The 143,362-nt window shown below is 47.6% G+C and overlaps 1 protein-coding gene across 5 annotated transcripts; it reads left to right on the top strand.

Moving 5' to 3' along the window:
* The first annotated feature begins 30,057 nt into the window (after positions 1–30,057).
* Positions 30,058–131,359, top strand: PTP4A3 (protein tyrosine phosphatase 4A3). Of its 5 annotated transcripts, XM_081205260.1 has the most exons (7): positions 30,058–30,227; positions 51,103–51,225; positions 103,898–104,741; positions 109,772–109,864; positions 124,970–125,100; positions 126,504–126,578; positions 129,652–131,359. In XM_081205260.1, exons 3-7 carry the CDS (start codon positions 104,637–104,639, stop codon positions 129,767–129,769), a joined length of 522 nt encoding a protein of 173 aa, XP_081061386.1. In that variant the 5' UTR covers positions 30,058–30,227; positions 51,103–51,225; positions 103,898–104,636; the 3' UTR covers positions 129,770–131,359. The 5 variants fall into 5 exon arrangements, with proteins under 5 accessions (XP_081061386.1, XP_081061390.1, XP_081061387.1 ...); XM_081205264.1 differs by lacking the exons at positions 30,058–30,227; positions 51,103–51,225 and adding an exon at positions 73,167–73,312; XM_081205261.1 differs by lacking the exons at positions 30,058–30,227; positions 51,103–51,225 and adding an exon at positions 95,051–95,200.
* The last annotated feature ends 12,003 nt before the right edge of the window (positions 131,360–143,362 follow it).

The following is a 143,362-nucleotide window of genomic DNA, read 5'->3' as shown; positions in this document are numbered from 1 at the left end:
AAACTCCATGGACAAAGGAGACAGGATACCCTTCTTCAAATATCTCAAGGGCTGTCACATGCTTGTCATGGATGCTTGGGCTGAAATCCCTGCATTGCAGAGAGTTGGACTAGATGACACTCCAACTCTACAGTTCCATGATTTTATTATTCTGTCTGGAGGGCCACAGGCTCCCCACCTCTGAACTAGCAGAAACAATGCATTTCTGTTGCGTTCCCGGCCCTTGCTTGCCTGACGCTCCCAGAATTAGCCATGCAGGGACAATCAGGAATCAGAATTCCTGTTATGTGCTGAGTTGAATTGGATTCAGATTGCAGCAGTCTGATTAGTCCTAGAACAATAGGGTCCAGAATGCAGCAGTCTGATTGGTCCTAGAACAATAGGGTCCAGAATGCAGCAGTCTGATTGGTCCTAGAACAATAGGGTCCAGAATGCAGCAGTCTGATTAGTCCTAGAACAATAGGGTCCAGAATGCAGCAATCTGATTGGTCCTAGAATAGGGTCCAGAATGCAGCAGTCTGATTGGTCCTAGAACAATAGGGTCCAGAATGCAGCAATCTGATTGGTCCTAGAATAGGGTCCAGAATGCAGCAGTCTGATTGGTCCTAGAACAATAGGGTCCAGAATGCAGCAGTCTGATTAGTCCTAGAACAATAGGGTCCAGAATGCAGCAGTCTGATTGGTCCTAGAACAATAGGGTCCAGAATGCAGCAGTCTGATTGGTCCTAGAACAATAGGGTCCAGAATGCAGCAGTCTGATTAGTCCTAGAACAATAGGGTCCAGAATGCAGCAATCTGATTGGTCCTAGAATAGGGTCCAGAATGCAGCAGTCTGATTGGTCCTAGAACAATAGGGTCCAGAATGCAGCAATCTGATTGGTCCTAGAATAGGGTCCAGAATGCAGCAGTCTGATTGGTCCTAGAACAATAGGGTCCAGAATGCAGCAGTCTGATTAGTCCTAGAACAATAGGGTCCAGAATGCAGCAGTCTGATTGGTCCTAGAACAATAGGGTCCAGAATGCAGCAGTCTGATTGGTCCTAGAACAATAGGGTCCAGAATGCAGCAGTCTGATTAGTCCTAGAACAATAGGGTCCAGAATGCAGCAATCTGATTGGTCCTAGAATAGGGTCCAGAATGCAGCAGTCTGATTGGTCCTAGAATAGGGTCCAGAATGCAGCAGTCTGATTGGTCCTAGAACAATAGGGTCCAGAATGCAGCAATCTGATTGGTCCTAGAATAGGGTCCAGAATGCAGCAGTCTGATTGGTCCTAGAACAATAGGGTCCAGAATGCAGCAGTCTGATTGGTCCTAGAACAATAGGGTCCAGAATGCAGCAGTCTGATTGGTCCTAGAACAATAGGGTCCAGAATGCAGCAGTCTGGTTGGTCCTAGAACAATAGGGTCCAGAATGCAGCAGTCTGATTGGTCCTAGAACAATAGGGTCCAGAATGCAGCAGTCTGATTGGTCCACAGGAGCCACCCAATCCAGCTCCAGGTGGAAGTGAATCTGCAACCTGATTGGTCTACAGGAGAATCCCGGAATAAGCCAATCACGAGGGGCCCATTGTGTAAATAATGTATATAAAGCAGACATTCTGGGGGAACTTCCATTCCTCCTCACCACTATGAGCTGAATAAAGAGCATGAAATCCACTCTCGACTCCGAGTATATTTCATTTCCTGCTGCTCTTGGAAAGATGCTTCCTGAAACTTCTGCCTTGTATTCTTTCTCATTGTAATACCAGGTTTCCTTGCAGTTTCCATTCTCTCCCAGCGTTCTCCTTGGAATCTTCCTGCCCCCCCTTTTTCTGAGAATGGTGGTGCCCACCTTAATGCTGTCAGGCACCTCTTGAGATACCCCCTCGGGCTAAACCTTTAGCAGGGGGGAAATGAGGGCAGGCAACAGAGAGTGTCTGCTTTGACGCAGCCCTCCAGTGCCCTCCAGTGGACGACGATGGGAGCCAGAAGTTAGCTGAGTTTCAGCATTTCGGAGGCGCAGCGATCAGAGAAAGAGTCTTCCGTTATTGTCATTTATAACGGACTGGCATTAACAGACTGGCATTACAAGGAATTTGCTGAAATGGCGCAGTTAACAAACACCCCGAGAGGCAATTCAAAACAAAAAATTATGGGAAAGTGGGATAGATATAAAACACATGTTCAAAAATACAGTAAAGGTTCGCTACCTATGCTAGCATTTGATTGACGTTGGAGTGAGACTGAGTTGAGAAATAAGACTAAAAGCACATATTGATATGGGAATGTATTAGATAATATGTAAAGAAATATACAATAATAAGAGTACATTCATTTGTAAAAAAAGGAATATACAACAGGAAAGACAGGAAGTCTAGTGTGTTGGTATGTATATGATTTGGGGGGGGGATTGGTTTTTTTCCCACTTTGTTCTTTTATTTGTTTCATTTTCTTTCTAGGTATATAAAATTTGTATATAATTTATGTATACATGTTGGAAATTATAGTAAGTCCTGTAATGTAATATGACAACGTTTACTGATGTAATATAAGTATGTTAACAAATAAATAAAATGCAAATTCAAAAAAAGAAAAAAGAGAGAAAGAGTCTTCTAAATGAAGGCACGTTGTCACTCAAGACAGCCTGACCGGACTGGCTTCCTGCGCACTTCCAGGGACACTTCAAAGTGCTGTCTCTGCCTTGCTAAAGCCCCATGTGGCTTATGCTCAGCTTACCTCAATCTTCAGACCCTGAAATCTTCTCCAGAGACCGTCCTTCAGATTCCGCCACCGATGCAAGATTAGGGATGGGGGCTGGAATTGGATTCAGTTCACATTTTTATGCAAAACAACCTAACTGCTCCCAGTAAAAGGTAAAGGTAAAGGGACCCCTGACCATTAGGTCCAGCCGTGACCGACTCTGGTGTTGCGGCGCTCATCTCGTTTTACTGGCCGAGGGAGCTGGCGTACAGCTTCCGGGTCATGTGGCCAGCATGACTAAGCCGCTTCTGGCAAACCAGAGCAGCGCACGGAACGCCATTTACCTTCCCGCCGGAGTGGTACCTATTTATCTACTTGCACTTTGACATGCTTTCGAACTGCTAGATTGACAGGAGCAGGGACTGAGCAACGGCAGCTCACCCCGTCACGGGGATTCGAACTGCCGACCTTCTGATCGGCAAGTCCTGGGCTCTGTGGTTTAACCCACAGCGCCACCTGTGTCCCCAACTGCTCTCAGAGCAATACGCAAAATGAAATGCCCCTATCCTTCTTCTAGGATTCCCACACATGCCCTGCCCCAGCTGGCTGAGAAGCGAGGTCTCGCCCAGCCCACAAGGAAGTAAGGATGGAGGTAGCATGGTGAAATATACTCGGAGTTGAGAGTGAATTTCATGGTCTTTATTCAGCTCGTAGTAGCAATGAATGAAACTTCCCCCAAAACGTCTAGCTATATATACATTATTTACACAATGGGCCCCACGTGATTGGCTAATTCCGGGCTGCTCCTGCAGGCCAATCAGGTTGCTGATTCATTTCATCCAGGAGCCTGATTGGCTGTTCCTACAGGCCAATCAGGTTGCTGATTCACTTCCACCTGGAGCTGGATTGGGTGGCTCATGCGGACCAATCAGACTGCTGCATTCTGGATCCTATTGTTCTAGGATTCAGCTCAGTACTGTGGTACCTCTGGTTGCGAACGTGAAATATACTCGGAGTCGAGAGCAGATTTCATGCTCTTTATTCAGCTCATAGTGGTGAGGAGGAATGGAAGTTCCCCCAGAATGTCTGCTTTATATACATTATTTACACAATGGGCCCCACATGATTGGCTAATTTCGGGATTCACCTGTAGGCCAATCAGGTTGCGGATTCACTTCCACCTGGAGCTGGATTGGGTAGCTCCTGTGGACCAATCAAACTGCTGCATTCTGGACCCTATTGTTCTAGGACCAATTAGACTGCTGCATTCTGAATCCTATTGTTCTAGGACCAATCAGACAGCTGCATTCTGAATCCTATTCAACTCAGTACGTAACAGAACAGGATCCATTCCGGAGCCCCATTTGCAACCTGAGCAGAACACAGCCCGCGTCTGCACATGCACGGGTCACAATTTGACATTTCTGTACATGCACATGGTGTCATTTTGAGCATCTGCGCATGCGTGAGCGGCGAAACCCGGAAGTAACCCTTTCCAGTACACCACTGGTAGATGTGACCTGGGGAAAGGAAGCCTAGTCTTTAGAGAGTCCCAAGGGCCAGACAGAGAGGCACGGAGGGCCACATTTTCTGCCTCCGCTTCCTCCGAGTCTGAGGTTCCCTATTTCTGTATTAGGGCGATGTGCACCTTATAAATCACATCTGAGAGACAATAACGTACCGGAAGGCATTCCGTTAGGGGAAATGGCTTCCGAGCACATGCGTATTATAAACCATGTACAAAAAATGTGCATATGGGGGGGGGAGTGCACTGAAATGTTGGTGGAAATCCACGAGGACTTAAAAAAATAATAATCATAAACTGATATGTGGACACCTGGACTTAACACTGGGGTGGGGGATAAGAAACTGAGATAAACTCCAACTGACAGATTCAGCAATCCTCAGCCAAGATAGCGCTTTGGGGCTGCCGCCCCCTGACCTTTGGAATGCATCCTCAGAAAAGCTCACCTGGCGTCAAACTTCAAGGATGGGAAGGGGCATAGATAATAATAATAATAATAATAATAATAATAATAAATTTTGTTTATATCCCACCCTCCCCAGCCAAAGCCGGGCTCAGAGCGGCTAACAACAGTAAAATAATACAGCATTCTAAAATCAATTCTTCATAAAATCAGTTCAAATCAAATTAATGGCAACCATTCAGCTAGAGTTCTGTGAAGAATTACCAAAGGAGGGGATCAGGCTGTGCCTTGGCCAAAGGCCTAGTAGAACAGCTCTGTCTTGCAGGCCCTGCGGAAAGATGTCAAGTCCCACAGGGCCCTAGTCTCTTGTGACAGAGCATTCCACCAAGTCGGGGCCACAGCCGAAAAAGCCCTGGCTCTGGTTGAGGCCAGCCTAACCTCCCTGTGGCCCGGGACCTCCAAGATGTTTTTGTTTGAAGACCATAAAGTCCTCCGTGGGACATACCAGGAGAGGCAGTCCCGTAGGTACGAGAGTCCTAGGCCATATAGGGCTTTAAAGGCTAAAACCAGCACCTTGAACCTGATCCTGTACTCCACCGGGAGCCAGTGCAGCTAATATAGCACTGGGTGAATGTGATCCCACAGCAAGGACCCCGTAAGGAGTCTCGCTGCGGCATTCTGCACCCACTGGAGTTTCTGGGTCAGTCTCAAGGGCAGCCCCACGTAGAGTGAGTTACAATAATCTAGTCTGGAGGTGACCGTCGCGTGGATCACAGTGGCTAGGTCAGGGCGAGATCAGCACTGTATCATTATTATTATTGTTATGTACTGAAGTTCTCACCCTGGGCCAGCGGGGGATACTGTAGATAGTTCAGGTCCGCATATGCAAATAAGGGATCGAAAGTGACATTCAGTGATTGGATAGTTACAGAAATTTGTTACAGTTACGTTGTACTGGAGCTCTATATAAGCAGGCTGGCTGAACCCTTCAGTTCAGTTCTGTTCTGACCTGTGAATAAACAAGAGCTGTTTGGAGAATCGCTGTGTCATCTGATATGTTCACCCACAACATAACAATTATTATTATTATTATTATTATTATTATTATTATTATTAATTGATTAATTAATTAAATTTGTATACCTTCCTTCATCCAAAGACCTTGGGGCAGTTCACAGCATAAAAATGCAAGATAAAAACACAAGACGCATAATTAAAAACAAGAACGAAACAAAGCAATAACCCCCTCCCCTACCCCACCCCCAAGGATAATATTTTTAATTAAATAATAATAGACCATACTGAGCTAGACAGAGCAGGTGGCATAAGGTGGTTTCTAGGTTCCCAGCTTGCATGGGAATGAGTCACTAGACAAAGCCAGCGAGCCCAGATTTCCATCCCTTCTTCCTATCTTGGCTGCGACAGCAGTGCTCACAGCGACCTTTTGCACCAAGAAGATGAGATGAGTGGCATTTGTCAACCTGCCAGTCAAGCAGACACCGTCTGCAGGCACCCTAGAGCTGGCAGCAAGGCGAAGCACCGCCAAGCAGGAGGCTAGAGGAGCAAATGGCAGCCGGTAAATCTTGCGCTGTGAATTAAGGCAGCACTGCAGAAAGAGAATTAGCGTCCCTGCTGAGCATCCCACATTGTCGTTAGGTTTCATTAGCCTTCAGTTAACTGCCTGGGATGCCTGCCAGTGAAGGGTCCCTGTTTTAGTGGGGTGTGCAGAGTCGCTGTCATAGAAACACAGAACTGTAGAGTTGGAAGGGACCCCGGTGTTCATCGTCCAACTCCCTGCAATGCAGGGATTTCGACAAGAGCATCCATGACAGATGACCAGCCAAGCTCTGCTTTAAAACCTGCAAGAAAAGAGAGTCCACAGCCTAGCGAAGGAGACCATTCCACTGTCTAGCATCTCCCACTGTCAGAAAGTTCTTCCTGGTGTTTAGTCAGAATTTGATTTCTTGTAACTTGGTACAGGCCCCAACCTTTGGCGCAGAAAACAAGCTGATTGCATCTTCCATGGGACGGCCCTTCAGATATTTGAAAATGGGTGTCCTGTCTCCAGAAAAGCAATGACAAACCTAGACAGCATCTTAAAAAGCAGAGATATCACCTTGCCAACAAAGGTCCACATAGTTAAAGTGATGGTTTCCCCAGTAGTGATGTGCCTGATCTAAAGGAACTGGCGGTGCTCTCATTTTGCAGGCTGGCAACAGCAGTGCCAGCAGCAGCAGTTGAGGCAAGAAACCATCTTCTAGAGATCTTGGGCTTGCATAGGGATAGTGGCATCCATTCTGGAACAGATGCTGGGAAGAGTGAAAGAACCATCTAGTGGAAAGTTGGGGAAGAAGAAGCAGACCAGCAGCAGATCCCCCACACAGAGTCACGTTGCTATGGGAAGGGAGCTCCAAGCTCAATAGGAGAAGGCACATTTTGAATGCAGAAAATCTCAAGTTCATTCCCTGGCATCTCCACCCAGAACTGGATCTTGGGTGGAGGCATGTCAGTGCTTGGCCCTCCCCAAACCAAAACTTCCACCCCCATCACTCAGCCCGGACACTGAGGTCCAGCACCGAGGGCCTTCTGGCGGTTCCCTCACTGCAAGAAGTGAAGTTACAGGGAACCAGGCAGAGGACCTTCTAGGTGGTGGCACTCGCCCTGTGGAATGCCCTCACATCCGATGTCAAGGAAATAAACAACTATCTGACTTTTGGAAGACATCTGAAGGCAGCCCTGTTTATGGAAGTTTTTGATGTCTGATGTTTTATTGTGTTTTTAATATTCTGTTGGGAGCCACCCAGAGTGGCAGGGTATAAATAAGTTGTTGTTGTTGTTGTTGTTGTTGTTGTTGTTGTTGTTGTTGTTGTTGTTGTACCTTCTCAGAGCTAAGGTAACAGTAAAGGTAAAGGACCCCTAGATGGTTAAGTCCATTCAAATTTGACTGTGGGGTGTGGCTCTCATCTCCGCTTTCAGGCTGAGGGAGCCGACGTATGTCCACAGACAGCTTTTCCGGGTCATGCGGCCAGCATGACTGAACCGCTTTTGGCACAATGGGACACTGTGACAAGTGCCAGAGTGCACAGAAATGCTATTTACCTTCCTGCCACAGTGGTACCTATTTATCTACTCGTGCTGGTATGCTTTCAAACTGCTAAGTTGGCAGGAGCTGGGACAGAGCATCGGGAGCTCACCCCGTCGCAGGGATTCAAACTGCCAACCTTACAATCAGCAAGCACAAGAGGCTCAGTGGTTTAGACCACAACACCTCCCGTGTCCCTACCTTCTGAGAGCAGAAACAGGGGGAGCCTCAACTGCCCAGATCAGGGCTTGGCTGAAAGCCAGGAAGGAGTGCAATCCCCAGCGGATATATAAGCTGTGAGTCTGAGCTGCTCCATTGCTGAAGCAATGTCTCCATGCTCTAGCCTTACTGAACTAGAGAGTTGGTCACAGCACCCAAAAAGATGCCTATCTAGAGAGCCACAGCCAACCAGAGGTGGATGGGTCAGTGGTCTGGCAGTTTCATATATCTCTAACATGCATAATGAGTCTTCTTTTTTCCTCTCTGCTTTTTGAAAAATGGACGTTAGGTGGCACCAGTGCTTAAGGTACTACCTTTTGCAACATTATCAACACAAGTCCAGTCAATCTATCCAAGGTACATTCAATGGGTTTTTTTTCCTAACCAAGGTGTTCTGTAGTTCATCTCACAGAGCATCAGGCATAGGTTGAATAATACCTCACACTGAACCATTTAGTAACTTTAAAAAAGCAAAAAAATACCTTCCAGTAGCACCTTAGAGACCAACTAAGTTTGTTATTGGTATGAGCTTTTGTGTGCATGCACACTTCTTCAAAATACAGGTTAAAATGCAATTTAAAATGCGGCCTCATTTTAAAGTAGCTGATAAATCAAGACCACAAGGGGAGGTCAGACTGAGTCCAAACCAAAGGCCAGGCGGAACAGCTCTGTCTTGCAGGCCCTGCGTAAAGATGCCATGGGCCCTAGTCTCTTGTGACAGAGCGTTCCACCAGACCGGGGCCAGTACTGAAAAGGCCCTGGCCCTGGTTGAGACCTATCTAACCACCTTGTGACTTGGGACCTCCAAAGTGTTGTCATTTGTGGACCTTAAGGTCCTCCGCGGGGCATACCAGGCGAGGCTTTGTCTCCAGTTGACATTTTTGAGCTATTTCTGAGGAAAACCAGGAAAAACCACACCACCAACATGGACTGTCATACGTCCAGATTTCCCCAGACATTTCATTGATTTCCGCCCAAACACTACTTGCAGTATTCCGGATAGGTCCAGGAATTCTGAACGTACAGCAACCCTATCTTAGTTGCTCAGTTAGCTTATTGAAACTCACACAATTAATCAGCAAATATGTCTTTAACTAGCTTACAGCGTTAGGAGGTGCAGTCAGTATAATTTCTAAAACCCACCCAAACCACATAAGCAGAAGATGCTGGTGTTACGCCAGGCGTTCGTGGGAGCAACCAGCCAGGGAGGAGATGGCATCTACCTTGCCAGTCCAAGTGAGGTGTAAAACTAGCTGCGTTGTTTTTTTAGAGACAGGAAGAAAGATGCTTTTGGCACCGACGAGACAAAACAGAGAAACTCAGTTGCTTGCCTGTGATTATCCAGGATGTTTGGGGATTTAGGACTTAGGAGCAGATATCCCGATGTCTTACTCGCTCTCATGTGGATTAAAAACTCCTTAACTCATATTTAAAATGTTTCTTCAAGAAGGGAGCAGTAAGTGGAACATCCTCAGGGGGTTTGCAACTCTGCTGTCTGCCAGAAATACGGGAACGGTGGACTTTGTCTAACTTTCCTCAAGTCAAGACGTCACATAGTTAAACTTTTGAACAAATGTTGTCGTTTGGTCATGTCCGACTCTTCGTGACCCCATGGACCGGATTCTGAAGATCCATTATTGGTTAAAACTTACCTTTTTCCCTGTTGGGTTGGCTTTCATTTTATGGATCAGTGGTCTCGTTAGATAGTAAAATCCATGTTAAATTTCTGTTTCAGGGGTTGTTTTTAGAAGTCTGGAACGGATTAATCCATTTTGCGCAACTTTCTATGGGACAGCGCACCTTGGTTTTGGAACGCTTTGGTTTTGGAACGGACTTCCAGAACGGATTACATTTGAGAACCAAGGTACCACTGTACTATTTTAGACGTGTGGTTTATATGCTTACATGTGTGTGTTCACCATGTGCATTTATGAACATGTATTCAATATTTGAGCCCTTAGAATTCTTATAGCAGAGTCATGTGATCGATTATGCAGGGCAGGGCATACTCCCCCCCCCCCATATTTTATTCAAGTTGGCACCTAAGCTACTGAAGGTAATGGGGCCCTTTATACGTCCAGTTGTCCTTTGTCAACAACAAATTGTCGCTGGTTTCTTTGTGTTGAATATATGCTATATGGTTATTTATGGACCTAATAGGTATCTAAAGCCATTTGCACATCTAGTCATGTGACCAGTCCATTCAGAATGTAGGCACCCCATATACAGAAATGAGCAAACCAGTGATATTTTAGGGAGCAGGCTAGCAGGAGGGGCCCATTGCTTACACATCATAGGAGCCTACACAACACAACACACTGTTGCTGTATGTAGGTTTTATTCTATTTGTTTTTTATCTTATATTTTGGAAATGTACATCCAGGTTTTTTCCCCTTTAAATTTTTTGGGTGCCCCCAGGAGAGTGGGGCCCTAAGCTATAGCTTGTTTAGCTTATACAGTCATACCTCGGGTTAAAGTTGCTTCGGGTTGAGTGTTTTCAGGTTGCGCTCCGCGGCGACCCAGAAGTAACAGAATGCATTACATCTGGGTTTCGCTGCTCACGCATGTGCAGACGCTCAAAAGGATGTCACGCGCATGCGCAGAAGCGGTGAATCGCCACACACGCACACACACAAACGCGGGTTGCGTTCGCTTCAGGATGCGAACGGGGCTCCGGAATGGATCCTGTTTGCATCCAGAGGTACCACTGTACGTAAATCTGGCACTGCACCCCTGACTCTTGATTGCACAACAGCATTGTAAGATGAGCTTTGGCTCTGCCGCCCATCAACCGATGGGCAGTGGAGCCAAACCCTGCCAGATCAGCTGTGCAAGCAAGTTTCTCCGCAGGGAAGTCACTCATGCACCCAGTGGCTGCAGAAAGCTGGCTGTGGCTCTTGTGTCCATCTGCTGATCTCGGCGCCAAAGCCAAAGCCTGCTTTCCCCCTCGCCAGGAGTTTCCCACGGGCAATTTGCCTGCCCATTCGATGTTGGCAGAAAGCTCCTGGCACCAGCTGCAATGTCATTCTGCCATCAGGTGAAAGCATATTTATTTGCCCAGAGGGGGTCCAGCAAGTAATGTGAGCTGGTTTTAATGAGCAGGGCTCTTTTTCTGTTTTGTTTTTTTTCCAAGTTTGCAGTTGGACGCCTAAACTTGCAGTTGGGGAAATGGACCTTAGATTATTTTTAAAAGCCACTTAGAAGGCAGGCAATGTCAGAGAAAGACTTATGTACCCAAATTATATGAGAGTGAAATGGCCTTGGCCTGCATACTTAAACGACCCAAAGCTAATAATAATAATAATAATAATAATAATAATAATAATAATAATAATAATAATAATAATATTTATACCCCGTCCATCTGGCTGGGCTTCCCCAGCCACTCTGGGCGGCTTCCAACAAAATATTAAAATACAGTAATGCATCAAATATTAAAAGCTTCCCTGAACAGGGCTGCCTTCAGATGTCTTCTAAAAGTCTGGTAGTTGTTGTTCTATTTGACATCTGGTGAGAGGGCATTCCACAGGGCAGGTGCCACTACCAAGAAGGCCCTCTGCCTGGTTCTCTGTAACTTGGCTTCTCGCAGTGAGGGAACCGCCAGAAGGCCCTCGGAGCTGGATCTCAGTGTCCGGGCAGAACGCTGGGGGTGGAGAAACTCCTTCAGGTATACTGGGCCGAGGCCATTTAGGGCTTTAAAGGTCAGCGCCAACACTTTGAATTGTGCTCAGAATTGGGCCGGAACCTCCTCTACTTCTTCCTGCTTCTATCTTCTCTTCTAGTTCTACTGTTATCAGAAAAAAACGCTCCTTTTCACTTATGGGGTACCCAAGAGCCCATATAGAGTCCTTTTGTAGGTTCTCTATCGGTGGGAGAAAATAACAGAGACCAACCAGAGAATATTGAGAAGCAAAGCAGCTAGTAAGCCAGATCTTTATTAAACTGTTGCAAGAGGGTCCCCACTCACCACAAGCAGGAGGCAGGAGGGACCCCGAACAATGGTGTGCAAGCCCTTATATAGACATTTGAAATTGTTAAGACCACGTTCATGGAAGACAATCTTACTTGGCTGCAGGTGATTGAGAAAGAAGAAGGAGGATTATTATTAGTTCATTTGTTTCGGTCATGAATTACTTCCCATCAGGCGCCCTGAAACCATTTACAATATGCTTTAGGCATGGAAACCTTTGCCGCAGTGGAGCAGAATGTGTGTTGTTTGTTAAAATTGTATATCCCTTATATCAAGTCAGGGCACTGGTGCATTTAGCTCAGAATTGCCTCGTGGTTCTTCAGCGTTTGCCAAACAGTAGTTTGACTGCAGATGGTGACAGCAGCCATGAAATTAAAAGACGCTTGCTTCTTGGGAGAAAAGTGATGACAAACCTAGACAGCATCTAAAAAAGCAGAGACATCACCTTGCCAACAAAGGTCCGTATAGTAAAAGCTATGGTTTCCCCAGTAGTGATGTATGGAAGTGAGAGCTGGACCATAAAGAAGGCTGATCGCCGAAGAATGGATGCTTTTGAATTCTGGTGCTGGAGGAGACTCTTGAGAGCCCCATGGACTGCAAGAAGATCAAACCTATCCATTCTGAAGGAAATCAGCCCTGAGTGCTCACTGGAAGGACAAATCCTGAAGCTGAGACTCCAAGACTTTGGCCACCTCATGAGAAGAGAAGACTCCCTGGAAAGGACCCTGATGTTGGGAAAGATGGAGGGCACAAGGAGAAGGGGACAACAGAGGACGAGATGGCTGGACCATGTTCTCAAAGCTACCAACATGAGTTTGATCAAATTGCGGGAGGCAGTGGAAGACAGGAGTGCCTGGCATGCTCTGGTCCATGGGGTCACGACTAAACAACAACAACAACAGTTTGACTAAGCACAGAATCCAGAGTGGTACTACAGAAACAAAGACATGGCGTAATACAGTTATGGGTGGCTTCTGCTATTATCTATGGGACAAAGTAAACAATTTGGGTTTTTCAAAAACTGAAATTAAGATATCGAAAGGAGAAAGAATCTGGGAACTCTGATGCTCATGAAACCTGTCCCTCTCCAAGTTGTTGCTGCCACTGCACTGACTCTTGAAACACACAAGCCAATCCTAACAGCGTTCTTTTCACTAGCAAAAATTTAAAAGGCGATTCCCGTGGCATTTCCCCCATGTCATGCTGCACACCTGCGAATTATCACAGGCAACAGGCATTATACTCTGACGCTGCTTTTCAAGGACATGTTGAGCAGCTCTGGTGCATTTCCACAAGTGCAGGAATTCAGTTTCTGATTCAAATTGAGAACTCAGCAGTGAAGGACCCACGAGAAGGGTCCAGGAGGTCATGAGAAGGGGACGTATTTCAGTAGCCAAGTACATTCTTCGCATGCATCACGTCCCAGGTTCAGTTCCTGAAAGCTCCACTTAAAAGAATCTCCGGGCTGGGAAAGAAATTTTGCCTGCGGCGGAACGAAATTCCCAGCAGCTTTTCAACACATGTATATGAAAAATTGCATTGGGAGGTAACCATTTGGCAATGAGAAGCAGCTCGAGAGAAGAAAGGAGGGACTTAACCTGCTACAGCTTCTTTGCTCAACTCTCACCCCACTCCAAATCTAAGGGCCACCTCATGAGAAGAGAAGAGTCCCTGGAAAAGACCCTGATGTTGGGAAAGATGGAGGGCACAAGGAGAAGGGACGGCAGAGGACAAGATGGTTGGACAGTGTTCTTGAAGCTACCAACAAGAGTTTGACCAAACTGCGGGAGGCAGTGGAAGACTGGAGTGCCTGGCGTGCTCTGGTCCATGGGGTCACAAAGAGGCAGACATGACTAAACGACTAAACAACAACAAATCCTATCTCCTCTCGGTCTCCTCTTTTCCAGGCTAAACATACCTAGCTCCTTCAAGTGCTCCTCATAAGGCTTGATTTCCAGACCCTTGATCATCTTGGTTGCCCTCCTCTACACACGTTCCAGCTTAAATCGTGGTGCCCAGAACTGGACACAGTATTCCAGGTGTGGTCTGACTAATAGAGAATAGAGTAGTACTATTACTTCTCTTGATCTGGACACTATACTTCTGTTGATGCAGCCTAGAATAGCATTCGCCTTTTTTGCTGCAGCATCACACTGTTGACTCATGTCAAGCTTGTGGTCCACCAAGACCCTACTAAGCCACGTGTCCCCCAGCCTATATTTGTGCATCTGGTTCTTTCTGCCTAATTGCAGAACCTTACATTTGTCCCTGCTGAAATTGGTTTTGCTAGCTTCAAGGGCCCTGTTCTCTCTATGGCACCGATAGCCACAGAGGTGTGCTTAGCATCAGGCAGGTCTACTTCGATGGGTGAAAAAGAAGGCCTTCTGAAACAATTGCAGTGGACACTCGGGTTGCGAACGTTTCCGAGCACAATTCAAAGTGTTGGTGCTGACCTTTAAAGCCCTAAACGGCCTCGGTCCTGTATACCTGAAGGAGCATCTCCACCCCCATTGTTCTGCCCGGACTCTGAGGTCCAGTGCCAAGGGCCTTCTGGCGGTTCCCTCACTGCGAGAAGCCAAGTTACAGAGAACCAGGCAGAGGGCCTTCTCGGTGGTGGCGCCTGCCCTGTGGAACACCCTCCCTTCAGATGTGAAGGAAATAAGCAGTTATCTTCTCTTTAAAAGACATCTGAAGACAGCCCTGTTTAGGGAGGTTTTTAATATTTAATGCTGTATTGTTTTTAACACTTGATTGGAAGCCACCCAGAGTGGCTGGGGAAACTCAGCCAGATGGGCGGGGTATAAATAATAAATTTATTATTATTATTATTATTATTATTATTATTATTATTATTATTATTATTATTATTATCTCTGTGGGAGGTGTGTTCGCAACCCACAGCGTTCGCAGCCCGCAGCGCCACTGTGCATGCGCAAAGTGCAATTTAGCGCTTCTGCGCATGCGCGACCACCAAAGTACCCGTTCTGGTACTTCCAGGTTTCGGCGCATCTGTAAGCCGAAAAAAACACAACCTGAAGCGTCTGTAACCCAAGGTATGACTGTACATCCACTTTTTTCGCAGGGCCCTTCAAAAGACATTTCAGACCCATCGGGAGGCTGGCTCGCCCTTCCCAAGCCTCCGATTTCAGAGGCTTTGCTGCATCCTGGAGGGAGCAGGGCAGTAAATAGACACTCCCTGGGGAGACTGGGGCCATCAGAGCCAGTGGTGGACCCTGGTCACGCCAGAGAGTGACGTCAGTCCTGTGTCCCAGAGGCTTAGAAGAGGAAGACCCAGCTGCTTGTTAATCTGTGTTCTCATCCGATCATTTCTCGGGATAACCCACCCTGAGAATTCGCGGGGAGGGGGGGAGGGACTTAAAATAAATCCCCAGTAACATACACTGTGAGAATTCTTCCTTTTAACTTTCTCCATGCCAACGCATGGAAACCTAATGCCGCTTGAGGGCCCGGGAGACTCTCCCTTTGACTGAAAATGTCAGTCCGGATCGTGACCTCGCTGCTGAGCGCAAGATGACAGCTCCGGTCCTCAGCGTTCACATCCAGAAGACAGGCCTGCCAAACTCAGCGGGAGTTGCCCCAAGTAAGCATGCATAGCATCAAAGTGCAAGAAACATATCAGCCAGGGTAAAGTGAATTTGGTAGGGGGGCCCATTGGTTTCAGTGGGCTGGATCTTGCCCCATGGCTATCAAAAGCAAAGCTGTGATTGTTTCAACGAAAGCGTGTGATTAGCTGTCCTGTTGAAATCAAAATTATGGGACAGCACTTAGATAGTCTTACCTTGGAGTAAGTGCCACTGAATTTAACAGAATGCATACCCTCTAATATTTCCCCAATGAAAATAGGGATATCCTATCCTATATTATAGAGACGCGGGTGGTGCTGTGGGTTAAACCACAGAGCCTAGGACTTGCCAATCAGAAGGTCAGCTGTTTGAATCCCCGTGAAGGGATGAGCTCCAGTTGCTCGGTCCCTGCTCCTGCCAATCTAGCAGTTCGAAATCACATCAAAAGTGCAAGTAGATAAATAGGTACCACTCCGGCAGGAAGGTAAACGGCGTTTCCGTGCCTTGCTCTGGTTCGCCAGAAGCAGCTTAGTCATGCTGGCCACATGACCCGGAAGCTGTACACCGGCTCCCTTGGCCAATAAAGTGAGATGAGCACCGCAACCCTAGAGTCGGCCACGACTGGACCTAATCGTCAGGGGTCCCTTTACCTTTACCTTTATCCCATTATTATTATTATTATTATTATTATTATTATTATTATTATTATCATCATTATTTTCTATTTCTACCCCGCGTATCTTACTGGGTTGCCCCAGCCACTCTGGGTGCTATATAAAAACATAATAATAAATTAAACATTTTAAAAAGCTTCCCTATGCAAGGCTGCCTTCAGACGGCTTTGGGGTCCAATAACTCCATACCCTCCCACATTTCTCCAATGAAAATATGCAGATCTTAAGGAAAAGCGGGACATTCTGGGATCAAATCAGAAACTGAGAAGGCTTCTGTAAATCCGGGACTGTCCCCGGAAAACAGGGACACTTGGAGGGTTTGAGAATGTACTGCTAATTAGATATACATAGGATGCTGCTGCTGAAACACATGTTCTCAGGCTCCCGATATTATCTGGGAAGATTCAAGGACAAGCAAAGAAACATTTCGACATTTCAGTGTAGTACAGTTGAAAACCATTTCACATGGGGGTTCCGTTCCTGGCCCCCAAGTACGTCAGTGGGGTGCATATAACCGTACCAGACCCTGTACCCACCCCGCACCCCTTTTCACGACATGTTGAATGATGTTTTCTGTCACTTCCAGGTTTGTATATGTTTAATAACAGTAATATAATAATAATAATAATATGTTTGTGGGAATGGGTAGAGGGAGCACAGATTATTTTTTTGTTTCGTTCGTGTTTTTATTCTGTATTTTGTGTTTTCATCTTGCATTTTTATGCTTTGAACTGCCTTGAGACCTATAGATAAAAGGTGATGTACAAATTTAATAAATGATAATAGTAATTTGAAAGTTGGTGGCCCTGACAACGGGAGACCACATCTGCTTTCCAGCCAGGCTATTCTGGCTCCGAGGATCTGCAGTTTTTTCCTTCTTGGCTGCTTGATAGTCTAAGTCACTTTTTTTATTATGCCATAACTTTTTTAACGGCATGTTCTAACTGCTCCCAGAAAATCCTGCATTGATGGTGTGATTTCCTAAGGCCCTCGTAAAAATCTTCTCTTCGCCGTCCGACTTTTATCGCACAGTAAACTGGAAAGCCAAATTGCGTTATTCCGTAAGAGAGATACTTGGGGGGGGGGGGGTCGCTTCTGCAAATTGTGCCACAGAAGCAATTGAATGCATGTATTGCTGCTCAGTTTCACTCACAGTATGGATGTCATACATTTGACAGGTGAAACTCTTCCATCGCTTTACTGCTGCGTAAATTTACCCTTTGCCTAAGTAAATTTCCCTCTTCTGCTGCCACTTCCATTTAGCCCATCATTCAGCCTGGACACTGAGGTCCAGCGCCGAGGGCCTTCTGGCGGTTCCCTCCCTGAGAGAAGCCAAATTACAGGGAACCAGGCAGAGGGCCTTCTCGGTGGTGGCGCCCGCCCTGTGGAACGCCCTCCCACCAGATGTCAAAGAGAACAACAACTACCAGACTTTTAGAAGACATCTGAAGGCAGCCCTGTTTATGGAAGTTTTTTTATGTTTGATTGTGCTTTCAATATTCTGTTGGGAGCCACCCAGAGTGGCTGGGGAAACCCAGCCAGATGGGTGGGGTAGAAATAATAAATTGTTGTTGTTGTTGTTGTTGTTATAGCCAGGAGCATCTTTCTCAGACTGAGGGCCACATTCACCCAAGGGTAACATTCAGTGGTCCTTCTGTGATCAGAGGGGGGGGATCATAGAAACATAGAATTGTAAAGTTAGAAGGGACCTCAAGAGTCATCTAGTCCAGCCCCCTGCAATGCAGGAATCTCAGCTAAAGCATCCCTGAGAGATGGCCATCCAACGTCTGCTTAAAAACCTCCAAGGAAGCAGAGTCCACCACCTCTTGTGGGAGTCTGTTCCACTGCCTAACAGCTCTTACTGACAGAAAGTTCTTCCTGGTGTTTCATCAGAATCTTCTTCCTTGCAACTTGAAGGCATTGGTTCAAGTCCTACCCTCCAGAGCAGGAGAAAACAAGCTTGTTCCCTCTTCCATTGACAGCCCTTGAGATACTGTATTTGAAGATGGCTATCATATGGAGCTGGAGGAGACTCTTGAGTCCCATGGACTGCAAGAAGATCAAACCTGTATCCATTCTTAAGGAAATCAGCCCTGAGTGCTCACTGGAAGGACAGATCCTGAAGCCGAGGCTCCAAGACTTTGGCCACCTCATGAGAAGAGAAGACTCCCTGGAAAAGACCCTGATGTTGGGAAAGATGGAGGGAACAAGGAGAAGGGGATGACAGAGGACCAGATGTTTGGACAGTGTTCTCGAGGTTAATAACATGAGTTTGACCAAACTGCGGGAGGCAGTGGAAGACAGGAGTGCCTGGCGTGCTCTGGTCCATGGGGTCACGAAGAGTCAGACACGACTAAATGACTAAACAACATCATATCTCATCTCATTCTCCTCTTTTCCAGGCTAAACACACCCAGCTCCTTCAACTGCTCCTCCTAAGGCTTGTTTTCCAGACCCTTGATTATCTTGGTCGCCCTTCTCTGCCCACCTTCTAGCTTGTCAACGTCCTTCTTAAATTGTGGTGCCCAGAACTGGACACAGTATTCCAAGGCAGAATAGAATGAATCCAGGGACCTAAACAAGGACATCACATTAGCTGATTCAGAGACGTTCATCCACCAGAACCCTTGTCTTAGGAAAGAGAGAGAGAGGAAAATCCTATGTCGTAGGGGGTGGCATTAATTATTCCAGTGTGGATCAGTCTATTTTCCTGTTTCTCATTAACTGTGAAAGGAGGAGCAGGTCTTGTCCCTGAAAGGAGAAGGCTGTAAGGAGCCACACATTTCATAAGGAGCTAAGAAGATTAGGGTAAGTCTCTGAGGCTGTCACAGGTCAAAGCTTAAGATAATTCGATCTCTGTGAGAAGCTGTATGGCACACCCAGTGCCTGGGAGCTTTGGCGGGACTCTGGCCTTGTCCTTATCTTGAGGGAAACAGAAATACCCACCAAAGAAAAAAACCTCTCCTGCAATCATGCAACTGTGCTAAGCGAAATACTAGATAGGCGCACTTTCTAGAGGAAACAAAGAAAAGATAATTCAATCCCAGGCTAGAAGACAGAATGACATTACGGTGCAGGGTGAGGTCAAATCTTTTCCCCCAGTCACATTTGGTGTGGTTTCTCCTTTCCCAATCGTTGCAATCTGTGCCCGTTGACTAAAGCTAGCGAGGAAACCTCGCTGCGTCTTCCTGAACCTATCCCGCAAAGGATTCCTGTTTATCCGGCGCAGTGCTTGAGTAAACCTCACATTTACCGTATTTTTTGCACCATAACACTCACTTTTTTCCTCCTAGAAAGTAAGGGGAAATGTCTGTGCGTGTTATGGAGGGAATGCCTACGGGTGGCATGCCTACGGATTTTCCTCCTCTAAAAACTACGTGCGTGTTATGGTTGGGTGCGTGTTATAGAGCGAAAAATACGGTAGATTTTTAAGGAAGCTTCTTGCCCTCACGAAGGCAAATATCTGGAAGCATATGAACCGCGTTAGCAAAAGTTCCTCCCATTGCTTGTGTCCTGCACAACTGAATCTCTTATTTGTCCAGGGCATAGCTGTCAACTTTCAGATTTGAAAATAAGGGATCAGCAGCCTCGAAAATAAGGGATCAGCAGCCTCACCTGTCCCGGGGACAGTCTACAGGATATCTAACAATCCGGGATAGCAGTGGGAAACAGTGCTGGAATAAGGGAATTTCCCGCAAAAAAAGGGATGGTTGACAGCTATGGTCCAGGGCCGGCTCTGCTGTTAGGCAGAATGAGGCAGATGCCTCGGGCAGCAAATTCAGGGGTGGGGATCAGGTGAGAGCGGCTGGAGGGCAGTGCTGTGGGTACCACTTGGCCTGCCCTGTGCCCTCTGACCCTGGCCTGCTGCCTTCAGGGGGTCTGTGGAGAATATGCTGTTCCATTGCCGGCGTCAGGGCTTCCAATCTGGGGCACATTTCCACCATAACCTCACTTACCAGTAAGCGCTTACCAATTTTATCTCTCCCACTGCCATCTTTTTTCCCACCTTGGGCTGCCTTTGGATGAAGGGATGTCTCTCCTGGAGATCCTTTAGACTGCAGCAAGGGAAGAGAGAGCAAGGGCAGTTTGTGCAAATTAATGGAGTGTGTGTGTGTGTGTGTGTGATCTGCAACAAAACGTTGCAGCACAGAGTGTTTCTGCAACTAAGGATTTTCCCTAAAGCAATTTTTTGGTGCTTTGGCAAACCCATGGGACCGCCTCTCCCGATATGCCCCACGGAGGACCTTAAGGTCCATAAATAGCAACACCCTAGAGGTCCCGGGCCCTAAGGAAGTTAGATTAGCCTCAACCAGAGCCAGGGCCTTCTCAACACTGGCTCCAGCCTGATGGAACACTCTGCCTCGTGAGACCAGGGTCCTGCAGGATCTGATTTCTTTCCGCAGGGCCTGTAAGACAGAGTTGTTCCGCCTGGCCTTTGGCTTGGAATCAACTTGATCCCCTTCCCCTCTTTCTTTTTTTTCTTTCTCCTTCTGTGATGGAACTCCTATTTGGGGACTTCCCTGGCTTTTTTCTGGCCCATGTAGGACTAGTCTGGATAGTTGGCCTTGGTGAAGATTTGATAGTTTCATCCCCAAAAAGTTTTTGAATTTCTACTGAAATGAGGCTGCATTTTAATGTTGTATTTTAATCTTGTTTTTAAGTTGTATTTTAATTCATTGTTTTTATACCTGGTGTTAGCTGCCCTGAGCCTGGTCTTGGCTGGGGAGGGCGGGGTATAAAGAAAAGTTAGTAGTAGTAGTAGTATTAATACTGTTAAGTCACGTCGCGAATGACTCTGCGGTTGCGGCGCTCATCTCGCTTTACATGCCGAGGCAGCCGGCGTTTGTGCGCAGACAGTTTTTCCAGGTCATGTGGCCAGCAGGACTAAGCCCCTTCTGACAAACTATAGCAGCGCACGGAAACGCTGTTTACCTTCCCGCCGGAGCGGTACCTATTTATCTACTTGCACTTTGACGTGCTTTCAAACTGCTAGGTTGGCAGGCGCTGGGACCGAGCAACGGGAGCTCACCCTGCCGCGGGGATTCGAACCACCGACCATTCGATCGTCAAGCCCTAGGCTCTGTGGTTTAGACCACAGCGCCACCCGCGTCCCTTCGGCAAACCTTAGGGCTGCCCTGAACCTGCAGATTATGTTCCCTGCACCCTGTTTGTGTATGAATGGCGCTGTTTTGGTTACACAAGCAATGAGACTCACATCCTGAGCATCGGGGCAGAAGGAATGGTTTCCGACAAATTGGCAGCTCTTTTCTCAACTCAAAGATGGCGGCGCTGTTCTCTTGTGCCTGCGAAGTCCATTCCTGAAGGTTTGTTGCCGAACCACTGCTCACTCCTGTCCTGATAGGCTGTGTATCTATAATCTGTTGCGCAGCTCATCTTTATTTCATCAGGCTGACATTTGCTGTGAGTGCACGTCCTACTCTCCCAATTCTTCTTCTTCTTCTCCCTCCTTGCCTTCCCGGAATGAATATTTTAAAAATAACATCTTGGAGATGCGTTCCTAATAGGTAGAGAGGACACGAATTCTTTTAAACTGGCTGTTTGTACCACATAATCTTTCCAACGTGGAATTTCACTATAAATATGGAGGCATCCATTTATTCAGTTCTGCATTCTTTGCTTTCTTAAACAAACTACCGGTAGTTGTCAAGGCAACTGCACTCTCTTTCTTTGTTGCCCCATTCTTTTAAGCTTTATTTTTTTTATTTTTTTTAAAAAAGAAAGTAGCCATTTAATAATAATTGAATACCAGCGGCGCCTTCACTCCGCCTTCTTCATTAGGGGCAAGGATTGTTTGGCAGCAAAACGAGCACAAATCAAGGTCTGGGAGCACAATGCGGCAGGATTTTATTTATTTATTTGGTGGAATTATATGTGTCTTTTTACTTCTGTGGGACCTGCTGATTCCATGGATGACTGAATATAAAATATAATGTAATGTAATCAGTAACACCCAATTATCGAAACCGAATCAGAACAGCAGAAAGAAAGGGGAGGGGAAACTAAGTCAATATCAGCAAACAGGTTACATTGGACACTAGGCTATGGTATCTATTTTTGATGGTGCTGATGGATCTTACTTCCCAACAATCAATTTTATATCTAGTGATTACTGCTCATCTAGTGATCTCTCAAAGGGTAGAAGAACTAGTGTGTTCTGGCGAGTTCCCCCTAAAACAAAAAACCCTGGGAAGGAAACATTTTGTTATTAAATAGATCTATGGTTTTAAAAGGGACGCAGGTGGCGCTGTGGGTTAAACCACAGAGCTTAGGGCTTGCCGGTCAGAAGGTTGGTGGTTCGAATCCCCGTGACGGGGTGAGCTCCCGTTGCTCGGTCCCTGCTCCTGCCAACCTAGCAGTTCCAAAGCACGTCAAAGTGCAAGTAGATAAATAGGTACCACTCCGGTGGGAAGGTGAACGGCGTTCTGTGTGCTGCTCTGGTTTGCCAGAAGCGGCTTAGTCATGCTGGCCACATGACCTGGAAGCTGTACGCCGGCTTCCTCGGCCAATAAAGCGAGATGAGCACCGCAACCCCAGAGTCGGTCACAACTGGACTTAACTGTCAGGGGTCCCTTTACCTTTATGGTTTTAAAAAGTCATCGTCATTGCCATTTCTAGGGGGGAAACCCTGACTCATAAAATACGTATCGCCAGGGGTGATATGGACCCCTCCAACTTTGCTTCTGCTTGGGGAAACTTTGTTATTTACATCACCAAACAATCTCATGCATATTTGCATTGAATGTGAGTTTATTTGGCAACCTACATGATTATTTGATGTTTGGTGCAGATATGCACCTTGCATTGCACTATGGGATATATTTTATACCGCTTTTTCTTTTTTAAGCTTTTAATGATGATTATTTTATCTTGCAATTTTATTCCTCCTGCCCTTATGACTGTCTCCCCCACCCCCTTACTTTCAGCTTGGTGCTTCGCTTATCTGTTTGTGAATAAAAATAAACAATAATGGTCATAATAAATAGCAGCAGAATCGGTCAGGAATACATCCGAGTAAACAAGCACATTTTTCGATTCCTGCAGGAATCATCCCATTTGAGCAGCCACCTAATCTCTGCCAGAAGATCATTCCACACGGCAGGTGCCAGCACCGAGTAGGTCCTGCTCTGCACCACGAACAGGTGAATATCTAGGAGGTGTAACTGCAAATCAACCCATTTCTAGTTCAGATTGTTCTCCCCTAGTTATATCTCATATTTCTGCATCGTCCCAGTGAAGCTCTGTTGCAAGACTGCCTATATAGGATCTCAAAGATTTGTCCTTCTGCATTCTGCTGCCTGCCAGTGTAGACAAGGCTGAGGCAGCAGGGACTAATGTACTAACGTTTTCTATGTACAGCAAAAACATCTCGTTCCAGTCCCTGTTGTGATGGCCTGGGATTCAGACTTGGATGCTGAACCTGAGGGATCCCAGCCTGCACAGGATTCCCTGCCTCCAGAACCAGCTGAGCTGGGGCTGGGGCATGAGCCTGAAGGGTCCTCACCTGTGCTGGATCCTCGGGGGCAGGCACCAGCTGAGTCTTCTCTGGCTCCTGAGGTGATGGAGGACCCATTGCCTGCAGGTGCTCCACTCTCAGCCCCGTCAGGGGAAGCTGAGGTTGCCTCTGGGTCCAGTAATCCTCCAGCCTCTCCTGAGCTGCAGAGGCTCAGGGCAGAGAGGCGGAGGGAACTAAGTTCCTGCAGGAGGAGTGCTCGCCTCCAGGCCAGGAGAGGCGAGTCACCTGTGGACCAGGGCCGCCCTATGCCTCGGGGCAGAAAAAAGCCAGCCAGCCCCAGTCCCAAGAGCAACATTGTTGGTTGCTAGTTCCTGCCTGTGGGACGTGGGTGGCGCTGTGGGTTAAACCACAGAGCCTAGGACTTGCCGATCAGAAGGTTGGCGGTTCGAATCCCCGTGACGGGGTGAGCACCCGTTGTTCAGTCCCAGCTCCTGCCCACCTAGCAGTTCGAACGCACGTCAAAGTGCAAGTAGATAAATAGGTACGCTCCGGCGGGAAGGTAAACGGCGTTTCCGTGCGCTGCTCTGGTTCGCCAGAAGCGGCTTAGTCATGCTGGCCACGTGACCCAGAAGCTGTACGCCGGCTCCCTCGGCCAATAAAGCGAGATAAGCGCCGCAACCCCAGAGTTGGTCATGACTGGACCTAACGGTCAGGGGTCCCTTTACCTTTACATTACCTTAGTTCCTGCCTGGACCCTGTCCTGCTTTCCTGCCTGAGCTCCTGACCCGCCCTGGCTCCCTGCTTGCATGCCTGTTCCTGACTTCACCCGACTCCCTGCCCTGCACCCAGCTTTAGCTACTACGGACTGCCTCCACGTTGCACCTTTGATGACAAACTGGACTTGGACCTCGCCTCTCGCGTAACCCATGGGACCAGCACACCTGTCCAGACTGAAGCAGTGGAACCGTTTAGCTGCCTGTTGTCTGCCTCGGGTGCAAAAATGAGTGAACTTCAACAATGCAAGGCCAGCCAGGATGAAATTAGATCATCCAATGGCAGCTGGCTGGGTAATCAGGGCTCCACATTCCCATCTTCCCTTGGTTGCATGTACGTAACTGCTGCTACATACAAGACACAACCGTATCCTTTAAGTACTGGGGAATAAAGTTGCACTAAACTGAGGAGCTTTGCTGTTTCGGCGAGGTTAATGTTTTGTTTGTTATAATCAGAGCTTTTTTTCTTCTTCTTAAAAAATGTTTTGGGGGTACTCTCATTTTGACTCAAGAAAATCACCACTTTATAGTTCAAATCAGGGGAAATAAATACACTGAATGGACAAAAGTACAAAGATTCACAAAATATTTAGGGTACCCCAACGTCCCCCCCCCCCGAAAAAAAACACTGGTTATAATGCATTTTTGTGTTTCCAGACTGTAAACAGCTCTCTGATCCTGAGGGTTCTATAAATTTAATACATAAAATAAATACAGTGGTATCTTGGTTTCTCAGCGGCTTGGCTCCCGAATAAATCGGTGAGCTTTCCGGTTTGTGAATGTTTTTTGGAAGCCGAATGTCCAACGCGGTTTCTGATTGGGTGCAGGAAGCTCCTGCAGCCAATCGGAAGCCGCGCCTTGGTTTTCGAACTGTTTTGGGAGTCAAACGGGCTGAGTTCGAGAATGAAGGTACCACTGTAAATAAATAAAGCCTGAATAGGATTGGGCAGCGAGTCTTCAGCATATTGAAACCAACCCTGTCCATGTTTCCTTGGAAGCAAGTCCACCAAAATTAATGGGATCCAGTACCAAAACATTGCTCTCTGAACCTGTATTATATCAATATTACTACTGCTTCATTCATCACCTGCCACAAAAGGCTGCCACAAAAGCCTCAAGGCTTCTTGCAAAAGTAAGGTAAAGGTAAAGGGACCCCTGACCATTAGGTCCAGTCACGGACGACTCTGGGGTTGCGGCGCGCATCTCGCTTTATTGGCCGAGGGAGCCGGCGTACAGCTTCCAGGTCATGTGGCCAGCAAGACTAAGCCGCTTCTGGCGAATCAGAGCAACGCATGGAAACGCCATTTACCTTCCTGCCAGAGTGGTACCTATTTATCTACTTGCACTGGTGTGCTTTCAAACTGCTAGGTTGGCAGGAGCAGGGACTGGGCAACAGAAGCTCACCCCGTTTTGGGGATTTGAACCGCCAACCTTGTGATTGGCAAGTCCCAGGCTCTGTGGTTTAACACACAGCACTACCCGCGTCCCCTTGCAAAAGTAATCACACACTAATTCCAACCATTAAGTCCACCTTCCCCAAGTACACCAGCACGATCACCATTAAAACAACAAATTAACAGAACCCATCTAGCAAAAGGAGAAGAAAGGAAGGACAACATGCCTGGGACTGGGAGTAGAGGAAAGTCTCGAACTGACTCCAGAAAAAATAGTAATGTTAGCACCTTGGGTGAGTGTTCCACAGTCCGGGAGCCACCACCGAAAAGGCCCTCTCTCTTTTAGCCCTGCCAGAGGGGGATCTCAGAGGAGATTCTAAGCATTGAACTAAGCATCCAGGCGAGGCCACAGGGGAAGAGGTGCTGGGCATCTTTGAACCGAGCCCGGAAACATTTCGGAAAGCCAGCGCAGCCGGGTCAGAATCCATGCCGCAAAATCCAAAGATGAAAGTCTGTGCGGTAAACAGACTCGTGAACAGTCAGTCTTGTAAATCAGAACGGAGTTAAGCAGGGAGGTGGCCTGTTCTCGTTTCTTATGACTTTATTAGGGGTTTTTGTTCCAGGCTTTAGATACTTGGCGTGATTTATAGGCAGACCGACAGGCTAAGACAAGGACCCTCTGCCCTGAAGCGGCAAGCTTTGGCGGCTTTTAAATCGCCCCTCCCTCCAGAGTAGTGACCCTCCTGCAATGGAGACGATTCACTTAGCATCGGAAATGCACGCTCAAGCATAATTTAGGAAATTATAACACTTTCCCCCTTTTCCTTTCATTTTTAGCTGCTCTTTGACCTGCCAAGGCTTGGTTCCGGTGCTGACCCAACATAACGGCACCGGAATCCTAGAAGCCTCACGCTACCCCAGAACCACCATCACCATCGACCCCAAGATACTTGCAAACATATTCTCCTCCTCCTCCATCACCCCAGTCCTTGGGACAACATGGTTTGGGACAGAAGACAGGTGAGTCCTAATCTCAGAGTCTTCTGTCTTAAGCCACATGCAAAAAGTTGTGTGTGAGAGAGGAGAAAAAAAATAGAATTAAGGAAAAACTGCCTGTGATTATTGGCTCACCCCATTTAAATCTGTTAACGGGCGATTGATAACATTGTGACCCACCTGTATTGCAGCTACCTACTTGTGACAAGACAAAACAGGAGTTCTCCTGCTTATTTTTAAACAGCAATACAGTGGTGCCCCGCAAGACGAAATTAATTCGTTCCGCAAGTTTTGTCGTCTAGCGAATTTTTCGTCTTGCGAATCACGAAATCCCATAGGAATGCATTGAAAATCAATTAATGCGTTCCTATGGTCAAAAAAAGTCCAAACAAAGCCAAATTTGGTACAACAACAGTTTATTAACTGCTCTTTAAAGTCACACATACTGTAAAGAGCAGTTCAAAAATTGAAGGGAAAATAAATTAACTGTATAAACATGACAGAAAAACATTTAAAAATCAACAAAGTGTACAGTACATTTTCTAAGACTCTGGGGGACCACTCGAAGAAGGCTCCTCTTCCACTCTTTGCTTCTTGCTCAAGAACCTGTCCATAGTCTGCTGCTTCATCCGCCTTTTCAGCACCTCCCTGAAAGGCGACATGACCCTCGTATCAAAAATGTTCCCAACGTCAGGTGCCACGTGCTTCTCAGGGTGGTGCTGCTCTGCAAAACTGGCAGCCTCTCCATGCCTGACCACGCTGTGGATGCCAGATCTTGTCTTGAACCGTTCAAACCAACCTCTGCTTGCCTTGAAGACTTCTGGCTCGCCTGAGGTTCCTGGCTGTTCCCGGATGAGGTCTGCGTGCAAGGCCTTGGCCTTCTCACAAATGACGGCCTCAGGCACTGTGTCCCCTGCACGCTGCTTCTCTTCTATCCAGATGAGCAGCAACTTCTCGACCTCCTCCAGAACAGCTGGGCGGTTCTTCACGATCCTGGTGACTCCCTTGGCTGCATCAGTCGCCAGGATCTTCTCCCTCATCTTCAGGATGGTCCCGATGGTTGATGGATTCCTCCCGTACTCCCTGGCGATGTCCGTCACACGCATTCCGCTGTCGTGCTTCCGGATGATCTCCTTCTTCATTTCCAGCGTCACCTTCTCCTTCTTCTCGCCGGCCACCGCAGGAGCAGTCTTCTTGGGTCCCATGGCAGCACAGCTCTTACCTTCGTAAACTCAGAAAAAGAAAAAAAAATCAGTGATGTGCTTCAAATCCAAAAAATTCAAAAGCACCCAGCCACCCACCACACAGAAATTAAAACCCAGAACCAAGGCCTTGAATCCCAAGCACCCCAACCCAAAATCCAAAATCCAAAAACCCCCCAAAAAGTTTTAAAAGTTCAACTTACCAAATGGATGCAAGAGAAGTTCTGGAAAAGCTTCAACAATCAATCACCGAAGTCTTCAGAAACCTCAAATGGCTGCAAAATAAGTTTTGGAAAAGCTTCAAAAATCACCAATGTCTTCAAAAACCTCAACTGCTCCCACAGACACCCACCCACCCACAACACAGAAATTGCAAACCCCTCCCCAACTGTTCCCCCACCCAGACAAAAAAAAAAATCAAAAAATAACAACATGGCCCAATGGTCCCAGATTCCTGCAGAAACCTCCCCTACTGTTCCTCCAGCCAGCCAGCACTCAGAAATTCAAACTCAGAAAATTTTTTTTGAAAAAAACCAACCTTGCCCAGTGGTCACAGAAAATCATAAAAATTCCAAAAAAAACCCCAAATGGTCCCAGATTCCTGCAGAAACCTCCCCTACTGTTCCTCCAGCCAGCCAGCACTCAGAAATTCAAACTCAGAAAAAAAAATTTGAAAAAAACAACCTTGCCCAGTGGTCACAGAAAATCATAAAAATTCCCAAAAAAAACCCCCAAATGGACCCAGATTCCTGCAGAAACCTCCCCAACTGTTCCCCCAGCCAGCCAGCACTCAGAAATTCAAACTCAGAAAAAAAAATTGAAAAAAACAACCTTGTCCAATGGTTACAGAAAATCATAAAAATTCCCCAAAAAGGCCCACTAGCCCCCAGATTATCGCAAACCCCCCCACAACACCAAGTCCTTGAATCCCAAACACCCCAACCCAAAATCCAAAACCCCCCAAAAAAGTTTTAAAAGTTTAACTTACCAAATGGATGCAAGAGAAGTTCTGGAAAAGTTTTGGAAAAGCTTCAAAAGTGAGCAAAGTCTGAGAAAAGGCTACCAAACCACGTGCTAACAGTTGCTCCTCGAAGTCAAGTCGCAACTGCAGCTCTTCAAGCTAAGCACCCTTGGTTTTAACGGTTTTTAGACAAAGGAAACAAAGTCGCGAGACGTTTTCGTCTTGCGAAGCAAGCCCATAGGGAGATTCGTCTTGCGAGGCAAATCGAAAACGGAAAAACCTTTTGTCTAGCGAGTTTTTTGTCTTGCGAGGCATTCTTCTTGCGAGGTACCACTGTATGCCAGGCAGAAGCCCAACAGGTTAAAAGAGATGCCTCCACCAACTGTATCTTCTTCTTTTTGTATATAATTTTTAATAATTTTTTCTCTTTTGCAACTTAAAACACTCCTTTTACATCCTTAAGATATCAATGACTTCTTTTCATCTCTTTCCATGGTTCATTTTACATATCATAAATCCCTGCATATTTTTTAAAAAAACTATATCATTCAGTATTCCATTACTGCGTCCATCAAAACTTGTTTACACTGTTGAATTTATCTGAATGTTGCCAGAATTTTCTGCTGTACGCAATTATTTCCCATATATTCAATAAACGTTTTCCAACCTTCTTTAAACTTACGTTCTTCTGTGTTTGAGGAGTGTGCGTTTGTTGCTACCTACATATAAATAATAACAATCAGGGGCTTTCCCACTTCCATTTTAACAGCAATATGCCAGGCAGAAGTCCAACAGGTCAAACCCGCCTCCATCCACTGCGACTTCAATGCTTTAGGAGGAAGTGAATGAGTGTGCAATTTTTTTGTGTGGTTTTGCGTGTGTGGTGGGGATTGACCTGACCTGTTGGATTTCTGCCTGCAGGCGAGAGAAGCTCCCCCTCCCTCCTTCCCCACAGTCGCCCCTCCCCTCGTCTTACTTCTGATTGGCTCCTCCGCCTCCCTCCCCTTCCCAGTCCCTTCGCGGAAAAGGAGGGCGGGCGGGCGCTCGCGAGCGCTGATTGGCTCCGGCTGGCTCTCTGTTTCTCCCTCCCACGCCGCACCCCCGCCCATGCGCGGGCGGGCGCGCGCTGCCGCGGAACGCTGAGGCCGGCGCGCGCACGCGCAACACGCCGCCCTTTCTCTCTCTCTCTCTCTCTCTCTCTCTTTTTCCCCGGGTCTGGCATGCGGGAGCCGCGAGGCTGCGTGGCTGTTGCTGGGGCGGCCGGCTGGCTTGCAAAGCAGCGGGCAAATCAGGTCAGTGGAAGCGGGGCTGTGTGCATGGGTGGGGGTGGGGCGGGTGTCTCTCTCCCCCCCTTACCCTCCCCCCTTCCTTGCAAATCAGCGTTGCACCGCGTTTTACGGCATTGCAGCGCATATGCATTTTGCAATCTGTTGCAAATCTATTTTGCAATCTATTGCAGCTGCATTGTGCATCATTTGCTGCACCGCGCGCGCATCGCTGCTTTTTTTTTGCGCCTTGTCCGCCCGGCAACGGCATTGTGTGCTGCAAAGGCAAAGGGCGCCTCGCGCGCACGTGCAAGAGGGGAGAAGGCTCCGTCTGCAGTTGCAATGCACGCCCCGTTGTCCGCGTTGCATTTCCCCAGGTCGGGTTGCAAGAATCCGAAAAGGAAAGGCATGCATGGTTGCAAAAAAAAAGGAAGGCGCCGCCGCCGCGGAAGAGGGTGCGCCGCGGAAGCGTTGGGCGGGGCTGCTAAACTGCAAGCGAGAGAGAGAGAGATTTTGCAAAATTTAAAATAAAAACGGCTCGTGTGCGTTTCTGACGTGCAGGAGAGGAGCGGCGGGGTGAGGGAGGGCGCGCGCCTGTGCCATGCGGTGCACTCAAGAAACGGGGCGGGGGTGGAAGCAGGCGATCCTGCAGATAATCCCCACTCCCTCCAGGCCTCCGCCTTCCCTCTCGCCCCACTGGCTTTCCAGAGTGCGCAATCGGGTGAGGTGAAGGTTGAAAGAGGATCGCTGCTGTGGGGAGAGAGGGTGGGAGAGTGACTGGGGCCCATGCAACCCACAGCCAGTTTGCATGCTAGGTCTTTTGTCACCAAGCGCTCCTTTCCCTTCGTCCCCGATTGCACCAGCTTTGCGCCACCTGTGTGATTCTCCATCAGTGCAAAGGACCTTCTGGAGGGCAGAAAGCTGTCATCTTTTAAGTGCTTGCTTCCTTTATGAACTAGTAGCGCCTGGAATGTGGGTTGATGGCGGGCATCCATGTGGCAACGGGTTGGCGTGAGATGCACCCAACTGGTATCTGGAGTTCTTTGCTTTTCCACCCCCTGCTGCCTGCAGGATGCATGATGTTGCTGCAGATGGATAGGGAAGGCCCACTTCAGTTCATGTTGTTGTTGTTTAGTCGTGTCCGACTCTTCGTGACCCCCTGGACCAGAGCACGCTAGGCACTCCTGTCTCCCGCTGCCTCCCGCAGTTTGGTCAGACTCGTGTTTGTAGCTTCGAGAACACTGTCCCACCATCTCGTCCTCGGTCGTCCCCTTCTCCTTGTGCCCTCCATCTTTCCCAACATCAGGGTCTTTTCCAGGGAGTCTTCTCTTCTCATGAGGTGGCCAAAGTCTTGGAGCCTCAGCTTCAGGATCTGTCCTTCCAGTGAGCACTCAGGGCTGATTTCCTTCAGAATGGAGAGGTTTGATCTTCTTGCAATCCATGGGACTCTCAAGAGTCTCCTCCAGCACCAGAATTCAAAAGCATCCATTCTTCGGCGATCAGCCTTCTTGATGGTCCAGCTCTCACTTCCATACATCACTACTGGGAAAGCCATAGCTTTAACTATACGGACCTTTGTTGGCAGTTCAGTTCATACTGAGCACCAAACAGATGGACCCTTTACATGTCCTCCATGCGCTGATCGAGCTGTCTGGCTCAGGTTTGCAGCCAGTCGGAGAAACTTTAAGAGCATAAGAAGAGCTCTGCTGGACCAGGCCAGCATTCTGTTCTCACAGTGGCCAAGCCGATGAACCAGTGAGAAACCAGCAAGCAGGATTTGGTTTCCAGCAGCTGGCATTTGGGAGCATTGCTGTCTCTCACTGTGGCATAGCCATTGTGGCTTATAGCCCACTCACTGCCCTCTCTATATGAATGGGTAAAAAGGTAAAGGGATCCCTGACCATTAATTAGGTCCAGTCGTGGCTGACTCCGGGGTTGCGGCGCTCATCTTGCTTTTTTGGCCGAGGGAGCCGGCGTACAGATTCCGGGTCATGTGGCCAGCATGACTAAGCCGCTTCTGGCGAACCGGAGGAGCGCACGGAAACACCGTTTACCTTCCTGCTGGAGCGGTACCTATTTATCTACTTGCACTTTATGCCTTTGAACTGCTAGGTTGGCAGGAGCAGGGACTGAGCAACGGGAGCTCACCCCATTGCGGGGATTCGAACCGCCGACCTTCTGATCGGCAAGTGCTAGGCTCTGTGGTTTAACCCACAGCGCCACCTGCGTCCCACCATAAATGGGTATTATTAAAATATTATTAATTTCATTTCTATACCGCTTTACATTTCAAATTAAAAAAATCTCAGTAGTCTTATAATGACACATTGCAGTGTCAGACAAAACAACCCAGAATAAAACAAATTTCAGCGTCAAGGAAAATATTTTGGATCCTTCTCCAAGTGGGGGTGGTGGCCGTCCCTGCCTCGTGTGGGAGCATGTTCAGTAGTTTTAACTGTGGGTAGGCAAACGAAGGCCCGGGGCCGAATCCGGCCCAATCGCCTTCTCAATCCAGCCTGCGGACGTTCCGGGAATCAGCGTGTTTTTACACAAGCAGAATGTGTGCTTTATTTAAAATGCATCTCTGGCTTATTTGTGGGGCATAGGAATGCGTTCATTTTTTTAAAAAAATCAAAATACAGTGGTGCCCCGCAAGACGAATGCCTCGCAAGACGGAAAACTCGCTAGACGAAAGAGTTTTCCGTTTTGGAGGTGCTTCGCAAAACGAATCTCCTATTGGCTTGCTTCGCAAGACGACAATGTCTTGCGAGTTCCTGCTGGTTTTTTCCCCTCCCCCTTTTTCTAAGCCGCTTATCAGCTGATCCGATCAGCAGATAAGCCGCTAATCCGTTAATGGGCTTGCTTTGCAAGACGAAAAAACCGCTAGACGAAGAGAATCACAGAACGGATTCTTTTCGTCTTGCGAGGCACCACTGTATAGTCCAGCCCCCCACAAGGTCTGAAGGACAGTGGACCGGCCCCCTGCTGAAAAAGTTTGCTGGCCACTGGCTGTGTTCCATGTGAATAATTAGTACAGTCATACCTCGGGTTGAAGTAGCTTCAGGATAAGTATTTTTGGGTTGCGCGCTGCGGCGACCCGGAAGTAACGGGGCGCGTTACTTCCGGGTTTCGCCGCATGCGCAGACGCTCAAAATTATGTCATGTGCAGAAGTGGCGAATCGCGTTTGCAGGTTGCGTTCGCTTCTGGATGCGAACGGGCCTCTGGAACGGATCCCATTCGCATCCCGAGGTACCACTGTATTAGTAATAGAGCAATTTCATTTTAAAGAAAAAAAGTGCAAAGAATCCCTTGTGTGTTTTGCGACTGGCACGGGTCCAGTTGCGACCACGTGGAGATCTTTAGGTGCCAGACCGCAACCTTTCTTAAGCAGGTCAGAAGAAGAGCTTATTAAATGGGCCAGACTAATTGGGACAAAAAGGACTGATAATCCCGGGACCGGGGGGAGGGGACGCTGGAAGAGGATTGGATTGTTTTTATTCTCTCTTTTTTTTATCGTCAGAAATGTTTTTATGAAAGTTGCAAAAATGTTGAAATGAAATTACTGAAGTTTACTATACAGCGGAAAGGAGCAGCCAAGCATACTAGGACTCAATTTCTTGACTTTAAGAAAGCCGACTTCATAAAACTTAGGGAAGTGCTGGGTGAGATCCCATGGACAGTAATACTAAAAGGAAAGGGAGTTCATGATGGCTGGGAGTTTGTTAAGAGGGAGATAGTAAAAGCACAACGTCAGGCAATACCAATGAGACGGAAACATGGAAGGTGCCTAAAGAAGCCAGGGTGGCTATCTAAAGAACTTTTAACTGAGTTAAGATTAAAAAAGGATGTGTACAAAAAATGGAAAAGGGGGGAAACCACCAAAGAGGAATTCAAACAAATAGCCAGCACGTGTAGACACAAAGTCAGAAAAGCTAAAGCACAGAATGAACTCAGGCTCGCTAGAGAGGTTAAAAGCAACAAAAAAGGCTTTTATGGGTATGTTCGTAGCAAAAGGAAGAACAAAGAAACAGTGGGGTCACTCAGAGGAGAAGATGGTGAAATGCAAACAGGGGACACAGAAAGGGCTGAACTCCTCAATGCCTTCTTTGCCTCAGTCTTCTCCGATAAAGAAAACAATGCCCGACCTGAAGAATTTGGAGCAAATGATTCAGCAAAGGAAACACAGCCCAGAATAACTAAGGAGACAGTACAAGAATATTTGGCTAGTTTAGATGTATTCAAGTCTCCAGGGCCAGATGAACTGCATCCAAGAGTATTAAAAGAACTGGCAGATGTGATCTCAGAACCACTGGCAGTCATCTTCGAGAAATCCTGGAGAACAGGCGAAGTCCCGGCAGACTGGAGGAGGGCAAATGTTGTCCCTATTTTCAAAAAGGGGAAAAGAGAGGACCCAAATAATTACCGCCCAGTCAGTCTGACATCAATAGCAGGGAAGATTCTGGAGCAGATCATTAAGCAAACAGTCTGTGAGCACCTAGAAAGGAATGCTGTGATCACCAATAGTCAACATGGATTTCTGAAAAATAAGTCATGTCAGACTAACCTGATCTCATTTTTTGACAGAATTACAAGCCTGGTAGATGAAGGGAACTCAGTGGATATAGCCTACCTTGATTTCAGTAAGGCATTTGACAAGGTGCCCCATGATATTCTTGTAAAGAAGCTGGTAAAATGCGGTCTTGACTCTGCTACCACTCAGTGGATTTGTAACTGGCTGACTGACCGAACCCAAAGGGTGCTCATCAATGGTTCCTCTTCATCCTGGAGAAGAGTGACTAGTGGGGTGCCACAGGGTTCTGTCTTGGGCCCGGTCTTATTTAACATCTTTATCAACGACTTGCATGATGGACTCAAGGGCATCCTGATCAAATTTGCAGATGACACCAAACTGGGAGGGGTGGCTAACACCCCAGAGGACAGGATCACACTTCAAAACGACCTTGACAGATTAGAGAACTGGGCAAAAACAAACAAAATGAATTTTAACAGGGAGAAATGTAAAGTATTGCACTTGGGCAAAAAAAAATGAGAGGCACAAATACAAGATGGGTGACACCTGGCTTGAGAGCAGTACATGTGAAAAGGATCTAGGAGTCTTGGTTGACCACAAACTTGACATGAGCCAACAGTGTGACGCGGCAGCTAAAAAAGCCAATGCAATTCTGGGCTGCATCAATAGGAGTATAGCATCTAGATCAAGGGAAGTAATAGTGCCACTGTATTCTGCTCTGGTCAGACCACACCTGGAGTACTGTGTCCAGTTCTGGGCACCACAATTCAAGAAGGACACTGACAAACTGGAACGTGTCCAGAGGAGGGCAACCAAAATGGTCAAAGGCCTGGAAACGATGCCTTATGAGGAACGGCTAAGGGAGCTGGGCATGTTTAGCCTGGAGAAGAGGAGGTTAAGGGGTGATATGATAGCCATGTTCAAATATATAAAAGGATGTCACATAGAGGAGGGAGAAAGGTTGTTTTCTGCTGCTCCAGAGAAGCGGACACGGAGCAATGGATCCAAACTACAAGAAAGAAGATTCCACCTAAACATTAGGAAGAACTTCCTGACAGTAAGAGCTGTTCGACAGTGGAATTTGCTGCCAAGGAGTGTGGTGGAGTCTCCTACTTTGGAGGTCTTTAAGCAGAGGCTTGACAACCATATGTCAGGAGTGCTCTGATGGTGTTTCCTGCTTGGCAGGGGGTTGGACTCGATGGCCCTTGTGGTCTATTCCAACTCTATGATTCTATGATTCTACTAGGCTCTTGTAAGAATTAGGTAAAAAGGTAATGGTTATGAAAAGCTGGTATAAATAAGATTTAAATTTTAAGTTTTACGGTTTAATATAAGATAAGATGAAAATAGAGCAAGGTAATGTATTGACAGAATATTACGAATTATGGAAAGGATTTGCTGTGACAATTATCAATCAAGATACAAGAGATGGGAGGAGGAGGAGGTCATGGAAAGAAGGTAAAGAAAGTGGAGAATGTGGAAACGATGGTTTTATTTTTTATTTTTTATTTCTGTTTTTGTCTTCTTTTTTTCTGTAATTTTGTCTTTTTCTTTTCTCTGTGATTTTAAAAATTCTTTTTTCAATATCATTTAAAAAAACAACAACAGAAGAAGAGCTTATTCATTGCATTTAAATCCTACCTTTATTTCCAGGGACTACATGGGTCACGCCCCCCCCCCCAAAGTTGATCCCTATAACAACCAGGCAGGGCGGGTTAAAAGGCTGCGACTGATTCCAGAGTCACCCAGTGAGGTTCGCAATGGAGTGGGGGTTTGAACCCTGATCTCCCAGTGCGTAGTCTGGCTCTCTTAACCACTACACCCCACCGGCTTCCTAGAAGACATTTGCTATGGGGCAGCTCTACAAATCAAGTAGGCAAATAAATACAGGGAAAGCCAATTGCCACTTAAGAGAAGGGCTTGAAATACTCTCCTTGAAGCCCGAATTCGTTTTACTCTGGATCGTTTTATTTGCTGGTTTAATGTGTTGTGAACCACTTTGAGATTTTCTTTATATAGTGGAATAGAAATGTAATGAATAATATTAATAAATCCCATTGGAGTGGGGGGGGGACAGGCTGCCTAGACTTTCTGTGGTGGCGACTATAATGTAGGTTTAAGCTGCCATTTGGCGATTATCTTATATGCCTGAGTTTCTAACACTGCCCCATTTCCAGCTCCAGATTAGGATCAGGAAATTTTCCAGGGCTTTCATTTTTCTGTGCAAGGTTTTCCATTTCTTAAGTTCGTTAGGAGCAATGAGTGGGTGCCAGCAGCTGCTACTGCAATATCTGGCAAGCTTCGCCACTGCAAAGTTTTGAGCTTTGTTTACTAAATAGAAGTAAAACAAACACGCCGAGTTGGATTACTCTCTAGGGCATCAGGAAATTTGCCCATGCAAGCCTAGTTTGTCTAGAGAGATCGCCAAAAGCCCACGTCACCAAAACTGGAGAAGGGGGTTGATTTGGACGCTGGGTGTGCAGAGGGAGATTTATGCACAAGCATCGCAAGATAACAGTGAAAGCATTTTGGGTTGCACAGTTGACATGCTTTTAGTAAATGTGGCAAAAGGCTAGGAACTGTTGGTCTCTCCTCGTCTGATTTAGTCGCCTGCTCTGACTTCTGAGTCCTTAGCACACATTTTTATATATATATATTTAATAGTTTTTTAACATACCATTTTTAACAGTAATTAAACATGCTTTTAAATCTTTACAGTTTTTTAGACTTCCATCAATCCTGTCTGAAAATTTTCCAATCTAATCTCTTAGTATACATTTCTTTTTTTCCTTATTACATTTAAATCTCATAACTTACATCTTTATTCATTATCTATTTTGTAACATTTCACATATTTCTCCTTGCAAAACTTCTTGTCCATGCTAGCGTAATTTGTTGATTACAATTGCTCTTCAGATAGTTCATATACTTTTTCCAATCTTCTGTGAATCTCTGGTCCCGCAGGTTTCAAATCCTTCCTGTCATTTTGTCCAATTCTGCATAATCCATTAATTTTATCTGCCATTCTTCTTTCGTCCTTAGCACACATTTCTTGCATGCTTTCAAACGTTCTTCACAGTCGGTCTAGAATAGGAATAATAATAATAATAATAATAATAATAATAATAATAATAATAATAATAATTTATTATTTATACCCCGCCCATCTGGCTGGTTTTTCCCAGCCACTCTGGGCAGCTTCCAACAGAACATTTAAAAACTGATAAAACATCAAACTTTAAACACTTCGCTAAACAGGGCTGCCTTCAGATGTCTTCTAAAAGTCAGGTAGTTGTTTATTTCCTTGACATCTGATGGGAGCAGGGAGCATGTCCTGCAGATCTTGTTGAACGCCATCTCCCATCAGGCCTAGCTTGCTACATTAGGAAGAACTTCCTGACAGTAAGAGCTGTTTGACAGTGGAATTTGCTGCCAAGGAGTGTGGTGGAGTCTCCTTCTTTGGAGGTCTTTAAGCAGAGGCTTGACAACCATATGTCAGGAGTGCTCTGATGGTGTTTCCTGCTTGGCAGGGGGTTGGACTCGATGGCCCTTGTGGTCTCTTCCAACTCTATGATTCTATACATTGTCCATGGCCTTGAGAGATTTGAAGATGGCTATGCTATCTCCTATGCTTTTGAATTCTGGTGCTGGAGGAGACTCTTGAGAGTCCCATGGACTGCAAGAAGATCAAATCTATCCATTCTGAAGGAAATCAGCCCTGAGTGCTCACTGGAAGGATAGATCATGAAGCTGAGGCTCCAATACTTTGGCCACCTCGTGAGAGGAGAAGACTCCCTGGAAAAGACCCTGATGTTGGGAAAGATGGAGGGCACAAGGAGAAGGGGACGACGGAGGACGAGATGGTTGGACAATGTTCTCGAAGCGACCAGCATGAGTTTGACCAAACTGGGGGAGGCAGTGGAAGACAGGAGTGCTGGCGCGCTCTGGTCCAGGGGGTCACGAAGAGTCAGACATGACTAAACGACTAAACAACAAAAATCCTATCTCCTCTCAGTCTCCTTTCCCAAGCTAAACTTACGCAGCTCCCTCAACCGTTCCTCATCAGGCTTAGTTTCCTAAGGAGCTTGGGGGGGGCTGCCTTATTATACCATTAGTTCAATGATTCTTGAGGATTTCTGTTAGGAGCTGCTGGGGATCGAACCTTTGACCGTCTGCTTGCAGGGCAGATAAGCCTACCACTGAGCTATGGCCCTCCTTAGCACCTGGAGGTTCCTAATTCTTGGTCTTGAACAGTGTCCAAAGTCCAGCTGTTTTTGGACTACAACTCCCATCGTCCCTAGCTAGCAGGACAAGTGGCCTGGGATGATGGGAACTGTAGTTCAAAAAACAGCTGAAGACTCGGTTTGAGAAACACTGGTTTGGAAGGTTTGCATTTCTTTTTAAAGTGAAAGGGGAGAATTCTTCCAATTTTGCAAATACTGCATTCCATTCCCTGGTGTCGCCTACATTTTGGTGAAATCATGTTACCCGCTAAAGCCCTAGGTGCAGAATCTGGCATGTACACCTCCTACAAGCCCTTTGGGTGCTTTTTCATTTCTTAAAAAGCATTGCCGTCGCAGGTCTTTGTGTGTAATTATTGAGGGGAAGTGCGTGGAACAGGTCTCAATGTTTTGATTTCTGGGGATAGAGTTGAGAGATGACCTAACCTGGGGAGAACACAGCAAAGACCTGATGAAGAGAGCACAGCAGAGGTTATATTTTCTGAGAATCCTCCAGAAAAACAATCTCTCAAAGGACCTGTTGATGGCATTTTACCATTGTACTGTGGAGAGCGTATTAACTTACGGTCTGTGTGTGTGGTTTGGGAGTTGCACGGCCAGGGGGAAAACAATGCTTTCCAGGGTTGTAAAGACTGCGGAGAGAATAATTGGGTGCACTCTTCCCACCTTGGATCAAATCTATGCTTCCAGGTGCCATAAGAAAGCTGCAGAGATAGCGCAGGACACTGCGCACCCCGGAAATGATCTCTTTCAGCTTCTGTCTTCTGGAAGAAGGTCCAGGGTTATAAAGACAAGGACTAGCCATCTGAGAAACAGTTTCTATCCAAATGTGATTTTGGTTTTAAACGGAGTGTAAGGAGTCTCTATGGGAGTAAAAAGGTAAAGGGGACCCCTGACCATTAGGTCCAGTCATGACCAACTCTGGGGTTGCAGCGCTCTTCTCGCTTTACTGGCCGAGGGAGCCGGTGTACAGCTTCTGGGTCATGTGGCCAACATGACTAAGCTGCTTCTGGCGAACCAGAGCAGCGCACAGAAACGCCGTTTACCTTCCCACCGGAACAGTACCTATTTATCTACTTGCACTTTGACGTGCTTTCAAACTGCTAGGTTGGCAGGAGCAGGGACCGAGCAACGGGAGCTCACCCCATCATGGAGATTCGAACCGCCGACCTTCTGATCGGCAAGTCCTAGGCTCTGTGGTTTAACCCACAGCGCCACCCGCGTCCCCTCTATGGGAGTATATTGTATTTAAAATGGGGTATCAGAGTTTTATCAGGCTAACCAGATTGGGATAGCTGGGATAGCAGGCTTATTGGTTTTTGAATTTTCTTATGTAGATTTTTCAGTTTCGTTGTTCTGTATGGGACAGCGACAATAAAGATCGTATCGTAGTACATCCTGCGCTGTCTGCTGACGGCATTCAGTGCCAAATGTGCGCCGTGGGAGACCTAGAATTGGGTGTCAATCACAAGACTTGTCTGCGCATCGAAAGGAACGCCTGTGGCTTAGGGGGCTCGCTTTGAGCTCCTTGGCTCTGTGTTCAATGCCCTGCTCTTAAATCCCAGGGTTAAGGAGATAGAAATGGCATTCCTGGAAGTTGGCTTCACAGCTGTGACATCTGTATCACAAACGTCTCCTGGAAAACCAAGCCTGGGAATAAGCAGAGATGATAGAGGCTCAAGTCACACAGAAGAGGGAAGAGATGTGGCAGGGCAGCCATCAGGTGGAGATAACAGAATCGCAGTTGTAGAGTCGGAAGGGACCCCCGCGGTCATCTAGACCAACCCCCTGCAATGCAGGAATCCTGCCCAAAGCCTTTCTCTGGGTGGGCTCGACCCACCAGCCTCCTGGTTAACAGCCAGAGATTCTCTTGACACATTAATAATAATAATAAAAATTTATTTACTGTATTTTTCGCTCTATAAGATGCACCCGACCATAAGACGCAGCTAGTTTTAGAGGAGAACAAGAAAAAAAAATTCTTTCCCTCTCTGCCCAGCGCCTCTCCAGCGAAGCGAAGTCAGAACAGCAAGAGGGATTGCTGCACAGCGAAAGCACCGATCCCTCTCGCTCTCCTGGCTTCAGCGCAGCCTGCATTCGCTCCATAAGACGCACACACATTTCCCCATACTTTTTAGGAGGGGAAAAGTGCGCCTCATAGAGCGAAAAATATGGTATACCCTGCCCTTCCCGGTTTAAAAACCAGGCTCAAGGTAACCAAACAGCAAATATAAAACATTGATTAAAATGCGACTTAAAAACAGCATAAAATATAACAGAAAGTGCAGCATCAATATCAATAAAATTCTAAAATTCAGGGGTCGTTTTGGGGAAAAACAACAACAAAAACCAGTCAGTAGACATCAAATGACCACCAGGGCTAACTGGCCAAGTTGTTCCAACTAGGACCAGCAAGGAGACCAGGGAAGAATTTAAATGCGGGCTCCCAGAAAGGGTTTCTTCATAGAAGAGGAAAGGGAAAAGGGAATAGAGGATCAGGCTAATTCACATTGAGCCGCAAGAGGGATGCTCCAGCTCTGGGTTTTCTGCATCAGCCAGGGGCTTGCATTACAAACTCGCTCCCTCCCATCTCTGTGGTTTCGTTGAGCACGGGGTGCTGTGGGTTTGTTTGATGCTGAGATGCGCAAACGCCACCCGTATCTGCAAACGATACTGCATTTCCGCGAGAGCGCATGTCGATTGGAAAATCGGTTCCCATGCAAGAAGTGCTGAGCGTTCGGTGATGCTTCCCCCGCCTCTCTCTAGCTTACCTGCATGCTGTTCCGCATTTCATCTCCCAAGACCTGCAAAATCAGCAAATAAATTTGCCAGGTGACGGGCGCCACCACATCCAGAGCCATCAGATCATTAAACTGTGATGCAATGCCCTCATGGTTCGCATGTTCACTCCAGCGCCAAAGATGGGTATGCTGGTTATACACCTGATGTTTAGAAAACAGCTCTGTTATTTTGTCAAATGTTTGCATCTCACCATTTAAAGTGCCATTTGGGTCCTGTAGGTTCATAAAGCAGGTACAGTGGTGCCTCGCAAGACGAAATTAATTTGTTCTGCAAGTTTTTTCTTCTTGCGAGTTTTTCGTCTTGCGAAGCACGGTTTCCCATAGGAATGCATTGAAAATCAATCAATGCGTTCCTATGGAGACCGTCCGGGGACAGAGGGGAAGCGCCGCGCGCTTTCCCCTCTGTCCCCGGACCTGTTTAAAGCAAGGGAAGGGGCAGCGGGGAGAATCGCTTCTCCCCGTTGCCACCCCTTGGTTCAAAAGGGGTCCGGGGAGAGAGGGGAAGGTGCGCACGCCTTCCCCTCTGTCCCCTCTTTTGAAGCAAGGGGCGGAGGGGAGAAGATCGCTTCTCCCTGTTGCCGCCCCTTGGTTCAAAAGGGGTCCGGGGAGAGAGGGGAAGGTGCGCACACCTTCCCCTCTGTCCCCTCTTTTGAAGCAAGGGGCGGAGGGGAGAAGATCGCTTCTCCCCGTTGCTGCCCCTTGGTTCAAAAGCGGTCCAGGGAGAGAGGGGAAGGTGCGCGCGCCTTCCCCTCTGTCCCCGGAGATTGCGGGGCTGGCAACGGGGAGAAGTGATCTTCTCCCCGCCGCCCCTTGCTTCAAAAGAGGTCCGGGGACAGCACGGAAGACACGCTGCACTTCCCCGCTATCCCCGGAGCTTGCGGGGCAAGCTTCGTTTTGCGAAGCAAGCCCATAGGGAAATGCGTCTTGCGAAGCAGCTAAGAAAACGAAAAACTCCTTTGTCTAGCGAGTTTTTCGTCCTCTGAGGCGTTCATCTTGCAGGGCACCACTGTATACTGTTCCCACGGTGGGAAAGGGTTTAAAGACATTGCCAAAGGGGTTTGGATCCTGCAGTGTTAAATGACACCGTTTAATGGATCCTGCAGGGTTAAATGACACCATTTAACCCAGGCATGTTCCAAATCCGGCCCGGGGGCCTAACCCTGCCTGCCCATCGGTTTAATCCGGTCCCTTTGGCGGTTTATTTCGTGGGGGGGGGAATCCTAAAAGGTCAACAACTTCAATCCCAAAAAAAGAAAGGTCAACAACTTTGGGGGAAAATCCTAAAAGAAGGTCAACAACTTGCATCCTTAAAAAAAAGGTCAACGACTTTGGTTGGTCCTCACACATGTTCACTTCACCAAATCTGGCCCTCTTTGAAAAAAAAGTTTGGATTTAACCTGTTCGAATATCTTGTGTTGATTTTTGCTGAGCTGCTTGGCTAAACTAGAAAGCTTGATTTTTGACATTGTGGCATTGCTTGCTTTCCCTTATGGCATAATTCTTAAATCTCAACCCCTTGCAATGCAAAACTGCGCAGCTGCCCCATACGGGGATCAAACCTGCAACCTTGGCAGTACAGTGGTACCTCGGGTTAAGAACTTAATTCGTTCTGGAGGTCCGTTCTTAGCCTGAAACTGTTCTTAACCTGAAGCACCACTTTAGCTAATGGGGCCTCCCGCTGCTGCCGCGCCACCAGAGCGCGATTTCTGTTCTCATCCTGAAGCAAAGTTCTTAACCCGAGGTACTATTTCTGGCTTAGCGGAGTCTGTAACCTGAAGCATCTGTAACCCAAGGTACCACTGTACAGTCAAACCCCGGGTTACAGATGCATCAGGTTGTGGGTTTTTTGGGTTACGGACTCGCCGAAACCTGGAAGTACCGGAACGGGTTACTTCTGGGCTTCGGCGGTCACGCATGCACAGAAGCACTAAATTGCGCTATGCGCAGAAGCACCGAATTGCAACGTGCGTGTGCACACGGGGTTCTGCGGGTTGCAAACGTGTTCCCTGCACGGATTACATTCGCAACCCGAGCATCCACTGTACATCAGCACCACGCTCTAACCATCCAAGCTGTCCAGGCTTTCTGTGTCCCTGTCTCAGTTATCCTCTCCCACACCTGATTTTCTGCTCCATGGCCATGCTTCTGCCTCTATTAGAAGCCTTTGATGTAGTCACAATTTCATTCCTGCCTTTGGGAAGCTCATTTCTGAACCCTGCAGGGTCCTCTCTAGCCTGTCGATTGCTAATTTCTGCTGTTGCTGGAGGAACGGCGGTTTCTCCCAGGGTGCCGGGAGGATGGAGACTTCATTCTCTCCAAAATTGATGTCATCATTGGATGTAATCAGACAGAACATTCGAAGCCACTTTCCCCCTCTGCTTGTTCCATCCCGTGCCGCTAGCAAACTCTCCCTCATAATAACCTGAAGCTAATTTTCCTCGCTCTCGCCGTAGAGCTGGAGTGAAATGCATTATTTGCAAAGATGACACTTATTTGAGCAAACCTGTGCATATTTCCTATTTGGATTTTTCATTTCGTTTTCCCATTGCAACGTCTTCCCCATGGCCCTTATTTTTTAGTGCTATTTTTCCAAATTTGTTTGAAGTTGATGTTGGATTTTCCCGTAGCAAAATGGAAGCCAGTCGTAGGAGGTAGAGGATAGCGAATGCTGGACAGAGGAACAAGTTCTCTGAATCTGTTCTCAGACATTAAGACTTTCCGCATTATTCTTTTTTTAAGACTCCAAATTGCTTTTTTCTCCCCATGTAAGCATAACAGTTTTGCAATCTCCCAGTTCATTTGTAGTTCTGCCCACTTTGCTTCCTGTCCTGCGATTCTCTCTCGTCTTCAATATATGATTCTAAGATTGCTTTTTTTTTGGGGGGGGGGGGGTAATAAGATTTCTTTACATCCTCTTTTCATGTCCACCACCAGCTTCAATTTACTGTCTTGCTGTCTAAATTCTCCTCTGTTCTTTGTTTCCAGGTGTCTTTGAAATCGGGTTTGGGTGGGGAGGAGCGGAATTCATTGTACCGTCCTGCCTTTGCCAACTTGGCACCCTCCAGATGTTTGGGGCTATAGCCCTATGGGAATAAAAAGAATTTTAGTTGGAAGGGACCCAAGGAGTCATCTGGCTCAACCCTTGGCAGTTCTATAGTCTAAAACATCTGGAGCATCTCAGCTTTGTGAAGAAAATTCAAATACAATGGTACCTTGGTTCTCAAACGCCTTGGCACAGAACAACTTGGAACCCAAACACTGCAAACCCGGAAGTAAACGTTCCGGTTTGCAAACTTTTTGGGAAGCTGAATATGCTCCGTTTTGAGTGCTATGCTTCTGTTTCGAGTGTTATGCTGAGGTGTGTCTGTTTTTGCAATTTATTTTGCATGTTTGTTTTTGTGGCTTTTTGTTTTGTTTTTGTGACTGTGGAATCCAGCTCAGCTACTGATCGATCAATAGTGTGACTGCAGTACACTGGTAGTACATCTAGTACAGGGGTCTGCAACCTTTAAGACAAAAAGAGCCACTTGGACCCGTTTTTGAAGGGGAAAAAAACCTGGGAGCCGCAAAACCATTGCGACATTTAAAACAAATATATCTCCGGAGCCGCGATCTGACAGCGGGCGGGAAGGTGACATCGGGACGGTGCGTGACTAACGCACGCACCGCCCCCATGCGATGTCACAGCCAGTACAGCGCCCGCCACAGTGGGGAGTGTCGGGGCGCACAATGTGCCTCTTCCCCTCGCTAGTATCCGTCCCAGAGCCGCGGCAAAGGTGTAAAAGAGCCACATGCGGCTCCGGAGTCGCGGGTTGCAGACCCCTGATCTAGTACACTGGATCAATGGTCTTGTTAAATAGTAAAATTCATGTTAAATTGCTATTTTAGGGGTTGGAACGGGTTAATCCATTTTGCATTACTTTCTAGGGGAAAATAAAAAGTGCTACCGTCGCGTGACTAGGCATTCTTTTTTGGCACCTAAACCCAGGACCCAGAAGCCATTTGGCTCCTAGCTTTTTTCTCCTAGTTTCTAACACTGGCTGTGACTTAAAAAATAAATAAATTCTAAAACAAGGCTGAAACATGGTGTTATTTAGAAGAAGCTATTAATTAGAGAGGGACACGGGTGGCGCTGTGGGTTAAACCACAGAGCCTAGGACTTGCCAATCAGAAGTTCGCGGTTCGAATCTTTGTTACGGGGTGAGCTCCCGTTGCTCGGTCCCTGCTCCTGCCAACATAGTTCAAAAGCACGTCAAAGTGCAAGTAGACAAATAGGGATTGCTCCGGCGGGAAGGTAAACGGCGTTTCCGTGCGCTGCTCTGGTTCGCCAGAAGTGGCTTAGTCATACTGGCCACATGACCCGGAAACTGTACGCCGGCTCCCGCGTCCCAAGGTTGCAGTTAGGCATTGGTTAATTTTGGTTGGTGGAGGGGATGTGGTTGGCTGTGCCTACCCCTCCAATGCTGCTGCTGCAAGAATATTCCATTAAAGGAATCCAGGGGCTCGTCATGCTCTTGTCCGAATCCCTGGGAAGGGGCTAGGGCCACGCAAGAGCCCCTGGGAACATTTGGGGAGAGGTGAGAGCCTGGCACCCAGCTGTAGTCTCTCCCCAAAAATGTTTACCCTTGCTGACTTCCGCAGGCTTACAGTTGTTAGTTCTGTTCCTACCTCTATGTGGGAACAGATAGTCGCTAACCAATGCCTACACAACCACTCACATACTGTAATTCAATAAAGTTGTGGCCCAAATTATGCCAAAAACCAAAACAAAAGTGGTGTGTGAACTGTGTCTTTATTTGGGCGTTGACACGCAAACCTGCTACCTCTTCGTCTCCTCTAAACTAAAAACACGCCGCGCTCTGCAGCTTTTTCTCATTGCAGCGCCGCTGCACTCAATCGAGGCGCAGGGCTGCCTTAACGCTGTTTGCAACGTCACTTTCTAATTGCAATCTGCGTCCTTGTTGCTGTGCAGCGGGGAGGAAAGCTTGGGAAACCTGGGAGATCTGAGGCTCCATTAATGAGCTGAACTGATTAGTAGTAGCGGCTTAGCAGGGGAGGAACGCTTTGGCCGGGCACTCGAGAACGCAGCTCCCACTTTTATCGGGCCTTGAAGAGACAGCTGCAGACTTCTGAGCGGGGCAACAGATGCTGGTTTCAAGAGGTGCTTTCTACGTCTTTTTGTCTAGCGATACAAAGGATGCCTTCTTTTTTCTTAAAGATTTTCTTGTTTTACAAAAGCGTGTGCAATCTCTCGCTCTCGTATATTTCCCCCCCATGTAACATTTATACAAATCAGTTTCATTTGTTGAGACGTTGGGAAGAAAAGGGGGAAAGATGAGTGGGGATGAGGTCGGGTGGCGATGTTTCTATTTTACTTACTATATGTAGGGTTTGGTGTCAGGGTCGCTTGTGCAGGTTCTTTGCTGTTTACTTGTGTTCCTTTGGTAGTGAGAGAGGTTGGGGTTGGCCTAGGGTGTGGTTATTCATTTGCAGTTGGCTGTGGTGGTCTTTGTTTTCATGTGGGGTGGGTGGGTGCTTTGGGTCAGGTTAGCCATATGCTGTTAGTGGATTATTGCCATTGTCTTGTTGGGCTGTGTATGTGTTAAAGGGGAGCTATACCGGGGCGAAGGCGTCTTCTTCTATTTCTCCCTGTGTCAGTTACAGTTTATTGGTTAATTTTTCTAGTAGGGCTGTTTCCCATACTATTTTGTACCATTGGTCCAGGCTTACTCCTGACAGGTCTCTCCAGTGTCTGGCTATGGTGTTTCTGGCTGCTGAAAGTAGGTGGGTTATGAATTCTTTGTGGTGTAAGTGGGCATTATTGTCTTGGAAGATGTTTGTTGTTGTTTGGTCATGTCCGACTCTCGTGTCATGACCCCATGGACCAGAGCATTCCAGGCACTCCTGTCTTCCACTGCCTCCCGCACTTTGGTCAAACTCATGCTGGTAGCTTTGAGAGCACTGTCCAACCATCTCGTCCTCCGTCATCCCCTTCTCCTTGTGCCCTCCATCTTTCCCAGCATCAGGGTCTTTTCCAGGGAGTCTTCTCTTCCCATGAGGTGGCCAAATTCTTGGAGCCTCAGCTTCAGGATCTGTCCTTCCAGTGAGCACTCCGGGCTGATTTCCTTCAGAATGGAGAGGTTTGATCTTCTTGCAGTCCATAGGTGACCCGGCACTCCCATTTCTTTAAGAACTTGCCATAGTTTGCTGTGGTCGACACAATCAAAGGCTTTTGCATGGTCAATGAAGCAGAAGTAGATGTCTTTCTGGAACACTCTAAGCTTTCTCCATAATCCAGCGCATGTTTGCAATTTGGTCTCTGGTTCCTCTGCCCCTTTGAAATCCAACTTGCACAACATCGCCACAGTCGCTCCTTCCAAACTTCCTTGCACAAAATCCCAACTCTCCACAGCCCTCAATGGTCAGTACAAGGACCCCTGCAATTGCACTTGCAAAGGTTTGTGGGATCACTAGGCACTGTTTTTACACATTATTTTGACCTTTCTGGGCTATTTGGGGGGCGTTTTTGCCATTTTTAAAGTCACTTTTGGATTCAGCATGCGTGCGTGGCTGCGCATAAATTGGTCCTTGCCCATATTTTTTATTTATTTTCAGAATGAAATTTTTTTTCATGAATGAAATATTTATTTTCAAAATGAGAGCAGAGAGTGTCAGGTGATACTGATTGCAGTCCCGGTTGTGAACCAGAATCGCCTTTCAAACAGAGCGCTACTCGTTTATAATTATATTTTGGAAATAGTTCATGTTCTTAAGTAGCTGCGTTGTTTTGTACTTTCTGGGTGTCCCGTGATCATACTATAAAGTCACTGTGTTCTATGTTATAAATCAAGCATTGCTAAGAGTTGCTGCTTTTCTGTTTTCAAGTGCATTTTTTATCAATAAAAAAATTTGGCGTGGTGCAAGCTGATTTTTATTCTGAAAATGTGGTCCTGAGAATAAAGTTTGAGAACCACTGTATTTGCATATGCATGCTCCCTGGGCAGGTTTTGACTCAGCATGCCTCTTTCACAAGGTAGGAGCATAATGCAAAACGTTTGGTCGTGCACTAGAGAAGTATCTGTTTAGAGACAAGGTGCAATTATGAAATTAATGGATTTCTGTCTGTCTCCGTACGTTTTCATGGACAGCAAGCAGAATCGTCAGTCAACAAATCGTTGTCTTTATTACATGCCGGGTTGGCAATTGGCAAAAGAGTGGCTTCAGTCCAAGAAAGATTAATAAGGACAAAGTCCCAAAGGCTGAATTGATAGAGGTTAGTTGAAAATAAAGTTCGCCTCCACTGCTTTCAAAGAGAGTTAGTCATAGCAGGATGGATTGGGGGCCAGTGCTTCTCTATGAGACAGAGTATGGCCATAATTCAACTGGACTTTAGGGCTATTTAAATACCACTGATTCCTGTGAGCGATTAAAGCAAACTCTCCCTCTGAAGCCATTGCAAGTTTAAAATGACTTGTGTCTTAAAGCAATCGATATGTTCCGTTGACAGGAATAAATGCTTATAACTTGATGCAATGACGCAAGACCTATCTTGTCCCCTTTCTTTCACAAAGAAGCATAGCTGTCAACGTTTCCCTTTTTTTAAGGGAAATTCCCTTATTCCGAATAGGGTTCCTTGCAAGAAAAGGGAAAAGTTGGCAGCTATGCAAAGAAGCAGACCAAGTTCAGTAAACCAATCTAGGCATCAGTCCACACCATTGTTAAGTTGCCAACAAAGGTCCGTATGGTTAAAGCTATGGTTTTCCCAGTAGCAGTGTATGGAAGTGAGAGCTGGACCATAAAGAAGGCTGATCGCCGAAGAATTGATGCTTTTGAATTCTGGTGCTGGAGGAGACTCTTGAGAGTCCCATGGACTGCAAGAAGATCAAACCTCTCCATTCTGAAGGAAATCAGCCCTGAGTGCTCACTGGAAGGACAGATCCTGAAGCTGAGGCTCCAAGACTTTGGCCACCTCATGAGAAGAGAAGACTCCCTGGAAAAGACCCTGATGTTGGGGAAGATGGAGGGCACAAGGAGAAGGGGACGACAGAGGACGAGATGGTTGGACAGTGTTCTCGAAGCTACCAGCATGAGTTTGACCAAACTGCGGGAGGCAGTGGAAGACAGGAGTGCCTGGCGTGCTCTGGTCCATGGGGTCACGAAGAGTCGGACACGACTAAACAACAACAACAACAGTTTGGTGTCTGAACGGGTAAACTGTGACTTGCAACCAGGCAGCAAACCTAGAATGAGAAACCAACAGTGTTAGAAACTCGGATATATAAGCTTGGTGCTAAGTGGCTGAAGCTCCCAAAACGAAATGTCTAGTTGGGCCATATAGCTCTAAAGTCTTACTTTTCAAGTGTAAAATAAGGGGGCTCTGATTCTGCTAGGAATTGCAGTCTGTGTTTCTTGCTTGTATCTAGCCTCTTCCTGTTTGGCTATATTGCTGTGGGTTGTTTTGCAAGTATTGCCTCATCTGACTTCCCAGCTTTCACCATAGCATCACGTAAGGTGAGATCATGGGCTCCGCAGAACAGAAACCTGATGGGGATGATTCTCGCTCGACTACTTAAACTTAGGGACAAGAGTCCCCATATCAAAATAGAACGTAACATGCAAAACCTTGTGTGCTCTGAACAGTTTTCCTGTGCTTAGCAACTTTGCCGTGAAGCAGAGCCTTGAGTCTTCTTACTTAACTGCAGGAAATTATGTGTGTCATCCGCAATCCACAGCAAATTTTGAGTATGTTCTATGTTGTTGTCTGCCATAGAATCTCGGGCAGCTTTCGTGTCCATTTTTAAAAAGTTGTGTGCGTCTCTTTCTCAGCTGCCATCCGTGTACATTTGGCTCTCCCTGCAAATCTGTATTTTAACTTAGGATGGTGCTGAATGCATTTGCCTCGCAGCTTGTTAAAGAATCTTTGCAGCCAAAAAAGAAAAAAAAGAGCATGGTAGTTTTAAATATTACGTTTGGGACGCCGGAATTTCTGCAGGTGTTAAATTTAACCAATTCTTCTAACCTTTAAATGGACTTGGCTGCTTCGTGCAGCAAGAGGCAATATCTAGTGCACTATCTACTTTGGTCTGTAACTGGCAGTGATGTGCTTGAGAACAGCAAGATCAGAAAAGTGAGCCAAGTTAGGTGGTTAGGGCACAGGTGGATTTTAAAGATAATCCTAAAGATCCATCCTAGCAGATATTATTATTTTATGTATACCCCGCCCATCTGGCTGGGTTTCCCCAGGTACTCTGGGCAGCTTACAGCATATATAAAAACATAATAATAATAATAATATAAATCATTGTTCCTGTTGTCAATATCTTTACAGGCGTGGGGCTTGGATGGTGACCTGGGAAACTGCTGAGCATGGAATTTGTTGGAGGCAGATGAATTTACTGCTCCCGGCTTTTGAATCTGTTGGGAGATTTCTTGGATGCGTGTGCTGATTTAGGTAAGTAACTTTTATTTTTATTATTTATATTATTAAAACAACATGGTTGTGGTCCAAGCTGCCTCTGGAGCACACCTGACGCCATTCCTATGCGCATGCCCTGTGTTGACGGAGTTTTGACATTTGCACATCTTTCCTTTGCTTGCCATTTTGTCGTTTTGTGTCCAGCCCACAGTCAGCATTCTGGGCAACGATTTGAGGGCATTTCCTGTCTTGACTCTGTGGTGTTAGAGTAGGAGGAAGTTTTGAAATGCGGTGGCCTGTGTATTGGTGTTTGGAGGTATTTTTACCAACCTGAAGGTGTGCCATGTTCCTAAGGGCCGAAAGCAGGGGTCCCAGCGGCCAAATGTGGCCCTTTAGGCTTCTGTACCTGGCCATCCTCCGGCTTCACATCCTCCTTGAATGTTTCTACCTGGCTGGAATGTGTTCTTGAGCTCTGATCATGCCTCCCTCTCCCCCCCCCCCCCATATAAAGAATAGAGGTGCTTGGGTGTGTTGAAAGTACTCCAATGAAAAATGATTTTTATAATAATAATAATAATAATAATAATAATAATAATAATAATAATAATAATAATAATAATAATAATAATTTATTTATACCCCGCCCATCTGGCTGGGTTTCCCCAGCCACTCTGGGCGGCTTCCAGCAAAACACTAAAATACAATAACCTATTAAACATTAAAAGCTTCCCTAAACAGGCCTGCCTTCAGATGTCTTCTAAAAGTTTGGTAGTTATTTTTCTCTTTGCCATCTGGTGGGAGGGCATTCCACAGGGCGGGTGCCACCACCGAGAAGGCCCTCTGCCTGCTTCCCTGTAACTTGGCTTCTTGCAGCGAGGGAACTGCCAGAAGGCCCTCAGAACTCAACCTCAGTGTCTGGGTTGAATGATGGGGTGGAGACGCTCCTTCAGGTATACTGGACCGAGGCCATTTAGGGCTTTAAAGGTCAGCACCAACACTTTGAATTGTGCTTGGAAACATACTGGGAGCCAGTGTAGGTCTTTCAAGACTGGTGTTATGTGGTCTCGGCGGCCACTCCCAGTCCCCAGTCTAGCTGCCGCATTCTGGATTAGTTGTAGTTTCCGGGTCACCTTCAAAGGTAGCCCCACACAGAGCGCATTGCAGTAGTCCAAGCGGGAGATAACCAGAGCATGCACCACTCTGGCGAGACAGTCTGCAGGCAGGTAGGGTCTCAGCCTGCGTACCAGATGGAGCTGATAAACAGCTGCCCTAGACACAGAATTGACCTGTGCCTCCATGGACAGCTGTGAGTCCAAAATGACTCCCAGGCTGCACACCTGGTCCTTCAAGGGCACAGTTACCCCATTCAGGACCTACGTTGCTGTGCTGAATTTTGCCTCTGACATCTGGCCCCTGGGGGGGGGGATGTGGCCCTTGATCTGAAAGTCATCCCCACGACAGGTTTGCACTCATCCTTTGCAACCAGTTCCTATTCCTCCCTTATCCTTTCCTGGCTCCCTCTGTGTCAGGATTCCAGTTTGTATGCCGCTTGGGGCAGAGATTGCTCTTTTTCTGATGTAGCTCCGTGGTTGCAGTCTGTGGAAACTAGCCTACTTAGGAAAAAGCTTCAATTCATTGTCCCATGCACTATTACCTCCGGCCTTGCCCATGGCATTTGGCCCTCAGAAGGTTTTCAATCAGGGAATGTGGCCCCTGGGGCGAAGTAGGTTCCCCACACATCCAAAATCCCCAAGAGTGCTTCCATATTGTTACGTCACTCGCCTAAGGCGAGCAGAATATTCTCCAGGTTATCAGCCAGAAACGCGCGACGTGATTTTGTTCCCCTGCACAACAAATGGCTTGATATTTGGTTCCTAGGGGTTAGTAACCGTGCCTTAACTTTCGTGGACCCTGCCTTGTGTGTTAGTTTTCTAAAGAATGTCAGAGTTGGAGCAAGGAAGACGACTTCGGTGGGAACCAGTGTTAATTGCATTGCGAGGTGGATACAAGCCGAAATCATTTGGTCAAGTGTTTTTTTTAAAAGCCTTAACTTTATTGGAGCAACGCACAAGATTATTGAATCTGCAGCAGCCTGGGTGCTTGAACTGATTTGATTTTTGTAACCAGCTTAATTGTGAAACACAGAAATCAACAGTTGCCAGGAACTGGAAAATATAACTTAGCAAGGTTAGACAAAGTTCCTATGAACGATCCCCCGGGCAGTTCTTCTCTTTCAATTTTTATTTTGGAGAGTCCACGTCGTCAGCCTGCCAGAGCCAGGGTGGTGTAATATTTAAATGTGCTGGACTAAGACCTGGGAGACCAGGGTTTGAATCCTCACCCACTGTCTTCCAGTCCAGCCCATTTCTCAGGGTTGCTGTGAGTTTAAAATGAAGTGGGGACAATGATATGCACCATCTTGAGGTCTCTGGAGGAAAGGTGGGTTGGATACGTAAGAAATAACTAAGTTGTCATTTTCCGTTTTAAAAAATGGAATTGGAACATGGATAGAAGTGGCAATCGCCGAAGGAGTCCATTTTAGAAGATGGGTCAAGCAAAGTACTGAGCAGGGCAATGCAATTCGAAATATGTGGCCTTTCTGCTGATAGTTGTGCCAAGCCTAGGGCAAAGAAAACCATGCTGTCTTGAGAAACTTGCCGATACAGTGTGCAAAAGGCAAAATTGCTTAGCTCGGAACAGAAATAAACAAGATGGAGGTTGTGTCCATTTATCTGTTCCTGTGTATTCCGTTACGGGTCCAGTAAGGAAGGGATGCATTGAAAACTTGAAAGCAGGCATGTGGCGTTGTTTGTGTGTAATGCATCACACGTGCTTAAGGGAACACACAAATTCCTGTGCGTCATTTTGGAGTGCACGTAACAGAGCTGTGGAAGGATCCTGGGACGCAAGGGACCACCCCCCTCGACTCAGCTGGCGATTTGAATTTCAAAGCAAGCTATTAAACCACATCAGAAATGCAGCCGCAGCACCAAAGCAGGGAGAGAAAGTGCGCGCAGCATTAAATTGGAGCAGCGCTGGGGAATAGCAGAGTTGGCAAAATGTGTCCCTTATGAGAGCTTAAATCTTAAATACTTCCACACAGCCTCGGTGGCTGGCAGATTAAGGGAGGCCCTTTCCGCTGGGGGTTTTTAAGAGACTGGGGGGGGGGTTGTATGGTGGGGGTGGGGTTCTTGCTCCCCTCCCCAACTCTTGCTTTTCTTCTCTGCCCATCCCCAGTTACACCCTTCTGCAAATTAAATGAAACAAACAATGTAGTTTATTGTACACATACATGTACAAAACTCACATATACGTACATTAGTAGTGGATATGACCTCTGCTATTTTTAAGCAGCATTTGAACACAGTTTGGCGTGGAGTCTACTAGTTTCGAACAGTCACTGTTGATTTTCGGATCCCTGTACTACTCTTGAATCAGTGCCTGAATGAGCTTCTCCATAGTCATACAGTCTACATCACAACACTTCTCTCAGGGAGGGAACCGCCAGAAGGCCATCGGCGCTGGACCTCAGTGTCCAGGCTGAACGATGAGGGTGGAGACGCTCCTTCAGGTATACAGGACTGAGGCCGTTTAGGGCTTTAAAGGTCAGCACCAACACTTTGAATTGTGCTCAGAAACATACTGGGAGCCAATGAAGATCTCTCAGGACCGGAGTTATATGGTCCTGGCAGCCACTCCCAGTCACCAGTCTAGCTGCCACATTCTGGATTAATTGCAGTTTCCGGGTCATCTTCAAAGGTAGGCCCATGTAGAGCACATTGCAGTAGTCCAAGCAGGAGATAACCAGAGCATGCACCACTCCGGCGAGACAGTCCATGGGCAGGTAGGGTCTCATCCTGCATACCAGATGAAGCTGGTAGACAGCCGCTCTGGACACAGAATTGACCTGCGCCTCCGTGGACAGCTGTGAGTCCAAAATGAATGGGGCACAGTTACCCCATTCAGGGCCAGGGAGTCCCCAACACCTGCCCGCCCCCTGTTCCCCCAAAACAGTACTTCTGTCTTGTCAGGGTTCCTTCAACTATGCTTGGCCGAGGCCATTTAGGGCTTTCAAGGTCAGCACCAACACTTTGAATTATGCTCGGAAACGTACCGGGAGCCAGTGTAGGTCTTTCCGGACCGGTGTTCTATGGTATATAATCTCTCTCCCCAAACCAAGTTTGCAATGCGCGTCCGGCCTTTCGAAACAGGCAGCGTTCCATGTGCCAGCGAGCTCTGCCAAAGAGGACTGGGCTTGATTAAATCCATTCATCAGGGATCTGCAGCCACAGGGCTGGCTGCTCGCTTGCCACAGACTCCGAGATGCAGTTGGCAGGCCTGGGATCAAAGTGCCGATCTCTCTGTGGCTCGGTGGGGGAAGCAGGAGAACCTCAAAACAGGTTCTTGCCCTGCCAGGAAGCTGCTAAACTGGAGCCGCGCACCTGGTGCCAGAGGCAGGGAGGCCGTGTCGCGGTTGGCGGTGCTGGCTGAGTGCGCAGGAGGTGCGTTCTCTTTCCCACAGCTGCTCCTGCGAGAGGCAAACAAATGACCTTCTGATAAGGATCTCGCTAGACCGGTGTCCTCCCCTTTTCTCTCGCACGCCTGTAGGCTCTCCTTCTCTCCCACTGCAGCTGGAAGAGCAGGGCTGTTCGTCTGCCAGGGATACGCAAACAGCCCCCTCTGACTCTTAGGGAAAGTCTTTCTCTCTCTCTCATGCGCTGGATTGAAAGCATGCAGACGGCTACAAATCTGCCGGTAAGTGATAAGGCTCGGGGAAGAGAAAGCAGGGGAGATCCAGGCAGCCGAATGCTGAAGATTCAGGGACAGGTAAAAAGAATATCCTCCTTCGCACAGCGTGTGGTTAATCTGTGGAACTCAGATTGTTCCACCCAACTGTTGTTTGTTTAATCATTTAGTCATGTCTGGCTCTTCGTGACCCCATGGACCAGAGGATGCCAGGCACTCTTGTCTTCCACTGCCTCCCACAGTTTGGTCAAACTCATGCTGGTAGCTTCGGGAACACTGTCCAACCATCTCGTCCTCTGTCATCCCCTTCTCCTTGTGCCCTCCATCTTTCCCAACATCAGGGTCTTTTCCAGGGAGTCTTCTCTTCTCATGAGGTGGCCAAAGTCTTGGAGCCTCAGCTTCAGGATCTGTCCTTCCAGTGAGCACTCAGGGCTGATTTCCTTCAGAATGGATAGGTTTGATTTTCTTGCAGTCCATGGGACTCTCCAGAGTCTCCTCCAGCACCAGAATTCAAAAGCATCCATTCTTCGGCGATCAGCCTTAGAATCATAGAATCATAGAGTTGGAAGAGACCACAAGGGCCATCGAGTCCAACCCCCTGCCAAGCAGGAAACACCATCAGAGCACTCCTGACATATGGTTGTCAAGCCTCTGCTTAAAGACCTCCAAAGAAGGAGACTCCACCACACTCCTTGGCAGCAAATTCCACTGTCGAACAGCTCTTACTGTCAGGAAGTTCTTCCTAATGTTTAGGTGGAATCTTCTTTCTTGTAGTTTGGATCCATTGCTCCGTGTCCACTTCTCTGGAGCAGCAGGAAACAACCTTTCTCCCTCCTCTATGTGACATCCTTTTATATATTTGAACATGGCTATCATATCACCCCTTAACCTCCTCTTCTCCAGGCTAAACATGCCCAGCTCCCTTAGCCGTTCCTCATAAGGCATCGTTTCCAGGCCTTTGACCATTTTGGTTGCCCTCCTCTGGACACGTTCCAATTTGTCAGTGTCCTTCTTGAATTGTGGTGCCCAGAACTGGACACAGTACTCCCAAGTGCAATACTTTACATTTCTCCCTGTTAAAATTCATCTTGTTTGTTTGGGCCCAGTTTTCTAATCTGTCAAAGTCGTTTTGAAGTGTGATCCTGTCCTCTGGGGTGTTAGCCACCCCTCCCAGTTTGGTGTCATCTGCAAATTTGATCAGGATGCCCTTGAGTCCATCATCCAAGTCGTTGATAAAGATGTTGAATAAGACCGGGCCCAAGACAGAACCCTGTGGCACCCGACTAGTCACTCTTCTTGATGGTCCAGCTCTCACTTCCATACACTACTACTGGGAAAACCATGGCTTTAACTGTACGGACCTTTGTTGGCAAGGTGATGTCTCTGCTATTTAAGATGTTGTCTAGGTTTGTCATTGCTTTTTAAGGCAATCCCAAATGGGATGGCTTTAAAAGCGGATTGGACAGCTCTGTGGAGAAGTCTTATCGATGGCTACTAGCCGCGATGGCTGTGCTGTCTACCTCCGCAGTTGGAGGCAGAAATGCTTCCAGATACCGGTTGCGGGAAAGGAGGGGGCTCCTGTGTTCGAATCCTGCTTGCTGCAGGCCTCTGGTTGGCCGCTGTGAGAAGAGGATGGGTGAAATACAGTGGAGCAGATAGGCCATTGGCCTGACCCAGCAAGGTCTTCCAATCTTCTTATCAACAGAGCGTTCATCCTCATTTGTTTACAGCAGGCATGGCCAAACTCGGCCCTCCAGCTGTTTTGGGACTACAACTCCCATCATCCCTAGCTAACAGGACCAGTGGTCAGGGATGATGGGAATTGTAGTCCCAAAACAGCTGGAGGGCCAAGTTTGGCCATGCCTGGTTTACAAGGAAGTTAGATCAGTGGTTCCCAAAAGTGCCGTGGGATTACATAGCGGGGGCGCTGAGAGGCAAGTGTGTGGCGGGGTAGGAGGGGCTGCGGGGGGGGGTTGTCATTGACTATCAGGCTTAAGAATCCGTGTCGCTGAAACTATAATTAAATAGTTTCGTTCGGATTTTGAATAAATGTGCAATTAATTGTCACTGCTTAAAATGTTTTTGTGTCACTCGCTTCCTTGTGCAAACTGCCGTTTTTGAATGATTACGTTTATTATGGCACCGAGGGGGCATTGCCCTCAAAACATTTGGGAGCCACTGGGTTAGTTGAGAGAACACATTTGTCCTGGTCTGTGATGCTGTGCATTTTCCCTGTCGCTTTCCTTCCTGCAAAAAAATCATCTCTTGGGGACGTGGGATTTTTGCTCAAGACCAGGGGTCAATAAACACACAAGACGTAACCGGCTGTACGTTTGAAATAATAATATATACTATTCACTGTATTGAGTTGTAGATTTCAACAGAAGTAGCTCAGAAAGTTCAACGAAAAACGTAGTGGGCTTTGAAGTCTTTTGGGTCCGATGAATTGCATTTTAGTTTTAGAAACTGACCTATGGGACGGTTATCACAGAGATGTTTGGGATGATTAGATCTATAATGTAACGAGATTTCTAGTCGTACTTTTCTTATAAGGACATACTTTAATTCTTGACTCATCCACAAAAAATTCTAAATCAAGAAAAGGTAAAATGATGTGAACTTGATGTTCCTTCATAGGTCAAGTGAGAATTTACACTATTGATCCAGCGGTTAAACTGTTCAAAAATATCCTCAGAAAATATGAATATCAAATCATCTATATATCATCGACTCTGAACAGACAGGTGGAATAGACACTTTCACATATATGGACCTTATGCATAAACTGATTAAAGAATGAACTGGGTCTTCTACTTTTTTCGTTGAACTTTATGAGCTGTTTCTGTTGAAAACTACAATTCAATACAATGAATAGTATACATTATTTTATCAAACATACAGCAGGTTACGTCTTGTGTGTTTATTGAATATGTTTCACGTACCCAGAGGTTTGTTGTTGTTTTGCTCAAGACCAGGGGTTGGCAAGGTGTACCTCGCCTGGGTTGGTTCACTCCAGCAGAGATCCTTCCATGGGCCGGATTGCGCCCGCACCCGCGATTTCCGGCGTCTGCTCAGATGCAATTCCCAGTGCCATGGAAGCGAGTTGCCGTGCCGCAGTGCACAGGGACTCGCATAGCGGGCTGCTCGGTTCAGGGGCGGATCGTGGGCCGGTTAAACGACACCCATGGGCTGCTTGAGGCCCATGGGCCTTACGTTGCCGACCCCTGCTCAATACCTTCCAATCACTCGTAGCTGTGCCACCTGGTTTTGCTGGTACAGTCATACCTCTTGTTACGTTCGGTTCAGGTTACGTCTTTTCAGGCTGCATCCCGCGGCGACCTGGAAGTACCGGAAAGGCTTACATCTGGGTTTTGCCGCTCGCGCATGCACAGATGCACAAAATGCCGTCATGCGCATGTGAAGAAGCGGCGAATCGCAACCCGCGCAAACGCGGGTTGCGTTCCTTTCAGGTTACGAACTGGCCTCCAGAACGGATCCCATTCACAACCAGAGGTACCACTGTATGTGATTGAACCCGTACCCCAGAATAGTTCCAGTTCGGAATCAATGAGATTAAACGCCTGCCATTGTACGAAGCCATGGCATTAGATGTTCTCAACGTTTTGGCTCAAGGTCCAGCAAATTCACTAGACACAAAACAGGGTAAACTCCCTGGAGCTGCCTTTTCCTTATTCCGTCTTCGGATTAACCCTTCATTAAAGGACCCCTGACCATTAGGTCCACTCGTGGCTGATTCTGGGGTTGCGGTGCTTATCTCGCTTTACTGGCCGAGGGAGCCTGCATACAGCTTCCGGGTCATGTGGCCAGCATGACTAAGCCGCTTCTGGCCAACCGGAGCAGCGCACGGAAACGCCGTTTACCTTCCTGCTGGAGTGGTACCTATTTATCTACTTGCACTTTGTCATGCTTTCAAACTGCTAGGTTGGCAGGAGGAGGGACCGAGCAACAGGAGCTCACCCCGTCGCGGGGATTCGAACAACTGACCTTCTGATCGGCAAGTCCTAGGCTCTGTGGTTTAACTCACAGCGCCACCCGCGTCCCTAACCCTTCATTGGGTGAGCGTAAACGTTGGAAGTGGGTTGTGATGGCTATTTTTGCAATGCTGTTGCGGAGGGTGGGGAGAGATCTTTGCAAAATGCCATCAGCAGGTCCCGATATTAAAGCAAAACAATATTCTGAATGAATCAAAAAGTACAAGAAAATCAGACAGCGAGGTGTGTCAGGCGCTCATTAACTGTCCCCCTGCAGTTGTGACGTCCTCAACGCCCACCCCACATTTGCAGGGACTTTTTCTATTTCTTTTACACCAGCCGGGTTTTACCGTAAGCGCAGAAACCATCGCGAAAGCAAAGGCCCCCCTGCCTTTTTCGAGTTCTGCTCCACTCGAGGAGGCTTCTTTTCCGTAAGATATTTGCATTTCTCCAAGGATTCTGCTCTTCATGCAAATAGAATTAAAAATGTAAGCAGATGTGCGGCGTTTAGCGCTTTTTTAGAAAAAAGTTTTGCATTTCAGAATTGGCTGTGACAAAGGGGAAGTGATTTTTAAATGTGTGCGGGGGGGGGCGTTCTGGGTGGCAGTTGCCTTGACAAAAGTCTCTTAACAGCTGTATGTGTGATTCTTTTTTTTGGACGGAGGAAAGAAACAGCACCATTCACACACACAGGTATAAGCTGTTAGTTTCCTGTTTTGCTTTTTAACCGGCAATTATCAAGGGTCTGCAGCCACAGGGTTTCAGCATCTGTGTTTCATCCTGTTTTTCTCTTTTTTTCCTCGTCTCTCTGTGTTCCCCTCCCTTCTCTGTCTCTCTCCAGATAAGAGCTGCTAGCGTTTAAGAAATCACATTCAGCAGCTTTGCAAATATGCTGGTATCTCCTTGAATCCTGGAGGCATTCCAGGGCTTTGAGAGGTCATAAGGTGGCAGACCTCTGTTCTCTGCTAATCTGACCATTGGCGCATTTACAGACACGAAACTGTCTTTATCCCCACACACACTGGCCCCATCTATATCTCCAGGTGCCCCCATATCTTGACCGAACAGGTAACCCCCATGACCTGTGCTTGTCCTCCTCCCCTCTACCCTGTTCTGTATTTATTTATTTCATGGGTAGGCAAACTAAGGCCTGCGGGCCGGATCCAGCCCATTCGCCATCTCAATCCAGCCCAGGGACGGTCTGGGAATCAGCGTGTTTTTACATCAGTAGAATGTGTCCTTTTATTTAAAATGCATCTCTGGGTTATTTGTGGGGCGTAGGAATTTGTTCATTTCTACCCCCACCCCCCAAAAAATATAGTCCGGCCCCCCACAAGGTCTGAGGGACAGTAGACCGGCCCCCCTGCTGAAAATGTTTGCTGACCCCTGATTTATTTCATAAAATCTACATGCCGCTTGATTGTAAAAAAACAAAAACCAACAACCTCAAAGCGTTTTATAAATAATAATAATAATTATTATTTTTATTTATACCTCGCCCTTCCCGGTTCAAAATCCGGGCTCAGGGTGGCTAACAACAAATTTAAAACACTTTAAAACACTTAATTATAAAACAAAATTATTAGTGAAAGCGAAACGTTCAAAGAATTGAAGCCAGCAGTGACCTAAGAAAAACACACACACACACACACACACACCCTGGGATTCTGAATATCTGGGCAGACTTGCCTAAGCAAAAATGTTTATAGCAGGCGACGAATGGACTTCGCGGAAGGTCCCTGCTTGGAGTCAAGAGGCAGGGAGTTCCAAAGGGTAATGGGAGCTGCTACATTGTCAGATCACTTTTTTGAGAATGTGGAACAAGTGTCATGTGGCACCTTTGCGTGCGGAGAACTCAAGGAAGGGCCGTGCTTTGCCAAGCACCAAATATCTGTGAAAAGTGAGAGGTAGTGTTGCATAGTGGCTAGCGTTTTCGGAGTAGGAACTGGGAGATCAGATCCTCACTCGGGCATGCAGCTCGCTGGGTGACTGTTGCCCAGTTGCTGTCTTCTCTGAGCCTAACCCAACTCACAGAGCTGTTGTTGGGTTTTAGCGAGGAAGCGGAATAACCATGCACATCAACTCAAGCTCCTTGGAGGTAACACGTTTCATGCTCGCCCCAAGAAGCACAGCCCACAGCTGTGAGCCTGCTGGAAGCCTAATTAGGTGCATCATTAACCTGTGGAACTCCCTCCCACAGGACGGCTCCAACTTGGATGGATTTAAAAGAGGATTGGAAAAAATTGTGGAGGAGAAAAAGGCTCTCAGGGCTGCTAGCCAGGATGGCTGCGTTCTGAATACCAGCTGCTGGAAACCACTGGAGAGGAGAGGGGTCTTGTGTTCGAATCCTGCTTGCCGGTTTCCCACAGGCTGTTTCACTAGATGGGCCACGGGATGCAGCGAAGAACTGAACACACTTCCCTCCTTGTGTGCATTTCTTTACGTATTTTTTCCCAATAGGGATTTTTGTTTTGGGGGTGGCCGCACTTTTTTGAGTGTTGCATTGTATCGCAAAAGGTTCAAAATTCAAAATGCGATTCTGTTCCGATCAGAGCACATTAGGAGTTCGAGGTATGGTTTGCATGGGGATTTGCAAAATCTTCATTGCCTGCCTTTAAAATATTCTGTGTGGATATTCCAGTGCAGTTAGGGGAAATGTACAAAACTAGACATTTTATCATATGTGGTGGGATTGTAAGGTAATTAAAAAGTTTTGGGAAATGAGATACAACGAATTGAAGAAAACGTTCCATTTAACATTTGTTAAAAAACCCGAGGCATTTTTGTTGGGGATTGTAGGGAAAGACCTGCCAAAAAAGTTGAAAAACATCTTCATGTACGCGACAACGGCTGTGAGAGTTCTGGTAGCACAAGGATGGAAGACTGAAGAAACCCCAACTAAAGAATCATGGCAAGAAAAATTGATGGACTATGTAGAACTGGCAAAACTGACATATAAGCTACGGGACAAGGAGAACTGTGACTTTAAGGATGAATAGGAACCCTTTATAAAGTGTCTAAAGACGCAACAAAGCGAACTGGACTCCTTGGCAGGTTTTGAATAAACATTCACAAACTTTTTATTGATAATAATCAGCTAAATAGTTTGAGGATCTATACAACTTTGTAACATGCAGAAAACAGCAGTCTCAGAGAAACCAAATACTGGAACTGATGGAAGTCAGGGGGTGGGTGGGTTTTGTGGGGGGAGGGAGGAAAAATGGGTGGGGGGACAAGGATGATATTTTTTGGATAATATGTCTTGTTGTAATTTTGAATAAAAAAAACTTTTTAAAAAAAGAAGTTCAAGGTATGGTTTGCATGGGGATTTGCAAAATCTTCATTGCCTGGCTTTAAAATATTCCTCGTGAATATTCTTGGCTTGCAAAGAAAGCAAAATCGCAGCAGCTTTTGTATGTGTGTTGTTTTGCGGCCTCACGGTCTCATTGTCGCTGTGAGTGCTGCTCCGGCTGAATTGCAAAAGGCACTTGAAGATTCGAGTCAGAGGCCCGGGCAGATGATGAGACAGTAACCTACTTTCCGTTTCTGGTTGACAGCCCAGATGCAGACCAGGAAATCTGCAAACAGCCAGTGTGTGTGAGAGAGAGACAGGGAAACAGCCAGTCGTTCTTGAGTTCTTGGCGCTGCCGTCCGTTGTCAAGGGCGTAGGATTGGACGGCCTGCGTTTCGGGGAGACTGGCATGGTTTCCGCATGCGCGGAGCATGTTCCTTGTGTCTATGTGAGGAGGAACACTGCGGCCTCGAAAGTTAAATGTCACCGGAGATCACTTCTGATTTAATGCGGCAGGCAAGCGCACTATGCACTCCTACCCGGGGCACTTGGAATTCTGCCAACGTCACGGCAAGCGCCACCAATGTGCAGCTGAAAGGGCACGGGACCCAGAAGCTTGTGGTGCTTCTCAGAGCTCTGCGGTGGCACCCAAATTTGAAATCTCGCCGGGTGACGCACGGAGGTGTTCGTTTCCCCTTCAAAATATAGTCTGGCCCCCCACAAGGTCTGAGGGACAGTGGACCGGCCCCCTGCTGATAAAGTTTGCTGACCCCTGGGCTAGAACCAGCGGAAATGCGGTTTCGGCCCTTATATCTGGGAGTGAAGGCAGGAACTCGAATCCCTTGGCATCCCTTATTATTCCTGACCGAACTTGTTGCATTTTGGCAGCGCAGCAGGAAGATAATCCTGTTTTATGCTTTTTGCCTGCTGGATTAAAGATGCAAAATACGAGTATTATTATTTTTTTATTCCTGGAGCTTCAGAGCCCATTTTGCAACGTAGAATACTACCTACCTTCAATCATCCAAAAGTTGGCCTCGTCTTACCTAGTCCCCGTCGGCTATATCCCTCTAAGCAAGCAAACGTTCGCAAGGGAGGGTATTCCCCACCTTTATTCCCACCTTCCAATTTTATTAGCTTGAGTCAGGTGCTCCCTCTCTGAGTGGGATGCTAGCGTTCTTCACCTCGCGTGACCCCCCTGTGCCTTTTGCGGTATTAAACGAAGGGTGCTCTGTTGCATCACGGGAGAAAAGCGCTGTCTGGGTGGGTTAGAAGAAACTGTTCCTGCCAAGGACTTTTCCTTCTGGACCTTGTGTTCTCCTAAGCCCTGCAGCTTTTGGATCAGGTAACCAAAAGAAATGGTGAAAAAGTTTCCTTCCTCCAGCAGATTGTTGCATTCCCTTTTTGGGGAACCTTCAAGGTGCAAGGTGGCCTTGTTGGGACGGGGCAAAAAACGATAGCTCAGTTGGTTAGAGCACAGTGCCTGGTAACGCCACAGTCACGGGTTCGATTCCCCCTGTGGACAGCTGCATATTCCTGAATTTCAAGGGGGTTGAGCTAAGATGATCTTCAAGAGTCCCTTATAGCTCTACAATTCTATGATTCTCCCCTCATCTTCGTTCATCCTTCTCTATTTGACCTTGGGCATATCCCAGCTAGAGACCTGCGCCCAGTTCTGGGTTCTGGGCGGCACAATTTAAGGAGGATGTCGACAAGCTGGAACGTGTGCAGACAAGGTGGGACCAAGATGGTCAACTTTGGGGGTAAAATCCTTAAAAAGGCTCAACTTTGGTCGGCCCTCACGCATGTTCTCTCCGTCAAATCTGGCCCTCTTTGGGAAAAAAAGTTTGGGCACTCCTGCTAGGAGGAACGGTTGAGAGAGTTGGCTGTGCTGAGCTTGGAAAAGAGGAGACTGAGAGGAGCAATTTCCGCATGAAGAATTACTTCCGTTTATCTGTCCCAATTCTTCCAAAGTTCACCTTCAATGGATGGCTTCCATATTAAAAGATTCAAAGTGGTCACCTTTTTTGGTTGGCCTCCACTAGGGCAGAGCTTGTGGAGCTGTTGCAAGGGATCTTGGAGCAAGCAGTACTGAACCCCGAATCTTCGGCAGCTACAATTCACTTTCGTGCTCTGTCTTGCAGTTTTCTTCTCCCTCTTTTAATCCGCAAATGTCCCAAGTGGCGTTCTTTAGCGTTCAGGATCTCAGGAGAGTTTGTCGCAACACAAAGCTAAGTATTTCATTTTATTTTTACAATGGGCGTTTTTGAAAGTCATTTGCAGACTGTGGTGCTGTGGGGCGCGGGTGGCGCTGTGGGTTAAACCACAGAGCCTAGGACTTGCCAATCAGAAGGTCGGCGGTGCAAATCCCTGTGACGGGGTGAGCTCCCGTTGCTCGGTGCCTGTTCCTGCCCACCTAGCAGTTTGAAAGCACGTCAAAGTGCAAGTAGATAAATAGGTACCACTCCAGCAGGAAGGTAAATGGTGTTTCTGTGTGCTGCTCTGGTTTGCCAGAAGCGGCTTAGTCATGCTGGCCACATGACCGGAAGCTGTATGCTGGCTCCCTCGGCCAATAAAGCGAGATGAGTGCTGCAACCCCAGAGTCGGCCACGACTGGACCTAATGGTCAGGGGTCCCTTTACCTTTACCCTATTGTGTTTAGGTTCAACGGAGGAATTTGCAAGGCCAGAAACAGCCCTGCTGCTTTGGATCTTCAGAACTTTGATGTCTGCCTCACGACTTGCATCACCCCTGACCACTGGTCCTGCTAAGTTGGGGAGTTGTAGCACCAACAACAGCCGGAGACGCAAGTTTGGGAAACCCTGATCTAGTTCGACCTGCCCCAATGCAGGAATCTTTTGCCCAACGTGGGGCTTGAACCCTCGACCCTGAGATCAAGTCTACCGAATGCTGCCTCCTTCAGCTCCTTGCTCTGTAACTATCACCCACTCTGTGAACATGCCAGGCAGCGAGTCAAGTTGGTGCCATTTGTATTTGTAGATACAGTGGTACCTCAGGTTAAGAACTTAATTCGTTCTGGAGGTCCGTTCTTAACCTGAAACTGTTCTTAACCTGAAGCACCACTTTAGCTAATGGGGCCTCCTGCTGCCGCCACGCCGCCGGAGCATGATTTCTGTTCTCATCCTGAAGCAAAGTTCTTAACCCGAGGTACTATTTCTGGGTTAGTGGAGTCTGTAACCTGAAGCGTATGTAACCTGAGGTACCACTGTAGTTGCTGGGCTGATATTTTGTTCTTGACATCCTGGTATTGGGCCTGTTCAACATGGCTGCCATTCTCCCTTGGTTTCTGTTCAGGCAAATAGCACTGAGATGAGGTCAGGGATTGGTGGAGTGGTTTTGCTGGCACAAAGACAGCTTTTGTTCCTAACTTTGCAGGAAATGGCATTCCCCCCCCCCCCCGTGTTTTTTAGCAGCGATGGGCATCGCCTCCTACTTTTGCCTCCCTCTCAGCTTTCTGACAACCCCCTACCTCCTGCGTCAGCAGAAACATACAGAAAGAGGGGAGCTTATTGGCAGAAATACTGATTTGCAAATGTGTGGGAAGCGATTATATTTAAGTGACGTGTGCACAGAACCGTGAAAGTTGGCCACCGTGTTTAATCTCATTGCGAGGCCTTGAGAAAGGAGATAAGAGGATGCAAGGTGATCTCGCGTTTCTACAGGAATTCAGGGGGAAATAACTAATACGTCTTGCAAGGTCCAAGCCTTGTTTGACAGGTAGCCTTCCGAGAGGCTCAGGACTGCAGATCTGTTACTAATACCAGAATAAACGCTAGCAGGTGTGCTGTTGAAGTCAACAACGTGAGGGATATTGCTTTTGACCACTGAGTTCAGCCATAAATGTCAGTGAAACTGCCAGAGGTGGGCTGTTGCCTGTGTGTTTCCTCCGCCTTCCTCCGCACAGTGTGCGTTTAAATGAAAATTGTTGCAGCCTATTTTGGAATCTTTGTATAATATTTATTAATTTTTTTTGAAATATAACAGTAAAAATGAAAAAGAAAAATACAAAATAAAAACAGTTAAAAACATACATTTTTTTTTTACTTATTTTCTTTAAGCTTATTTCCCGGACTTCCTCATACCTCCCTTTTTTGTATTCCACTTCAATTTATTGGTTCGGCAAATCCTTACCATTTGATTTTAACCCATTTATAACCCTTTTTTCATATTCTCTTAAATCATTACAGCTGGAAACCCCTTAGTTGCTATCCAACATCATTCTATCATTCATTAATTTTACAATATTTCTGTAGATAGTCTTTAAATTTCTTCCAGTCTTCTTCCACCGACTCTTCTCCCTGGTCTCTGATTCTGCCAGTCATTTCTGCCAATTCCATATAGTCCATACTCTGGTTTCTCTTCAGATCGTATAAATCTTTCGCCTTTTACTATCTTGGAATCTTTGGTACTAATAGACACCAGCAGTCTTAGTTTAGTATACAGTGGTACCTCAGGTTACATACACTTCAGGTTACATACGCTTCAGGTTACAGACTCCGCTAACCCAGAAATAGTGCTTCAGGTTAAGAACTTTGCTTCAGGATGAGAACAGAAATCGTGCTCTGGCGGCGCGGCGGCAGCAGGAGGCCCCATTAGCTAAAGTGGTGCTTCAGGTTAAGAACAGTTTCAGGTTAAGTACGGACCTCCGGAACGAATTAAGTACTTAACCCGAGGTACCACTGTAGTTATATGCCAAGTTAAAGATGTGTGTATGCAAAAAACAAACAAACAAACAAAAAACCCTAAACTTCGCAGTTTTGGGTCAAGCATTGCGTTTGCATTTCGTTTTGTTCTTGCCTATTAAATCCCATGAACTATTTGAAAGGAGGATGTGATTTTCAGGCCTGTTCTGCCCCTTCAGAGCATGCTCTTAAACCAGAACCAAGCCATTTTGAGACAGGCTGCAAAGTCTCTTGCTCTTACCAGTTTATTTATTTTTATTCAACTGCCGGCCTTGTGCCTGGCATCGCATGGGAATTCCCAGAAACCAGAAGATCTGATTTTGAAATTGCCGGTGAAAATCAGTGCCGTTCTGAAAAGCTCCTTCCGCCATCTTGATTCAGAGTGGCACCTGGTTGTATCAAGAATGGAAACAGGAACCTGCCCCTTCCTCTCAGGAACCTGCCCCTTCCTCTTCCTGAAAATTGCAGCATGCTCATTGTTGGCTAGCAAAGTGTGGTTTAATCAGAGTCAGTTTAGCATGGGAAGTAAGCTTCCAATTTGGATCCTGCCCAGGCAGAACAGCCCTCAAGACTTCTTCTCAGTGGGGTGATTTGAAAGTTCTGCCAGCTGTCTACCCACCATGGAAGAATGGCAGACGAAGGTGATAGACTATATGGGACTGGCTGAAATGACTGGCAGAATCCGGGACCAGGGGAAAGAGACAGCGGAAGAAGATTGGAAGAAATTTAAAATCTATCTTAAGAAATATTGTAAAATTAATGATTGCTAAAATGTTGTGGTTATAGAGAATAGGGGATTATAGAAGCAAAATACCATGTAAAAGAAAAGAATGAGGAAAAAGTAGATAAAACTAAGGGGAAGAATTTGCTGAAACAATTTGTGAATTGGGATGCAGAAAGGGGAGGTATGGGGAAGTCGGTGAAGTAAGTTTTAAGAAAAAAGATTTTGAAATTATGCATGTTTGTCTTTGTTTGTGTATTTGTGTATTGTGTGTGTGTTTGTTAAAATTTGTGAAAACCAATAAATATTTTATAAAAAAAAGAAAGTTCTGCCAGCTGAGAGCACATCATGTAGAGTTTCGTTGGACGTTTGCTCCTCGGATAGGTTTGCTTGACATTCATCAATTGGAGATGGGTCATTGAGGTTGGTCTTTTGTCTCTGCTGTGTGTGTGTGTGTGTGTGTGTGTGTGTGTGTACATGTGTACTGTATATGTCTGATACAAACACTATGTCACAGGAATGGGTGGCCCATTGGCTTTAGGCCAGGTCTCTGTGAACTTGACCAGTTCTTCTCCATACAGGATGTACTCCTCCAAAGGGAGCGGGTGGCGCTGTGGTCTAAAACACGGAGCCTCTTGGGCTTTCTGATCTGAAGGTCGGTGGTTCGAATCCCTGCGACGGAGTGAGCTCCTCTTGCTCTGTCCCAGCTCCTGCCAACTTAGCAGTTCGAAAGCATACCAGTTGTTGTTTAGTGGTTTAGTTGTGTCAGACTCTTCATGACCCCATGGACCAGAGCATGCCAGGCACGCCTGTCCTCCACTGCATCCCACAGTTTGGTCAAACGCATGTTGGTAGCTTCAAGAACACTGTCCAACCATCTCGTCCTCTGTCGTTCCCTTCTCCTTGTGCCCTCCATCTTTCCCAACATCAGGGACTTTTCCAGGGAGTCCTCTCTTCTCATGAGATGGCCAAAGTATTGGAGCCTCAGCTTCAGGGTCTGTCCTTCCAGTGAGCACTCAGGGCTGATTTCCTTCAGAATGGATAGGTCTGATCTTCTTGCAGTCCACGGGACTCTCAAGAGTCTCCTCCAGCACCATACCAGTGCAAGTAGATAAATAGGTACCACTGTGGCAGGAAGGTAAATGGCATTTCCATGCACTCTGGTTTCTGTCACGGTGTCGCGTAGTGCCAGAAGCAGTTTAGTTCTGCTGGCCACATGACCCGGAAAACACTCTGTGGACAAACGCCAACTCCCTCAGCCTGAAAGCGAGATGAGCGCCGCAACCCCGTATTCGCCTTTGACTGGACTGAACCGTCCAGGGGTCCTTTACCTTTTTTATGGCACCCATCCAATTCATTATGCTCTGCCCTGCGAGTCCCTTCCAGCTGGATGTTGAGGCAGGCCCTTTGCAGAACCACAAACTTGCACGTGCTGCATTGGAAACCCAGTTCTGCCTCAGTTTCCTGGCCCTGCAAGCACCCAGGAACGCCTTCCTGTTTCGCCCGGCTTTCACAGGAGTGCCCTAATTATTGGTTGGTGCAGTTTTACTTCTGCAGCCTGGGCATTGTTTTAATTATGTGGTCTGTGATTTAATTAGATATTGCACAATGGGTTATATAATATAAACATAGTATACACTCACTTACACCGCTGTGCCAGTAAAGTGCCCATCATGGGAAGAAGAGCAGAGAAGAGGCTGGTATATTTTCACCAACATTTGGAGGGGTGAAATATCTATATATCATCTATCTATCTATCTATCTATCTATCTTTTGCACTCTCCCACCTAGCACTTTCTTCTTCCACAAAGTTTCCTTTCCGTTGAGTCTAGAGCATGGGTAGGCAATCTAAGGCCCGGGGGCCGGATCTGGCCCAATCGCCTTCTCAATCTGGCCCGCAGACGGTCTGGGAATCTGTGTGTTTTTACATGAGTAGAATGTGCCCTTTTATTTAAAATTCATCCCTGAGTTATTTGTGGGGCCTGCCTGGTGTTTTGACATGAGTAGAATGTGTGCTTTTATTTAAAACGCATCTCAGGGTTATTTGTGGGGCATAGGAATTCGTTCATTTCCCCCAAAAAAATATAGTCCGGCCCCCCACAAGGTCTGAGGGACAGTGGACCAGCCTCCTGCTGGAAAAGTTTGCTGATCCCTGGTCTAGGTGACCGAGAAAATCAAGTAAGGATTGATCTCTCAGCTGCAAAATGTAATGGTGGATGCTATCTTTAAGATGTGGAACGGTCTCCCTCGGAAGGTTGTGGACTCTTCATTGGACTCTTATTTATTACGTTTATGTCCTACTTTTTCCTCCAAGGAGTACATGGTCCACCGCCTTCCTCAGTTAATCCTTACAACGACCCTGTGAGGTAGGTGAGGAGAGGCTGTGACTGATTTCAAGGTCACCTATTGAGATTCATGACGCAGTGTGAATTCAAACCCCGATCTCCCAGGTCCTATTCCACTGTGCCACATGTGACTTCCTAGAGCCCGTCTGCTGTTGGGCAGCTCTGTCAGTTTAAGTAGATATTGATGATGATAATGATGATGATGATTTATACCCCGCCCATCTGGCTGGGTTTCCCCAGCCGCTCTGGGCGGCTTCCAACAAAATAATGAAATACAATGGTCTGTTAAACATTAAAAGCTTCCTTAAACTGGGCTGCCTTCAGATGTCTTCTAAAAATCTTGTATTTGTTCTTCTCTTTGGGGACAGTGAAATGTCACTTAGAGAAGGATCTGAAATATTTTCCTTGAAGCTTGAATTTGTTTCATTCTGGATCGTTTCATTGAATGTTTTAATGTGTTGTTAAAGAGCTTAGAGATATTGGAGAGAGGGATAAAAACTTCCCTTTATCCACTTTCCATAAACTCCTTACTCGCCTTTTCACTAAACTAAAAATTCCTAAATGCTGCAAGCTTTACTCATAGCGAAGCTTGCTCCATTCCTTTGATAATTTAGGTTGCCCTTTTCTGAACTTTTCACAGCTCTGCAACATCCTTTTTTTGTGGCAAACCAAGGATGGGTTTTCCACAATCTCTTGTGGAAACCAGCTTCCATTCCTCATCCTCTTGAGCTGCCTAGCTGTTCGCTGGCTCCCAGAGTTGAGTGGTTCAGAAACAGAGAGACACTTGGCAAGCAATGAATGCAGGCCCCGTTTTCCCTCCCACAGTGGAGTTTTGAAGTTGGGACTATGACAAAGTTGCTAGACTTTGCAAAGTTGGTTAGCAAATATAGTTTGGGAGATGCAGAAGCTGGCAAGCGAAACGTAGGGAGGAGACAAACCAGGGACGTTTTCCGTTTGTTTGCATTGGTGTGGGTAAGCTGGTCTGGAGAACGGTGAGTTTGGCATTGGAAAAGTCCAGATCATGGCTTGGCATTTTGGAACGACACTCCATGTGTAAAGAGGAAGGAATAACACGAGTAGGCAGGGAAAGAGAGGCCTGGACAGCGTTGGGAAGCTTGGGAACTGATGTACAGGTGAAACTCGAAAAATTAGAATATTGTGGAAAAGTTCATTTATTTCAGTAATTCAAGTTAAAAGGTGAAACTAATATGTGAGATAGACTCATGACATGCAAAGCGAGCTATGTCAAGCCTTTATTTGTTATAATTGTGATGATTATGGCGTGCAGCTGATGAAAACCCCAAATTAACAATCTCAGAAAGTTAGAATATTGTGAAAAGGTGCAGTAGCTATTCAATCCATAACACCTGCAATGGGTTCCTGAGCCTTTAAATGGTCTCTCAGTCTGGTTCCGTAGGAAGCACAATCGTGGGGAAGGCTGCTGACCTGACAGCTGTGCAGAAAGCCATCATTGAGACCCTCCATAAGGAGGGAAAGCCTCGAAAGGTAATTGCTGAAGAAGTTGGATGTTCCCAAAGTGCTGTATCGAAGCACATTAATGGAAAGTGATGCGGAAGGGGAAAGTGTGGAAGAAAATGGTGCACAAGCAGCAGGGATGACTGTAGCCTGGAGAGGATTGTCAGGAAAAGACCTTTCAAACGTGTTGGGGACTTTCACAAGGAGTGGACTGAGGCTGGAGATAGTGGGGTTTTCATCAGCTGTACACCATAATCAAGCAGGACTCGAGTGCGAGAGCTGGTGTCCTGCAAGTGAGATTCGGAAGTGTTGCTTTGTCCAGTTGTGGAGGCTGATCTCATGTCAGCAAACTGGCCTGTTTCTCCGTTCTCTCGGTGCGTATTGATGTGGACCCAGCTTCCTGCATTCAAATACCCCAGTTTAGTGCCAGACAAACTAACTGCCCCCCCCCCTTGGTGTGTTTTTTCCCCTGCCAGGCCCCTTTGGTAGCTCACATATTCTCTCCCCTTGCTGCTGCTCCAGGCCTTGGCAGGCTGCCACCCAGAGCTGGAGCACTCTTGCCTTTGCAAAGCTGCCAGTTTAAATGATTATGTTACGATTCCCCGTAGAGTTGGCCTCCCTCTTCCCCCTTCTCCTCTCCCTCCTCGGCGCTGCTTTTTCCTCTTAAATTGGCACTTGAGATTGCTAATTGAAGGCAGACATCACCGCCCGGGACGGAGACGCCTCGCGTTCCCGTCCTTTTCTCTGGAAGACTCCCGTCCCCAGATTCCCGTCCCCAAAGGCGACACTCTGCTTTGGGGGGAAGGTGGCAGAAGCGACAGCTGTCCGCAGCGGGGGCGACTCGCAAGGTAGGTCCGGACGCCTGTTTCGGCCACATCAGGAGGAGTTTCTCTGCAAGGTTTTTCCCGGGTCGTTCGTCCACAGCCTCCTGGAAACTCTGGGAAATTTATTGGCCTCGCTGCACGAGAAGTTATCAGGGGTGGGAAAGTTTCTCCCTTTGAGGTTGAGGACTTGCAGCTGTTGGCTCAAGGCGGCGAGGGGGGGGTGTTTGGCGGGGAAATCCCAGAAAATGAGGTTTTTCTCCCCACTCCCTCTCCGCTGGGGTGGGCTGGGGATAAGCGAGGAGGAAGTGGAGACACCAAGCCGCTTGGAAATGGGCAGAAAGGGGGAAGACCTGACGTTATGCGCTTCCAGGCTCTGCGAAGTTGCCAGAGCTGTTCGTGCCTCTTACCGGATCGGCCTTAATTCTTACAAGCTGGAGTAGTCGAAGGGGCCTGCGAGAAATAAATGCCCTTTCCCTTTCAAACGTGCCCTGGTTGGAGGATGGATGGTGGCTAATGGATTGAGGTTGAATCCTGACAAGACAGAAGTACTGCTTTTGGGGGACAGGGGGCGGGCTGGTGTGGAGGACTCCCTGGTCCTGAATGGGGTAACTGTGCCCCTGAAGGACCAGGTGCGCAGCCTGGGAGTTATTTTGGACTCACAGCTGTCCATGGAGGCGCAGGTCAATTCTGTGTCCGGGGCAGCTGTCTACCAGCTCCATCTGGTATGCAGGGTGAGACCCTACCTGCCCGCGGACTGTCTCACCAGAGTGGTGCATGCTCTAGTTATCTCCCGCTTGGACTACTGCAATGCGCTCTACGTGGGGCTACCTTTGAAGGTGACCCGGAAACTACAACTAATCCAGAATGCGGCAGCTAGACTGGGGACTGGGAGTGGCCGCCGAGACCACATAACACCAGTCTTGAAAGACCTACATTGGCTCCCAGTACGTTTCCGAGCACAATTCAAAGTGTTGGTGCTGACCTTTAAAGCCCTAAACGGCCTCGGCCCAGTATACCTAAAGGAGCATCTCCAGCCCCATCATTCTGCCCGGACGCTGAGGTCCAGCGCCGAGGGCCTTCTGGCGGTTCCCTCATTCTGAGAAGCAAAGCTACAGGGAACCAGGCAGAGGGCCTTCTCGGTAGTGGCTCCCACCCTGTGGAACGCCCTTTTATCAGATGTCAAAGAGATAAACAACTACCTGACATTCAGAAGACATCTTAAGGCAGCCCTGTTCAGGGAAGCTTTTAATGTGTGACATCTTAGTGTATTTTTGATCTTTGTGGAAGCCGCAGTCAGATGGGCGGCGTACAAATAAATTATTATTATTATTAAGCATTGCAGCCACTTGCACGATGCTTAACGTTGGCCCCGTGCTAGGCGCTGTACAGGAAGGAGATGGGAGGTGCAGTCTCTGTCGCAGAGATGGTTGGATGACACGAAAACCCAGCCAGATGGGCAGGGTATAAATACAAAATTTTTATTATTATTTATTAGGAAAAGCTGTTGGAGGGTAGGACGGACTCCTTTGGAAGCGGGTGGTGGAGACCTCTAAGCAGAGGCTGGATGCCCCTCTTTCCAGGGAGGGGACTCTTGAACTGCAATCCCTGCATTGCAAGGGGTTGGGCTAGATGGCCGCTGGGGTTCCCTCTCCATTCTGCAATTCTGTGAATCTGCACCACGCCACGCCTCCCGGCTGAAGCCAAGCAGGTCTGCACCTGCTCCCTGCCGAGATGGGTTTCATAATGGTGAAAAGGTGGACTGCAAATGAAAGAGAATCGATGTGCTAGATTGATAAAATGGACAGGGATTGAGTTTTGCCGCGAGATCCATTTACTGTTGTATTTATATTCCTTTTTTATTTTCTGGTTCACCGTCTTAATCTCTTTTGCTCTCTATTGCTTATTTGTTGTGAAGCCACCCAGAGGACTTCCCTCCCCGCTCCCGGCCGCCCAAATATTTTATGGTTTTTGCTTTTATTGATCTCGTGGGGGGATGGATTGAGCCTGTTGGGTTGCGAGTTTCATCAGCAAACCTTCCTCTTTTATTTGCATTATAGAGCTTTTATTGTTCAGAGAGCTTCAGGATAGGTGATCATCAGCAATAGAAACTCGGATCATAGAATCAGAGAACTGTAGAGTTGGAAGGGGACCCCCAAGGCCATCTATTCCAACCCCTTGCAAATGCAGGAATCTCAGCTAATTGCCAAATGGCACCTTAAACCTAGGTTAGCGTTGCCACAACAGAATGTCTAAGGTGCCCCTTTCCCCCCAATGGAGTTGTTGTTTTCATTTCTACACTGCTTTATATTTTAAGGGGGTGGGGAATCTCAAAGCGGTTTACAACACATTAAAACACCAAATGAAAAATCCAAAATGAAGCAAAATTCAAGCTTCCAGGAAAATATTTCAGATCCTTCTTTTAAGTGGCAGTTGGCTTTCCCCATATTTAGTCACCTGCCTCATTTATATAGCTGCCCCATAGCAGAAGACGTCTAGGAAACCAGGATGGTCTAGTGGTTAGAGCAGGCCTAGGCAAACTCTACCCTCCAGATGTTTTGAGACTACAATTCCCATCATTACTGACCACTGGTACTGTCAGCTAGGGATGATGGGAGTTGTAGTCCCAAAACATCTGGAGGGCCGAGTTTGCCTATGCCTGGGTTAGAGTGATAGACTAGGACCAGGGAGATCCGGGTTCAAATCTCCCGCTGCGGATTTGCCACCACCTGACACCAGAACAGTGTGATTCTGGCATCAGGTTTGTGGCATGGAAGCAGCAGCAGAACATGGAGCGTGCACTGCTGCTTCTCATCCCTGCACAGGAGGGGGTTGGGCTTAATAATAATAATAATAATAATAATAATAATAATACCCTGCCCATCTGGCTGGGTTTCCCCAGCCACTCTGGGCGGCTTCCAGCAAAATATTAAAAGCCCAATAATTCATCAAATATTAAAAGCTTCCCTAAACAGGGGTGTCTTCAGATGTCTTCTAAAAGTCAGATAGCTGTTTATTTCCTTGATATCTGATGGGAGGGTGTTCCACAGGGAGGGTGCCGCTACCGAAAAGGCCCTCTGCCTGGTTCCCTTTAACTTCACTTCTCGCAGCGAGGGATCCGCCAGAAGGCCCTCAGCGCTGGATCTCAGTGGGCAAACGATGGGCGTGGAGACGCTCCTTCAGGTATACAGGACTGAGGCCATTTAGGGCTTTAAAGGTCAGCACCAACACTTTGAATTGTGCTCGGAAACGTACTGAGAGCCAATGTGGGTCTTTCAAGACCGGTGTTATGTGGTCTCGGTGGCCGCTCCCAGTCACCAGTCTAGCTGCCGCATTCTGGATTAGTTGTAGTTTCTGGGTCATCTTCAAAGGTAGCCCCACACAGAGCGCATTGTAGTAGTCCAAGCGGGAGATAACCAGAGCATGCACCACTCTGGTGAGGCAGTCCGCGGGCAGGTAGGGTCTCAGCCTGCGTACCAGATGGAGCTGATAAACAGCTGCCCTAGACACAGAATTGACCTGCGCCTCCATGGACAGCTGTGAGTCCAGAAAGACTCCCAGGCCGCGCTCCTGGTCCTTCAGGGGCACAGTTACCCCATTCAGGACCAGGGAGTCCTCCACACCTGCCCACCCTGTCCTCCTAAAACAGTACTTCTGTCTTGTCAGGATTCAACCTCAATCTGTTAGCTGCCATCCATCCTCCAACCGCCTCCAGGCACTCACACAGGACCTTCACTGGTTCTGATTTGAAAGAGAGGTAGAGCTCCATATCATCCGCATACTGATGAACACCCAGCCCAAACCCCCTGATGATCTCTCCCAGCGGCTGCATGTAGATGTTGAAAAGCATGGGGGAGAGGGCAGAACTCTGAGGCACCCCACAAGATGACCCTCGGGTCCTTTTCCCGCTCCTTATTTCCACGATCTGTAGATTCTCAGGCTTTTGTTCACCGCGGTGATTGCGCAGGAAGCTGTCTTGAGATGTGCGGGTGTTTTGGGGGGAGAGGGGTTCGCTCATCTGGCGACCGGCTTCCAAAGGAGGGTCCAGTGCGCAGTAATTTCCGAAATTAAATTCGCGGCCTACCCTAGCAACCATGTTGGTGGACCCCTGGAGACAATAACATGAGTGCTCCTCTCCATTGTGGATGGAGCAATGGATGCATCCCTGCATTTATTTAGCGCATGCATCCCTGCATTCATTCAGCGCGTACATCCCTGCATTTATTTAGCGCATGCATCCCTGCATTCATTCAGCGCGTACATCCCTGCATTCATTTAGCGCATGCATCCCTGCATTCATTTAGCGCATGCACCCCTGCATTTATTTAGCGCATGCACCCCTGCATTCATTCAGCGCGTACATCCCTGCATTCATTTAGCACATGCATCCCTGCATTCATTTAGCGCATGCACCCCTGCATTCATTCAGCGCGTACATCCCTGCATTCATTTAGCGCATGCACCCCTGCATTCATTCAGCGTGTACATCCCTGCATTCATTTAGCGCATGCATCCCTGCATTCATTTAGCGCGTACATCCCTGCATTCATTTAGCGCATGCATCCTTGCATTCATTTATCCCCTCCGCTCCCTTTCCAACCCTCCCTTCTGCAACCCCTCCAGTCCTTTCTCTCTCTCCGGCTCCTACAGAGCAACAAAATCCCTTCCCTGCTCCTGTCCAATGCATGGATTTTTCTCCCACTTGCTCCCTAGCGCCGGGGTGGAGCGCCGGACAGAGGTTCCGGTTCGTGAGTAATCGGGAGGTGCACGAGTCTCTTGCTTCCTTTTCCTCCTCCAACCTTTTCACCAGGTCACTGTGAGCACCCGCTGGCCTGCCTTTGTGGGTTCGGTGTCGTTCTTGTTGCTTTTTAAGAAAGAAAGAAAAAACCCAAAGGAAGCAGAGGGAGCGAAAGCGGGGGAAAGGGAGACAGGAAGGTGAACTCCCGGAATGTGCACTTTTGCGTCCTTTTTATAGCAGATGGCGTTTCCTTTTGCTTCCAAATGCAGAAGCTCTTTTGACAGCGCCTCTCTCTTTGGAGCTGTCCTGCACATTTCCTGCCGGAGTGGCAGATGTCTGCGGCTATTGGTGGCTTTTGTAAAAAACCGTCTGGGCGGATGACACTCTGTTGCTTCCTCTCGCACTCCCTTCCCATCTTTCCGGCTTCCACTTGGCCCCATTCATGCAGATGTTTGGGGCGTCCCCCCACCCTTCCCCGCCTCTCCTCCTCCCTCTAACCCTTTCATCTTCCACATCCTGCCTCTCCACACCCTTCCACCCACTGGGAATTGGGCGGACTTTGCTTTCCTGTTGCTCCTTTCCTTTGTGCCAGACGCACCCAGCTGCTTCGCTCTCTTTTCTCTCTCTCTCTCCCTCCCCCCCCCCTTTTCTTTTGTCTGGAAAACAGTCCTCGAAATTGCAAGCGGGGGAATCCGGCCGGCCGCCGCCGCAGTGAATTCAAGCAGAGGTCCCCCAATAGAGTAGGGTGGGTTCTAATCCTTTGCTGCTGCTCTTAAAAAGGTAAAGGTACCCCTGCCGGTACGGGCCAGTCTTGCCAGACTCTAGGGTTGTGCGCTCATCTCACTCTATAGGCCGGGGGCCAGCGCTGTCCACAGACACTTCCGGGTCACGTGGCCAGCATGACAAGCTGCATCTGGCGAGCCAGCGCAGCACACGGAACGCCGTTTACCTTCCCGCTAGTAAGCGGTCCCTATTTATCTGCTTGCACCCAGGGGTGCTTTCGAACTGCTAGGTTGGCAGGCGCTGGGACCGAAAGATGGGAGCGCACCCCGCCGCGGGGATTCAAACCGCCGACCTTTCGATCGGCAAGTCCTAGGCGCTGAGGCTTTTACCCACAGCGCCACCCGCGTCCCATGCTGCTATTCTTAAACCTCCCCAATTTGGTTTCTCTTTTTTTAAAAAACCCCCACTAAACTTAAATTTTATTATGCCTATTAACACACATACAAATACATTCAGAATTGAAGTGGGTGATCTACACAGCGAATCGTAAATAAGTATTTGATCTCCTCTTTCCTTTAACACAACTCTCTGTGTATTCTAAATTTGCAGTTGCGTAAATAACCCAAACTTCATTGTCTTCTGTAAATATCGGAGCAAAAGTATGGAATTCTCAGTATAAATTTGTGTATCGGATCAGGGTTAAAAGGCATGCCAGTAAATAGATAAAGAGGCTAAATTTCATTTGCGAAATGCCCTCTTAAACCACATGCTGTCTGTTCTCATCCCCATTTCTCCTAATTCTTTCTAGATATGATTCATAACTCCATTTATTTTGTATTCCACTGGAGGTTACTACCATGTCTTGACACTGTGGTTCATTTTATTACTTCTTGTTTGCTTTCCCTGCTTCATGACCCTTGTCTGGAGCATGTCCTTGGTGCACAGCCTTGCCTCCTGGGCTTCACTAGAATCTTAGAAATTTAGAGATGGAAGGGACCCCAAGGGTCATCCAGTCTGACCCGCGTGCAATCCAGGAATCCTGTCCACAGCTATCCCTTGGGTGAGCTCGTACCACCAACCTTCTGGTTAACAGCCAGAAGCACTGAGCCATCGGGATTAGTGTCTTGAATGAACAGGGTGACCCCTCCAAAGGAACACCCCAATATATCAGTCGATTTTGGGGGGTGCGTGTGAATGAGTAGCAGTGGTCGAGCTGTCTTTTTGTGGGGCCTTGCCCCCCATGATTAAAGTTAGAGAGGCTCCAACACTTATTTTCTTTGGGTGCAAAGAAAACCCCACCCATTTTATTTGTACAGTGGTACCTCGGGTTAAGAACTTAATTCGTTCCGGAGGTCCGTTCTTAACCTGAAACTGTTCTTAACCTGAAGCACCACTTTAGCTAATGGGGCCTCCTGCTGCTGCCGCCGCGCCGCTGGAGCACAATTTCTGTTCTCATCCTGAAGCAAAGTTCTTAACCTGGAGCACTATTTCTAGGTTAGCGGAGTCTGTAACCTGAAGCGAATGTAACCCAGGGTACCACTGTAGTGGCTTTTCCAGAAGGACGTGTCAACTTGTGGGCATTGTTCTCTCCCCCCCCCCCCACGAAAACTGCTATAAACTAGTCAGATGTTTAACTGAGAATCACCCACAACCAGTCCATCATTTGGGAAATAAGACTTGCAGTGGTTCTCAACCTGTGGGTCCCCAGATGTTGTTGGCCTACAACTCCCATCATCCCTGAGCTCTGGCCTTGCTAGCTAGGGGTGATGGGAGTTGTAGTTCAACAATAATATCTGATGAATTATTGTATTTTAATATTTTGTTGGAAGCCGCCCAGAGTGGCTGGGGAAACCCAGCCAGATGGGCTGAGTATAAAATTTATTTATTTATTTATTTGACAGGAAAGCAGGGCAAAGAGTAAGAGGTAGCATAGGAGAGTCAGTGTGGATCTTCTCGCAAGGCTTCTGAATTTTTGCATGAACAGAGTGACGTGGGAGGAACTGTCGCAGGAACCGCCAATTGCCCCGGTTCCCTAAATCAAGAACCGGCCCTCTTTCGCCTTAATCGCGATTGCTATATTTGGGGAACGTGTAGGCAACCTGTGGTAAGCCGCTGAAGTCGAGAGGGCACCTGAATTAAGTTTATTCATAGCTGGAGGCAGGACCCATTTCTCCCCCTCCAGAACTCCTCACCCCTTTGACAGACTGAGCAACAACAGAGTAAGTTGTGCTAGCAAGAAGAGATTAAATAAAATGCAGCCTTAATTGTTGTTGTCCATGTAGGTCTCATGTGGGTATACAGCAGGGTGGATTTGATTTAAATCAAATCAATTTAAATCACTAGTCAGTAAGACTGGATTTAAATCATTTTTTTTACAGAAATAAAAGCACACATTCTGCTCATGTAAAAACACCAGGCAGGCACCACAAATAACCCAGAGATGCATTTTAAATACAGTGGTGCACCGCAAGACGAATGCCTCGCAAGATGGAAAACTCGCTAGACGAAAGAGTTTTCCGTTTTGGAGGTGCTTCGCAAAACGAATTTCCTATGGGCTTGCTTCGCAAGACGACAATGTCTTGCGAGTTCCTGCTGGGTTCCCCCCCCCTTTTCCTAAGCCGCTAAGCTGCTTATCAGCTGATCCGATCAGCAGATAAGCCGCTAATAGCGCTAATCTGCTAATCCTTCAATGGGCTTGCTTCGCAAGACGAAAAAACTGCTAGACGAAGAGAATCACAGAACGGATTCTTTTCGTCTTGCGAGGCACCACTGTAAAAGCACACATTCTGCTCATGTAAAAACACCAGGCAGGCACCACAAATAACCCAGAGATGCATTTTAAATAAAAGGACACATTCTACTCATGTAAAAACACGCTGGTTCCTGGACTGTCCGCGGGCTGGATTTAGAAGGCGATTGGGCCGGATCCAGCCCCCGGGCCTTAGTTTGCCTACCAATAATCCAGACGCTTGATCATTTGGTGGCCCTTTTCTGAACCTTCTCCAGCTGCACGGTATCCTTTTTTCTTACAGCAGGATGGAGGGGGAAAGGAAGGATGTTGCTGTAACTTATTACTTTTTTGGCCTTGTAAGGTTGGCCCCTAGGAGCAATGGAAGGTGAACTCCAGGCTGTGTCTTGAGATGGGGTTGAGGCAAAGTTTGCCAAGGTGGCTCAGTTTTCCCTGCACCTGAGCGAGAAATAGGACCAGGGTGGATTTGATTGAAATAAATACGATTTAAATCACTAGTCAGTAAGACTTGGTTAAAATCATTTTTTTGCTGGTACAGTCATACCTCGAGTTACAGACGCTTCAGGTTGCGTTTTTCCAGGTTGCGGAACGCTGAAACCCGGAGGTACCAGAACGGGTTACTTCCAGGTTTCAGCGGTTGCGCGTGCACCGAATCGCAACCCGCGCATGCGCAGGTGCGACGCTGTGGGTTGCGGACGTGCATCCCGCACAGATCACATTCGCAACCCTAGCGTCCAATGTATAATCTTAATATTTGCAACCAGATGAAGTTTTCATTTTTGGAATAATAAATTTTCATAGTAGCTTTTACGGTTACATCAAAAACTCCTGATTTGGTTATGCTATTAGAAATATATTGATGTAATTATGAAATGATTGTGAGGTTTAATAAGTTAACTGTTTATATTTGGACAACTTTTCTGCTGTACTTTATTGGAAGGAGAAATATAATCCTTAGTAACATGTTAAACAATTTATTTAACTAAAACAATAACATTATAGCATATGTATCCATGTTTGTTAACTGATGCGGTTAAACTTTAAAAACAAACAAACAAACAAAAACCCCTAGCCTAGAGTTTCAGCACACATGCAAATCTTAAAACAAATCCTTATTTCCTGATGAATAGCTTTTGGACTATAATGCAACCTAAATAGAAAACTATCTTTAGAAAGATTTTTCCTGCGAAGGCATTTTATTTTAAAAATCCAATTTAAATCAAAAAAATCTGATTAACAAAAATCTGATTTTTTTTTAATAAAAAAATCATATCCACCCGGACTGGGCTGTGACAGCTTTAGGGTGATGAGGGGGAGATAAATCTTTCATCTCAAAGGAAGCCGTCTTGGAGAGGAAGGGGAATCGGAGCACAAGGAGGAATGAGCAGACGTGCTGTGACACAACCGTTTAATCTCCAGCGAGCAATCTAATCCTAGGATTTTTGCAAGATGCGGCTGTACCTGGGCGAGGTGAAAGAGAGAGCTAATGCCGCTGGCCGCCCCCCAGCTGTGCTCTAGATTCGATGGCTTTTGTTGTTGTTGTTTAGTCATGTCCGACTCTTCGTGACCCCCTGGACCAGAGCACGCCAGGCCCTCCTGTCTTCCACTGCCTCCCGCAGTTTGGTCAAACTCATGCTGGTAGCTTCGAGAACACTGTCCCACCATCTCGTCCTCTGTCGTCCCCTTCTCCTTGTGCCCTCCATCTTTCCCAACATCAGGGTCTTTTCCAGGGAGTCTTCTTTTCTCATGAGGTGGCCAAAGTCTTGGAGCCTCAGCTTCAGCATCTGTCCTTCCAGTGAGCACTCAGGGCTGATTTCCTTCAGAATGGAGAGGTTTGATCTTCTTGCAGTCCATGGGACTCTCAAGAGTCTCCTCCAGCACCAGAATTCAAAAGCATCCATTCTTCGGCGATCAGCCTTCTTTATGGTCCAGCTCTCACTTCCATGCATCACTACTGGGAAAACCATAGCTTTAACTATACGGACCTTTATTGGCAATTCGATGGCTTAGGAGCACCCAAATCTAGGTTGTTTTGCAGGTTATGCTTTTGGCAAGATGCCCACCCCCTGGTTGCCTTCTGCCCCCTTTCCCAACTGCTCTGCCATTTTTGGAAGTGGGGGATGAGGCTTTCCTCCTTTAGGCCTCCCACCCCCCCAAGGGGGAAAAAACACACCAAACACCTGGGAGCTTTAGTTTGGGGTGCTTGAAATTGGAACTCTTCCCAGGCTTCTCCAGGAAGTTGAAAACTGAATATTCACCCTTTGGTCTTCTCGTAGGCGTTTTCTTTAACTCCCCAGAGTTCTACGTTCTGTTGATTTTTTTCTCATCCGCTGGGTGCAGGAAGTTAAGTGAGATTAACATGGTCAGCCTTGTGGCAAGAGGTGGAGGCCTAGCTGCATGTTGTTGTTGTTTTGCTTTTATCACAGAGTACACACAGCTCTGGCTAGGAATCTCAATTATTCTCAGCTGCAGCACATATAGAATCATTTAAGGGACCCTGAGGGTTTTGTAGTCCAACCCCCTGCAATGTCGGAATTACAGTCATACCTCGGGTTACAGACGCTTCAAGTTGCATGTTTTTTTGGGGGGTTGTGGACCGCCGAAACCCAGAAGTACCAGAACGGGTTACTTGCTAAATCACGCTATGTGCAGAAGCGCCGAATCGCAACTCACACGTGCGCAGACGTGCCACTGTGGGTTGCGAACGTGCATCCCGCACGGATCATGTTTACAACCTGAGAATCCACTGTATAGTTAAAGATTCCCTGGCAGATGGCCTTACAACCTCCGCTTAAAAAACTCCAGGGAAGGACAGTCGACCAACTTCCCAGGGAATCTGTTCCATTGTCAAACAGGTCTTACTGTTGGAAAATCCTTCCTAACTCTAGAATTGGAAGGGATCCCTAGGGTCATCTAGTCCAACCCCCTGCAATGCAGGAATTTCAGCATATGGTCCCCCATCCAATTTGGAACCTGTAATAATAATAGGGGTTGCTCGTGCGTAAGTTGCCGCCACTCCTGGCTAGGTTGCCTTGTTAAACCTTTCTGTCTGGACAGCCCTTCACTTCGCGGCTGCCTCAGTCGCTAGCAGAATCCGCCAGTGGGCGTTTCTTAAATCTTTTCCAACATAAAAGTTGTTTGACACCCAGTCTCCTCCTACTCTCTCTGCGTGGAAGTCTTCTGCACAGGGTGGGCGTGGGTAGCGGAGGACCCGTGCTCTCCCCGCTGGTGTTCGGTGAAGAGTCCTGGAGCCCTCTCTCCGATTCCCCCATCAGCCCCTCTATATCCCTGGTGTTGCGCTGATTTGCTTCCCCATCTGTGGAGCTGCCTCTCTCCCTGCTGGGCCCTTCTCCAGCATCATTTGAGAGCCTTCCCTCCGCCTCTAGCTCCGATGTCAGTTCCCTGACATCCACCTCCCCCCCAGGACCCCCTCCACCCCCGGCCCGACCTGTTGACCCAACTTCGTCCTGCGCCGTGAGAAGAGCCACATGCTGTTCCAAATCTCGGTTCCTCTCCACCAGATTTTGCACTCCAGCTGCTCCCTCCGTGGCGCCGGCTTCTCCGGTTTGGCTCATTATGCTGCCTGCCTGTCGCTGCGCACAAGCAACGTCAGCGACTGACGGATTGCTGTAATAATAATAGGGGTTGCTCGTGCGTAAGTTGCCGCCACTCCTGGCTAGGTTGCCTGGTTGAACCTTTTCTGTCTGGACAGCCCTTCACTTCGTGGCTGTCTCAGTCGCTAGCAGAATCCGTCAGTGGGCGTTTCTTAAACCTTTTCCAGCATAAAAGCTGTTTGACGCCAAGTCTCCTCCTACTCTCCCTGCGCGGAAGTCTTCTGCGCAGGGAGGGTGTGGGTAGCGGAGAACCCGTGCTCTCCCCGCTGGTCTCCGGCGAGGAGTCCTGGAGCCCCCTCGCCGATTCCCCCATCTGCCCCCCTTTATCCCTGGTGTTATGCTGATTTCCTTCCCCCGCTGATGAGCTGCCTCTCTCCCTGCTGGGCCCTTCTCCAGCATCGTTTGAGAGCCTCGCCTCTGCCTCTGGCTCCGATGTCAGTTCCCTGACAGAATCATACCGGACCCTGCTTGGCTTTGCAAATGTGATAGCACTTCAATCGCTGCATCCGTGATTAGTCAAAATCTCCTTGTCATTTGGATACAAAAGCATCTTTTGGTCACCCACACCTCTGTGCGTCCATACGTCAAAAAGAGTTCTGCTTTTCTTTCTGGGTGGTTATCCCAGCAGGGGTAGCAAAGCCAAAGGGAAATTTCCACCCTGCTCAATGTGCACCTTAGTTCAATGCAAGGCATTATGGGAAGTAGTAGTTACAGGGTATGAGGGACGTGGGTGGCACTGTGGGTTAAACCACAGAGCCTAGGGCTTGCCGATCAGAAGGTCGGCGGTTCAAATCCCCGCGGCGGGGTGAGCTCCCGTTGCTCGGTCCCTGCTCCTGCCAACCTAGCAGTTCGAAAGCATGTCAAAGTGCAAGTAGATAAAGAGGTACCACTCCGGCGGGAAGGTAAACGGCGTTTCCGTGCCCTGCTCTTGTTCGCCAGAAGCGCCTTAGCCATGCTGGCCTCATGACCCGGAAGCTGTACGCCGGGTCCCTCGGCCAATAAAGCGAGATGAGCGCCACAACCGCAGAGTCGGTCACGACTGGACCTAATGGTCAGGGGTCCCTTTACCTTTTTTTAGTTACAGGGTGAGCGGGCTGCTTTTAGATGGCACCCCCTTCTCTCCCTCTCCCCGGTCCCGTCCTGCTCACGGCTTCCGGAGTTATGGCCAATTTGAGGGTTCTGGAAAAGGAGCTCGCGGCAAAACTTAATAGCAGCCTGCCTGTTGCCGGGGCCTTTCGTTAAGGAGAAAATGAAAGGCTTGGCATTTCCTGGAGTTTCACTTGGTCCGTACCTGAAAGTTACTGCTTGTGCCTATATAAATCAGGAGGCATAAAATTGTCCTGTTGTTGCCAGAATCTCTCAGGCTTTTATGAGACATTCCGACTGCTACAGGCTGGGGCTGACGAGAGTTGAAGGCAAAAGCACTTGTGCGGTGTCAGGCTGGGGCAAGACTGTTTGAGCATCTGTAGAACAACACAACAAACAATACAAGCAACACACAGACCAGTATACTAAATAGCACTGTAATTCTTATTGCATAATATATGTAATTTAGTAACAAAAACAAACTGCGTGCATTTGTAAATTCTCTAATATATTATTATACTTCTGCGGACTTTCAAAGATTGACAGACGTGTGTTCAATTGATTTCAAATATATTAGTGAATATATTTGCAACACACGAGTTGTTCTGTAGAACCAACACAACAGCAAATACGACAAAGATACCCCCCCCCCAAAAGCCCAATGTTTTGGCAAAATAAACATAACAAGATTACATGAAATGCATTACACCTCCTGGCAGTAAGTTCTTAACCCGAGGTACTATTTCTGGGTTAGCAGGGTCTGTAACCTGAAGCGTCTGTAACCCAAGCTACGACTGTATCTGTAAGCCACCTTCAGTCCCTGTCCGGGGAAAAAAGTGGGGATATAAATAAAAATATAGGCTCTGAAGGGGTTGATGTAATTTATGTGTGGCGACTCTCATCCTGTCCTACATTTAAGAATTGCGTGCTGACCCTGGAATTTGCTCGTAAACTAACCTTGGTCTGAACCCCATTTTCTTTTAGTACGTAACCTTCTCATTTGCCTAAAAAAGCTTAATTAGAGCCCATATCACACATCACGCTAACAGTTGACGGTTTACTGTGAACACATATCACCGGGGCTTTTCGGAATCCACAATCCCTTGCTTCAGCCTTGTGTCTGATCCAGGGGGGTTGTGGTTCGTACCCCCTTCTAACAACCCCACTATCATTAAGCCAAGGACACACCTTGGCGACAGGTCATAATCCTTCCTCTGGGCATAGCGCTAAGCCTGGCATCACGGTTTGTTTCCTCCTCCCAGACGCAAGAAGCTGAGCAGATTCAGTTTCCTGGCGTACAGTAAACCAGGGTTCATAGCTTACCGTGATGCATGAACTTCCACTTTTTAAAGCAAGACTGGCATAATGGTAAACTTCCTCTTGCATCATTGGGCTGTGTTTTCCAAAGAAACCAGCCTCCTGGAGAGAAGCATTGTACCCTTTTGTGTTCAAAGCAGTAAATGCACACTGCTGTACCCATCTGTTTGCTATTGGGAACAGAATAGTGGATCTTGCTCTGTTATAGGAACGCAGTAAGTTAAAAACAGTCATTCCTCTCTGCAAGTAGAATCAAATAATCTCCCCCTTGTTGTTTTGGGGGTTCTTTTTTATATATGTGCTCCACATGGGGCTACCTTTGAAGGTGACCTGGAAATGTTCTGTTGGGAGCCGTCCAGAATGGCTGGGGAAACCCAGCCAGATGGGCGGGGTATAAATATATTATTATTATTATTACTACTACTACTACTACTACTACTACTACTACTACTATTGTAAAGGGACCCCTGACCATTAGGTCCAGTCGTGGACGACTCTGGGGTTGCAACGCTCATCTTGCTTTATTGGCCGAGGGAGCCGGCGTACAGCTTCCGGGTCATGTGGCCAGCATGACTAAGCCGCTTCTGGCGAACCAGAGCAGCGCACGGAAACACCGTTTACCGGAGTGGTACCTATTTATCTACTTGCACATCATACTTTGGAACTGCTAGGTTGGCGGGAGCAGGGACCGAACAAGGGGAGCTCACCACATCATGGGGATTTGAACCGCCGACCTTCTGATTGGCAAGTCCTAGGCTTTGTGGTTTAACCCACAGCACCACCCGTGTCCCGTTATTATTATATATCTCCCCTAATTGCAATCTGATGTGCTTTAAGTTCCTTCTTCCACATCGTTCAGGGGCACCTGCATGAACCTTGAATTGACCTAGCAAAAGTCATCACCGACATTTGTACGTTAGACGGCAAGAACTTTATAGCTCCTTTTGCAAACTGCCGAGCGTCACTGATACCCTCTGTATCCTTGGTGCAAAGCCTAGACAGCCATCGCCTTGCAATTATCTCAGCGACTCTGCCTCTGTTTACAGGGACATGCAGACATCTGCAGCAGCTGTCAGGCTGACGATTAGTTTCCAGGGTGGCCTTTGAGGTTACAGTCATCCACCGCCAAGGTGCGAGGTGGCGTCATGCTCTCTGGGGCCGCTGGCTTTCCCACGCCTCACCTGTCAAGCTGAGCATTGTTTACTGTTCAGGATTTAACGCTGGCATCCAGTTCCCCAAGCAGGAGCTGCTGGAACTCAAACTGGGAGAGTTGGTATCTGATGAAGTGTGCATGCACACGAAAGCTCATACCAATAACAAACTTAGTTGGCCTCTAAGGTGCTACTGGAAGGAATTTTTTTATTATTATTTTTGGGAGAGTTCCAGGGATCTATTCCTATGGCTGTCCCAGGCAGTGTGGTCCGGTGAACTGTATGTTGCAGCATCACTGCCGTGAATAGGAATACCGAATCAGAGCATTGGCCATCCTGCTCCCACTGGCCTACCAGATGCCTTGTAAGAAACCCACATGCAGGATCCTAGCGTGTAATGTGTATGGGTTGCTCGTGCGTAAGTTGCCGCCTCTCCAGCCTTTGTTGCCTTGCTAAACCTTTCAGTCTGGACAGCCCTTCACTTCGTGGCTGCCTCAGTCGCTAGCAGAATCCATCAGTGGGCGTTTCTTAAATCTTTTCCAACATAAAAGTTGTCTGACACCCAGTCTCCTCCTACTCTCTCTGCGCTGAAGTCTCCTGCACAGGGTTGGCGTGGGTAGCGGAGGACCCGTGCTCTCCCCGCTGGTGTCCGGTGAAGAGTCCTGGAGCCCTCTCGCCAATTCCCCCATCAGCCCCTCTATATCCCTGGTGTTGCGCTGATTTGCTTCCCCATCTGCGGAGCTGCCTCGCTCCCTGCTGGGCCCTTCTCCAGCATCATTTGAGAGCCTTCCCTCCGCCTCAGGCTCCAATGTCAGTTCCCTGACATAGCGCAAGAGCATTCTCCGCACCTGTAGTTCCCAACAGAAGCATCGCTGCCTCCAACTGTGGAGACAAGAGCATAGCCGCCATTGCTAACAGAGAATTTGGCTGATCTTTTCAAACCACCACTGTCTCCTGCGGAAGCGAGTTCCATAGTTGAACTAAGAGCTGCGTGAAGAAGGACTTTTCTTTGATCACTCCCGAAACTTCAAGCTGCCCTAGATGATCCTTCTTTTGGATTTCATTCCTTTCTTTCTTTTAAAATACATTTTTATTAATTTTTTAGCATACCAGTTCAAACACTCCTAAATCATAACTTCTCGTCTTATACAGTGGTACCTCAGGTTAAGTACTTAATTCGTTCCGGAGGTCCGTTCTTAAACTGAAACTGTTCTTAACCTGAAGCACCACTTAAGCCAATGGGGCCTCCTGCTGCTGCCGCGCCACCGGAGCACGATTTCTGTTCTCATCCTGAAGCAAAGTTCTTAACCTGAAACACTATTTCTGGGTTAGCGGAGTCTGTAACCTGAAGCGTATGTAACCCGAGTTACCACTGTACAATGTTTTAGACTTCCGTCAACGCCTCTGATGATTTTCCGTTTTTATCGCTTATTTTGCATTTCTTAGTTTCTATATTGCATTCAATTGTCCTTAACTAATAATTCTTTTCATAGTCTTGTAATATTTCAGATAATCCACCTTACAAAACTTCTTGCAGTCCTACTAGCGTAATCTGTTCCTCACAGTTACTTTTCAAATAGTTCGTGTCCTCTAAGAGTCTTAGATGTTTTTGGATTTCTTAATCCTAATGCGTTGTGTGAAGTAACACACACATCCCTTTGTGTTGAGTTCCCCCAACGCCTTTCGCAACAAAGCACAGGGCTCACAGCTCTGCCTTTTCCTCTGCCAGAAACTTGTTCTTCTGCATGCAAAACAGGGGCAGTCCCTACCTGTCTTCCAGGTGGTGAGTTTTCCTCCAGCCTTTGATGAAAAGCTTTTTCTGCAGGCAGGCAGAATGGGTTCCTCTCAGCCATGTTCAAACTGGTCCAGGGCTCCAGGGCTAAAATATTCCAGTACCTTCATATGTTTCCTTTCTGTTCCTCCAGATTTCTGTCTCCGAACTTCATAACTGGTTGGTGGGAACGGGGCTCAGCAGGGAAGGCTTTGGTGCTGATCATGAGCAGCATAATTTCTGCAAATGTTTAAAAGGTATTGATCTCGATGGCCACATGTCCGGAGAGAAACGAGAAATCGACATCTTCCGTGCCACTGCAAGCTTTTCCCCGCCAGTGCACGCTTGCATTTTTTGTGCATGTTGCAGGATTCATGCAGAGTTCACATGAGGAGACATGTGTGGAGTGAGGAGACAGTAGTGTGGAGACATGAAAGGCTAGGCCATAGGCCTTTGTGTAAGCAGCTCGTGAACCCTAGAATATGTCCCAGACTCCACTGTGTGAAACTTGAAATACAGCCTTTTGCAACTTCTTTCCCCGGCAGTGGTGTTTGTGGTGTGATGGTTAGAGTGCTGGATTAGGACCTCGGAGACATTTGGCTTTCCCCATATTTACCGTATTTTTCACTCCATAAGACGCACTTTTTTCCTCTTAAAACCTAAGGGGAAATGTCTCTGTGTCATATGGAGCGAATGTGTGGTCCCTGGGGCCGGGGGGGGGGGACCCAGGCTTCCCTTGCCAGCCCCACAAGCTTTGGGAGGCTTCGGGATGCCTTCTGCTGAAGCCTGGAGAGCGAGAGGGGTAGGTGCGCACCGACCGCTCTCCTCTCCAGGCTTCAAAGATTCAGGTTACAGACTCCGCTAACCCAGAAATATTACCTCGGGTTAAGAACTTTGCTTCAGCATGAGAACAGAAATCGTGCTCTGGCAGCGTGGCGGCAGCAGGAGGCCCCATTAGCTAAAGTGGTGCTTCAGCTTAAGAAGAGTTTCATGTTAAGAACAGACCTCCGGAACGAATTAAGTATGTATGTAACCAGAGGTACCACTGTACAAAGCTGAAAATGAATGAAATGCAGCTAAAATATTATGTTCATTTTTCACACGGTCTAGCCCTTCCCCTGCCCACACGGTAATATTCTTAAGAGGGTCTCTTCTCCAGTCTTCAGAGAGCAGCTGGAAGTGGGGAGGCAGGAAAAGGTTCTCCTTTCCTTCCACTCTGCAGTTTTAATCTGAAATCTTAGGTGCAGTACTGAGCCCAGAGCTCAGAAACGGCTCACGCTAATGAAATTCCCTGCTGCAAAATGCGCCTGGAACAATGGGAGTTTCGAACATTGCTTCCCATTATCTGACAGCTTCCTGGTTTTCCGCAGGAAAGGTGACGGCTAACAGGAGGAGATTTGTTCAGTGAACTCCAGAAGAGACCAGTCATGCAGTTTGCTCCATTTCAGAGTATATTGTTCTGAAATACCCTGAGTCACAGCGCAATGTATGCGGTGCAAAGAAACACATGCGCCGCGCATTCCCTGGGGTCCCCAGCCCACGTCTCAGGGCGAAATTCTCCCCAGAGAACGGTGGGGTGAAGTTGTCTCTGTAGCCTTTTTCACTCCAGTAGCTTTCGATGTGTTTGAAATCTGGATCAAGTTAGTTAAGAGTTTGATCTCCCTGTGATCCTTCCCTAAATCCTCCTGAGCGCTTACTCCTTCTGTGATGCGCGCAGAGAGCTGCCAGATGAATAATAGCTTGGCAGGTGGTGAGCTGGCGTCATTGTTGGCCTGCCTGTGTGTGTGTGTGTGTGTGTGTGTGTGTGTGTGTGTGTGTGTGTTTTTGTGCCCGCCTGCGCAGTGTTCATATTGCCGGCGTTGAAGCGTTCGGATGCTGGTTTGTTGCATTTCAAGTGATGTTGAGATGTTTGTGGGCATTCTGTGACTGATAGAACTGTCAGCGGAATGTTCGCAGGCGTAGCTCTGTGGGGAAAGGGGCGCTTGTTGGTTTGGCTGGGATTATGAAACCCCATACATCTGTATGGGGGGCAGGCTGGCTGGGAAGACTGACTGAAAAGAACAGAGCCTGACCCAGATGAAATTAGGTTGGTCAAGGAGCAAATTAACCCTTTCCAAATCTGGAGAGGCTGGCGGCTGAGCCAGCTAGCACTCTGTTTCCTGTTTTTATCGACCTGGTGAAGTTTTCAAAGCATGCATTTCCACTGGTCTGTGCAAGTGCGCTTGGATTTTCAGGAGGCTGCTTGTGTGGGAGAACCCAGACACAATTGGATTATAGGCAGTAGCGGGTTGAGCTACATGACCTTTGGAGGTCCCTTCCAGCTCTCCTATTCTGGGCACAGCAAAGAGGGAACAGCGTCCCCTTTGCGCTTTTCTTCTTGGCTTCCAGATAGCCTTGCCCGCTATTGGGGTTGTGCTGGGAACAGGATTCTGAACCAAGTGGATTTTATTCGGTCTAAGCGAACAGGGCTGTTCTTAGCTTCTTTTAAGTGTTTTCGTAAAGTCGAAGCAATCTTCCTCCCAACGGTTTCCCTCCCCCCTTGCCATCTTGAAAACAAAAGCCAGATGTTTGCGCCAAGCAGATGTGGCGCAGGTGTCTCTCGCAAGAGGGGAGCCCGCCGATGTTTATCGAACAGCCCTGAGAAGTTTGCACAGGATATGAGGGTATGTCCTTCAAAGCGGCTGCATCCTGGCTCTGGCGGTTCTGTGTAATGTGATTTAGGGTTATAAATAGACCCCGGGCCAAACGGCTTCGTTTTGCTCCCCTCTCTCCCAAAGGGGATACCAGAATTTCTCGCCCGGCTTGCTCCCCCCTGCACTTTAGAACTGTTTAATCACATCATCAAGAGCTATGGGTCAAGGGATAATTTCTTCCTTAGCATTGTATCCCTTTATGCCTCTGGGGCTTGCCGGTTATCAACATTATTCCTAAGTTGCCGGAGGTGCTGGTATAGCACCGCTGGGAGTGACTACTTGCATTTTTTAATAGTGGTTTTCCATTACTATCGCTGCTGTAAAACTCTCCAAGATACCCTAGTTGTTATAAGTACCGCTCATAATTACTGTAAAATGGGATATGGATGCAGCCTTGCTGGGAACAGGTAACTCTAGAGACCGCTGGTGGAACAGTTTGTGTGTGCGCAGGTTGTGCGCGCTCAGGCACGCGCGTGCATTCTCACATTTTACACGCACAAACGCAGAGCTCATCTTTGCACCGGGAAACACTGAATTTGCTCGTGACCCGTACGCGTTACCTAAAATAAGCATATCTGCACGAGTAAGCTTCATTTGCAAGATTCTCTTTTTAGTCACAGAAGAGTGCAGCGCTGAAACACTCCCTCTCCCCGCAAACAAATGTTGATGCAAATGTACACACACACCCTGGACCTGGCTTCTGAGATCCTACTAAGCGTTGTCTAGGTTTTCAAAGCCATTTTTCCAATGCTAAAAAAGAGGTCGATAGTAATAAACAATAATAATAATAATTTATTATTTATACCCCGCCCATCTGGCTGAGTTTCCCCAGCCACTCTGGGCGGCTCCCAATCAAATGTTAAAAACAGTACAGCATTAAATATTAAAAACTTCCCTGAACAGGGCTGCCTTCAGATGTCTTTTAAAGATAGGATAGCTGCTTATTTCCTTCACATCTGAAGGGAGGGCGTTCCACATGGTGGGCGCCACTACCGAGAAGGCCCTCTGTCTGGTTCCCTGTAACCTCACTTCTCGCAATGAGGGAACCGCCAGAAGGCCCTCGGCGCTGGATCTCAGTGTCCAGGCAGAACGATGGGGGTGGAGACGCTCCTTCAGGTATACAGGACCGAGGCCGTTTAGGGATTTACAGGTCAGCACCAGCACTTTGAATTGTGCTCGGAAATGTTCTGGGAGGCAATGCAGATCTCTCAGGACCGGTGTTATGTGGTCCCGGCGGCCACTCCCAGTCACCAGTCTAGCTCCCAGGATGCTGAATTGCGCGCCTCGATTTCCAAATCTAAGCAGCATGGCGGGGTTAACGCTATCCAAGTTGAAACAGTGTGCAGACAGGGGCTTTGTGTGTGGGGCTTCAAGTGTAGAGCCTTGGCTTGTGTCAGTTGCTGGTGGTGTGTGTGTTTGTGTAGATTTAACATGACCTACACTGGTAGCAAGGGTGAAGCAGATGAACAGGGCTTGCCCTTAAGAGCTAATGGGATTTAGAAACACATAGCTGCAGTAATATTTCCCAAGGGCTGCAAAAGTGGAAACGGGGTCCCCTTGGGCATTCGCCTGCCTGCCACGTTCTGAAGCCTTTATCGGCCGCCTCTCACAGGCACCCACCAAAATGCAAAGTTGCCAGGAGCAGGAAGTAGCCTGTAGCAGCAGCAACAACAACATGGAACTCTCTTTATAAGAAAAAAGTTGTCTTCTCCTTTTTCGTTGCTGCTGCTGTTTTGTGCAAAGGGAGGGGGAGCGATTGACAAAGATTCACTCTCTTGTCTGTCCACCCCCCCCCCCCGGCTGCCATATCCCTTGCATCATTCAGATGCCCTGTTCCCGTTTACTTATGTGCTTAGCCCTTGTGTTCTATTTTGAGGCTCTGTGCACCCGGTGCTAAGCAGCCGATGACCCTGCCGAAGGTAAGCGTTGCAAAACAAGAGCTGTCAGGCAGATCACGCCACGGGCTTAGCCGGCAGCCAGCCTCTTCGAAGGGGGACTGAGCAGTCCTCAGCAGGGCGAAAATCTGGCTGCAAGAGGCGTTCGGGCAACCTGGAGGTTCTCCTCTTCGGAAAGGTAAGCCTCGCGTATGAGAAATCAAACTCCAGGGACTGGTTTTGTTCACCTCCTCCTCTTGCAGAACTTTAGCCAGCGATTTTCCCAAGCCTCTTTCCCCACCACCCTCGGACGAACGCTTTGTACTTCCTGCAACAGGAGGTTCCTGCACGGACAGGCGATGCCTTCTTAAAGCTGCTTTCAAAATTGCTTCTTCCTTTAACCAAGCCCAGGTATCTCAGCACGCAGCTCTTCCTAAGCTACGGGTTTGCAGATTTCCAAATTTATAATTCGCCTGCTCGTCAAAGCAACACATTGCGGCAAGCTGGTAGGGGTTATGGAAAAAGGAAAGGAGGAATAAATATGTTGTGGGGGGGGAGTTTCCAAGTGGGGGGGATTTTCAAAATCCCAGGTCTTCTGTTTGGGAAGGTCCATTGTTTAGTAGGGGAGAATTTGCACTGTAGGAGAGCCCCGTAAGAGGAATGGAGCAGGGCATGTTTAGCTTGGAGAAGAGGAAACTGAGAGGCGATGTGATAGCCATCTTCAAATATCTCAAGACTGTCACATGGAAGATGGAGCATGCTTGTTCCCTGCTGGTTCGAAGGATAGGACCTGAACCGATGGATTCAGATTACAAGGAGATTTCGGCTGAACATCATAGAATCATAGAGTTGGAAGAGACCACAAGGGCCGTCGAGTCCAACCCCCTGCCAAGCAGGAAACACCATCAGAGCACTCCTGACATATGGTTGTCAAGCCTCTGCTTAAAGACCTCCAAAGAAGGAGACTCCACCACACTCCTTGGCAGCAAATTCCACTGTCAAACAGCTCTTACTGTCAGGAAGTTCTTCCTAATGTTTAGGTGGAATCTTCTTTCTTGTAGTTTGGATCCATTGCTCCGTGTCCGCTTCTCTGGAGCAGCAGAAAACAACCTTTCTCCCTCCTCTATGTGACATCCTTTTATATATTTGAACATGGCTATCATATCACCCCTTAACCTCCTCTTCTCCAGGCTAAACATGCCCAGCTCCCTTAGCCGTTCCTCGTAAGGCATCGTTTCCAGGCCTTTGACCATTTTGGTTGCCCTCCTCTGGACACGTTCCAGTTTGTCAGTGTCCTTCTTGAACTGTGGTGCCCAGAACTTTCTGTCAGAGCTTTCTGACAATCAGAGCTGTTGGACAGTGGAACTGTCTCCCTCGGGAGGTTGTGGAATCTCCTTCCTTGGAGGTTTCTAAGCAGAGGTTGGGTGGCCATCTGTCAGGGATGCTTTTGTTGTGATTCCTGCATTGCAGGGGGGTGGACTAGATGACTCTTAGGGTCCCTGAAACTTACAAATTTAACATTATCAAAGGAATGCTTCTGCACTCTTACAAAGACCATTAGAAAGAAACAAAAATTTAAAAGCTAAGAAACTGCCTCAAAGGCATTTTTACAATCCTTCCTCCCCAGTAAGGTATTAAATAATCGGATCTATTCACGAAACGGCTCTCTGCATCTGCTCTGGTGTCTTCTGCCATATCACTGCATATTTATGCACGACTGAGATAAGTTTCCTTAACGATGTTATTCGAAAACCTGAAGCTGTTCTTTTACCTCTGTGAAACCTTTTTTTGAAGAGTTTTCTCAAAGTTTTGAAAAACTATTAGCCAGGATCATGGGACATAACGTTTTCCTTTTGAAAATTCAAGTGCGTGTGTAGAGTTAAGAAGCTGTTGTACATTTATGATTTAATACAATAATTCTAAAGGGAGAAAAAAAGATTATTCTTAGGGTCCCTTCCAACTCTAGGATTCCCTGATCTCATACATACCCCCCCCCCAAAAAAAATACAACTGTAAAAACAGGATCCTTTCCTACCTGAAATGAGTTTGACAGCAATGATAATGAACAGCAGTAGTTGAGATTCCTGAACTGCAGCAGGTTGGACTAGAGGACCTTCAGGGGTCCCTTGCAACTGTACAATTTTATGATCCTATTCATAGTGTACAAGAAGTCTTGGGTTCAGTTCAAAGACCCCTGCCTTTGAAAACCTGGAGACCCCTTAGCAACCAGGAAAGACTACGCTGAGCTATATGGACCAGTGGTCCGATTTGGTATAAAACCAAGATTCCCCGAAGTTTTGGCTTCGTATCTCAAGACTGTCTTTTCTCACAATCCCCACTTGTTGCGAAGACTTAGAATCTGCGAGGCGCGGCGTTCTCCTCCCCAAAAGCCCTGGGATGCTTAGAGCGACACCAGCCCACTCTCTCTCTCTCACACACACACACACACCCCAATTCCTGGCCCTGGCTACCCAAGCGAGCAGGCGTCGCTGGCAGCGATCCCAGTCCGTTTCCGATTCAGCGTGTTTCTGGTCTGCGGATGTTTGTGCGTTCGTCTCTCTCTCTCGACACAGCAGTTTCTGGGTTGGAAATAAGAGGAAACTGCTGGTGTGACGAAGGCCTGGCACACCCAGGGCTTCCGTAGGAGGGGCGCGCAAGTCTGATGCTTGCCTCCGGCTTATTCTTAGCATGTTGCAAGCTTCAGAGCTCTTGAGTCGCTGCCAGAGCCAGCCCCGGCGCACCGGAGGCGCACGCTTTGCCGGTGCTCCTTCCGCCACGCACGAACAGGCTTTCTGGCCGCTCGCAGGAGTGCCTCTCCTACTTCAGAGAGAAGAGGCAGCGACGGGGAAGCAAAATGCCTTTGAGGAGGTGGGAGAAACACCTTCGCGCAAAGCGAAGGTAACGTCGGGAAGGTTTAGGAGCCTTCTGCCCTCGATGGACCCGGAACCCTACTCGTAGAACCACGTCCCAGGGCTTGCCCAGTGCTTTTGGAGCCGTGTGAGGATTGTAGTGCGTGCTTCAACTTGCTGCACCTGCGTTCGGTGTGCGTTGTGTTGGGAAGCTCTGAACAGGGGAAGGTAAGGCATCCGTCGGCTGTCGTTTCACCCACACGCGTTTTTGGTGTGTGATTTTGTCCAAATGGCACCCACTCTCTTGAGAAGGATGGGGCTGTCTCTCTCTGCAAATCTCGTTGCAAAGTGAGCACGTTGAACCTAAAATAGTTCAGCTCCTTTTTCTTTTTTAGAAAAAGGAAGACTTGCCTCAGCAGTGGGAAGCCAGCTCTGTGTGTGTGTGTGTGTGTGTGTGTGTGTGTGTTTGTGTGTGTGTGTGTGTGTGTGTTTGTGTGTGTGTGTGTGTGTGTGTGTGTGTGTGTAGATTAGCATCAAAGGAAGGAATAAGGCTGCCATTGTTTGAGAAGCAAAGCGAGGCTTGGGTAGTCATTAACTATCAATAAAATTACTGTATGAATATTGGTCCCAATCCAGTGATCTCTGATTCGGATACGATTGCAAAGGTTTCACATCAGATGGGTCAGAGACCTACCGATATTATGTATACTGGATTTCAGTTTGTAGGGTCTTTTGTTTAAAGCTGTTCTAAACATGTCTGAGCCCGAGGCTACACGCATTTCATTGCAACAGAATAAACTGAATTCTGTTCAGCCCGGTTCCAACTCCTCAGTTTCACGAGGAAATGAGGCTGGAGATTTCTCAAAACGTACCTAGCCCCATCTCACCCACTGGTGGTTATCGACACTGCGGATAGGAAACAAGGTTTTTTTTGGTGTCTCTCGCACCTTCTTCTCTTGTGGTAATGGGACACAAAATTTGTTGGCTTCTAAGTCAGATGGCCTGTCTTAGCGCAGTACCGCGGAGCATATTGTGCCAAATCCTTCGTCATAAGTAAATTTTGGGGGGCTTTTTTTGTTTAATTAAAGAAGAAACCCTATACATTTTTACTTTACATACCCATTCTCTGGCTTCCCCTGTTCTGGAGGGTTTAGAGTCTGTAATCTGGCATCTTCTAGAGGAAGGGCATGGCTGCTGTTAATGGGGTGGTAGGAAAGCCTCGCCCACGATTGATTTCGGGAACAATAGGGAAAGGACAGGAAATTCTTTAGGACACACCCGTTCCCCACAGCTGGGAGCCTCCGCTATCAGGCAACCTGTTGTGTTGTTTTGTATTCTGGGCATGTCGTGTGCCCGTTTTTCCACGCGTCTCTCTTTGAGCCTCAGTAAAAGCAATTCTCTCCTGGAGGGGTGTGTGTCATAGCTGTCAACCGTCCCTTATTTGGTGGGAAACTCCCATATCCAAGCGCCGTGTCCCGCTGCTGTCCCTTATTGATGATGTCTCTTAAATTTCCCAGGTTTCATGGTCGCCCAGCTCGGGAGGGAAGCAGCAGCTCGGGGTCCTCCGCTGCAAGAGTGTGTCTCCGTCTCTCCCTTTTCCCCCTCAGGGGTGCGTCATGAGGAGATGGGTGGCGGCGGGCGGACAGGCAGCCCCTCTCTTGCGAGGCTTCCACTGCGCTGCCAGGGGAAGCCGGAGGCGGCGGCTGAGGAGGCAGCCTGAGGGAGGAGGAAGAGGAGGGGATGGGGAGGGACGCAGAAGGGCCGCGGTGCAGCCGCAACCGCCTCATGCCGGGCTCGCAGGTGGCGTGGACGAGAGTCTCCCTCCCTCCCTCTCTCTTGGGTGGGGAAGGGCTGATGGAACTCCTCGCGCCAGGACGACGGCAGCCCCGATGTGCTTCTTAGCATCCCCTCCAACCAGTGCAGCATCTTAATGTAGTGATTTCCCCCTCTGCATCCCTTTCACAACTCTATTTTTATAAATCATTTGTCCATCCCATAGTTCAAATTTTTACTACAGGTTTTCTGTCAATCCTACCAGTGTATGTTAACTCTTCACAACAGCTTTTCAAATAAATTATAAACTTTCCCCATTCTTTATTAAAGAGGTCCTCTTCCTGGTTTCTAATTCTGCCTGTAAGCTTTTCCATCTCGATGTCGTTCATCACTTTTGTCTGCCCCTCTTCTTTGGTGGGAGACCCTTAGGATCATCTAGTCCAACCCCCAGCAAAACACAGTCAGTCGCAGCCAAAGCAGCCTGGCTCCATCAGTGGCGGATTTCTGTATAAGTTAAGCAAAATCCCTTATTTTGGCTGCTGATCCCTTATGTTCGAGGCTGCTGGTCCCTTATTTTCAAATCTGTAAGTTGACAGCTATGGTGTGTGTGTGTGTGTGTGTGTGTGTGTATGTGTGTGTGTGTGAATATTTGGGATCAGCCGAGTAGAGCATATGTTTCTCAGTGCTTGCTTCTCTCCCAAAAGAGCAAGCATCGTTGTAGACGGTCCAAGAAGCTGTTCGGTCTGCTTTGCATTATCACCCCGTCTCTTGGCCCAGTGGAGAGATGCAAATCTCTTGCCGTGTAGCCAGGACCGAGATCTTTTCAAAGGAAGAAATGAGGCCATAGCTAGATCTTGCTTTGTTGGCAGGGCTCTCTCGAGAGAGTGAGATAAAAGTTCAAAGCGGCGTTGACAAGCTCTTGGACGTTCGCTCTTGCAGGTGCCGTCGACGTGGTCTGATACCATCATTGCCACGACTTTGCTGGCCTGGGATTTCCCCAGCAGGGGAGGGATAATCAGAACTTAATAAGGCTGTAGGCAAACTCATCGCCGTGCTGCAAGGCGTTGCAGTTAAAGTGGGACAGAACAAGATAAAAGGTCATTGGGAAGATTGGAAATTGTAGTAATAATAATAATAATTTATTTATACCCCGCCCATCTGGTTGGGTTTCTCCAGCCATTCTGTGCGGCTTCCAACGGAATATTAAAATACAATAACCTATTAAACATTAAAAGCTTCCCTAAACAGGGCTGCCTTCAGATGTCTTCTAAAAGTCGGATAGTTGTTTATTTCCTTAACGTGATGGAAGGGTGTTCCACAGGGCGGGTGCCACTACCGAGAAGGCCCTCTCCCTGGTTCTCTGTAACTTGGCTTCTCGCAGCGAGGGAACCGCAGATGACTCTGGAGGTATGGCTCTCGCTTTATTGGCCGAGGGAGCCGGCGTACAGCTTCCAGGTCATGTGGCCAGCATGACTAAGCCACTTCTGGCGAACTAGAGCAGCGCATGGAAACGCCGTTTACCTTCCCGCCGGAACTATACCCATTTATCTACTTGCACTTTGATGTGCTTTCGAACTGCTAGGTGGGCGGGTGCAGGGACCGAGCATCAGGAGCTCACCCCATCGCAGGGATTCGAACCGCCGACCTTCTGATCAGCAAGTCCTAGGCTCTGTGGTTTAACCCACAGCGCCACCCGCGTCCCTTTGACACTCCTTAGGGTAGTGATAAAGCGGGATATCAAATCCAAACTCTTCTTCCTCTTCCTCTTCTTCTTCCTTCCTCCTCTTTCCCCCTGCAAACAGCCACAGCTCACCTGCCAGGAAGCTAGTTTACTGTCTCTGTCCCACATCCGGCGACATATTTATTTCCTCATCTTTTCAATCCCTGACAAGGGCGAGTTCATGCATGTTGATGAACCACGGGAAAAACTTTAAAATCACCCAAGGTCACCAAATCACCCTGCTCTTCTGAGTCAGCAGTTTACAATATTCAGCTGCGAGTTGTTCAGTAACGGCTGTTTGCAACCGATGCTTGCATATGTATGAGTCAGCTCCAAACTGCTAGCGTTGCAGGTTTCAGGTTCCGGGTGCAGTTGGGAAGTCCATGCCATAACACCTGGCAGCAGGCAGGAGCAAGAAGGGAAGAGGGGTGATATCCACAGGCAACCATCTCAAGGTGCTTGTTCCAGGTGCTTTCCATCCTGGCGAAGGTCACATCACACTGGTCTTGGAAGTTTAAGCAATGGGAGGATTGTAAGAATGAAGGGAGTAAAGAAATTTATAATAGAATAAGAATTGTGTATAGGCATAGAGATGGAAAGGCTTTGGGGGGCAGAATGGGGGGAAACAGGTTTTTCCCCAAAAAACGCTTTTTTCCAGGAAAAAAACATTCTCTGTGGAATATTCAGACTATATCAAACTGATTGTTTGTTTTTTCATGGGGGAGGGCCTTGGTTTTTTCCCAAATTTTTCCAGGGTTTTTTTCCAGGCCTTCCCATCTCTACTGAGGCAGCAGGTAATTTGTCTGTAGGGGAAAACCTCATGAATGTAAAGCTGGGAAGTCAAAGTGTATGAATTGCACTTTGTGTAAAGTTTATAAAACCAATAAGAATTTAGATATTTGAGGAATTTGAGGAACCAAAGAGTCACTTTGAAAAATACAACCTTTGAACCGCCTGGGCCCAAAATGGCAGCTAGACATTCCATTTTGGTCACCGTAACCCTGGTTTAAGGAGCTGTTCCTATCTTATATATCTTGAGTTTCTAACACTGGTCTAGTCCAGCTGCTTCCCAGTCCAGGATTAACGGAGGACGAAGAACGGGGGCAGATTTAGGAAGGCACCTATTCTCTTCCCCACCTCCTCCTTCCATCATTTTCGTCCTATTTATTTCGTAAACTTTGTACACCTCTTGGTTGCAAAACGTCTCAAAGCGGTTTGCAAAAGAGAAAAAGACCTTTCTCCCTCTTGACTAGAGGATGGCTTCCCCTGGTCCATATTGTGACCTCACGTGTCGCATACTGTGACAGCAGAATAGGCTGGGCAAGTTAAGGCTAGTGATGTCAACCTTTTGGGTACCACTTCCTAGCAGAGAGAGAGAGAGGGATTATCTGTTGTGCAACGCTCCTCCATACTGGATAGAAAAGTGGGTGCCATTATTATTATTATTATTATTATTATTATTATTATTATTATTATTATATTTTAAATGAAGTGTTTAGGTAGTGCTTCTTACCAGCGTACATTGGTACCTTGGTTCTCAAACGCCTTGGTACTCAAACAACTTGGAACCCAAACACTGCAAACCCGGAAATAAGTGTTCCAGTTTGCAAACTTTTATCGGAAGCCGAACATGCTCCGTTTTGAGTTTTAGGCTTCCGATTTGAGCGCCACACTTCCCTTTTGAGTGTTACGCCAAGGTCTGTCTGTTTTTGCTGTTTATTTTGTATGTGTGACTGTGTGGAACCCCTTTCAGTTACTGATTGATTGATTGATTGATTGATTGTACATTGTTTATTGCTTTCATTTTATGGATCAGTGGTCTCGTTAGATGGTAAAAATCATGTTCAATTGCTGTTTTAGGGGTTGCTTTGAAAAGTCTGGAACGGATTAATCCATTTTGTATTGCTTTCTATGGGAAAGTGCACCTTGGTTTTGGAATGCTTTGGTTTTGGAACAGACTTCCAGAACGGATTAAGTTTGAGAATCAAGGTGTCACTGTACTATATATCTGTATATAAGAGCCGGTGTTAGAAACTCATATACAGTGGTACCTCTGGTTGCAAATGGGATCCATTCTGGAGACCCGTTCGCAACATGAAAAGAACACAACCTGCAGCAGCGCATCTGCGCATGTGCAGGTTGCAACTTGCCACTTCTGCGCACACGCATGACGTCATTTTGTGCTTCTGTGCATGCATGAGCGGCGAAACCTGGAAGTAACCCTTTCTGGTACTTGGGGACACTGCGGTACGTAACCTGAAAGAACATGAGGTATGACTCTATATAAGTTGGGTGCCAAATGGCTCCTTAAACCAAGGTTGAAGTCGCCAAATTGGAACATCTGGTTGCCTATATTATTATAGGTTATTGTATTTTAGTGTTATGTGGGAAGCCGCCCAGAGTGGCTGGGGAAACCCAGCCAGATGGGCGGGGTAGGAATATTATTATTATTATTAATTATTATTATTATTAGTCCATATCGATGGAGACTTTTCCACTCACCAGAGACCCTTCCCTTCTTTTTTCCCCTCTCCCCCATTTCCCCTTCTTCCAGATTGTCTCGTATGCTGAAAGGCTGTCGATTTATGGAGGGTCCCGGCTGCAGCTTTGAGCACTGCCCCGCGCAACATCCTGCCCGCTGAAGGAAGGACGCCGCCGCCCCGCCCAAAACCGGGCGCCCTGAGTCGTCGGGCTTCACCATTCAGGTCTCCTGTGCATGGCTCTTGCAGCCCAAGGAGGACTTTTGCCGCCCGCTGCCCCAGCCTGAGCCGCCCCGGGTCCCCATCGCTGCCCCCAAATATTCTACATATCCAGATGGGGTAACGTGATGGCGCAGGACGGACGCCGGTGGGGTTAACCGAATGCAGAGGCCTTTCTAAAGAGGGGGAAGAGAGAGATAGAGAGAGCCCAGGCAGGGAAGCGAAGCAGCAGCGAAGGACGTCTAAAATTGCACACACAAAGGAAATTGACACTACAGCAGGTTTTGGTTTTGTTTTGATTTTTTTTTTTTTGCTCAGCAACAAGCAAGCACAGGGTTCCTTTTCCCCCCACCTTAACTGTATGGTTTAGAGAATCCGGCCTGCGCTCTCCCCAAAGCTGGGAATATTTTGCACAACATTTGTCAGGGGGGAGAAAAGATAGCCTTTTGCCAAACTCTTCCATTTCCTTTTTCGCCCTGCAAATTTTCTCTTTTTTTCCCCCACCTCCTTTGCGGGCGTGTTGGATTTTGGTGTGTGTGCATTTGTTTCCCCACCCCTCCAACCAATCTTGAGACCCCCACTCCTTCCTCCGCCATGGCCCGCATGAACCGCCCGGCGCCTGTGGAGGTTTGCTACAAGAACATGAGATTCCTGATAACTCACAACCCAACCAACGCCACTCTGAACACCTTCATTGAGGTAAGTCCGCCTGAGCAAATTGGAAATGTTGGGATCGAATCGGATTCTGCGTTTGCCCATTGGTTTAATAGGCCCTCTTGCAGGTTCCACCAATAATAATAATAATAATAATAATAATAATAATAATAATAATAATAATAATAATTTTATTTGTACCCCACCCATCTGGCTGGGTTTCCCCAGCCACTCTGGGCAGCTTCCAACAAAGATTAAAAATACATTAAAATGTCACCTGGAAGAACAAACTCGGAGGGGTAGCTAATACCACAGAAGACAGAATTGTATTCAGGATGACCTTAACAGACTGGAGAACTGGGTCAAACTAACCTAGTGAATTTCAATAGGGACAAATGGCAGTTTCTGCTCTTGGCCAGGAAGAATTGGATACACAAATGGAAGACGGGGGACACTTGGCTTGCTAGCAGGCCATGTAAAAAGGATCTAGGGTTGTTAGATGACCACAAGCTTAACACGAGTCAGCACTGTGATGCTGCAGCAAAAAAGGCTAATGCTTTTCTAGGCTGCCTCAACAGACGTAGAGTGTCCTGATCAAGGGAAGTAATAATAATATTAATAATAATAATTTATTTATATCCCGCCCTCCCCAGCCAAAGCCGGGCTCAGAGCGGCTAACAACAATATAACACATCATTCTAAAATCAATTCATTTTAAAATCAATTCAAAATCAAATTAATGGCAACCATTGGGCTAGAGTTCTGTGAGGATTATAGGAGGAGGGGGTCAGTCTGTGCCTTGGCCAAAGGCCTGGTGGAACAGCTCTGTCTTGCAGGCTCTGCGGAAAGATGTCAAGTCCCGCAGGGCCCTAGTCTCTTGTGACCGAGCGTTCCACCAGATCGGGGCCACGGCTGAAAAGTCCTGGCTCTGGTTGAGGCCAGCCTAACCTCCCTGTGGCCCGGGACCACCAAGTTGTTTTTGTTTGAAGACGGTAAGGTCCTCCGTGGGACATACCAGGAGAGGCGGTCCCGTAGGTACGAGGGTCCTAGGCTGGTTAAAACCAGTACCACTCTTGGTCAGACCACACCTTGGGAGTACTGTGTCCAGTTCTAGGTGCCACAATTTAAGAAGGCTGTTGGCAAGCTGGAGAGTAGGACTCGAACCCACGGCATAAAGTTACAAGAAAGGAGATTTCAGTTTAACATCGGGGAAATCTTTCTGACAGTAAGAGGGTGATGGACTCTCCTTCCTTGGAGGTTTTTCAACAGAGGTTGGACGTCCACCTGTCATAGATGCCTTAGTTGAGATTGACAACGCTACAAATCTAGCCTTCTATGCCCATGATGCAGCTACAGTCATACCTCGTGTTGCGTTTGCTTCAGGTTGAACGTTTTCAGGTTGCGTCCCACAGCGACCCGGAAAGGGTTACTTCTGGGTTTCGCCGCATGCGCAGACGCTCAAAATGACGTCATGTGCAGAAGCAGCGACATGCGCAGACGCAGGTTGCATTCTGCTCAGTTTGCGAACGGGGCTCCGGAACGGATCCTGTTCGCAACCAGAGGTACCACTGTATACTACCCAAAATGGGGCCATTGACAACTGTCTTGAAATCCCCAAAGGGCTGCTACGAAGAGCAGGACAAAGACTTTCTTGTGGGTTTTAAATACAGGATGAAGTTACTAGATCTCATGGACCAGAGAGAGAGAGAGAGAGGTCTGGAAGGCTACACTTGGCTGAAGTCCGCCATCCTTGGCCTAGTCGCTCCTCCTCCCAAGTCCTACTTTAGAGAAAGCAGACTCCAGCCAGGGAAGGCAGCGTTATTCCTTGCTGCTCCCTCAAAGGTTAAACGAGGGTGTTTATTTTTAATCCCGGTAGGTATGCTGCAAGTTCGCCGAGTTGCCCACGTAACCAGATCAGCATCTGCGGACAACAGAACTCTTTTGGGGACCTTTTGGGGGCGGGGGGGAGAGAGAGAAGAGACGAACAGCTAAAAACAGCATCCTGGCCGTAAGCCCAGGTATAAAGGGGAGGGCAAAAACTGCCCAGCAAATGTTAAGCAGATTTGGGTGGGCTTTAAAAACAAAAACAAAAGGCAGTAGGGACACAGGAAGGGGCCTGTGGCAAAGCAGAAGGACAGAAGTACATTCATGCAAAGTAAAAGCAAGGGGTGCTTTTGAGAAGAACAAGCAGCCAGGCACCTGGTTTGGTTACCAGGTGACGTAATTCAGCATTCCCAAGGATCTGCCTGGGCAAGCTCAGCCGCCAAAGCGGTCAGAACCTCCTGCCAAATGTAGTCTGAATACTTGCATCTCAGCCACCCCTATTAAAAATAAATAAATGGGGGGGGGGGAGGGGGAACTGTGGCTAAGTTTACATGATACCTTTTAAAGCAGAATGAGATCACGCCCCCCCCAGCAAAGAATTCTGGGCAGTGTAGTTTATCCTTTGCAGAAGCACAATTCCAAACAACCCTTTGACAAACTACATTGCCCAGAATAATTTGGGGGTGGGTGGGCAAATGTGCATGGAATGGGCTTTAAAGGTAAAATGTGCACACAGACTAAGAGATCAAAGTTGTGTCTGGTGGCTTCATAGAATCACAGAGTTGGAAGGGACCCAGGGGTCATCTAGTCCAACCCGCTGCAAGGCAGGAATCTCAACGAAAGCGTCCATGACAGGTGGTCATTCTACCTCTGCTTAAAATCTCCAAGGCAGGAGAGTTCACAACCTCTTGTGGGAGTTTGTTCCACTGTCAAACAGCTCTTGCTCTCAAAAAGTTCTTCAGGATGTTGAGTCGGAATCTGCTTTCTTGTAACTTGAAGCCATGGGTTCAAGTCCTACCCTCCAGAGCAGGAGAAAACAAGCATGCTCCATCTTCCATGTGACAGCCCTTCAGATATTTGAAGATGGCTATCATATCTCCTCTCAGTCTCCTCTTTTCCAGGCTAAACATACCCATCTCCTTCAACCATTCCTCATAAGGCTTGGTTTCCAGACCCCTGATAATCTTGGTCTCCCTCCTCTGCACACCTTCCAGCTTGTCAATCTCCTTCTTAAACTGTGGTGCCCAGAATTGGACACAGTATTCCAAGTGTGATCTGACCAAGGCAGAATAGAGGGTACTATTACTTCCCTTGATCTGGACACTAGACTTCTGTTGATGCAGCCTAGAATAGCTTTAGCTTTTTTTTGCTGCTGCATCACACTGTTGACTCATGTTCAGCTTGTGATCCACCAAGACCCCTAGATCCTTTTCACATGTACTGCTAGCAAGCCAGGTGTCCCCCATATATAAGCTAATCGCCAAACGGCACCTTAAACCTAGTTACGGTCACCACGGTGGACGGTCTAATCGCCTTTTTTTAGTGGAGTTTATTATTGGCATTCTTCATTTCATTTCTATACCGCTTTGAATCTTAAAGGGGGAAAACCTCAAAGTGCTTTACAACACATTAAACCATCAAATAAAACAATCCAGAACAAAACAGCAACTGTTCCTCATCAGGCTTGGTTTCCAGACACTTGTAAATTCTCTTAATATATCTGAAAACAAAGGAACACATGTCTGTCAATCTTTGAAAGTCCGTAGAAGTATAATAAGTCTATGGTTGAAACAAAGTAATAGATGCTATCCTGTGGGCTAAGCCAGTGTTTTTCAACCACTGTTCCGCGGCACACTAGTGTGCCACGAGATTTTGCCTGGTGTGCCGCGAGATTTTGCCTGGAGGGAGGCGGGCGAGTCGGGCGGCGAGAGGCGGGGCGGCAGCGAGGAGAGGCCGCCCAGCGCGGGGCTCTCGCCGTCTGCCTGCCTGGCTGCCTGCGAGCTCGGCGGGCAGCGCCTCCGTCCGCAGCGCCCGCCTCGCGGCTCTCATTCCCTGCCCCTGCCAAAGCTCACCCAGCCAAGCCGCGCTCTCCTTCCTGCCTCGCTTTGCTGCCTCCTCCCCCCCCCCAAAGCTTGGAGGTTCCCCGGCAAGTGGGAGGGGAAAAAATTGAAACTTACACTTTCGTGCGTCCCTCCCGGCGTGACGCTGCGCGCTGACGTCACGGGGCTGTAATGGTGGTGTGCCTCGAGATTTTTTTCATCAAACAAGTGTGCCTTTGCCCAAAAAAAGTTGGGAAACACTGGGCTAAGCGGTAAACTTTGTAGGTGTTCATGGTGCCAAAGTAGTAAGTGAATAACGAACGTAGGAGAGTGATCCCGGATAATCTGACTGTTTCCCTGGAATCTTCTTCAGCACAACTACAAAAGAATTCAAATATGAAACAATGACCTGTGTACATGAAAGCTATATAAACTTCACACATTACAACCCATATATTACAATCCTGAAGGAGCGTCTCCACCCCCATCGTTCTGCCCGGACGCTGAGGTCCAGCGCCGAGGTCCTTCTGGCGGTTCCCTCATTGCGAGAAGCAAAGTTACAGGGAACCAGGGAGAGGGCCTTCTCAGTAGTGGCACTCGCTCTGTGGAACGTCCTCCCATCAGAAGTCAAAGAGATAAACAACTACCTGACATTCAGAAGACATCTTCAGGGAAGTTTTTAATGTGTGACATCTTAGTGTATTTTTGGTCTTTGTGGAAGCTGCCCAGAGTGGCTGGGGAAACCCAGCCAGATGGGCGGGGTACAAATAATAAGTTGTTATTATTATTATATGCTACAACTACAATAAGAAGGACAAAGGTACATACCCCATAGATTAGAAAAATGCACAAGGAGCAGTGGTCATGTGGATATGTAACCACTGCTACCAGTTGCATGAAACCTGAAGAAACTATTCCCAGGTGGCACTCATTACAGGGAGACTGAATTGCAGTAATTCAGTTTAAAGGTACAGAGCAATATTGCAGCAATAAGAAAACATTATACTTCTACGGACTTTCAAAGATTGACTGGTCTTCGTGTTGCTTGTGTTGTTTGTTGTGTCAAGTTTGCAACACAGGGGTTTGTTGTTCTGTATTAAAGATTCCTTCGCGGCAGGAGGTTAGACAAGAATGGCCCTTGTGGTCAGTCTACGAAGCCAGGATTCAGGCCAGGCGAGCTAAAGTCTTCTTTCCCCTTCCTCCCCCGCGCAGGACCTGAAGAAATACGGTGCGACGACAGTCGTGAGGGTTTGCGAAGTTACCTATGACAAGACTCCGCTGGAGAAAGATGGCATCACCGTCATGGTATGTGCCTTGGTCCCATAGACAGCCTTGGGAAGGCTGAAATGTCAAGTTTCCAGGTCTGATAACCTGGCAGGTTTTGTTTTACTTTTCGCAGGCCATCGGACAGGTATCCTTGTACAATGCTTTGGTGTACATTGGCTATTTAAGGAGTGCTTTTTAGCTCTGTACTGTTCGCGCCTTCGCATTGTGGCCGCCTACCATTAGGGTTTTGCGATAATCTGGTTTTCAGCATTGTGATAGACCGCAAACTTAACTATCGCTATACACCAGTATAAGTTACAGGGAACCAGGCAGAGGGCCTTCTCGGTGGTGGCACCCGCCCTGTGGAATGCCCTCCCACCAGATGTCAAAGAGAAAAACAGCTACCTGACATTTAGAAGATATCTGAAGGCAACCCTGTTTAGGGAAGCTTTTCATGTTTAATATTCTGTTGGGAGCCGCCCAGAGTGGCTGGGGAAACCCAGCCAGATGGGCGGGGTATAAATAATAAATTATTATTATTATTATTATTATTATTATTATTATTATTATTATTATTATTATTTATCATCATGATGCTGAGGTCCTGGGAGGGAGGGAGCAAGAGGAGCGAAAGAACCCTCCAGTGGCTCCCAGCGATCGCTCCGGCATGACCTTCCCAGCGATGGCCCCTCACGGCAATATACTGTCATTCTGAAGCCATTATCGCAATCTTAACTTCAATTTGGTTTCAGGCGATTTATTGATAGACCGCTCACCCCTACCTAACATGATGGCATTTCTCTGTGAGGTAAAACACTGTTGATGCAGGTATTGATCTCCTCCAAGACTAAAATCATTGGGGTTGGTTTTGTGTTTTTTTTGGAAAACGTAGCCCTCAATATGCTTCTCCCCCCCTGCTCTGGAGGGTAGGACTCGAACCCGTAGCTTCAAGTTACAAGAAAGGAGATTCTGACTAAACATTTGGAATAACTTCCAGACAGTAAGAGCTGTTTGACAGCGGAACGGTTTCCCTCAATAGGTGGTGGATTTAACTTCCTTGGAGGTTTTTAAGCAGAGATTGGTCAGCCATCTGTCAGGGATGCTTTAGCTGAGATTCCTGCATTACAAGGGGGCTGGACTAGATGACCTTTGATATCCCCTTCCAGATGTTAAAATTCTATGAATATAAATTGAGATGGGATCAACTAGAGCAAATATTAATATAATATAATAATAAATTTTTATTTATACCTCGCCCTCCCCGGCCAGAGCCAGGCTCAGGGCGGCTAACAATTTAAAATACCGGTTAAAATATAATTTAAAATGCAGCCTCATTTTAATAGTAGCCCACAGAACAAAACCATAAGGGAACAAAACCTTATGAGGGAAACATAAGGGTCAGACTGAGTCCAAACCAAAGGCCAGGCGGAACAGCTCTGTCTTGCAGGCCCTGCGGAAAGATGTCAAGTCCCGCAGGGCCCTAGTCTCTTGTGACAGAGCGTTCCACCAAGTCGGGGCCAATACTGAAAAGGCCCTGGTCCTAGTTGAGACCAATCTAACCACCTTGCCCCCTCCAGAAGCAGGAAGATGCCTGGGCAGGCTGGCTAGCTGTCTGGCTCACCCTGTGCCTTCTGCAGGGAATGAATGGTGGAGAGTTTTAAAGGGGCTTGGATATGAAACCAGCTGCTCGCGTTACCCTCCGATTATCTCGCAGGGAAGGAATGAAATTCCGCATGTTTCAGCAGTTGCCTTTGATTGTTTGAAGCCGTCAGCAAAAGAAAAAGAACTGGGTTTTGTTTTTTTCCAAGCGCCTGTTCTGCCCTTTTAATTAGAAATAATTAAAGACAGCGTTAAGACACAATCTTCTGTGCTCAGGGCAAGGAACGGCGTGGGAGAAGGTTGTGGCTTTGCTCAGGTGTAATCTTTACTTCCTGTTCCAGAATGCATGCTTACAGATCAGTAGTATCGTTTCAGGCAGCTCTGTCTAGTTTCAAGCTCAGACTCGGGGCAATATGCTTCCCAAAAGTCGGGAGGTAACTTAACTGGTGGGGACACGGGTGGCGCTGTGGGTTAACCACAGAGCCTAGGACTTGCCGATCAGAAGGTCGGGGGTTCGAATCCCCGAGACAGGGTGAGCTCCTGTTGCTCAGTCTCTGCTCCTGCCCAACCTAGCAGTTCGAAAGGACGTCAAAGTTGTTGTTGTTTAGTCATTTAGTCGTGTCCGACTCTTCGTGACCCCATGGACCAGAGCACGCCAGGCTCTTCTGTCTTCCACTGCCTCCCGCTGTTTGGTCAAACTCATGCTGGTAGCTTCGAGAACACTGTCCAACCATCTCGTCCTCTGTCATCCCCTTCTCCTTGTGCCCTCAATCTTTCCCAACATCAGGGACTTTCCCAGGGAGTCGAGTCTTCTCATGAGGTGGCCAAAGTCTTGGAGCCTCAGCTTCAGGATCTGTCCTTCCCGTGAGCGCTCAGGGCTGATTTCCTTCAGAATGGATCGGTTGGATCTTCTTGCAGTTCATGGGACTCTCAAGAGTCTCCTCCAGCACCAGCACATCAAAGTGCAAGTAGATAAATAGGTACCGCTCCGGCGGGAAGGTAAACGGCGTTTCCGTGCGCTGCTCTGGCTCGCCAGAAGTGGCTTAGTCATGCTGGCCACATGACCCGGAAGCTGTACGCGGCTCCCTTGGCCAATAAAGCGAGATGAGCGCCACAACCCCAAAGTCGGCCACGACTGGACTTAATGGTCAGGGGTCCCTTTACCTTTAACTTAACCGGAGGACTCTTTACATAAGCTTTGGTAACATTTGAGAAGCAGTACAGTCATACCTCATGTTACGTTCGGTTCAGGTTAGGTCTTTTCAGGTTGCGTCCCGCAGCAACCTGGAAGTACCAGAAAGGGTTACTTCCGGGTTTCGCCACTTGGGCATGAGCAGACACGCAAAATGACATCACACGCATGTGCAGAAGTAGCGAATTGCAACCCGCGCGTGCACAGACGCGGATTGCGTTCCTCTCAGTTTGTGAACGGGGCTCCGGAACGGAACCCGTTCACAACCAGAGGTACCACTGTACAGTGGTTCCTCGGTTTTTAAGTGTAATCCGTTCCGGAAGTCCGTTCCAAAACCAAAGCGTTCCAAAACCAAGGCGCAGTTTCCCACAGAAAGCAATGCAAAATGGATAAATCTGTTCCAGAATTTTAAAAACAACCCCTGAAACAGCAGTTTCACAGGAATTTTAATATCTAACAAGACCATTGATCCATAAAATGAAAGCGATAAACAATGTACTGCAGTCACACAATCAATCAATGAGTAACTGAACTGCCTATATATTTTTCATTTAAGCACATGTTCCGTACCACAATTTTTGCTTTATTTTTAACTTGCGGCACCGATAGCCCACCCAAGAGAGGTGGAGTTAGAGTGTTGGACTGGGACCTGGGAGACCAGGGTTCAAATTGAAGCTCATTGGACGACCTTAGAGTTAAGTCACAGCCTCTCAGCCTAACCTACCTCACAGGGCTGTTGTGAGGACTGAGGGGGAGCATGCAACTTTGATCTCCTAGGAGAAAAAGTGGGATATAAATGCAGTAAAATCAGTCTTTAGGATTCATAAATATTGATTATGACAAACACTGCAAAATTAGCATGAGAAACCTGCTTCTCAGAGTCTTATCGGGGCAAAGGGAGAAATCCCTTAAGATGGGATGTTGCTACGAGTGGCTGGCAGATGAGCCAGGGTGTAGCTGGGAGTGAAGATTTCATCCGAAGGCACGAGCTAGCTTTGTGAGCCTCGCATAAGGCGATTAACTGTCAAGGAGCAAAGGCAGGGCAGGATTTGGGTAAAAATAGAAGGCACAGAGGCAGACTGCAGAGTCCCTTTTAACTTTTATTTGCACAATCTGCATAATAATAATACAGTGGTACCTCTGGTTGTGAACGAGATCTGTTCCGGAGGCCTGTTAGCAACATGAAAAGAGCGCAACCTGCAACGGCACATTTGCGCACGCGCAGGTTGCAATTCTGCACTCCTGCGCATGCACGTGATGTCATTTTACGCTTCACATGCGTGAGTGGCGAAACCCGGAAGTAACCCTTTCTGGTACTTCCAGGTCACGCGGGATGTAACCTAAAAGAACGTAACATGAAGCATGGCTAATAATAATAATAAAAATAGTAATAATAATAATAATGTACTGCTTGTCCCTTCAGGTTCGTTGTTTGCAAATGTCAATAAATAAGGAAGACTTGGGGTGTTGGGATCCCCAAGTTGCTCTCCCTGTGGCCTGGTTCACATATCACAAATAAGCCAACCTCCCTTACCAAGGGCTGCAGTCAAGGCTTGTTCTTAGCTACAGCTCGTGGTGAGCGAGAAACGAGCTTTTCCTGGGCACAGCGGAGGAGCAAAAGGAACCAGCACATCCTCACGGTGCCAGTAAGCTATAGTTACCGCGACACGTGAGTGAGGCATGTTGTTAACGGAGAAATCTGAGGGCTCCCTTGGACAAAAAAACCAAGGACACCAGCCAGGAATATCAGAGCAAAACAGCAGCCAGTTGGCTTAGTCTTTATTGAAGACTGTTGCGACAGGACTCCCACCTGCCACAAGGTGGGACAAGATGGAAGCCCCAAACAAAAGAGAACCCAAACTTTTATTAGCGGCTAATCCCCATGTTGTTGTTGTTTAGTCGTGTCCGACTCTTCGTGACCCCATGGACCAGAGCACACCAGGCACACCTGTCTTCCACTGTTTCCCGCAGTTTGGTCAAACTCATGCTGGTAGTTTTGAGAACACTGTCCAACCATCTCGTCCTCTGTCGTCCCCTTCTCCTTGTGCCCTCCATCTTTCCCAACATGAGGGTCTTTTCCAGGGAGTCTTCTCTTCTCATGAGGTGGCCAAAGTCTTGGAGCCTCAGCTTCACGATCTGTCCTTCCAGTGAGCACTCAGGGCTGATTTCCTTCAGAATGGATAGGTTTGATCTTCTTGCAGTCCATGGGACTACATCACGGTTACATCATGAAAGGGGAGGTCTGGTGGCAGTAATCTGAGCATCCTGGACCCTGCCCCATTCCTCCCCTTGCCCTCCACCAAACACCCATCAAGTGTAACATAAAAGATATTTACATTTCCCTGTTTCCCAGCCAAGTTAATCACACCCTTTTGTCTTCATCTGGGTTTGTTATTTCTGGAATGGCTACCTGTCTGGCACTCAGGTGTCAGGATGCCAGGGATTATCACTCAGGCAGAGGGGCTGCTGAGTAGCTGAGCTCACGTGTCTATATGAATTTCCCCTGTGTTTCCCTGAGTTTTCCCCTGTGAGCCAGTACATAGATACATATATCAGCGAATTGTGAATATTTGGTATCGTGCAGCAAAGGCCCTTTGAGTAGATAGGAAGAAACTGTGATGAAGTGTTTTGTGGGGACAAATCACAAAAGTGATTGTGCTGATTTTGGTAGTGGGCTGCATGTGCATGGTATCTGCTGGAGGGGCAACCCCCCCCCCCAACCTATACATAAATTCCTGCAACAATGTGTACCCAGGAAGGGAGAGAGGGCTGTTCCGCTCGGGAGAGTAGGATGCCGGACTCGGATGGGTCACCAGCCTGATCCAGGAGGATCTCTGCTGTTTATGTGATGGAGCAATTCTGAGATGCTCCTCCAACGGCCAGTTCATGTGCCCGAGGCTAATGAGAAACCACCTGGTACTGAATCCGACCGTTAGTCCATCATCAGGCTCAGTGTTGTCTTCACTGAGTGGGGATCTGGACTCCCAGGCCCTAGTCCAACACTTTAACCACTACACCACCCTGCCTACCTAGAGTCATTCTGCTATGGGGCAGCTCTATCAATCAAGTAGGGAAATAAATGCGGGGAAAGCAAAATGTCACCTAGAGAAGGATCTGAAATATTTTCCTTGGAGCTTGAATGCGTTTTATTCTGGATTGGTTTGTTGTTGTTTAGTCATGTCCGACTCTTCGTGACCCCATGGACCAGAGCACGCCAGGCACTCCTGTCTTCCACTACCTCCCGCAGTTTGGTCAAACTCATGCTGGTACAGTAGTGCCTCGCAAGACGAAAAGAATTCGTTCCGCGAGTCTTTTCATCTTGCGATGTTTTTCCTCTTGCGAAGCACGGTCTGTCGCAACTGAGCCTCTTCAAGCGGCTTTAAAAAAAAAACCACAAGATGTTTTCGTCTTGCGAAGCAAGCCCATAGGGAAATTCGTCTAGCGAAGCAACGCAAAAACGGAAAATCCTTTCATCTAGCGAGTTTTTCGTCTTGCGAGGCATTCGTCTTGCGGGGCACCACTGTAGCTTTGAGAACACGGTCCAACCATCTCGTCCTCTGTCATCCCCTTCTCCTTGTGCCCTCCATCTTTCCCAACATCAGGGTCTTTTCCAGGGAGTCTTCTCTTCTCATGAGTTGACCAAAGTATTGGAGCCTCAGCTTCAGGATCTGTCCTTCCCGTGAGCGCTCAGGGCTGATTTCCTTCAGAATGGATCGGTTGGATCTTCTTGCAGTTCATGGGACTCTCAAGAGTCTCCTCCAGCACCAGCACATCAAAGTGCAAGTAGATAAATAGGTACCGCTCCGGCGGGAAGGTAAACGGCGTTTCCGTGCGCTGCTCTGGCTCGCCAGAAGTGGCTTAGTCATGCTGGCCACATGACCCGGAAGCTGTACGCGGCTCCCTTGGCCAATAAAGCGAGATGAGCGCCACAACCCCAAAGTCGGCCACGACTGGACTTAATGGTCAGGGGTCCCTTTACCTTTAACTTAACCGGAGGACTCTTTACATAAGCTTTGGTAACATTTGAGAAGCAGTACAGTCATACCTCATGTTACGTTCGGTTCAGGTTAGGTCTTTTCAGGTTGCGTCCCGCAGCAACCTGGAAGTACCAGAAAGGGTTACTTCCGGGTTTCGCCACTTGGGCATGAGCAGACACGCAAAATGACATCACACGCATGTGCAGAAGTAGCGAATTGCAACCCGCGCGTGCACAGACGCGGATTGCGTTCCTCTCAGTTTGTGAACGGGGCTCCGGAACGGAACCCGTTCACAACCAGAGGTACCACTGTACAGTGGTTCCTCGGTTTTTAAGTGTAATCCGTTCCGGAAGTCCGTTCCAAAACCAAAGCGTTCCAAAACCAAGGCGCAGTTTCCCACAGAAAGCAATGCAAAATGGATAAATCTGTTCCAGAATTTTAAAAACAACCCCTGAAACAGCAGTTTCACAGGAATTTTAATATCTAACAAGACCATTGATCCATAAAATGAAAGCGATAAACAATGTACTGCAGTCACACAATCAATCAATGAGTAACTGAACTGCCTATATATTTTTCATTTAAGCACATGTTCCGTACCACAATTTTTGCTTTATTTTTAACTTGCGGCACCGATAGCCCACCCAAGAGAGGTGGAGTTAGAGTGTTGGACTGGGACCTGGGAGACCAGGGTTCAAATTGAAGCTCATTGGACGACCTTAGAGTTAAGTCACAGCCTCTCAGCCTAACCTACCTCACAGGGCTGTTGTGAGGACTGAGGGGGAGCATGCAACTTTGATCTCCTAGGAGAAAAAGTGGGATATAAATGCAGTAAAATCAGTCTTTAGGATTCATAAATATTGATTATGACAAACACTGCAAAATTAGCATGAGAAACCTGCTTCTCAGAGTCTTATCGGGGCAAAGGGAGAAATCCCTTAAGATGGGATGTTGCTACGAGTGGCTGGCAGATGAGCCAGGGTGTAGCTGGGAGTGAAGATTTCATCCGAAGGCACGAGCTAGCTTTGTGAGCCTCGCATAAGGCGATTAACTGTCAAGGAGCAAAGGCAGGGCAGGATTTGGGTAAAAATAGAAGGCACAGAGGCAGACTGCAGAGTCCCTTTTAACTTTTATTTGCACAATCTGCATAATAATAATACAGTGGTACCTCTGGTTGTGAACGAGATCTGTTCCGGAGGCCTGTTAGCAACATGAAAAGAGCGCAACCTGCAACGGCACATTTGCGCACGCGCAGGTTGCAATTCTGCACTCCTGCGCATGCACGTGATGTCATTTTACGCTTCACATGCGTGAGTGGCGAAACCCGGAAGTAACCCTTTCTGGTACTTCCAGGTCACGCGGGATGTAACCTAAAAGAACGTAACATGAAGCATGGCTAATAATAATAATAAAAATAGTAATAATAATAATAATGTACTGCTTGTCCCTTCAGGTTCGTTGTTTGCAAATGTCAATAAATAAGGAAGACTTGGGGTGTTGGGATCCCCAAGTTGCTCTCCCTGTGGCCTGGTTCACATATCACAAATAAGCCAACCTCCCTTACCAAGGGCTGCAGTCAAGGCTTGTTCTTAGCTACAGCTCGTGGTGAGCGAGAAACGAGCTTTTCCTGGGCACAGCGGAGGAGCAAAAGGAACCAGCACATCCTCACGGTGCCAGTAAGCTATAGTTACCGCGACACGTGAGTGAGGCATGTTGTTAACGGAGAAATCTGAGGGCTCCCTTGGACAAAAAAACCAAGGACACCAGCCAGGAATATCAGAGCAAAACAGCAGCCAGTTGGCTTAGTCTTTATTGAAGACTGTTGCGACAGGACTCCCACCTGCCACAAGGTGGGACAAGATGGAAGCCCCAAACAAAAGAGAACCCAAACTTTTATTAGCGGCTAATCCCCATGTTGTTGTTGTTTAGTCGTGTCCGACTCTTCGTGACCCCATGGACCAGAGCACACCAGGCACACCTGTCTTCCACTGTTTCCCGCAGTTTGGTCAAACTCATGCTGGTAGTTTTGAGAACACTGTCCAACCATCTCGTCCTCTGTCGTCCCCTTCTCCTTGTGCCCTCCATCTTTCCCAACATGAGGGTCTTTTCCAGGGAGTCTTCTCTTCTCATGAGGTGGCCAAAGTCTTGGAGCCTCAGCTTCACGATCTGTCCTTCCAGTGAGCACTCAGGGCTGATTTCCTTCAGAATGGATAGGTTTGATCTTCTTGCAGTCCATGGGACTACATCACGGTTACATCATGAAAGGGGAGGTCTGGTGGCAGTAATCTGAGCATCCTGGACCCTGCCCCATTCCTCCCCTTGCCCTCCACCAAACACCCATCAAGTGTAACATAAAAGATATTTACATTTCCCTGTTTCCCAGCCAAGTTAATCACACCCTTTTGTCTTCATCTGGGTTTGTTATTTCTGGAATGGCTACCTGTCTGGCACTCAGGTGTCAGGATGCCAGGGATTATCACTCAGGCAGAGGGGCTGCTGAGTAGCTGAGCTCACGTGTCTATATGAATTTCCCCTGTGTTTCCCTGAGTTTTCCCCTGTGAGCCAGTACATAGATACATATATCAGCGAATTGTGAATATTTGGTATCGTGCAGCAAAGGCCCTTTGAGTAGATAGGAAGAAACTGTGATGAAGTGTTTTGTGGGGACAAATCACAAAAGTGATTGTGCTGATTTTGGTAGTGGGCTGCATGTGCATGGTATCTGCTGGAGGGGCAACCCCCCCCCCAACCTATACATAAATTCCTGCAACAATGTGTACCCAGGAAGGGAGAGAGGGCTGTTCCGCTCGGGAGAGTAGGATGCCGGACTCGGATGGGTCACCAGCCTGATCCAGGAGGATCTCTGCTGTTTATGTGATGGAGCAATTCTGAGATGCTCCTCCAACGGCCAGTTCATGTGCCCGAGGCTAATGAGAAACCACCTGGTACTGAATCCGACCGTTAGTCCATCATCAGGCTCAGTGTTGTCTTCACTGAGTGGGGATCTGGACTCCCAGGCCCTAGTCCAACACTTTAACCACTACACCACCCTGCCTACCTAGAGTCATTCTGCTATGGGGCAGCTCTATCAATCAAGTAGGGAAATAAATGCGGGGAAAGCAAAATGTCACCTAGAGAAGGATCTGAAATATTTTCCTTGGAGCTTGAATGCGTTTTATTCTGGATTGGTTTGTTGTTGTTTAGTCATGTCCGACTCTTCGTGACCCCATGGACCAGAGCACGCCAGGCACTCCTGTCTTCCACTACCTCCCGCAGTTTGGTCAAACTCATGCTGGTACAGTAGTGCCTCGCAAGACGAAAAGAATTCGTTCCGCGAGTCTTTTCATCTTGCGATGTTTTTCCTCTTGCGAAGCACGGTCTGTCGCAACTGAGCCTCTTCAAGCGGCTTTAAAAAAAAAACCACAAGATGTTTTCGTCTTGCGAAGCAAGCCCATAGGGAAATTCGTCTAGCGAAGCAACGCAAAAACGGAAAATCCTTTCATCTAGCGAGTTTTTCGTCTTGCGAGGCATTCGTCTTGCGGGGCACCACTGTAGCTTTGAGAACACGGTCCAACCATCTCGTCCTCTGTCATCCCCTTCTCCTTGTGCCCTCCATCTTTCCCAACATCAGGGTCTTTTCCAGGGAGTCTTCTCTTCTCATGAGTTGACCAAAGTATTGGAGCCTCAGCTTCAGGATCTGTCCTTCCAGTGAGCACTCAGGGCTGATTTCCTTCAGAATGGATAGGTTTGATCTTCTTGCAGTCCATGGGACTCTCAAGAGTCTCCTCCAGCACCAGAATTCAAAAGCATCAATTCTTTGGCGATCAGCCTTTTTATGGTAAAACGGTGATGATATATAAATGTAATAAACTAACGGCAAGTGGAATTTTGGCACAGGCAGATACAGGGGGGCATGGCTGCTTTGCCTGCCTTGGGTGCCCCAACAGTTGCAGACAATGAAAGGCAAGGAGGAGGCACCCAATTTTGGCATCACACTGGGCACCACTGAAACTTTAAAGCCCGGCGGCCACCACCGAATTTTGGAGGCGTGGAGCTGTTTCACTCTCACTGGACACACGTTATCAACATCCTGCCTCCTTGTCGTTTTTCTCCTGATTATTGTAACTCGCTCTACATGGGGCTGCCCTTGAGACTGACCCAGAAACTCCAGCGGGTGCAGAATGCCGCGGCGAGACTCCTTACGGGGTCCTCACCATGGGATCACATTCACCCAGTGCTTTAGCAGCTGCACTGGCTCCTGGTGGAGTACAGGGTCAGGTTTAAGGTGCTAGTTTTAACCTTTAAAGCCCTATATGGCCTAGGACCCTCGTACCTACAGGACTGCCTCTCCTGGTACGTCCCACAGAGGACCTTACGGTCTTCAAACAAAAACATCTTGGATGTCCCCGGCCACAGGGAGGTTAGGCTGGCCTCAACCAGAGCCAGGGCCTTTTCAGTACTGGCCCCGACTTGGTGGAACGCTCTGTCACAAGAGACTAGGGCCCTGTGGGACTTGACATCTTTCCGCAGGGCCTGCAAGACAGAGCTGTTGTGCCTGGCCTTTGGCCCAGGCACAGACTGACCCCCTCCTCACAGAACTCTAGCCCAATGGTTGCCATTAATTTGATTTTGAACTGATTTTAAAATGAATTGATTTTAGTATGCTGTGTTACTTATATTGCTGTTAGCTGCTCTGAGCCCGGCTTCGGCTGGGGAAGGCGGGATATAAATAAAAAATTATTATTATTATTATTATTCCTTCTCTCTTAAGAGACAAAACAAAAGGGTGCTTTCATGCGCCCGAATCTGTTTCTGCTTTGTGCGGGTGCCGTTGATTACGTCCCCACTTGGTTCTCGTTTCACGTCGAACAAGGCGACATTGTGGTTTCCTCCTTATCAGCCTCGCATCGCGTTTTGCGGCCGGGAGCCTGAAAACTGCCTGTCCTATTTACCTTGCATGGCCCTTTTCCTCCCCGACCCGCCCAGTCCTTGGAAAGGATTTGCGGAGGCTTGGTTGGTGAAACTCCTCTCTCTCTGTCTGTCTCTTCCCCCCCACCTAACCCCAAACCCGTTCTAAATGGGCAGCTTGTCTAGAGCTGCTCCTGGACACCGGCCAGCTTGCAAACATTTTTTCTTTATGCAAAGAAGAGAGAGAGAGAGCCTGTTTGCAAGATTTAGCTTTGGGGCTCCAGAGAGAAATCACATCACTCGGAGACTTCCCTTTCTCTGCAACTCTCTTTGGGGGTGCAATCTTGCTTTTGGGAGGGGTGTTGCTGACAGGCTTTCCTTTCTCGTTTTTGCAAAACGGGCTCTGCTGCAAGGCTGCTCATAAGAGCAAAGGCCCGGCCTGCGTTCCAGGTCTCCGTAGCCGGGAGAGAAGACAGCTCCACGTCCTAGAAATGAACTATTTACGAGCCGCATCTGTGAAACCTCCTCCTTGGGTCGGTGCCTCGCCGATTACGCACAACCAGTGGATTTATCGCCAGCCCCAGGGGGAAAGGCCTTTTCCAGGCTTGGCTGGCCCCCCTCTCTCCCTGTTCCCTTTCCTATCCAAGCCTGTCTTCCTTCGTTCGAAAACAGGCGGCCGTTTATGGTGCAGAAGGTTTTTCGTGTGCCTGCGTGCTCTTGTTTGCAAAGGGGTGGAATCAATCAATCCTTTTGTCAGCTGCAGAACTCGTGGATGATCCCAACACGGTTGCACAGGGAAATCCACATGGATTTATCCCATGCCACATAGAACCTAGCAGCCCAGAACGGTGTGTTATATATCAAGTCAGGCCCTCGTCCCGTCTAGATCAGTTTTGTCTGCACTGAATGAGAGTAAAGCTTTTCAAATAAAAATATTTCATTGGAAGAATTTTATTTATGAAAAGATAGAGTGACAGAAGAACGGAAAAGTGGGAATGGAAAAGAGAATAAAAAGTTACGGTTCTATAAATTATTATGGAATACAGTAGTACCTCTGGTTGCGGATGGGATCCGTTCCGGAGGCCCGTTCGCAACATGAAAAGCCCACAACCTGAAGCGCCGTATCTGCACAGGTGCGTGGTGCGATTTGGTGCTTGTGCGCATGCGCGATTTAGCGCTTGCGCGAGTGGCGAAACCCAGAAGTAACCCTTTCCTGTACTTCCGGGTCGCTGTGGGATGCAACCTGAAAAAACGTAACATGAAGCAAATGTAACATGAGGTATGATTGTAACAACAACAACAACATTTATACCACGCCCATCTGACTGAGTTTCCCCAGCCACTCTGGGTGGCTTCCAACAGAATATTACAAACATTATAAAACACCAAACATTAAAAACTTCCCTAAGCAGGGTTGCCTTCAGATTATTATTATTTTATGCTCTGTCCTTAATACACATATAGTTCTCAATGACCTAATACAGTTTCTGTAAAACTCACTCCAAATATCATTGTATTTATCCAAAGGAAGTCTGCGTCTATTAGGGTTAGGCGATATCTGTTTTTCAACATTGCGATATATCGCCAGCTAAACATTGTGATGTACTGATATATCACAATGTCTGAAATAAGGATGGAGCTATGCATTGGCTGGTTGCACATTTTTTTCCTTCGTTGTGTTTTTCGTGTACCACATGAAACACACGCATCATGATTTGCGATAGAATGCCAGATCCCGATATCACAATATGGACTTCAAACCAGTTTGAGACTATATATTGATATATTTCCCAGCCCTAGCGTCTATAAGCAGCCTGTTCATATATTGTTATGTTCAACTTTGAGTTTATAAAAAGGGCAAATGTTTAATGCATACTTTTTAAGCTTTGTGTATAACTTTTAAAGTCACTTGTAAGAAGATGAAGAAGGTTTTAAAAATGGATTATTAAAAATATAAGATGTTATAGACATGCATGAACAAGTCTAAAATAATGGCACCAAGAAAGGGAGTGGAGGGAAGTCAAGCAAAACGTTATGGTTTTAAAATGTGTTTATGATATATAAATAAATTGCTTGTTTAAAAAAGCGCATACAGTGGTACCTTGGGTTACATATGCTTCAGGTTACATACACTTCATGTTACAGACTCCGCTAATCCAGAAATAGTGCTTCAGGATGAGAACAGAAATCTTGCTCCAGCAGCGCGGCAGCAGCAGGAGGCCCCATTAGCTAAAGTGGGGCTTCAGGTTAAGAACAGTTTCAGGTTAAGAACGGACCTCTGGAACGAATTAAGTACTTAACCTGAGGTACCACTGTATATTGTTATGTTCATATGTTGTTAGGTTGCCAAGCCATTGATTAAGGAGAATCGTATCTCTATTCTTCCAGTTCATCAGTATCAATCTCATTAGTGCGCTTAGAGTAATTCTGAGAATAAACTTGTAAGAAAATTAAGGAATCTTGGAATGTAATTTATAATGAACTTAAAAGAATGATTAAGGTATCCTTCATTTAAAAAAACAAAAAAACGCAGGAATTTCTCCTGGGGATACTAGGTCCAGATATACCTATAAATGCGAGAGAAATATTCTTGTACGCTACAGTAGCTGCAAGAATACTAATCATAACAAATTGGAAAGGAGAGAAAACTCCAAAAAGGTGGAGTGGCAAAATTTGTTGGAGTACGCCCAGTTGGCAAAAATGACAGAAAAACTGAGAGATCATACTGATCAAACATTTATTAGGAAATAGGAAATGTACAAAAAAAATACCTTATTGAATATTGTAATAACAGCACACCAGTGGCAGGACTTTGAATAACTTCTGTGGCAGGACGATCAATCATAAGAGAACATAACACTGATGAAAATTTTAAACACGAAAATGAAAATTAATTGTGCGCTAGATAAAGCGGTAAATACACGATGGGGTGATGGAAAATTGTTAGAAACTGAAGAAGAATGTACAGTGATGTGACGCCACAAATATTATTACTGTATTTTTCGCTCCATAAGACGCACCTGACTATAACACGCAACTAGTTTTTAGAGAGGGAAAACAAGAAAAAAAAATCAGAATAAAAGAGTGGATGTATGATTTTTGTGGTTCATGCTGTGGCCACAGACATGTGATTTGACAGTGAATTTAGGATAGCCCAATACAAAAATCCTGAGAATTCATGTGGATCCGTGCTTTGTAATCATGTTTTTCCACCATTCCATGATCTGCTTTTCGCCCCTGGGCAGTTTGGCTCCAGGGACCACACATTCGCTCCATAAGACGCACAGACATTTCCCCTTACTTTTTAGGAAGAAAAAAGTGCGTCTTACGGAGCGAAAAATACGGTACTTACTTTTCTTTTTCCTGATTAACCCTTACGTTTGTTACTTCTTTTTAATCTCAATAAAGCATTAAAAAAAGAGGTAAATAAACCTCTCTCTATCTCTCTTTGTGCCCCCTCTCCTCCAGGACTGGCCCTTTGACGACGGCGCTCCGCCACCCACCAAGATTGTGGACGACTGGCTCAACCTGCTGAAGACCAAGTTCTGCGAAGACCCCGGCTGCTGCGTGGCCGTCCATTGCGTGGCTGGCCTGGGACGGTAAGCCGGAACTCTGCGCTCTCAAAGGAGCCTGGGACTATATGGCGCTCCCCTCAGTCTAAGTCGGGCCATTCTTCTGTCGGGAAAGCATGAGGCTCTTTATCTCAAGGTCCTGGGTTCAAGCATTGGGCAGAAGAGTCCTGCATATCAAGGGGTCAGACTAGATTTCTCAAACTTGGGGCTTTTTGGGGACTACAACTTCCTTCATCCCTAGCTAGCAGGGCCCGTGGTCAGGGATGATGGGAGTTGCAGTCCAACTACAGCTGGAGACCCAAGTTTTGGAAACCCAGGACTAGATCAAGGGAAGTAATTGTCTAATAATAATAATAATAATAATAATAATAATTTATTCATTCCCCGGCCACTCTGGGCTGCTGCAAACAAAATATTAAAAGCACCATAAGACATCAAACGTTAAAAACGTCCCTAAACAGGATTGCCTACAGATGTCTTCTAAAAGTCAGATAGTTGTTTATTTCCTTGAAATCTGATGGGAGGGCGTTCCACAGGGCGGGCGTCACCACTGAGAAGGCCCTCTGCCTGGTTCCCTGTAACCTCACTTCTCGCAGGGAGGGAACCGCCAGAAGGCCCTCGGCGCTGGATCTCAGTGGCACCCACCCTGTGGAACGCCCTCCCACCAGATGTCAAAGAGAACAACAACTACCAGACTTTTAGAAGACCTCTGAAGGCAGCCCTGTTTAGGGAAGCTTTTAATGTTTAATAGACTATTGTATTTTAATACTTGGTTGGAAACCACCCAGAGTGGCTGGGGAAACCCAGCCAGATGGGTGGGGTATAAATAATATCTTATTCTTATTATTTATTACACACACACCCAGGTCTCTGGTTCCCCACCCCTGGATTAATAAGTGTTAGGTGCAAGCATAGCACAAAATACCAAAGAGACAACTAGCTAGGCTTATAGGGAGAGTGACAACGGCCTGTGCAGGGCTTTAAGGTAAAGGTAAAGGGACCCCTGACCATTAGGTCCAGTCGTGACTGACTCTGGGGTTGCGGCACTCATCTTGCTTTATTGGCCGAGGGAGCCGGTGTACAGTTTCCAGGTCATGCAGCCAGCATGACTAAGCCGCTTCTGGCAAACCAGAATTCGGGAATTTGAATCGCTGACCTTCTGATCGGCAAGCCCTAGGCTCTGTGGTTCACAACGCCACCCGCTTTAACCAGGGCTTTAACCAGCTGTAAATATCTAAATACTCAAGTCAGGAAGGGGTGGGTGTTTAATTCCGTTTACTGAAGCTGTGAATGAAGTCCTGTGCTGCCTTCCTCCTCCTTCCCCCAGCAAAAATAAAAATGCCAGTTGTTTTTCTCTAGTTGAACCCTGTTTCTTCTTCCTAGTGTGATGGTTTAATCTTCTCTCTTTCTCTCTCTCTTTTTTAAACCAGAGCTCCGGTTCTTGTCGCGCTGGCGCTGATTGAGAGCGGAATGAAATACGAAGATGCCATTCAGTTTATTAGACAGTAAGTTCCTCTGAGCCGCCTGCTAAGATCCAGATTAATGGCCCGGCGTTCCCAGACTGGCTTGATGCTTGTGGAGAGGGGAGTCAGGGGTTGCTTACAGAAAAGGCAGAGGTCGTTCAGCCTAACGAACGCACCAAAAATGGCAAGCGTGAGGCTCGCTGGCATAGGTTTTCTCCACCCAGAAAGCCGATCGGGTGCAGAATCGTAAAAGAAGCCTGGGACAAGTCCCCCCCCCCCTTTCTCTTGAACTCTTTGTTTCGGTTTAGCTGAATGAATCAGAACCTGACCTACAAATTTACACAGGCAAATCTGTTTGTTTATGGCTAGGATCCAAGGCCCATGGAAATTTAAACAGCAGTCTTCCCCCCCGCCCTTCCCAAAATTGCTCTTTTGCTACGGAGGGGACTTTGAAAAGCACTTTGTAAAATGCTTTTGGGCACTCCCGTGTCTCGAGACACATCTTTTGGACCCCAGCCTCGGTCTTCCATAGTTGATCAAGGTAATGGGTAGAGATACTGCTTGGGTTACAAATGGACTGACTTTAGGGGGCAGACTTTTATTATGACATGCCACTCGGCTTTCTCTTCCTGTCCTCAACAACTCAACTCTCGACACACCTGGTGATTATCTCAGTATTGGTCCTGGTGCTAAACATCTGGAAGAACTTTCTGACAGTAGGGATCTGTTTGGCAGTGTAACAGTCTCCCTCAGGAGGTTGTGGACTCTCCTTCCTTGGAGGTTTTTAACCTCTATCATTCTATCATTCTACTCTGCTGGAGTCATAGAGGTGGCTGTACCGCTTCATAGTCCTAAGCGGTGTGTCACATCTAATTTCCCTTCCTACAGCGGCAGAAATCCTAAATGGAGAAAGCTAGCATATCAAGAGGGATGTGGGTGGTGCTGTGGGTTAAACCACAGAGCCTAGGACTTGCCGATCAGAAGGTCGGCGGTTCGAATCCCCTCAATGGGGTGAGCTCCCATTGCTCGGTCCCTTCTCCTGCCAACCTAGCAGTTCAAAAGCACGTCAAAGCACAAGTAGATAAATAGGTACCGCTCCAGCAGGAAGTTAAATGGCGTTTCTATGTGCTGCTCTGGTTTGCCAGAAGTGGCTTAGTCATGCTGGCCACATGACCTGGAAGCTGTACGCCGGCTCCCTCGGCCAGTAAAGCGAGATGAGCGCCGCAACCCCTGAGTCGGCCACAACTGGACCTAATGGTCAGGGGTCCCTTTACCTAGCATTTCAGGAAGAAGGATTTAGCTTAACCTTGTTCTCCCTGAGAGGCTAACTTTTCCCATGCAAAGATGCAAGAGGATTCCTGTAACAGTGACACCGTCACAGCGATACAGGAAGCTGCGTTATACAGGCCAGGCCATTGGTCTTCTCTAGGTTAGTGCTGTCTACACTGGCTGGCAGCATCTCTCGAGGGTTTCAGGCAAGGGGGTCTTTTCCAGCTGCACCCGGAGACGCCCTTGGGGGATTGAACCCGGAGCCTTCTGCATGCTGAGCAGATGCCCTCCGGCTGAGCTCCGACCCTTCCCCAAATCCCACGTCGCTAGCAGAAACAGTACCTAAAGAGAGAGTTGCGCCAATCTACTGAGAACCAGTCAGTCTGAGTCAGGGATGTTTCGAACCCGTGACGAGGGACGCTGCAGGATTCTGCACTAACTGATGCCATTGGGAGGTTTAACCTGGAGCCTTCTGCATGCCAAGCAACTGATCTCCCTCCCATATGCAGCCCGTTGCTGTCGCATGGCACACCCACCCACCCTGCCTCTCGCTTTCAGGGGGATTTTATTCTTGGGAAGCGGGGTGTTGTTGACCTGCCAGAAAGTCATCTGGGGTTAGGGAAGGACTAAAATGAACCTTTGTGTGGGGGGGAATCCAGTGAAAACTGCCCGGCCGGATCCGGCGAGGATTACGGTCCATCTGGCCGCATCTCCTGGCTTGCAACTGTAATAGCTGTGTGAGCCCTTCGTCGCCACCAGCTCTGCTTACGAGCTGCAGCCGAGTGTCCTGCTCTCAATCCCTCCTCTAATCTCCTTAGCGTGTTCTCCTAAGGCCACAGAACAGGGATTTTTCCTTCAGTCTCTCCCTCGTGCTCTTGGCAGAGCAAGGGGCAGAGCAAGGACCTTGGGGAGGGGGCTGAATGGCCTGAAACATCTCTTCTTGCCGTGGGATCACATTCATCCAGTGCTTTACCAGCTGCACTGGCTCCCGGTGGTCAGGTTTAAGGTGCTGCTGTTGACCTTCAAAGCCCTATGCGGCCTAGGACCCTCATACCTACGGGACCGCCTCTCCTGGTATGCCCCCGGAGGACCTTCAGGTCCACAACTGATAACATTTTGGAGGTCCCAAGCCTCAAGGAGGTTAGATTGGTTTCCACTAGGGCCAGGGCCTTTTCAGTACTGGCCCCGACTTGGTGGAACGCTTTGCCACAAGAGACCAGGGCCCTGCGGGACTTGACATCTTTCCGCAAGGCCTGCAAGATGGGGCTGTTCCGCCTGGCCTTTGGTTTGGACTCAGTCTGACCCTTATGTTTCCCTCCCCTTATGGTCCTGATTTATCGGCTACTTTTAAAATGAGGCTGCATTTTAAATTGCATTTTAACCTGTATTTTGAATGGTTTTTTATTTCTTTTCCCCCCATCACGTTTTTTGCTGTGATTTTATTGGTGTCAGCCGCCCTGAGCCCGGGAGGGCGGGGTATAAATAAAATTTATTTTTATTATTATCATTATTATGATTATAAGCTCCACCCTCCCACATCTGGAGTTGAGGGCGCAGCTGGGGCTGCTCTGACCAGCCTGCAGCCCTTTCCCCCGACTCTGCAGAAGAAAAAGAGTTTTGCTGCTGCACGGCCTTGGAAGCACCTAACTGGGGCTGGGAAAGATAGCTTTTTCTTGCAGCATGCGATGGTCTCTTGGTAGGCAGGACCTCAGGGAAGGTTTTACTTGGGGTCAAGAAGCCGTGTGTGTGTGTGTGTGTTCAACGCTTGCAAGCTGTTTTTGATCAGCACACCAAAGCTTTGATTTTTCTATCCCTTCCCTCCCTTCTTTCTCTCTCTCCTCGCCAGGAAGCGCCGCGGAGCCATCAACAGCAAGCAGCTGACGTACCTGGAGAAGTACCGGCCCAAACAGCGGCTGCGCTTCAGAGACCCACAGAACCACAAGAACAAATGCTGCATCATGTAACCTCAGTAATAGCCTTTTGCCAAAACACACACACACACAAACTCCGCAAACACAGACGCAGGGCTTTACCTCTGAAGTCCCAGGCGGCAATCTTCCCCACTGGGCAGGATTCCCCTTGTTCGGCGCTGCCAAATCTGGCAGCGCCGGGATCTGAGCCTAGGAGGGAAGGTGGCTGAGTCCATTCCCCCCCTCCAACAAAAAAACTAGAAATTATGTTGTTTTTCCCCCCTCTCCTCGCAGAACACTCGCCAAGTGCGACGATGGCACACCACAATGCAATTGTGCTTCTGTTCCTTGGTGCTGTGGTGTATCTATCTGGGACCACCACAGCTCCTCTTCCATGCCCCCCCCCAAAAAAAACTTTCCAGGCAGGGGCAGGTCCCAGCAGGGGCTGAGTGGGATCGCTTTGGGTGGGATAGACTTCTTGCAGCTCAGATCCCTTGCCACTGCCTCCCCTCTCCCTGATGCCAGTGTGGCTTCCGAAGCTCCAAGCCAAAAGCAGTGCCACCCTGCCACTGCCTCCCCCCTTCTGCTGGGGGTGGTGGTCTCCAATTGACTTGGTGGGCACCGCAGGTTATGCCAGGCCTCCTGCAAACCAGGTGGCAAGTTGGTTTTGGCCGGAGGGATGGCATTGGTTAGGTAATGGCGTGATGGGTCAGTTGCCACCTTCTTGCAAGGTAGTCTTTCTGGCAAGGTAGTCCTGTGGTCTTCTTGAGTGATCTGCTGTGATCTTTGATCTAACCCCATGAAGGGGGTTTCCTCACCCCATTTGGAAAAGGTACAGGGACATTTCTCTGCAATGCACAACAGGAAAGCAAACAGGCTCTCTGCCAAAGGCATCGTAGTTCTACCTTGTGAGATTCCGCCTCCCAGGTGCTACGATTCCTCTCTGTGTGTGTGTGTGTGATCAGAAGTTGATCCCTTCACGTTTAAATCATCCGATTCCCATCCTTGCCTCTGCTTGCAAGGGCATCCTAGGGTTGTAGCTCATTGGCAAAGGTTTGGCTTACCTGCACGAGAGACAGGAGCGAGGTCAGGGGAGGCAGGTTGCTAGTAAAAAATGGTTTTTGGTCTGAGAACAGAGGGCTTCAGGAATGTTTGGCATTGGGCTCAGGAACTGGGAAGAGGCGTGAGACAGAGAAAGCTGTTTCATGCATGGAACGACATCTGATTTGGACATGGAGGACTGCACAATTTATTCCTGTCTCCGCCCTAGGCCTTAAGAGATCAGGCCAGGGGGAAGGAACCGCTCCAGCCCCTTGCAGCTATTCCTGCGGTCGCGGGACGTTTACAAGGAGATCCCACTTCGCGGGAGAAGAATAAATGAGCATGCGATGTAATTTTGGCACCCAGGGAGATCCCCGGACCTTGTGGGTCCAGTTTTAAGAGACAGAGGAAGCTGGACCCAGGAGAAGGCAGGCTAATAAATTCTCCTCTGACTCTTCACAGGTTGTGAGGAGGTTACCGGAAGATTTAAAACCCATTTTCCGTGCTGCAGTTTTGCCCTTGTCGAGAGCACCCAAGCCACACCTTCGGTTTTGATGCTTAAAGTTTTTAATCGCTATTAAACGCACAAGTTATTTCTGGTGATTTTGTCTGTGCAAAGCTAAATTGCGCCATTGCCGCCTGGTTGCTTGAAGATTTGCTGTGTGAGCATAGCAGCAGCGGCTGGTCCTATACCGAAGCCATGCAGAAATCACAGCCCCCAAATCCCCCCCTTTAGCAGGGAAATGGCTGTTCCAGGGAGCTGCTCACCACCTCTTCCCTAAAAGAGGACTAAGACTATGTGCCCCTCGGTGCAAAAAAACAATGGTAACAATTCTACCCCCAATGCATTATGGGTCAAGAAATCAGGGGATTGCGGGGGGGGGGGGGTGAGGAATAATAATTCTGCCCCTCTTGCCTCATTCTGGTTTCCCTAGTCCTATTTTGCAGCTTGGCTACTGAAGCCCCACTTCCAAATTATGAAAATCTTCAGCAGCTCAAAAGTCATGAGATCCTGAAACTTGCTTTTTTTGTTTTGCTAGCAAAAATGGGAGTTCTGGGTGCATAGCTATGTTTTGTGTGCTCTCCTCCTTTTCTGGCGCTTGGGAATGGCATGCAACGTTAATCGCAGGCGTGCAACTGGTTGCAGGTGCACACATTCCATCTGCATGCAGAACGCCCTGGCCGAAGCGGTAATCCGTGTCGGAAATAGATGAATTAAAGTCCCCATGAGCAAATCGAGGATCTTGGCAAACGTGCGCAGAGACTCGCTCTGCCTCTCCCTGTAAGCCTTGGTATTATTAGCGCTCTAAAGGTGAACATGCCCCGATCTGAGATGCGCAGCCCACAGAAACTCCACAGCTACTGCTTTCCTCTTGTTTGTGTAGCAAAAGTTTCGGTTGCGTTTTCAATACCTTCAAAAAAGTTCAGCATTTTGCTTTTTAAACTTTTAAGGTCGTCTCCCCTGGCCCGGAAAGCTTTCTTCCGGTTGACGATAAATGTGCAGTCCTCTTGACAGCTTCCATGCGTGGGTGGGAGCGATTTCCTGTGCTGAGAGCTTAAGTGTGCAGCCAGCAGGTTATGGGATGGAGGATGGGTGGGAATTGTTCAGCCTGCAAAGGCGTGACTTGGTGGAGGGAACAGTTGGTGGGGGGCAGGCAGGCAGCTGCTTTGAGTGAGCGTCTACCAAATTGGGGAAAAAAGAGATTTGGGGGGGGGAGAGCCTTGCTGACTAGGGTGGACTCAAGCAGATCGCAGCACAAAATGCGCATGGCCTAATTTTGCGCCTGCGCCCAAATTTGGGCTAACTCTTGTGGCAGAAGCAAGATTGCACCATTTCCCCAGGATTTCAGGCTGCAGGCAGAGAGACTGTTGTGCGGAAGCTTTCACGCACGGGCTCCTTGCATGTAGACAGCTAGCATGTCAGGGAGAAGGAAGACTCGGCCCCACATGCCTCTTCTGGCGTATGGCTTTTATGTGGGCTGCTGGGATTCCCTCCCCATCCTGCCTCCCATGTGAAACATTCAAATAATTGGATTTCCTCTTCCCTCGGACTCGAGTGATGCAAATTAGGAAAGGGATGCCTGCCTCAGAAAGAGGTGATCATGCCAACACAACTTTATCCTGACCCTCCCGGTTTTAATTTTTTATTTTATTTTTTAAAAGTTGCTTGTAGTTGTCACTTCCAGGAAGAGAAGCATTGGGCCTGTTTATATATTTCACTGCCAGCCTCCAGGTAGAGGGGATCTTTCAGGAAGCACATTCCTCACTTTGGCCCCTAGAGAGCCAGCGTGGTGTAGTGGTTAAGAGTGGTAGTCTCGTAATCTGGGGAACCGGGTTCGATTCCCCACTCCTCCACATGCAGTTGCTGGGTGAACTTGGGCCAGTCACACTTCTTTGAAGTCTCTCAGCCCCACTCACCTCACAGGGTGTTTGTTGTGGGGGAGGAAGGGAAAGGAGATTGTTAGCCGCTTTGAGACTCCTTAAAGGGAGTGAAAGGCGGGATATCAAATCCAAACTCTTCTTCTTCTTCTTCTTCTTCTTCTTCTTCTTAGCAACCTTCTGCCATCAACACATAATGTGCCCAATTGGGGTGAAACCTCATAGGCTGGAGATGCCATCTTTACGATAGAGTCTGGCCACTCAGCTTGCTCCAGAGCCCAAGATTAGTGTCTGGGGAACACAGTGCCCTCCCTCAGATTAAAAGTGACCACCATTTGTGCTGACCATGAGCTTGTGGGGGGGGGGGGTTGGAGACCAGTGGTCAACACAGGCAGGGAAAAGTTATTTTCATCTACCTGCTGCATCAAGAATGTTCTTTAAAAGGGCACAAGCGCCAACTTTTTAAAAAGAGCCTTTCCGAAAAGCGCCGTTCTTTCCCTCAAATGTGCGCCTTTTGCAAAAAAAATCCCCATACGTCTCTTTTGGGAAAAATAAAATTTTAAAAAATCATAGCACATAAAATGTCTTCAGACCTTACTTCAGAGCACTGGCTTAGCCAGACACAGACATACCAGCATTCTTAATAGCCTTATAGTGTGGAAATCTTGAATTCAAATTTAAAAAAGACGAAAGCTTGCGTGTATCCTCTAGCAGGGAGACGGGGGGAAACATATATATATAAATTTGCAATGCCTCTTGTGGTTTTTGTGTGTGTGGTATTGGGAAAGGTGATTTCTCTCTCCCAACTGTTGTAAAGCAAAGGTAATCATGTTCCTCCACAGATCTCAAGGCGCTTTGCACTGCATTGCAGTCCAGAGTGGGGATTTGAAATGCCCCCTTGGCTCTGGTATGATATGGCTCATTACAATGTCCAGGAATGTGAATTTAAATGATGTGTGTGTGTGGTTTTTTTAATTATTAAAAACAACGATAATGTTTTCTCGGAGGGGGGATTCCCAATTGCTAATGCAAACGCCACAATGAAATGACGTTTTATGGTTCAAGGGGAGAAAAGGGGCTTCCAGCATAACTCCAAGGGTCATTCCACCATAGCTGTCAACATTTCCTTTTTTTTAAAGGGAAATTCCCTTATTCCGAATAGGATTCCCCGCAAAAAAAGGGGGAAAGTTGATAGCTATGCATTCCACCCCACGGCAGCCAGAGAATTCCTCAGACCCTCCTTCGTTGCACCTTTTGATGTAACATCCCGGAAGTGATGGGCGTACAGTTTCGCCATCATTTCCCTGCAAGTTTTTCCCACCAGAAAGCAATCGATTGCATTGAATGTGCAGCACGGTGGGGTCAAGCAAGGGCTCCCCGATGGCATATTTCGGGGCATCGAAAGAGCCTTTTGGGAGGAGATTGGCAGAAGCGGACACACCTGGCAGGAAGGAAATTGGAACGGCTGCCGCCACATCGACCTCACACCCCGTTTAATCTTCCAGCGGCCTGGGGGCGCCTTAAATTCCTCCGGCTTCTTCCCACACTGCTCTTGCGCTATCGAGGCGACGGGGTGGCGTCCTAGCTTGAGCATCGCCCGACCCCAAGTGGCCAAGCAAGGGGGCAGACAGCCGTGCAGTTGGCCCTGACGCAGAGCATTCCTGGGACACCAATGCTCCCAGGCCAGTGGGAAGACTTCACGAAGAAACAGCTCCCACTTGGCCCTGGAAAGCAAATTAAACCTTGGTGAAATCGCTGGCGAAAGGTTAATGTTTTAATCGAGGGCAGCTTCTTATCCCTGCTGAGGGCGCAAGGGGCCATTTTTCCGGAGTGGTACGCCTGGCTTCAATATTTTAGTGTTCTGGGATGTGTGTCTGAATCTTCCCAACCCACCCTGTTTCTTTTTTAAACGTGTTTTCCCAAAGATACACCGGACGATCCTTCTGATTCCTTTCAGCAGTGGGATTTTACACATCTCCCTTTTTTAAAAACTCGGTGCGCCATTAGTTCATAGGTCTGCCTTCCCTAATTCGACGGCCTGCCACTCCCATCAGCCCCGCCCTCAGCTGGCTGAGGCTGCTGGGAGTTCTAGTTCAGAACATGGAGAGAGCGCCAAGTTGGGGAAGGCTGTTGTAGACGAAGACCAGTTACTTGGGGTATTTGTTGGTTTGTTCGTTTTTCCTCTGAGCCATAGCTAAATTATTATTGTTGGTTTTTACTATTATACCCAGTGCTTTTATATCGGGCAAGCATCACTTTGGCAGATGCCAACGAGGTCCAGACACTTTATAACCTTTTTTTAAAAGAAGAAGAATTATTAAAAAAATAAAATAAGTGAAAACTTGTCTGTTTTTTCTGCTCAAGTCCTGTGTAAAACTGTCAATGCCTTTTTTAAAGTATTCACTTTTTTTTTTAGTTGTGAGAGGTTTCCTTAAAAGTGTAATAAGGCTGTCCTTGCCTCCGACCGCAACAACAAAGGAAAATTTAAAAAATAAAAAGGCTTCACTGTTTTGTATGAGACTCTGTGTTGCAGTGTATTTATTTATCTCTCCTTCCCTTAAGGTAAAATTAGAAGCTGTCCATTGAAATAACCACAATCTGACTCCCTTCCAAGTCATTGTGGTTTGAACACTGAGCTTAGAGGCATCATAGATTGCTCCTTCTAGGTAGAAAATCAGATATATAAGCTAATTGCCAAATGGCACTTCAAAACCTACATTGTGGTCACCACAACAGAATGTTTAGGTGCCTTTTTTTTGCTGCAGAAATTATTATTATTGTTCATTTCCTTTCTATACTGCTTTATATTTTAAAGGGGGATAATCTCAAAGCTGTTTGCAACACAGCAAATAAAACAAATCCACAATAAAATTCAAACTTCATGGGGAATATTTCAGATCCTTTCCTATGTGCCATTTTGCTTTTCCTCATATTTATTTACTGAATATATGGAGCTGCTCCATAGCAGAAGTCCTCTTTAAGAAGCCAGTGAGGGACAGTGGCTATCAGTGTTTCTCAACCTGTGGGTCCCCAGATGATGTTGGACTACAACTCCCATGATCCCTGAGCTCTGCCCTTGCTAGCTAGGGGTGATGGGGGTTGTAGTTCAACATTTGGGGACCCACAGGTTGAGAAAGGCTGGATTAGAGGGTCGGACTAGGAACTGGGAGATCAGGGTTCAAAGCCCCACTCTGTCATGAAACCCACGAGGTGACCTTGGAGTCAGTTGCAGTCCCTTAACCTACCTCACAGGGTCGTCGTAGGGATTAACGGGGTTCTAGCCCAGGGGTCAGCAAACTTTTCCAGCAGGGGGCCAGTCCACTGTCCCTCAAACCTTGTGGGGGGCCGGACTATATTTTGAAAAAAATGAACAAATTCCTATGCCCCCCCCAAATAACCCAGAGATGCATTTTAAATAAAAGCACACCTTCTATTCATGTAAAAACACCAGGCAGGACCCACAAATAACCCAGAGATGCATTTTAAATAAAAGCACACATTCTACTCATGTGAAAACATGCTGATTCCCGGACCGTCTGCACGCCAGATTTAGAAGGTTATTGGGCCGGATCCGGCCCCCGGGCCTTAGTTTGCCTACCCCTGTTGTATAGAAAGCCAAGGAAAGTGAAATTGCAATGGGCACTTGGTAGCCTCGAGCCATTTCAGGATCGGCGTGTGTGGCCGAAGGAGGGAGGCGAAGAGGAGGAGCTCAAATGCACCGAAAGCCCAGGTGGAACATGAGGAGAAGTGACTCGGGCCCTTTTAAGGGTGGGAAAGTTCGTGATCGCACATGTACAGCGATGGCGTTGCTCACCCCCAGAGAGCAGCGCAATTAAGATGGCTATCTTCAGCTGCTTAATCTGACAGCGTGCCAGTGCTTTTTCCTTAAGCGATGGCAAATTGGCATTGCAGTAGCCCCATTCCTGCTCTGGGAGTAATAATTTGCAACTCCCCCCGACAGCAGCTTCTTCCTAAAAAATGCAGGCCGCTTGGTCTGCTAGCAGCAACGCAGAAAGAGGCTAGCTCTTCTGTGTGCCATGTCAGTTGCATTCAGCAGCTGCAGGGCTCTGCCTGCCAACCCAAACACATTTCTGCCTGGCCAGAGTTCGCTTTGCTGTTGGCATCTCTTGATTTTCCCAGACGATAATGCCCACCTGTTTTGCAGGGCACGGCTGAGGGCTGGAATGTGGAGAGGCATCCTTGAAATCTCTGGGTGTGTCTTTGCTTTTCCTGTGTGGGCCATGCACTGAGAAGCAGGGTAACTTTATCCTATACTTTGCGGACTTTATTTGGAGGTTTTGAAGCAGAGGTTCGATGGCCATCTGTCAAGGATTCTTTTTTATTATTATTAAAAATTTTATTTAACATAATCGTTACAAAATATTGCAAATACATGCAATATATATTTCAAATAAGCACATATATAAGAAAGGAACAAAAGAGAAAAGAAGAAAGAAAACGTTTACCTTCCCACTGGAGGTACTGCTAGGTTGGCAGGAGCAGGGACCGAGCAACGGGAGCTCACCCCATCACAGAGATTCGAACCGCCAACCTTCTGATCAGCAAGTCCTAGGCTCTATGGTTTAACCCACAGCACCACCCGCGTTTATTTTGCGTTATTGTTTTTGTGGCTCTTTTTTGTGACTGCGTGGAACCCAGTTCAGCTCCTGATTGATGGTGTGACCGCAGCAGCCAAGGGAAACCCCAGAGGGGGAAGGCTCAGAGCCCAGGGATTTGTGGTGGGACATTGTGGAGAGGTCAGTAGGAGAAGATTGTAAGGAGCTTCCGAAGGGCAACAGGGTTTAGTGAGCAAGAAGAGTCGGTGGCGGAGAGCAGTTCAGACTGCGAGGCTGAAGCAGAGGAGGGGGGTCAAGAAGCCGCTTAAGAGTCCAGGGAATCTCCCTCTCCTGCTATGACAAGCTCCCCTCCTCACTGGTCTCCAAGAATGTGCAGAATAAGGAGAACAGTGGCCAGAGGTGCACAGACCCAGCTTGCGCCTGCATGAGTCGGGAGTGGATTTCATGCTCTTTATTCAGCTCATAGTGGTGAGGAGGAATGGAAGTTCCCCCAGAATGTCCGCTTTATATACATTATTTACACAATGGGCCCCACGTGATTGGCAAATTCCAGGATTCATCTGTAGGCCAATCAGGTTGCAGATTCACTTCCACCTGGAGCTGGATTGGGTGACTCCTGTGGACCAATCAGACTGCTGCATTCTGAATCCTATTGTTCTAGGACCAATCGGACTGCTGCATTCTGAATCCTATTGTTCTAGGACCAATCGGACTGCTGCATTCTGAGTCCTGTTGTTCTAGGACCAGTCAGACTGCTGCCTTTTGGATCCAACTCAGTACATAACAATGGGAAACATCTGAAAGAGGAGCCTTAGAGAGTCCTGGCAGCTGCTCGCTAGGGGCAAGACCTGCTGCCAAGGGTTTCAAAGTTGTCCGTTCATTTCCTCAAGGAAAGAGTTAACTTCCCTGCCAACAGTCTTTCCGCTCCTGATTTGCGGCACTTCTATTGTGGCCTCACCACCGAGAGTGTTCTCCAGCCCCTTCAGCCTTCCAAGGCAGGACCCAAAACTCCAGGTCAGCTTGCAGGGCCCCCAGCCAAGGTGTCACAAGGGGGTTGCACATGTGACAAGGATAAATGCTGCACCGGTTTAAGCTCAAAAGCGGGAAATGCTGGGCAGGAATAGACTGGATATATACTGTAATTTAGCAGGAAAAGTGCAGAATCTGCTGTCTTTTATTTTCGCTAGACTGCCTCCCTCTTTGTCCTTCCACCAGCAGGTGAAACCTTCTTGTTCCAACAAGCTGATAGGAACTGGCTGCTTTTAATGAAAGGGCTGTTGCTGTTTTATTGTGACTATCTGTGTGTTTTAAACATAGTCTGAAGCAGATAGTTTTACTTCTGTCCGTGTTTACTCGTTCGGTGTCGTTTCTTCTTTGTTTTTATCCATAAGCCGCCTTGAGTCCCATCATGGGGAAAGACTGGGTATAAATACAGTGGTGCCTCGCAAGACGAAAAGAATCCGTTCTGTGATTCTCTTCGTCTAGCGGTTTTTTCGTCTTGCGAAGCAAGCCCATTGAAGGATTAGCGGATTAGCGCTATTAGCGGCTTTTAGCGGCTTATCTGCTGATCGGATCAGCTGATAAGCGGCTTAGCGGCTTAGAAAAAGGGGGGGAGGGGAAAAAACCAGCAGGAACTTGCAAGACATTGTCGTCTTGCAAAGCAAGCCCATAGGAAATTCGTTTTGCGAAGCACCTCCAAAACGGAAAACTCTTTCGACTAGCGAGTTTTCCGTCTTGCAAGGCATTCGTCTTGCGGGGCACCACTGTAAATAAATACGGAAGAAGAAGAATAACAACCTTTTTAGATGATATGTGCTTGAAAGTGTTTGTGCAGCACCAGATGCCATCTCAAAATTCAGAGGTGTTATGATTTCCAGTTACGGAGTTCAGGTCTCTTAAATAACGCAACAGGCATTGCAGGAATCTAACTGCAGATCCAGTTTGGCCGGTAATCCTTGCTTCTATATTCTTAAGGCAGCTTGCCAATAATTTATCTGACTTGTTGCCATGTTCCTTATTACGGAGGTGCAGAACCTGTCAGACTCCAAGCCCCCATCACCCTCAGTTAGCATGGCCAATGGTCAGGGTTGATGGGAGTTGTAGTTCAGTAGCACCCGGATGGTATCAGGTTTCTTGTTGTTTAGTCGTGTCCGACTCTCCGTGACCCCCTGGACCAGAGCACGCCAGGCACTCCTGTCTTCCACTGCCTCCCGCAGTTTGGTCAGACTCATGCTGGTAGCTTCGAGAACACTGTCCAACCATCTCGTCCTCTGTCGTCCCCTTCTCCTTGTGCCCTCCATCTTTCCCAACATCAGGGTCTTTTCCAGGGAGTCTTCTCTTCTCATGAGGTGGCCAAAGTCTTGGAGCCTCAGCTTCAGGATCTGTCCTTCCAGTGAGCGCTCAGGGCTGATTTCCTTCAGAATGAATAGGCTGGATCTTCTTGCAGTCCATGGGACTCTCAAGAGTCTCCTCCAGTACCAGAATTCAAAAGCATCCATTCTTCGGCGATCAGGCACAGTTCTCTGCTCTTGTCTTTTATTCCCTCACCTCTCCTACTCTTTAAAAATCCCCTTAATTTCTGCCTCTGTCAGATTGTGAGGCAGCGGGCTGGAACTTTCTTTATTATTATTACTTTTTTAAAAAATTAATCTGAGGTTAAAGTGCTTGTTTTTCCGAAGTATATTGCACCTAGCAATAAATACCACCCTTGCCAAACGAAATCCAAACAGCAGGGCGACATTTCTTTGGCGATCGCTCGTAACTGAAACTATCAACAGAACTGGGCGGAACAAGCTTATATTTACAGAGCGAACTATCCTCTTGAGTTATATAGCCATCACATGGAACCTTTTGTAAAAGGACAATGCGAGTGGATTCTCTGTGCCCTTACCACAGCAAAAAGACTGATCCTGGTGAATTGGAAAAATAAAAATCCAGCTCCCTTCTACGATTGGATTGAAGACTTACCATGTTTTTTGCTCTATAAGACTCACTTTTTCCCTCCTAAAAAGTAAGGGGAAATGTGTGTGTGTCTTATGGAGCGAATGCAGGCTGCGCAGCTATCCCAGAAGCCAGAACAGCAAGAGGGATTGCTGCTTTCACTGCGCAGCGATCCCTCTTGCTGTTCTGGCTTCTGAGATTCAGAATATTTTTTTTTCCCTTGTTTTCCTCCTCCAAAAGCTAGGTGCCTCTTGTGGTCTGGTGCGTCTTATAGAGCGAAAAATATGGTATATAAACTTGCAACATATGTACAACTTGCATACAAACACAGACTTGCCATGCACAAACTCAGTGATATTTGGAATCCATTTCGTATGACCTCTGTAACCTTCCCAATTTTCCGCCAATTGGTGGCTCTCAGGATGCCTTAATTTCTGCAGTAGCCAGAGGCACGTCACCCAGGATGGTTCAGAGTCCATTGCCTTAAGGACATAGCCTTGAACAGGACCCACAACAAGGAAGAGAAATGTCCCGCCGCAACTTGACCTCGGATTGTCCACCACCAGAAACTTCCAAACTTTGTGCCATTTTAGCTCAGCTGGTATGGAATGAGATTCTTCATCTCAAAGTTGTGGGTTCGAATCCCATGTTGGGCCAAAGATTCCTGCGTTCCAGGGGGTTGACCCTCTAGATGACCCTCAGGGTCCCTTCCAACTCTACGATTCTACAATTGGTGCTTCTGTGGTGCAGTGGGTCAGTGCGTCAAGCTGTTAACCAGAAGATTGGTGGTTCGAGCTGTTGTAAACAAAATCTGCCCTTTTCTCCTTATGGGGTACCCAAGAGCCCATATAGAGTCCTTATGTATGTTCCCTATCGGTAGGAGAAAATAACAGAGGCCAACCAGAGAATATTGAGAAGCAAAGCAGCTAGTAAGCCTGATCTTTATTGATCTGTTGCAACAGGGTGCTCCCCTCACACGAAGGAAAGGAGGAGGACCCAGAACCATGGTGTGCCTGCCCTTATATAGACAGTGTGGTGTAGTGGTTAAGAGCGGTAGTCTCATAATCTGGGGAACCGGGTTCACGTCTCCGCTCCCCCACATGCAGCTGCTGGGTGACCTTGGGCCAGTCACACTTCTTTGAAGTCTCTCAGCCCCACTCACCTCACAGAGTGTTTGTTGTGGGGGAGGAAGGGAAAGGAGAATGTTAGCCGCTTTGAGACTCCTTAAAAGGGAGTGAATGGCGGGATATCAAATCCAGTTTTAAATTCCCTTCCCTGGAGCTCAAGACCACCCCTCCATACATCATACATACATCACTGAAGGGGTGTAACCCAAGACCACCCCCCTCAAACATCATGCCTACATCTCAGAAAAGGTGGTCTACAGCAGAAATTTGAATGTTGTTGTTTTTCCTGTCTGTCAGGTTAACTGATAATGCCTTATCTGATTGCCTTTCCTGGTGGTCGGGCTATTCCTTTGAAATGGTGATTACTAAATTCCTGTAGCAATGGGAAGGCTCCCTGGCCCCCCTTCCTCCTTGCAGAGAAAATATTTGGTCAGTTTGGGAGTCAAAATGGCTTCAGGTCAGTCTTCCCATGCTGATCTATGTACGTGCTTGGTTGGTACATTTATGAACATTGATTATATATGTAAGACCTCAAAGTTCTTATAACAGAGCCCACCCAGGGATGGCTGTGAGCAGGATTCCTGCACTGCAGGGGGTTGGACTAGATGACCCTCGGGGTCCCCTCCAATGCTACAATTCTAAGATATTGTGATTCTAATTCTATGACTGGCCGCCTTGCCCATGCAAGAGGGAGAAACAGTGTGGCATAATGGTTAGAGTGTTGGAGCAGGACCAGGGAGACCAGGGTTCGAATCCCCGCTCCACTATCCATGAAGTTCAATGGGAGACCTTGGGCCAGTCGCCATCTCTTAGCTGCCCCTACCTCACAGGATTGTTGTGAGGAGGAATGGGGAGGGGGGAAACCACATACACCGCCTTGGGCTCCTTGGGAAATAGCGCTGGCATATAAATGTAATAAAGAATAACAAATTGCAATAAACAAAAATCTGCCCTTATTCCCTTATGGGAAACACAAGAGCCCTTATAGAGTCCTTTACAGGTTCTCCGTCGGTCGGAGAAAAGAACAGAGGCCAACCAGAGAATATTGAGAAGCAAAGCAGCTAGTAAGCCTGATCTTTATTGAACTGTTGCAACAGGGTGCCCCCTTCACATGCAGGAGGAGGAGGAGGACCCAGAACAAAGGTGTGGCCGCCCTTATATAGACATTTTAAATTGGCCGCCCTGGAGTCCAATACCACCCCCAGAAACATCATACCTACATCACAGAAGGGGTGTAACTCAAGACCACCCCCCAGACACATCATACCTACATCACAGAAAAGGCGGTCTACAACAGAAATCTGAGTGCGTTGTTTATCTCCTGTCTGGCAGGTTACCTGTTAATGGTCACTTGATTGGATACTCTGGGAAGCCTTGCCAGACTTTTGTAATGATAAATACTTAGTTCCTGAGCCAGGTCACAGGCTTACCCTATTCATACACAGACATACCCTTAAGACAGGATTTGTGAAGGAAAAGACAATAGGGAGGCTTTTACCTTTTCCTTCGACCTTGCAGAGAAAACATTTGGTCAGTTTGGAAGTCAAAATGGTTTCAGGGCTGTTTTCCTGTGCTGCTTCAGA

Source organism: Podarcis bocagei (genome assembly GCF_964188305.1).
Source record: "Podarcis bocagei genome assembly, chromosome: 8".
Classification (NCBI taxonomy): Eukaryota; Metazoa; Chordata; class Lepidosauria; order Squamata; family Lacertidae; genus Podarcis; species Podarcis bocagei.
The sequence above is the reverse complement of the archived record's forward strand: the minus strand, read 5'-3'. Positions and strand labels throughout refer to the sequence as shown.

What these genes read in the sequence shown, in the direction of transcription:
- PTP4A3 (XM_081205260.1), top strand. Translation starts at nt 104,637, where the DNA reads ATGGCCCGCATGAACCGCCCGGCGCCTGTGGAGGTTTGCTACAAGAAC. An exon ending in CTCTGAACACCTTCATTGAG is followed by an intron (nt 104,742 to 109,771) that starts GTAAGTCCGCCT and finishes TCCCCCGCGCAG; the next exon opens with GACCTGAAGAAATACGGTGC. An exon ending in TGCGTGGCTGGCCTGGGACG is followed by an intron (nt 125,101 to 126,503) that starts GTAAGCCGGAAC and finishes TTTTTAAACCAG; the next exon opens with AGCTCCGGTTCTTGTCGCGC.